General features: G+C 38.7%; 6 protein-coding genes across 9 annotated transcripts; 2 read left to right on the forward strand and 4 right to left on the reverse strand.

Annotated features, from left to right (window-relative positions):
• Positions 1–2,246: 2,246 nt before the first annotated feature.
• arfgef3 (ARFGEF family member 3) lies at positions 2,247–64,874 on the reverse strand. Of its 2 annotated transcripts, none has more exons than XM_059566808.1 (35): positions 64,462–64,874; positions 63,063–63,114; positions 62,624–62,705; positions 61,363–61,494; positions 61,038–61,106; positions 57,165–57,287; positions 56,891–56,936; positions 56,289–56,373; positions 55,408–55,512; positions 53,932–54,259; positions 53,513–53,625; positions 48,712–49,691; positions 46,599–46,765; positions 46,338–46,503; positions 45,366–45,473; positions 42,968–43,183; positions 42,700–42,810; positions 42,290–42,440; positions 41,497–41,796; positions 39,236–39,369; positions 35,749–35,894; positions 35,454–35,633; positions 35,167–35,308; positions 29,386–29,508; positions 29,116–29,219; positions 28,812–28,956; positions 18,325–18,453; positions 18,046–18,222; positions 17,168–17,282; positions 16,452–16,554; positions 10,378–10,509; positions 9,007–9,137; positions 8,022–8,358; positions 4,905–5,789; positions 2,247–3,728 (listed from the first exon to the last, which is right to left on the reverse strand). In XM_059566808.1, the coding sequence occupies exons 1-35, from the start codon at positions 64,544–64,546 to the stop codon at positions 3,537–3,539; spliced, it is 6,594 nt and encodes a 2,197-aa protein (XP_059422791.1). In that variant the 5' UTR covers positions 64,547–64,874; the 3' UTR covers positions 2,247–3,536. The 2 variants fall into 2 exon arrangements, with proteins under 2 accessions (XP_059422791.1, XP_059422792.1); XM_059566809.1 differs by having other exon boundaries at positions 62,624–62,701; positions 63,059–63,114.
• Positions 64,875–66,157: 1,283 nt separating this feature from the next.
• On the forward strand, positions 66,158–72,041 carry fbxo9 (F-box protein 9). Of its 2 annotated transcripts, none has more exons than XM_059566810.1 (13): positions 66,158–66,318; positions 66,840–66,905; positions 67,489–67,611; positions 67,765–67,822; positions 67,904–68,000; positions 69,042–69,172; positions 69,254–69,368; positions 69,497–69,615; positions 69,696–69,786; positions 70,464–70,559; positions 70,644–70,737; positions 70,835–70,992; positions 71,584–72,041. In XM_059566810.1, the coding sequence occupies exons 1-13, from the start codon at positions 66,316–66,318 to the stop codon at positions 71,690–71,692; spliced, it is 1,260 nt and encodes a 419-aa protein (XP_059422793.1). In that variant the 5' UTR covers positions 66,158–66,315; the 3' UTR covers positions 71,693–72,041. The 2 variants fall into 2 exon arrangements, with proteins under 2 accessions (XP_059422793.1, XP_059422794.1); XM_059566811.1 differs by having other exon boundaries at positions 70,838–70,992.
• Positions 72,042–73,781: 1,740 nt separating this feature from the next.
• elovl5 (ELOVL fatty acid elongase 5) lies at positions 73,782–80,881 on the reverse strand. Its single transcript, XM_059566812.1, has 8 exons — positions 80,482–80,881; positions 79,416–79,480; positions 78,705–78,892; positions 76,764–76,841; positions 76,118–76,289; positions 75,638–75,762; positions 74,146–74,280; positions 73,782–74,064 (listed from the first exon to the last, which is right to left on the reverse strand). Exons 2-8 carry the CDS (start codon positions 79,471–79,473, stop codon positions 73,945–73,947), a joined length of 876 nt encoding a protein of 291 aa, XP_059422795.1. The 5' UTR covers positions 79,474–79,480; positions 80,482–80,881; the 3' UTR covers positions 73,782–73,944.
• Positions 80,882–82,356: 1,475 nt separating this feature from the next.
• Positions 82,357–99,045, reverse strand: gclc (glutamate-cysteine ligase, catalytic subunit). Its single transcript, XM_059566813.1, has 16 exons — positions 98,535–99,045; positions 97,273–97,385; positions 94,603–94,785; positions 94,087–94,200; positions 93,550–93,608; positions 92,983–93,119; positions 92,786–92,860; positions 92,257–92,373; positions 88,325–88,463; positions 87,977–88,089; positions 87,767–87,859; positions 87,013–87,117; positions 86,738–86,819; positions 86,467–86,579; positions 86,232–86,352; positions 82,357–82,985 (listed from the first exon to the last, which is right to left on the reverse strand). The coding sequence occupies exons 1-16, from the start codon at positions 98,682–98,684 to the stop codon at positions 82,804–82,806; spliced, it is 1,896 nt and encodes a 631-aa protein (XP_059422796.1). The 5' UTR covers positions 98,685–99,045; the 3' UTR covers positions 82,357–82,803.
• Positions 99,046–102,560: 3,515 nt separating this feature from the next.
• Positions 102,561–107,700, reverse strand: klhl31 (kelch-like family member 31). The gene is made up of 3 exons (XM_059566814.1): positions 107,644–107,700; positions 104,745–105,947; positions 102,561–103,468 (listed from the first exon to the last, which is right to left on the reverse strand). Exons 2-3 carry the CDS (start codon positions 105,917–105,919, stop codon positions 102,736–102,738), a joined length of 1,908 nt encoding a protein of 635 aa, XP_059422797.1. The 5' UTR covers positions 105,920–105,947; positions 107,644–107,700; the 3' UTR covers positions 102,561–102,735.
• An 855-nt stretch (positions 107,701–108,555) lies between these two features.
• eloal (elongin A, like) lies at positions 108,556–117,037 on the forward strand. 2 transcript variants are annotated; one of them, XM_059566816.1, is made up of 11 exons: positions 108,556–108,695; positions 110,322–110,378; positions 110,458–110,570; positions 110,677–111,361; positions 111,724–111,826; positions 111,937–112,098; positions 112,193–112,290; positions 113,053–113,233; positions 115,707–115,830; positions 116,270–116,370; positions 116,723–117,037. In XM_059566816.1, exons 1-11 carry the CDS (start codon positions 108,624–108,626, stop codon positions 116,782–116,784), a joined length of 1,758 nt encoding a protein of 585 aa, XP_059422799.1. In that variant the 5' UTR covers positions 108,556–108,623; the 3' UTR covers positions 116,785–117,037. The 2 variants fall into 2 exon arrangements, with proteins under 2 accessions (XP_059422799.1, XP_059422798.1); XM_059566815.1 differs by having other exon boundaries at positions 116,267–116,370; positions 116,723–117,036.
• Positions 117,038–118,968: the final 1,931 nt, after the last annotated feature.

Below are 118,968 nucleotides of genomic sequence, written 5' to 3' on the forward strand. Positions count from 1 at the left end.
GTACTGCAACTGATTGGAAGTTTGATAATAAACACCATGTAGCAAAGTACTGGTACCCCAGAATAAATCACAGAAGTATTATTCTTGCTATAATACTTAAAATACTTAAAAGAATATATGCATGGTACATTATGGGATAATTAAAGATGGTGTGCTGTCAAATGGAGTGGCATTATGAATTGAACATATGTTAGCAAAACTGAAATTAAGATGTTTTGAGAATTCCAGGGAAATCTGTTGTAGCTTTAGCTTTATTCCACACAACATAATCCATAGTGTTTTCCTGTGGATTTAGACCGAGTACTGCAAGTTTAGATTCAAAGTCAAATTATATATATAATTATATATATATATATATCCCTTAGAGTTTATAAAATCGAATATTGTTTAAACATCTGATTTCAATCTGAACTTTGTGCTGTCCACTACTCAACACAAAGTAGACAAATGTAGCCTACAGCTCAGTTTGTAACTATAACGGAAGAATATATATATATAAATCCTTTCCTACTCTGGACAAATGAAGCTTTAATTATATATATATTAGGGGTGTAACGATACGCGTATTCGTATTGAACCGTTCGGTACGAGGCTTTCGGTACGCATTATGGACCGAACGGTTCGTTGGATTAATTAATTATATTTGGAAAATAAAAAAAATTGTGAAATATAATGATATGCGTTCAACAAGGTAGCCCAATAACCCAAACGACGTAACAGGCAACGCCCCTGACATCCCCGAAGAAGAAAAAAACACCAACTTATATGTTTATGTTAGGCTACTCAGTCAGGCTCTCGCTCACTCAGTAATACACGCTGAAGGCTCGTTGCAAAATGGCCAATGCGTTTAACAGACCAGAAATAGAAGATCCTCCAATAACCAACAGGTTTGGTGTTTGGGTGCACTTTGGATTCCCTGTAAGCTATAATGGTGATGGCAAGAGAGTGGTGGATAAAAAAAACAACGATATGTCGCATCTAGGGTACAACAGCGTGAATACAAAAAAAAAAAAAAACGCCAGCGGGAACACTTGAAACATGTCAACTCATTCACGCCGACATCACCTTAGTGTGTCAGTATCTGGGAAAAGACGGAAAAAGGAGAAACATACACGCAACAAACTATGCCCGCAGCATTTAGACAGACATTTCCAACGGATTCAAACAGGGCAAAAGACATCACCACGGCGATTGGTAGGCTACATTTACGTTATAGCCGCGGATATGAGACCTTACTATTTACCATTCATTCTATCATCACCATTATAGCTTACAGGGAATCCAAAGTGCACCCAAGCACCAGACCTGTTGGTTATTGGAGGATCTTCTATTTCTGGTCTGTTAAACGCATTAGCCATTTTGCAACGAGCCTTCAGCGCGTACTGAGTGAGCGAGCGCCTAGGTTTTAAGAACATGCTTAATGTAATTGAGCCCCGTTAGAATATCCCTTCACGAGCCCATTTCAGACAGACCGTAATTCCTGCTTTGTTCCAAAAAACATAAGCCCTATAGAGAACCAATTGAGTAAAAACACACTCAATATAAACAGTTATAGAGTTCCATATAAAAAGTTACATCTTTGTATTTGTTCATAACTAATATAACATTTTCATTTTTTTTTTATAAGGAGCTGTTTTTGTTTTATACAGTATGCTGCTAAGAAAACACCATAGAAGATTAGGTAAAGAATAGCTCCATCATTGTTCAATGTAAAAAAAAAAAACATACTTTGTTAGTTTTACTAAATAATTTTTTTTTCAAAAATCAAGGAAATTTATCTGCCAATGTTTTCTTTTTGCTGTATCTAAAACGTACCGAACCGTACCGAACCGTGACACCAGTGTCTTGTATCGAAACGAACCGTGAATTTTGTGAACCGTTACACACCTAATATATATATATATATATTATATAAAAAAAATTAAAATAAAACGCGTTTGATTTGCTAAAAATGAAGAACATAATAGTGTTTCAGAACACTGATATCGAATATAAATTTGTCTTTGGTCCCTTTAAACATCCTTTTTAACCTCTCCCTGTTGGTTATGCGAAGCAGTTGCCATAAACACAATAAACAGAATATGAGACACTGGAGCTAAGGATTATACATTCTGACTATGATTATGTAACAGGCTGTGTGCACTGAATATATGTAAAGCATGTCTATATATGGTTTCCAATTTTCTATAACTCCCATTGCACATGATGTACAGCACAGTAGATTTTTTTTTTAAATAAAGTATATGAATTCGATACAAACTCTTTCTTTGTAGCTTGTCATATGTATTGATTTCTCACAATAATAATAATAAAAAAAACTGTAGGCAAAATAAATAAAATGCATCCTTTTTCATGCACACGCACACACAAAATCTACATATACAGTACATGCAGATGACTGAGGACAGAAAACATTTTTTAAGCAACTGCAGTTTTAGAACAAGAAATAAAATGTATTTGGAATAAAGCCTCCAAAAGTGCAAACATATCCAATTTGAACAAATACAGAATGTAAATAGTCTCCAGTTAAAAATTTTACCTAAATTTCAAATGTATAATAGCTTCAATGTGTTCAGTAACCTCCTGCTTTTGTAGTTTTAAGACAACAAACGGTGCAGCTATGAAAAGTATACACTCAACTTAAAAGTTTCTTCAAGTTTAGTCAGATGTAGTGTTGTGTGGCCAGTATCTGATGTTTTAAACCACAGACTCCCACTGGATTGTGGGTAATGGAATCCATGGCACAGTGTCTGTCTGACAGGATGGATGGACATTGGACATTTTAACAGAAAGAGGTGTAAGGGCATTTTGAGAGCTAGTGTAGTGTTTGTGTATCAGCTTTCTTGTGAAAGCTGAACGTGACTTCAATGCTTCCACATTTACAGACAAAACATCTGGCCTACTGATTTTCAACAAGGCCTTATACTCTATGATCTGATATCAGGAGGATGTGGTGTTTTACAGTGTTTTGTTCAGAGAATATGCGGAAAAAAGCGGTTTGAAATCTACAACTGAGCATTGTGTGCACTGTATATTTTGGAAATGCATTCTGGTAATACTACTGTAGCAACAAAAAAACTGCATTAGCAAAGCTTAAGTTCGTGCTTTAGATATACATTAATCAATGCTTTAGCAAAGGTGCATTAAGTACCACATTTCATTGTGCAATGATTTTAACTAGTTGAAAAGTTCAGGGGACTTTCAAGTTAAAGTTTTAAAGGGCTAGATGAGAGAAAACACCCTGAAAAACAACATAATCCTATATATGGCACATGTACGGTTAAAGCCAATAAACTTTCAGAGAAATGAAGAAATAAAAATATAGATTCCGGATATAACAGCATGAATATTGAAGAACATTCACAAAAGGGATTTGTTTTACACAGATCACTGTGCACTACAATAAAAAAGTTAGCAAAGTTAAGCAGGTAACAGCATCATCACAGAATTATGAGCGTATGCCAAAGCAAACAGTAAAGCACAAGGAAAAGATCTCCATGGAAAAGGCTGCTGGAGATCAAAAATGAGCCATGTCATCACAGGATGATGTCATAAACGCGACCCACTCGTCCAAGCCACTCGCGAACTGCTTGCCTCACTCTGAGGTCAGTCACATGACAGGTCAGCTGACTGATACAGGGGAAAACCGCTGGCTGCAGGGCAATGAACGTGGGATCCGACAGGACCTGGATCTGATTCAGGATCGTAAGGACCATGTTGGTCCAGGCCTGGACAGAAAAAGTTCACATAAAATAATTCTGCAATTCCAGAAAAATACAGTTAATTTGCTGAAAGTTCCGTCATTTGACTATGTTAATTTCTTTTTCATGTCATATTGCATTTGTAGCTTGTAATATTGTTTCAATATAAAAATGTTTTATTTTCCACACAAAGAAATGCGTAAAATAGCAGTAATTCAAGCAAAACAACATTCCACAAAGTCTAAATGGGAGGTTGGTTTGCTTTTGGGGTTACAGACAGAGCTTCTAAAGAGACAAGTCCATCAGTGCCGTGCAGTGTGTTTCTGGCCTTAGGGTGATTGTTAGGATTTCTTGTGCTTCTGTTGTGATTAAATACTGCCTTGCAAAGTGATTTCTTTTTTGTTCAATTCAACTAAATTTAAAATTATTTACATACCAATATAGTGTTTATTAATATTGATTTAGCTTTCAATTGTACTGTTGACTGTTAATTTTTTGTCATTTATTTTAATTTTCATTTTAATCTAAACATTTTTATTTAGATTTAATTTATAATTTCTGTTTTAGTAAACTTGGTACTTCAACTTTATTTCAGTTAGTCATTAATCTACTATTTCTATTTTAGCTTTGTTTCAGTTAACAAAAAGGTTTTTTAGTTTTTGTTTTAGTGAACAAAGACCATAAATAACACGATGTGAGGGCGCAACAATAATCCCTCCATCTGACCGATTCTACATCACTGCCTGTTTAGCCCCGCCCATGATTCTAAATCACTGCCTGTTTAGCCCCGCCCATGATTCTAAATCACTGCCTGTTTAGCCCCGCCCATGATTCTACATCACTACCCGTTTAGTCCCGCTCACCGATTCTACATCAGTGCCTATTTAAACCCCCCCAGTATTCATGCATGTAGTGTTTACGAGAGAGTATTACCAAACTCAGCTACTTAGATTTGCTCCGTAGACAGAGTCTGGAAAGGCATAACTGACAAGCGTTTACTGTCTCATGGGGGGGGGGGTGGTGTTGGGTACAGACTGAGTAAAGAAGTGAACTGAAATTGAGCAGAAGTACGAAGTCTGATGTAGTCAGGCTAAAGTGCACTAGTAATTTCTTTTAATGATTCACCTGCATTAACATGTTTGCAGCTGATATGCTTTTTCGCATTATTTTGGTAGTTGTACTTTGTTTCCTGTCCCGTCTTACCTGTATCTGTGCCTCAGAGTCTCTGAGTGAGATGTTGTGGGAACTGGCCGTGGATCCCGATCGAGGTCTTTTCTCTTGACGCAGAAGCTCAGGCCCCGCGCTGAAGGAGTGACGCATGGGACCCTGCTCTACCAGTTGCTGAGGCCTCTGGGGCCCTGGGGAGTCCGGGCCACGCAGGGTCACCGTCTCACCCCTCTTCTCTCCCACCTTCACATCTTTGGCAAACGTGGTGTGATTGTGCTGCTGCTTGCGTTTCTTGTACTCAATCATGAGTTTGGTGATGGTCTTGTCGGTGGCGATGGTGTACAGCTTGTTTCCCGCACTCTCCCACCATTCCTTCTTACGTCCACCATCCCTCCTGTCTCCTCTCATCTGGGGGAGGGTTGCTCCCAACCCACCAGGGCTGTGGACCTCCTCTGAGGGAGTCTCGTCAAGGTGCAGGCGGAAGCTGTCCTCCGAGGGCGTTCCGTGGCCTGACAGGCACCCGGGAGTCGGTGTGGGGGTCTCGGAATTAAAAAGGGGTAAGAAAAAGAGCGGGTCAGCCCGGTGGGTGAGCTGTTCTCCCACACTACTCTCCAGGTCCAGGTGCATCTGAATGTAGTTGTTGCACAAGTCCATGCAGAGTTTGTGCAGACGTTTGAGCAGCCATGCCCAGTCCATGCTACTGGCGGGCTGTGTGCTCAGCGATGGGATGCGAGCGTGCCACTGACGCTTCTCGCGTGCCCGTGGAGGACTCACTTGGGCCATCTCCTCAAAGATATCTTCATCCTCGGAGGAGCACTGCTGTGAAGAGTCGGAGCCGCCGTCCTCTTCCTCGCTCAGGATCTTCTTGACTTGATCCACAGTGATGCTCTCCTGGTTTGTCAGCATTGCACACAGCAAAGCCTATGGGAAAGAGCGTACGGGAAAGCATATCGAGACGATCCATAATGCAAATGGAAAGTAATTCAATTTCCCTTACAAATTCTTACTTTAACACAAATTACAAAACACAGTTAGGCCACAGTAATGCATGTCAAAAGCAGCAGCAGCAAACATTTCTTATTATGTAGGTTAAAAAAACACTTGCTGCTGATAATTTTGTGGAAACCGGGACACTTTTCAGTATTCTTAGATTAATTTAAAATTTAAAAGAACAGCATTTATTTCCACAAAAATATACAGCAGCACAAACGTTTTTTCTTTTTAAATCAGCATTGACCATAAATGTTTTCATCAAATCAGCATATTAGAATGATTTCTGAAGGATCACATGATACTGAGAACTTTAGTTCTGGCTGCTAAAAAAATTCACAATTTTATTTAAATAAAAAACAGTTAATTTTAAATTGTACTAATATTTCACACTATTACTATTTTTACTGCATTTTTGACTAAATAAATGCAGCCTTGGTGAGCAGACTTCTTTTTAAACCTTTAAAAATTCTAAATGATTGTTTAAGATTTATTGAAAATATACTGTATATGAGGAATTACTAAAAAATATTTAAAAGTATTGTTCATTGTTTACTTATATTTGTTTTGACCTTTAATTATTGAAAGAAAACCTTTTAAGCAGTGGTGAAATACTGAATAAATTTTGTGTTATTTTATCTCACTAGTTTTTTGAGTGAGATAAAACATTTAATTTGACTGTTTCTTGTTCTTTAATTGAGTGTACTGTGTTCTACACAGGCCCTAGATGAAATGAAGATGAAACTACACCGAAGTTAGGTCAAGAACAGTGTTTTGAATAGGATGTTAATAACATGTAATATGCAGGGAATTATTATACAATATTTAATTAATTATTTAATTCCTTGAAGGTACAGTAAGCGATATCTGAGATGATCTGCTGATACTAGAAATCAAATATGCAATGCGACACATGCAACGACTAACAGCTGGCACACACAGCCCACACAAGCATGGTTGAATCAGTTCTGTTACTACAGCTAACATTACAACAACAGCATATCCTTGGCCAATATTGGAAAACTTTTCCAATATTGACGTGGGTCCTAGCTCTTGGCTGACTGTAACGCTTTTTCTTCTTTTTCCTCTTCTTCTTCGTCTTTGTCCAGTGATATTCCTCTGTTCTTTTCCTCATGTCTCTTTCTACAAATCTACCACTTGCTCACCCTCTCTCTCCCCCATCATGAATAGGTGCGTTTACATGGACACTTTTTGCTTCCATCGGATTGAATTAATTCTGATTGACGAATCTGAACATAGTGTTTACATGAACGCTAAATAAAGTGATTGGCTTGATATGCGCGTTTATGTCACAAGCTTCTGATCGGATTTACTCTTTTGACATGCGCACACTGCATGAATATACAGAGTTTACGGCTGCTGTTGCATACTGTTTTAAAAAGCACACATGATATTTATCTACTTCTGGTCCTAATTAGACAACGACCAGAACATGAACTGTTGTGCTGCTTAACGTTACTTAAAAAAAAAAAAAAGGGAGTAAAAGTGTCCCTTCCCGCACCCAAAACTAGTCGTCTGTGGATGAGTGTCTTAAACAAGGATTGGTGGGATGTGGTCCTGTTCCACTTCACATACACTGAGTGAAAGGGGAGATTTATAATGACAGGACACTTATTTATGACACTTTATTCACCAGGAAGAACACCTCGCTCCGCACGTCATACGTCATTATGCTATTTCTATGTCACTGCACATGCGCAGAACTTTCCAGTTTCGGTTTTCAATCCGATCAAGTGTTTACATGTCCTCTCGCTCGGATTACAAAAGGGATTATCCACCCCTGACAATCCAATCAAAATTTTTGTCGGATCTGGCCAATTCAATCCGATTGACGTGTTTACATGTGACTTTTTTATTCTGATTGTGCTTCTAGTCCTATTACGATCGGATCAGTAGGGTCCATGTAAACGCAGCTAATGTTAATGGCTCCTATTGTTGATTGGCTACAAGTTGTGTTGCTCGGTCTGAATGGTCCAATCTAGTTTTTTTCCCCATTTACACATCCAGGACTATGTACAAACAAAATTTTTTCAGAAATTTTACACAGAACAGATAAATAGCAAAAATTCACAAAATAGTTTGTTTGGGTGTTGATTTAATTTGAATATTTATATCAGAGGAAAAAATGTACTGTAAATGTACCTGAAAGTAGATATTGAAGCTCATGGCAGACTGGCGGTATAAGTTAGCGGCTCCACACACCCCTGACACCTTCATGAGGAGATACTTGAGTCCTGGACGGGTGTCAAATTCCCGCGCTGTGCGGTACGAGTCCAGCAGCAGGTCAAAGATGATGGCCAGGTTCTGCATTGAGATGTAGCGGAGAAAGCCTGCGGGTTTCGGCTCCGACACTGCCGTGGGGATTTTGCTCTCGGAGCTCCCAGAAGCTTTCACAAACTCCTCTAGGAGGATGTCATACAGGTTCTGCAGGAGCACTTGATGGGACAGTAAACTTACCACCAGAGTCCTGAAAGGAATCCTGCACAGTGACAGAACAGAGAATATAACAGCACTCTGATCCATTCAATTTGATTAAAACAGATTCATTACGTATATCGCTTTATTCAGGAACAGCAGAAGTAGGAATCCATGTGAGACCGATAACATCATTTATATGAACAGCTACAGTATATGAACTTTCTATTCCATGCTTTACACACTTTGAATTACTATATTTAAAAAAGCTAATCAAAATCAAACCAACAAATGCAGTGCCATGCAACGTACAACCTGGTTGAAAAGCATGAAATATAACATTAAAACTGAAGAACAGTAAAGCATGCAGATTCTGTTTGCAGTGGCCTTACCCAATTTTTCTGTGTCAAGCACATCATGAAAAAGAGAATAAGACAACATACAAGCACAGGTTACTTTATAATTAAAACAATATTTAAATCTGAATCTTTATTTTACCGGGTTAGGTCAAATTTACCGGGCAGGTTATAAAATTTAGTTCCTTAATATCAGGTGTACGGATAAAAGGCATTTTATAAATTTGTCACTGAATCCCATAACAATCAACCACAAAACTTTCCTATGGCCCTGTGCCACATTATAATATATGAATTATTGAAATAATATTGAAATAATTATTGTAATAATACAGGAGTTTAAAACATCATCTCACCTCTTCTGAGCTTGACCATTGGAGTGCTGATCGGCGGGAAGCTCAATAATCAGCACACAGGACTGAGCGTGCTCAAAACCTTCCTTGTTGCTCGGAGTTTTAGGGGAGCACTGTGTATCTAGCATGAAAACCTGGAAGAAGAAAAAAATACATTCTATCATTATTATCAATGAATTTTACATGCAAAAATCCAAGCAGACATTTAGTAAAGCAATATACCACACCACATATGCTTCCTCTCAATAGTTCAATCTAGTGGTCATCCACTTCATTCTTCTAATGACAGATTGTTACATTTTAATCTTTGGTCTCATCACAACCCTGAAAATATGATGATGTCTTTGGGATTGTAGTTCTTGAAATTCCCTTAGCACACGGTCTAATGTGAATAACTGCTTTAATAAACACCAGTTACTCCAGTGCTCAAAAAACTATTTAACATTTGGCTTTAAGAAAATAAAACTTATCAGGAAGTTTTTTTTTTTTTGGTTTGTCATTGTGGTGACTACTTTTAGTGATCTTTATTACTATATTAATAATTCCCAATATTCTCAGTTGCAGTAATGACTATCATTTTAATTTTTTAGTGCCAAAGCACTGAATGTAGACCCTGGGAAAAGATAGCACTTGAATTTTGATGAAAATCCATGATTTTACTCCCAGGAATCCACGCAATAGTCACCAAACCTAGTCAAATTTATGTCAAGAAATTAAAGACGCTAAATTGAAAATAGATTATTGATATCTTGAACTTGCCATGGCATGGCAATACATTTATAGCAAAAAAAAAAAAGGGAAACAGGAAGCCTCTTATCTCTTCACGTTGTCTGATTTAGATCAAACTGGAGTTTTTTTGTGTGGTAATGGGGGCTGATCACATTAGGGTGAAAATACTTCCTCTAGCCAGGATTCTAAACTGCAGGGTTTAGCCTTTGTTATGCTATTGTTTTCATAGCTGCTGAAGTTAATGCCTGAAAAAAGAGGTTTGACCAATAAAGTGCAGACATTGTACATAATCAACCAATGGTTTCAGTCAAAGCAATGCAAACACACACACACACACACACACACACACACACACACACACACACACACACACACACATATATACTGTATACGCAAGTTGTACATACAAACTATATGATTGATAGCTGATTGAAGAATCTTGGGACACTGATGCTTTTTTTCTGCCTACTACTATAAAGTTGCTTTGAAGCCATTTTTAGTGTATAAAGCGCTTGTCTCGAGATTTAAAAGCCAGATAACTATCCATTTTACAGCTACTGCTCTATTTTCTCGCAGTATCAACATGTTCTAGCACCATAAGTTGGTATAAGATGTCTGGCTGAGTCAGTTGAAGTGTTCAAGTACCTGTTGAGCCATGGCCCGGATCCTCATGTACTCCGCCTCGGCTGAAGGGGAGTGTGAGGGGGCCGCAACTTTCACTTCACATGCATCTCCAGTGAAACTGTCCGAACCACTCCGGAAACAAGCTAGTAGATTCTGCCAGAGGACAGAGAAGGTATGTAGAAAACAATAACACGGATAGATTTTCTATTCACACTTTTAAAATTAAACTATGGATCAAATCTTGCACTGGTTTACATTCATTCTCTACCTATTATAAACACATCTCATGTTGTTTATACACAGAACATACTTTGTGCTATAAATACTTGCATGAATAAAGTGCAGTATATGGCACTCTTTTGTAAGGTTTAATGATTTAATGCTTGTGTAGGGTTGTGATATAGCTTTAAACAAGAATACCTCTGAAAAGGTTTGAAATGCAAATAGTTTGATCTATTTGCTGAATCATCATTTCAACCAAAAAGATATTGCAGCCAATCACATTAACAGTTTTTACAACTTCAATGAACTGATTTCTTGAAATGAATCAACCACCTCTCTTTAGGAGCACTTTCACTGCTTAAAAGCCTATAATTTCTGCGCCATCTGCTGCACCGAACAAAACACTCTCTCCATCTGCCATCGGTCATACAGACAGATCCAGTCCAGGGGCCAATTATATTGATTGAAGCAATGTTGTTTTGGAAGTAAAAAACAGATTACTGGCACAGTCTTTAGGAAACTTAATTGCCAAACTGCAATCTTCATGACTGCTCAGTTTTGTATCAAAAGTATAAGTATATATTCACTCTATCCTACTAAAGTGTCAATGAAAAAGTCTTTGGTCATAATCACAAAAGCATCAAGTTTACAAGTCATCTTTACACATGTGTATTCACATGGCTGATAGTAGCACCACTTTGCTTCTTTCCATAAAGTAGCACAACACTAAGCCTTAAAGAAGATTACGTCCTGAATATTAGTTGAGAAAGCAAAGACCACATGCGGCTGTAATCATCCTAAGCATGAAGTTGCATTCAATCTATTGTTCAAAAGCTGTACAGAGGCATGATTTTCCATTAGTCTTGTTTTTCATGCCTGACAAGCATTTCATCTTCATCAGCTTAGAAACAGCTTGTGTGATATTTCTTATTTTTCACTTTTAATATAGTCAACGAATGATAAACTGGTTAGTGGTTAGCAGCTAGTTCTGTAAGGCAGGCCAGGCACATCATAACAGATGTGTTTGTTAGACAAAGGACAATGTGTGTCATGCCAAAGTAATGTGTGGCTCTCTGCACTTTATGTCTAAATACAGGCCTTTTTTTTAAAGAATATAATTAAGAATAGAGAGTGCTAGAGTTAGAGGGTCAAATAAAAATAGAAGAGATGTGTTTTTTAGCCGATTCTTGAAGATGGCTAAGGGCTGCTCAGATTGAGTTGGGCAGGTCATTTCACCAGGACGGAACAGTTAAAGGGTTAGTCCACTCCAAAATTAAAATTCTGTCATTAATTACTCACCCTCATGTCGTTTCAAACACGTAAGACTTTTGTTCATCTTCGGAACACAAATGAAGATCTTTTTGATGACAATGCTGTCAGATTTCCTTCCATTGATTGCCTTTGTAACTACCACTTTGAAGCTTCAAAAATACATAAAGAGATCGGAAAACTAATCCCATATGGATCGAGTGCTTTAGTCCAAATTTTCTGAAGAGAATTTTATAATGAACAAATTTAATTTAGGCTTTTACTCCAATGTAAACACTGATCAGTGAACATAAGCAGCAGCTCAACCGAACCTGAATAATGCACAAGAACTAACCTCTTCTGAAAGCTCAAATGTTCTGCATGACACACGTGAATGAACCTTATGCAACGTTTGAACTTCCAGAAGAGGTTTGTTCTTGTTCGTTATTCAGGTTAGGTTGAGCTTTTGGCTATGTTCGCTGATCAATGTTTACATTCAAGTAAAAGCCTAAATTCAATCTATTCATCATAAAAAACGATCGATTCTCTTCAGAAAATTTGGAATGAACCGCTCGATTCATATGGATTAGTTTTTCAAACTCTTTATGAAGTAATGACATTGTCATTACTCATCAGATCATAAGTTATCTAATAGAATAAATTAACTGTATTCATTAATTGCAACACGCAACAGCGCTGAATCTTGACTTTGAACATGCAGCATTCACATTTAATTATATCCAAACCAAACCATTCACACGTGGCATGCACACCTTTGGCTACATACTTAGACTTAGCTCTCACTTGCACAAAAATGACTTTTTCGCTAACCCTGGTTACAAAGAACAAAGCACGTCCAAACCAGGTTAAGATTAACAATTTAATTGAGGTTCAACAAATAAAAAACAGAAGCAATATGGATAAACAAATGATAAAGCTTGGCTTATTGAATATCAGATCCCTTTCTACGAAAACACTTTTTGTAAATAATATGATCACTGATCATAATATAGATGTACTCTGTTTGACAGAAACCTGGCTAAAACCTGATGATTACATTATTTTAAATGAGTCCACCCCCCAAGATTACTGTTATAAACATGAGCCACGTCTAAAAGGCAAAGGTGGAGGTGTTGCTTCAATTTATAACAACGTTTTCAGGATTTCTCAGAGGGCAGGCTACAAGTATAACTCGTTTGAAGTAATGGTACTTCATATAACATTATCCAAAGAAACAAATGTTAATGATAAATCCCCTGTTATGTTTGTACTGGCTACTGTATACAGGCCACCAGGGCACCATACAGACTTTATTAAAGAGTTTGGTGATTTTACATCTGAGTTAGTTCTGGCTGCAGATAAAGTTTTAATAGTTGGTGATTTTAATATCCATGTTGATAATGAAAACGATGCATTGGGATCAGCATTTATAGACATTCTGAACTCTATTGGTGTTAGACAACACGTTTCAGGACCTACTCATTGTCGAAATCATACTCTAGATTTAATACTGTCACATGGAATTGATGTTGATGGTGTTGAAATTATTCAGCCAAGTGATGATATCTCAGATCATTATTTAGTTCTTTGCAAAATTCATATAGCCAAAATTGTAAATTCTACTTCTTGTTACAAGTATGGAAGAACCATCATTTCTAACACAAAAGACTGCTTTTTAAGTTATCTTCCTGATGTATCCAAATTCCTTAGCATATCCAAAACCTCAGAACAACTTGATGATGTAACAGAAACTATGGACTCTCTCTTTTCTAGCACTTTAAATAAAGTTGCTCCTTTACGCTTAAGGAAGGTTAAGGAAAACAGTTTGACACCATGGTATAATGAGCATACTCGCACCCTAAAGAGAGCAGCCCGAAAAATGGAGCGCAGCTGGAGGAAAACAAAACTAGAGGTATTTCGTATTGCTTGGCGGGAAAGTAACATATCCTACAGAAAAGCATTAAAAACTGCTAGATCCGATTACTTTTCTTCTCTTTTAGAAGAAAACAAACATAACCCCAGGTATTTATTCAATACAGTGGCTAAATTAACGAAAAATAAAGCCTCAACAAGTGTTGACATTTCCCAACACCACAGCAGTAATGAGTTTATGAACTACTTTACTTCTAAAATCGATACTATTAGAGATAAAATTGCAACCATTCAGCCGTCAGCTACAGTATCACATCAGACAGTGCACTATAGACCCCCTGAGGAACAGTTCCACTCATTCTCTACCATAGGAGAGGAAGAATTGTATAAACTTGTTAAATCATCTAAACCAACAACATGTATGTTAGACCCTATACCATCTAAGCTCCTGAAAGAGGTGCTTCCAGAAGTCATAGATCCTCTTCTGACTATTATTAATTCCTCATTGTCATTAGGACATGTCCCCAAAACCTTCAAACTGGCTGTTATTAAGCCTCTCATCAAAAAACCACAACTTGACCCCAAAGAACTAGTTAATTATAGACCAATCTCGAATCTCCCTTTTCTGTCCAAGATACTAGAAAAGGTGGTATCCACACAATTATATTCCTTCTTAGAGAAAAATGGTATATGTGAGGATTTCCAGTCAGGATTTAGACCGTATCATAGTACTGAGACTGCTCTTCTTAGAGTTACAAATGATCTGCTCTTATCATCTGATCGTGGGTGTATCTCTCTATTAGTTTTATTGGATCTTAGTGCTGCGTTTGACACAATTGACCACAACATTCTTTTGCATAGACTTGAATACTTTGTTGGCATCAGTGGAAGTGCATTAGCATGGTTTAAATCGTACTTATATGACCGCCATCAGTTCGTAGCAGTGAATGAAGATGTATCCTATCGATCACAAGTGCAGTATGGAGTACCTCAAGGCTCAGTACTAGGGCCGCTACTCTTCACGCTTTATATGTTACCCTTGGGAGATATCATCAGGAAACATGGTGTTAGCTTTCACTGTTATGCTGATGATACTCAGCTCTATATTTCTTCGCAGCCCGGTGAAACACACCAATTTGAAAAACTAATGGATTGCATAGTCGATATAAAAAACTGGATGACGAGTAATTTCTTACTGCTAAATTCTGAAAAAACAGAGGTGTTAATTATAGGACCTAAAAACTCTGCTTGTAATAACCTAGAACATTGTCTAAGACTTGATGGTTGCTCTGTCAATTCTTCGTCATCAGTTAGGAACCTAGGTGTGCTACTTGATCGCAATCTTTCCTTAGAAAGCCACGTTTCTAGCATTTGTAAAACTGCATTTTTCCATCTCAAAAATATATCTAAATTACGGCCTATGCTCTCAATGTCAAATGCAGAAATGTTAATCCATGCATTTATGACCTCAAGGTTAGATTATTGTAATGCTTTATTGGGTGGTTGTTCTGCACGCTTAGTAAACAAACTACAGCTAGTCCAAAATGCAGCAGCAAGAGTTCTTACTAGAACCAGGAAGTATGACCATATTAGCCCGGTCCTGTCAACACTGCACTGGCTCCCTATCAAGCATCGCATAGATTTTAAAATATTGCTTATTACTTATAAAGCCCTGAATGGTTTAGCACCTCAGTATTTGAATGAGCTCCTTTTACATTATAATCCTCTACGTCCGCTACGTTCTCAAAACTCAGGCAATTTGATAATACCTAGAATATCAAAATCAACTGCAGGCGGCAGATCCTTTTCCTATTTGGCGCCCAAACTCTGGAATAACCTACCTAACATTGTTCGGGAGGCAGACACACTCTTGCAGTTTAAATCTAGATTAAAGACCCATCTCTTTAACCTGGCATACACATAACATACTAATATGCTTTTATTATCCAAATCCGTTAAAGGATTTTTAGGCTGCATTAATTAGGTAAACCGGAACCGGAAACACTTCCCATAACAACCTATGTACTTGCTACATCATTAGAAGAATGGCATCTACGCTAATATTTGTCTGTTTCTCTCTTGTTCCGAGGTCACCGTGGCCACCAGATCCAGTCTGTGTCCAGATCAGAGGGTCACTGCAGTCACCCGGATCCAGTACGTATCCAGACCAGATGCTGGATCAGCACCTAGAAAGGACCTCTACATCCCTGAAAGACAGCGGAGACCAGGACAACTAGAGCCCCAGATACAGATCCCCTGTAAAGACCTTGTCTCAGAGGAGCACCAGGACAAGACCACAGGAAACAGATGATTCTTCTGCACAATCTGACTTTGCTGCAGCCTGGAATTGAACTACTGGTTTCGTCTGGTCAGAGGAGAACTGGCCCCCCAACTGAGCCTGGTTTCTCCCAAGGTTTTTTTCTCCATTCTGTCACCGATGGAGTTTCGGTTCCTTGCCGCTGTCGCCTCTGGCTTGCTTAGTTGGGGACACTTCATCTACAGCGATATCGTTGACTTGATTGCAAATAAATGGACAGACACTATTTAACTGAACAGAGATGACATAACTGAATCCAATGATGAACTGCCTTTAACTATCATCTTTGCATTATTGACACTGTTTTCCTAATGAATGTTGTTCAGTTGCTTTGACGCAATGTATTTTGTTTAAAGCGCTATATAAATAAAGGTGACATTTCGTCAAGGCTCATGCAAGATTTTTGGACAGTGAAGACAACTTCAATAAATGTCACCTTCACTGGCTCTAGGGTAGCCGAGAAAGCATCCTGAAGGGCACAGCATGCTAGCCGCCACATCTCCTCAGTGAAAACCGGCCCTGCTGTTACCAGAACATACCTGGACATCAAAAATAACAAATCAGAACTTAATATACATACTGCTACAATACTGGAGACATAGAAAAAGTAATTAATTATGTATTTCAGCATAACATCAAGTCTTTTTCAATGAATTATTTCCTTGAACAACTTGGTAATCACTTGAGATACATAATGATATTCACAATTTTTATTTTTATTTAACTAAACCTCACACTGTCTACACACATCTGAATCTAACATCATAAATGATGGATCTGGAACACTCTGCATCATGCAGACTGCACTCCTCACAAATTAAGGGGATGTTGTAGTGGATCATTTAATCATTTGACATAGTATAACAATAAATCAATAAAAGAGTCATAATAGAGAAGGGTTGATTTTGGCATTAAATGATATACAGAGACAGTTACCATAAAACATAACATTTATTTACTACAGCAAATCAGCTATTCTCTGATAGAAACTGCTGACAGTAAAACCTCAAAAAGTAGCAGATAAAGTCGCACATGTGCAATAGAATGCCAGAATGCCATTGCTGTTCCATAGCAGCTTAAGCAGCTTGCTTAAACTCCCTAACATGCTGTCGATGTAGGCAGTTCAGTATGTTTTAGAACACACACACACACCTAATACAGGAGCAGCCCACTCTGGAGATGGTCTCGGCTGGTTCTGCCACACAGGACACCAGCAGTTTGAATAGATCTTTCAGCATCAGATTAATCAGACTCTCATAACCAATATCTGCAAAATAAATAGTCATACAATTTTTATTTCATATATATACATATAACATTTTCACAACAAGTTGAAACCCCTGAAATTATCTATATTAAATATCATATAGTACACATCAGGTATTAAGGGACTGAATCTCATGAAAATGAGACCTAAAAACAAATATAATGATGTTTTGTGCAGTGTTATTTAGTGTTACTGATATACTATTGTTTTTTGTTTGATTTTATTTTTAGATTTGCTGTACAGTCATTTTGTTGAGTTTTCCCCCTTTTCTATTAGGTTTTTTATGTATACATATTTTTATATTGAAGAATTAATTCGTTTAGTTAATCAACAAAAAAAAAAGTAGTTAAATAAATAGTTTTTATAAAATAAAATACACGTTTTATATATTTTTATTTAAATTATCATTTTATTTTATCAGCAACCAAATGGTTACTATGCTTTTAGTTTTCTTTTTAGTTAAATGATAACACCCCAGGTTTTTCATAATCTAATAAAGATTATATTTGTACACAGTAGTGTTATCTGCAGTGTCTTCAATACTGTTTAAAGTCACAATGCAGCAAATATTCAATGGTTTTAAAAATTCAAATAATAATTTCTTGTTCTTTTTTTACATTTTGGAGTGATGATCCAGATCCAGATCCATTCTGTTTCTAAGATTCACACGTTGCGACTGACTTGCTTAGATCAGTAGTCAATGTGCACTGCAATAAACAAGATGCAATATTACGAACTGTTATTATTAATTTGTTAGTTTGACCTGAATGGATGAAGCTGTGAATATGTTCCACCACCAGTTCACAGGACAGTCCAATGGCATGCTTGAAGTTTGCTGCAGCAATGTCCCAGTATGAGTGGTCACCATGACTTCGTTGGAGCCATAGAGACATGACGGGAAGAAGAAGCTGGATGACAGAGAAAATGGCAAAGCCAGGCCCTATGGAAGAGGAAGAGACAACGTATCAAGCCAGAGCTTTGTGGGTTTGCTTTCGTATCCACAGCAGTATGATTGAAAGTGTGTTAGTCACAGGCTTCTGACCTGGTATCTTGGTGACTTCACGCAGAAGTTCAAACAGCAGCTCAAGTGTTGGTGGCTGATGCTGACGAGGACAGTTTGACACGGCTGCTGTCAGCTGCTCCAACAGAAGAATCCACACCTGTATCAGACCTGCACACACACACAAAACCGATCACCACTGTGCACCAGTAAGAATGTTTTTTTTTTATCTGTAAACCTACAGAGGGTGTGAACTAACGTCACTTTTCTGCTGGAACACGGTCCCTCTGCTGGACTGAATCACAAATGAACTGCTGCGTGACTGCATTTAATAGGGACACTGCGAGTATAAAATATAAATTATAATCACTTTAAACTAAAAGTTCCTGGACTCGATAGAGTGTTCCTTACAACTTAAAGATCCAGTGGTTCATCAATTTTGGTGTGCAGCCAGGAATCGTGTTTCCTAACATTTATATGTGCCTGTTTTCAACACCGGGGAAATACATATTTGAAAATAGCAAATTTGAAAATACAAAATAAATTTGGGTGATCACTTATATCAGTATATACATTATTGTTCAAAAGTTTTGGATCAGTAAGACTTGTACTGTTTTTTAAAGAATTTTCATGCTCATCAAGGCTGCATTTATTTGATCAAAAATAAAGACAAACAAAAAAAAAATCTTGCAAAATGTTATTACAATATAAAATAATGCTTTCTATTTTAATATACTTTAAAATATTAATATGCTGATTTATAATCAGTGCTGTAAACTGTTGCGCTGCTTAATATTATTTTTTGAGGCTGTATTGTTAGTTCATGTTTCACAGTGCATAATAATGTTAACAAACACAACTTTTGATTTTAATAATGCATCAGTAAATGTTGAAATTAATATGAACTAAGATTAATAAATGTGGTTTTCAACCTGTGGGCCGTATTGCAGGTGGGCCGCCAATTACTATTAAAAGAAATAATAATATTGTTAATATATGTAAAAATGTCTAAGTCAAAACATAATAACATCATTTCATATATATAATTAAATAACAATAAAAAAAAAAACGCCTAGCGCGAGAACAGAACAGACTGGGCATGTGCCTAACTCCAGGTTCACACACTGTCTGTGATGCGCCTTTTTTCCGAGCCCATGTTAATGGATCAGAGCGTTCACACTGCACACGGTAAAAGGCTAGAAATAAAAACGTGCGAAAATAATTAATATCTAGCACATGAGCATAGAGAGAGTTGTGAGTGCACAAGACGCAGTTTAAGTGAGAGGAGACATGTTTTAAGTGCGCACACTCTCCGCGCGTGAGCAGCGTGTATCTGAGCAAGCATGTCTGATTTTGTGACAAAGCAAAGGAAATCTGCGTGCGAACAGAGAGATTCGCGCTCGTGCATTACTTTAATGTGCTTTCACGTTACATTTACGCGCTTTCGCTGCTGACCGCATACACATACTGTATACGCACTACAGACGGAGTAGACTACATTTGAGGCACCGCTACAATTAATGCGCTCTATGAAAAATGCATGGCAAAAAAGAAAAAAAAAGTCCCTGGATAAGGGATTTATTTACTTATATATTTTTTGCCGTAAGTCTATAAATTTTGTTACACCTTTACTGTAGTGATTATTTTGTATGTTCTAGAGATGTTACAACTTTTTGTTGACTTTTGGTTTTCTTTTGGAACTTTTGGTTTTCTTTTGGAAATATGTTTCAAATTAATCCTGAATACATTTATGACTGTAAAGCATATCTGTGTGTGTCACAATCGCAGAATTGATCAAAGAAATCATGACATGTTTTTTTTTTTCTAAATTACATTTTTTTAGTTCATTCAATAAATACAGTTAACAATATAGCTTCTGAGTACTAAGTTATTAACCCAACAATAGCGGGGTCAGTTATTTATTTTTTTTGCAGTGGGCCGCGCAAACATATGTGTTTGGTTGTGTGGGCCGCGAGTTGAAAAAGGTTGGGAACCACTGCTGTAGAAGAAGGCTATAGTTTATTCTTAATTCATGTTAACTAAAGTAGTTAACTAATGAAACCTTACTGTAAACGGTTTCCAGAAAATTGTTCAAATTGTTACCATTGTTCTACTCTCTGTTTAACGCGTTCACTAATTAATTCTAAAAAAATAATGCGATTAAAATATTTTAATGCAATTAACGCACAGGCCCCGCCTCCAGACCTGTACATCATTTTACATTTAATACAGTTGACTGTTAACAAATATGATGCAGGACAACAACTCCATAAATGCAGTTGTGCACTAAAAACATCCCCCTGTATGTGTTTTTGTCTCATAATTATCATAAGATATCACACGAGCAGGGAGAGCTGTCTGCTATCACACGAGTGCTGATTTTGTCGCGAATAAATGTAATTTTATACAACAGTTCAGTAAATAAGAAGTTGATATTGTGTTATATTTTAAACACAATATTGTTTTTGCTAAATTTTGCAAAGAATATATTACATTTAAAGCCATAGCAGAACTGTTGTGCGTCTCTGTGTTTCCTCTTCAGGAACTCGAATTGCGTCAAGAACGTTTGGGGAACGCATCCAGCGTGACGTCTCTGAATAATGTGTATAATCAGTCCAAAGGAAGGGCGAGACGTCATAGGCGGGTGACGTCAGAGACCAGGAAGCATAAAGCATGAGCGGCAAAGCCGGAAATCTGCCTTGTGTCTTCAGCAAGCGCTCTGTGTGTGTGTCAGTCACTATCTGTTTGTGAGTCTTATTTAGTGTCGTTTGTCCACTGATAAACTCCATTGTCAAAGCTTCAATCAAGAGAAGTTTTGGGCGAGAGCAGGCAGCGTTCAGGCTGTGTGTTTTCCCTGCCACAAAAAAAAAAAAAAAAAAGGTAGGGACACACGCAGCTTGTGTGTTGTCTGCTTGAGAGTGAAGCGCGCAGTGTCAGCTCTCGAGGGAGTTGACGGCTGCGATGCAAGCCTTTGTTTCACTCTCAGATGGCTCTCATTGAGGAGAGAGCTTTCACTGGCATTTCTCGCGGTGCCAGCCCCGCTTTTGTCGAGGAAAAAAACGGAGCGGTGGTTGTGCTCGCGGGATTCGCTTTCGGATCTGCTGGAAGGAATGTAAGATGGGTCTTTTCAAGTCCCTATCTTCTTTCTTAGCCACCAGATCCGGCGCCCGCTCTCGGGGGTTGGGGCTGATGCACGGCGGCGACCGCGATAGCAGGAATCGCACATGATCTGGCGAACGGGTTGGAGACGGCTCGTCCTATCTCCACCCGTGTTCACTAGATCTAGAGCTCGGTCTCGAGGTTTGAAAAACCGTGCTGTTGTTTCTTCATCCTCGGAGGCAGAGCTCGCTGCAGCATTCGTCTTTCTCTGAGGAGATTGATGCTGACTGAGTAGCATATATATATATATATATATATATATATATATATATATAAAAATAAAATAGAACATGCACGCTGCCGAGGCAACGCGTGTATTACATTGTTTCATCTTTATGTGAGTTTTTTTTCTACACCAGACCGTGTTGACTCGTCTGGTTGTTGACTACTATATATTATCATTTATCTATGTGAAGTTGGATGTGCAGGGGCTCTAGGGATGTAATTTCTTATGTGAGAACACGTGTGTACCGCTCTTCCTCTGAGGAGGTTGAGGCGGTCAGGGGCTGCTGGGCAGAGCAGTCCCAACCATGTTCCAGCCCCTCGTGCGGGAGGTGTCACCTTTGTACTCCGCAGACGCTAGAGTCAGAGTGGCGCTCCCAGGCCGAAGGCTTCTAGTGGAAAGCAGTTCTACGGACCGTTGTTTTCGCTGGATAGCCTTCATCATAACGTCCTGACGCGTAAGGCCTAGGATGTTTTGAGGGCCAGGTCCCTCTAGGGAAGAGTGGTGTACACCGCATTACACGGTGCCCGTCTCTCCTCAGTGCCCTCAGGAGATCGATCTACCAACCCTGCCGGTGTTCCAGGGTGCAGCAGTCTCCAGCGAGCGCTTCTCTCAGTTACCGCCCGGAAACGTAGCGGTGCTGAGAGGCTCGCTACCTCTACAGAGGTCAAAGTCAAAGTCAAAGTCACCTTTATTTATATAGCGCTTTAAACAAAATACATTGCGTCAAAGCAACTGAACAACATTCATTAGGAAAACAGTGTCAATAATGCAAAAATGATAGTTAAAGGCAGTTCATCATTGGATTCAGTTATGTCATCTCTGTTCAGTTAAATAGTGTCTGTACATTTATTTGCAATCAAGTCAACGATATCGCTGTAGATGAAGTGTCCCCAACTAAGCAAGCCAGAGGCGACAGCGGCAAGGAACCAAAACTCCATCGGTGACAGAATGGAGAAAAAAACCTTGGGAGAAACCAGGCTCAGTTGGGGGGCCAGTTCTCCTCTGACCAGACGAAACCAGTAGTTCAATTCCAGGCTGCAGCAAAGTCATATTGTGCAGAAGAATCATCTGTTTCCTGTGGTCTTGTCCTGGTGGTCATCTGAGACAAGGTCTTTACAGGGGATCTGTATCTGGGGCTCTAGTTGTCCTGGTCTCCGCTGTCTTTCAGGGATGTAGAGGTCCTTTCTAGGTGCTGATCCAGCATCTGGTCTGGATAAGTACTGGATCCGGGTGACTGCAGTGACCCTCTGATCTGGATACAGACTGGATCTGGTGGCCACGGTGACCTCGGAACAAGAGAGAAACAGACAAATATTAGCGTAGATGCCATTCTTCTAATGATGTAGCAAGTACATAGGGTGTTATGGGAAGTTTTTTTTCCGTTCCCGGTTTACCTAATTAATGCAGCCTAAAAATCCTTTAACGGATTTGGATAATAAAAGCATATTAGTATGTTAAGTGTATGCCAGGTTAAAGAGATGGGTCTTTAATCTAGATTTAAACTGCAAGAGTGTGTCTGCCTCCCGAACAATGTTAGGTAGGTTATTCCAGAGTTTGGGCGCCAAATAGGAAAAGGATCTGCCGCCTGCAGTTGATTTTGATATTCTAGGTATTATCAAATTGCCTGAGTTTTGAGAACGTAGCGGACGTAGAGGATTATAATGTAAAAGGAGCTCATTCAAATACTGAGGTGCTAAACCATTCAGGGCTTTATAAGTAATAAGCAATATTTTAAAATCTATGCGATGCTTGATAGGGAGCCAGTGCAGTGTTGACAGGACCGGGCTAATATGGTCATACTTCCTGGTTCTAGTAAGAACTCTTGCTGCTGCATTTTGGACTAGCTGTAGTTTGTTTACTAAGCGTGCAGAACAACCACCCAATAAAGCATTACAATAATCTAACCTTGAGGTCATAAATGCATGGATTAACATTTCTGCATTTGACATTGAGAGCATAGGCCGTAATTTAGATATATTTTTGAGATGGAAAAATGCAGTTTTACAAATGCTAGAAACGTGGCTTTCTAAGGAAAGATTGCGATCAAATAGCACACCTAGGTTCCTAACTGATGACGAAGAATTGACAGAGCAACCATCAAGTCTTAGACAGTGTTCTAGGTTATTACAAGCAGAGTTTTTAGGTCCTATAATTAACACCTCTGTTTTTTCAGAATTTAGCAGTAAGAAATTACTCGTCATCCAGTTTTTTATATCGACTATGCAATCCATTAGTTTTTCAAATCGGTGTGTTTCACCGGGCTGCGAAGAAATATAGAGCTGAGTATCATCAGCATAACAGTGAAAGCTAACACCATGTTTCCTGATGATATCTCCCAAGGGTAACATATAAAGCGTGAAGAGTAGCGGCCCTAGTACTGAGCCTTGAGGTACTCCATACTGCACTTGTGATCGATAGGATACATCTTCATTCACTGCTACGAACTGATGGCGTTCATATAAGTACGATTTAAACCATGCTAATGCACTTCCACTGATGCCAACAAAGTGTTCAAGTCTATGCAAAAGAATGTTGTGGTCAATTGTGTCAAACGCAGCACTAAGATCCAATAAAACTAATAGAGAGATACACCCACGATCAGATGATAAGAGCAGATCATTTGTAACTCTAAGGAGAGCAGTCTCAGTACTATGATACGGTCTAAATCCTGACTGGAAATCCTCACATATACCATTTGGTCTCTAGAGCAGCTAGTATGGTCGTCCCCTGCTGGTCCGCCGCTTCAGGACACCGAGCTAGTAACTCTAGGCACACCAGAGGCCAGTCTCGAGAGACTGGTTCCCATAGGAGGTCACATGGCAGTGTGGGAGCCCCTGCCAAGTGTACTTCACGGGGTCCTGCCCCGAGCAGGCTCTGGTCTAGTCTTCCTAGCAGACGACGTGGGTCTGAGGCACGTCGTTTTTAGGAGACTTCAGCTACGAGAGTCCTGATGCTGCGGCTCAGGACCTCGGAGGGCAGGCCCCTCTGGGGAAGAGCGGTATACACCGCATTACACGGTGCCCGTCTCTCCTCAGTGCCCTCAGGAGATCGATCTGCCAACTCAACCACATTGACGATTGGTTGATATCAGCTCAATCTGAGCAGATGACAGTTCTGCACCGAGATGTCATTCTCGCTCACATGAAAGAGCTGGGGTTAAGACTTCACGCCAAGAAAAGTGTGCTTTCTCCAGTTCAGAGAACCACTTATCTGGGCATGGTGTGGGATTCGACCACGATGCAGGCACGTATGTCACCTGCTCGGATCGAGTCGATCCTCACTGCAGTCGCGAGAGTGAGAGAAGGCCGGTCACTCACTGTCAAGCAGTCACGGAGATTGCTGGGTCTGATGGCAGCTGCGTCCAACGTGAATACTATTGGCCTGCTGTACATGAGACCCCTACAGTGGTGGCTCGAGACCAAGGGGTTCTCCCTAGAGGGAAACCCACTTCGTATGCTAAAGGTCACGCGGCGCTGCCTACGTGCTTTGGATATGTGGAGGAAGCCTTGGTTCTTGTCTCAGGGCCCGGTGCTGGGAGCTCCTTGTCGCCGCGGGATGCTAGCGACAGACGCGTCCCTCACCGGCTGGGGTGCGGTCATGAGTGGCCACCCTGCCCGCGGTCTGTGGAGTGGTCGCCATCTGTCATGGCACATCAACTGCCTGGAGATGCTGGCCGTGCTTCGTGCACTTCGTTATTTTCTCCCAGACCTAAGAGGTCGCCATGTGTTGGTGCACACCGACAGCACAGCGGTGGTCTCTTACATCAACCGCCAAGGAGGTCTGCGCTCATGCCGTTTATACAACTAGCGTACCAGATCCTTGTGTGGGCCCAGGACGAATTCACATTCCTGGGCATCTTAATATGGGAGCAGACTTCCTGTTGAGACAGGGGCCAAGGCCTGGGGAATGGCGGCTTCATACTGAGGTGATGAAGCAGAGTTAGAGATGTTGGCCAGACTCGGGTGGATCTGTTTGCGACTCGAGAGACATCGCACTGTCCCCTCTGGCTTCCTCTGACTCATCCAGCTCCACTGGGGCTGGACGCCATGGTACAGACATGGCCGAGGCTTCATCTGTACATTTTTCCCCCGATTGCTCTGCTCTCGGGAGTTCTGGAGAGAGTGCACCGGGACGGAGTACGGCTGCTGTTAGTAGCCCCGTTCTGGACAGGCCGGGTATGGTTCCTGGGCCTGATTTCTCTTTTTGACGGCACTCCATGGGAGGTTCCCGTCAGGAGAGATCTCCTCTCGCAGGCGGAGGGTGCGCCCCCGCATGGAGCTTAGAGGCTGTAGGTGCTGTCTCTGAGGAGGCACAACTCTTAGCTTCTGGTCTCTCAACCAAGGTTGTAAGACCGTTCTCCAATCCAGAGCTCCCTCAATGAGGAAACTGTATGCCTGGAAGCTTTTCACTTCTTGGTGCGGAGACCGCCAGCTCGACCCAGTTAACTGCCCGTATGGTACAGTGCTGGAGTTCCTGCAGGCTCTCCTCAGGGTTGACCCACGCCACCATGAAGGTCTATATGGCGGCCATGGTGGCCTACCGCGCCCCTCTCGGTGGCCAATCAGTGGGCAGAAACCCTCTGGTTACATGTTTCCTCCATGGTGCGCTGAGGCTGAGGCCTCCGGCCAGAAGAAGCTTATGCTAAGCGGTGATCAGGATGTTATCCTAAGCCTCGAGTCCTTTGATCTCCCCTGTCCTGGGGGTCAAGACCCACTCCTTCTGAAGTTTGGCCATTGGACGGGTTGTCCCCGAATTCTGTCAGGCTCCTTCTCTTGCTTTAGCTGTGCTCTTTCATACTAGGCAGAGATTTGAAAGTCTGGCGGCGTGGGCATTCTCGTTCCCCAAACGTTCTCGACGCAGCTCGAGTTCCTGAAGAGGAACGTCTAAGGTTACGTATGTAACCCTGGTTCCTCGAAGGAACGAGACGATGCGTCGCAGTGCCACACTTACGGCATCTCTGGCTGGCGCTTGCTTCATCCTTTGAGGCTGATTTCCGGCTTTGCCGCTCATGCTTTATGCTTCCTGGTCTCTGACGTCACCCGCCTATGACGTCTCGCCCTTCCTTTAGACTGATTATACACATTATTCAGAGACGTCACGCTGGACGCGTTCCCCAAACGTTCTCAACGCAGCGTCTCGTTCCTTCGAGGAACCAGGGTTACATACGTAACCTTAGATGTTCGTTTTTATGAATTAAGTTTTGAAAGAATCGTGTGAACCAATGAATCAAGGCCCCATTCATAAAGAGTGCCATTTACTTCATTCCTGAATCAGCCATTTGAACGAATCGAATTAAGACATTTATCGCCACCTGCTGGCAGATTTAGTTACTTATTTGGAGTATTATTTAATTATTATTATTATTATTAATAATAATAATAATAATAATAAAAATAAAAATATTAAAGGGATAGTTCAACAATTTTGTCACCATTTACTCTCATGTGCCTAATGTCATTTCAACCCTTTCTTTTGTGGAACATAAAAGAAGGTATTTTTAAAGAGTATATAGTGCCCTTAAAGGCGCTTTGTTATTTTGGTACCATTAGAGAAAGGCTCAAAATCACTTTCCAGAACATTCTTGTTCACCATTCCTGGCTGCTGGAATGATCTTCCCACCCCTATCCGGAATGCTGAATCCCAGACAATTTTCAAGCGACAGCTGAAAACTCATCTCTTTCGATTCTAATTGACTTCATCCTTCATCCATTCCTTCCCTTTCTAGCTACGTAGTACTTAATGGGCCCTATCATACATCCGTTTCAGCCTCTAACTAGTGTTTGCTCTTTTCTCTTTTTTATTCCTTTTTCTTTTTGTAATTATAATTTTTTTTTAAAACACTTGCTATGTGTGTATTCAGAGAGTGTATTAAGTGTATTATTGCTCTTGCAGTTTAAATCTAGATTAAAGACCCATCTTTTTAACCGGGCTTACACATAACATACTAATATGCTTTTAATATCCAAATCCGTTAAAGGATTTTTAGGCTGCATTAATAAGGTAAACCGGAAACGGGAACACTTCCCATAACACCCGATGTACTTGCTACATCATTAGAAGAATGGCATCTACGCTAATATTAGTCTGTTTCTCTCTTATTCTGAGGTCACCGTAGCCACCAGATCCAGTACGTATCTAGACCAGATGGTGGATCAGCACCTAGAAAGGACCTCTACAGCCCTGAAAGACAGCCGAGACCAGGACAACTAGAGCCCCAGATACAGATCCCCTGTAAAGACCTTGTCTCAGAGGACCACCAGGACAAGACCACAGGAAACAGATGATTCTTCTGCACAATCTGACTTTGACCAGACGAAACCAGCAGTTCAATTCCAGGCTGAAGCAGAGGAGAACTGGTCCCCCAAATGAGCCTGGTTTCTCCAAGGTTTTTTTCTCCATTCTGTCACCGATGAAGTTTTGGTTCCTTGCCGCAGTCGCCTCTGGCTTGCTTAGTTGGGGTCACTTCATCTACAGCGATATCGTTGACTTGATTGAAAATAAGTGCACAGACACTATTTAACTGAACAGAGATGACATCACTGAATTCAATGATGAACTGCCTTTAACTGTCATTTTGCATTATTGACACACTGTTTTCCTAATGAATGTTGTTCAGTTGCTTTGACGCAATGTATTTTGTTTAAAGCGCTATATAAATAAAGGTGACTTGACTCTTTTGTTGATTTTGATTGCTTCCATTGTCCTCATCTGTGAATAACAGCTTCTGCTAAATGACTAAATTATATAAATGTGAATATCGTCATATTGTCCATCCCAAAAACGTCTAGTTTTTGTCACATGTGTTTATGTAAAAACATCCAATTATGCAGAATATAAGATGGTAAATATTTGAGTTAAATATTTAATTGAGATCAACGATATATAACAAAACAATATATAAGGTATGACTTGACCGCATATCTTCTCTTTAGCTACCTCAGATTTCTTGTCAAATCTATCTGAACTGTCAATCGCAAACCTCTATCTCCTTTTACATGTTTTTCAGTTCTGTCGCAACATTCTGTCACTGAAAATCAATGCTGCCATTTAGTCTTTTTGCCAAGCAGTCATTCTACCATATAATTTAACTTCTCCCGTATCGTTTGTACAAAGAATACCTCAAAAAAATAAATCAAGAAATCACCTGTGTCATCGTCAAACTCTGCCAAAACACAGTCCATGCCATCCTCACTGCTCACAGACCTCTCCTGAGCTCTCATCGGGAGGCTGGCCAGCCGTGCTCCCAGGAACACTGGCTTGGACGGCATCTTATAGATTTTAGCAAGCAGCTGCAAATGCAAAAAAACAGCTAATAATCATCAAACTTAATGTTATTATTATTATTTATTTATTTAATTTCAGTTGGAAAATTGTTTTATTTTGACACAGATCCAGCATCTGAAAGTGTGTAAATCATTTCTGGATAGAAATGTGTTCATCTTACGCACCTGTGAACATTTCCTTAAATAGTCCAGGGCAGGCAGGCACAGATCTGTTGAGCTGTATCCACTGACATGAACACAGTCCCCAATCTCCTTATAGTCCACTTCTCCTACAAATAGTCACACGGCAAATATAATTTATTATATAATGGGTTTGACCTTTTTTATATTTCTAGGGTTCTCAAAAGCAGAAGCCAGCATAGTTTGGAAAAGATCTGTAGAGATGAATGAAGACAACAATAAATATATTTTAGATTGTTTAAAAGACCAGCTCACCTAAACCTTTCACAAACTTCATGAGGCACATGATGTAGTCAGTGGCTGCATTGGCAAACACCTGAATGTTGTCTGTGTTAATGAAGGCTTCAAAGACATCAAACACAGGTGCTTGTGACTTTCCTGCATACATGAGGAAAAGTGAAAACAAATGTAAACAGAAATGCGTGTGGTTGATTTTTCTTTTTTGTTATGACAACAAACTTTCTGCACTACACCATACACTTACATTCATTAATAAAATGTATCAAAAAAAAGGTAGTGTAGCTTTTAAGGTCAACTGTGTATTGTAAAATTTACTTGAAAAAAAAAGTTAAGAAAAATTGATGAAGCATTAAAAAAAAAAAAATAGAAAAAGCTCCAAACACTCTGGCTAAGCTGTGTTTGAAGCTGATGCAAAACACAGACACCCGTTACCATCCATTCTATATTATTACGTTGCTGTGTTACTTGGCAATCGTAAGCCTACAATGAGCAATATTACTTAGAGGAAGAATAGTCTATTTAGTTAATATCAAACAAATTTAACTGCGTATTTGGGTCATTTTGTATCAACTCAACCAAAGGTCCCTGGCTCAAATTTTTGACTTTGCTAATATATTTTCTGAAGAAAGACAGACATGGATAGTGATGAAAGCCAAACTTTTAAATTTCAGGGATGAACACTTACGGAGTAATCCACTATTGTGTAGAAGTGGGTCAAAATGGCAATTTTCACCTGAGATTCAGTCAAATTACAGGGGGGGTGAAATTACTTTAGAAAGATGGCAGTATCATAATGTGACTTGAACACAGAGATTGGTAGGTCTGTTAGTACAATTTTAGCACTCTCTGTTGCATTATGTGCGAATGGTGACCAAAATGGGGAAACAGTATTTTTCTATTTTTTTCCCTGAAGGTTTGCAGGCCCGTAACTCAAAAAGTATTAAAGATATCTTAATGCCCTTTTAGATATTGGGTCTTAACAAAGGCCCTATATAATTTGGCTCCAGGCGTAAATTGTTAAAATGTACATATTTTCAGTGGTCAAAAACCAAATGTGGGTCAGTTTTAATTTTAACATTATTTCTTCTTCAGACACTGTTTTTTAAATAAAATAAGAATCGGCTGCATACAATGTGACCAAATTTGGTTTTCGACTACTGAAATTGGGTAATATTGAACAATCTGGACATGGAGCCTCATTGAGATCCCCATATCTTTGGAATTGAACGATGTAGGGCCTTGAAATTTAAGATTCCAAAAGAAAAGTTAAGGAGTTATAGGCACACAAACTTTGGAAGAAGAATATTTATAGTACATAGACAAGTATGTTCAATCTATTTGTTTTGACAAAAGGAAACAAGATGCATCTCCAGTTTCAACATTATTTGTTCTTCAGATATTGCTCTTTACAAGAAAAGTATTACATTTTTGCAAACTAACCCACATTTGGTTTTTGACAATTTACGCCTGGAGCCTTTATTACATTTGAATTATGGATATTTTTTGTACAAAAATGCATGCAGTCACTACAGAAGTCTATTATTCAGACCCCGGAGTTGAGTGAGGCATCAATATCTCTTATTTTACAGGCATGCAAATTTTGGAGAAAAAAACTAAAAAGTGCTGTTTCCCCATATTTGAACAGTCACCATTGGCACATAATGCAACAGAAATTGCTAAAGTCAACAGATTTTACTAACAGACCTACCAATTTCTGTGTTAAGTAACATTATGATGCTGCCATCTTTCTGAAGTCATTTCTATCCCTCTGTAATTTGACTCTGAATCTCAGGTGACGCTTTTTCAGCTTTCATCACTATAAATGTCTATCTTTGTTAAGAAAATCTGAGCCGGGGGAAGTTTTTGAAATTTGGTTGATTTTACATGAAATAACCCATTTGTAAAATATATTATTTATTAAATGTATTTACATTACATTTACATTTGGTCATCTAGCCGACGCTTTTATCCAAATCGACTTACAAATGACATTTACATTACATTTAATCATTTAGCAGACGCTTTTATCCAAAGCGACTTACAAATGAGAACAATAGAAGCAGTCAGGTCAACAAGAGAACAACAACAGTATACAAGTGCCATGACAAGTCTCAGTTAGTCTAGCATAGAACGCATAGCCAGGTTTTTTTTTTTTTTTTTTTTTTTTTTTTTATAAAATTAAAAGACAAGAAAAGGAAAAGTGCTAGTGTTAGTTGGTTAAGTGCAGGCGAAAAAGATGAGTCTTTAGATGTTTCTTGAAAATGAGTAAAGACTCAGCTGTACGAATTGAAATTGGGAGGTCATTCCACCAGCTGGGCACAGTCCAGGAAAAGGTCCGTGAGAGTGATTTTGAACTTGAGGACAATAGAAGCAGTCAAAAAAAAAAAAAAGGAATAACAGTAAGTGCTGTGACAAGTCTTGGTTAGCCTAACGTAGGGCTGCTCAATTATGGCAAAAATCATAATCACGATTATTTTGGTCAATATTGTAAATCAATATTATTTAACACAATTATGAGGGAGCCATATGACAAAAATGTTATACGAGTGATTAATTTAAAATATAGTGATAAATATAAAATGTGTTTCCTGTAAATAAGGTTGCAAGGACATCTACATTAGAGGCCAGCGGAACAAAAAAAATAAGTCCTCTAAATTATTGAAAATAATTAAAATTTTTATTATTTTGCAAGTAGTCCATAACCATGTTAAACATGCCACTTCCTGTTGCCATTAGGTGGCGCTATGACTATAATCAAATACAGGCATGTTGATGTGTTCAGGACAGGACTCTTATCAAGCTTGTTCAATTTGGGGCAGATTGGACACTGCATGCCTGAATTACCGTAACTTCCTGATTCACTGCAGTAATATGATGCTTTAGCATTAAGCTAATTGTTGCTAACATGTTTTAGTATGTTTCTAGCATGCTGCAAGTGTATTTATCACTTGATGGTACTTTTTAATATGTTCCTAGAAGTCACTAACAGTGTGACATATGACACTTCCTGTTACCAACAGGTGGCGCTATGACTATAACTGAATACGGGCATGCTGATGTGTTCAGTACGGGACTCTTGTCAAACGTGTGAAGTTTGGGGCAGATCGGATGTTGCTAGCCTGAGTTACAGCAACTTCCTTATTCAGTGCCATAGTTGCATGCTTTAGAACTTAGCTAAGTGTTGCTAGCATGTATTAGTATGCATCTAGCATGATGCCAGCTTATTTAACACTTGTTGACACTTTTTAATATGTTCCTAGGAGTCCATAACAGTGTTAACCATGTAACTTCCTGTTACCAGCAGGTGGCGCTATGACTATAACTGAATTTGGTCAAGGGACCCACCCCTTGATGAAAACTCAAAACTAGAGTTGTTCCGATTCCGATACTAGTATCGGAAATATCTCCGATACCACAACAAATTCTGGCATCGGCGAGTACATGAACCCATATACCGATCCGATACCATTTTCAAGACCTAGTTATGAACGCTAGCTTTGCCTAACCGCTGCACGGTTCTTCTTCGCTGCTCAGAATGCATTGCAAACACAGGACGTTGTGCTGTAATGCCACAAGCAACCCCTGTGTAGAGCAGCGAAGAAGAAATGAAAACGCGTTAGCAGCACTGATCTATATATGACTGGATCGCTCATCGCGTTCTAAACTGCCAACAGACAGTGAAGCCGCTTCTATATTATAGATCAGTGGTTAGCAGTATGTCCGCTGTTTAGCAGTATTTCAGACTGGACCAACCAGACAGTAAAACGGCGACTAGGGACCAAGACGGTGCTGAAAATTTTAAAATGTGATGATACCAGCGTCTCTGTAGAACCGGTAGTAAGTTTGAGTATATTCGTTACCCGCAGCTGCGTTCAGTCGCTTCCGTGTTAGTCTAAGCATAGGGCTCCAGACTGTAGCCGAATATATATACTAGTGTCTGTGAATATTAAACTGCAAAATACTATTTAAATATTACTCCTGCAAAGTCTACATCTCTGTAGGAGACGGGCGCAGATGCACGGGAGCTCGCTGTTTTGTGGCCTCTGCCGTGTGTCACTATATGAGGACATGAACGCATAAACCGTCACTTCATGAGAATTTAACGTTTAATTTGAGAAAACTGTCATATCATAAACACAGACACTCAAAGATCTTCATGGCGAGTAAATTGACAATATATTAAGCTACTGTTGTAGCCTACAGTAGATTTAGCTACGTCTCTATGTAGTAATAATACGTCTCTATTAATAATAATAACTATGCCTAGACGGTTGCTTGTTTTTTACTTGTTTTGTTGTAAAGAGATTATCTGATTAATATAGAATTTTTTATATTCCTAGACTTATTTGTTGCAGTTTTTTTATACACCAATATTGTAAAACTAAAATACTAAAATATCTTTTTTAGTTTGCGGTGTTAGATTTTTGGCTGCATTTGAAGTTCTTTTTCGCTTAAGAAATTAAATAATATTACTGTCAAATTCATGTCAGATAATAAAAATACTGTAATAAATACAGTAGTTAACCATGTATTTGTTCATGTTTTATCAAGGGATAAGTCTGGAGCACACCATAAAATAATTCTAGAAATTTACACAGGGCTAGTAGTATATACAGCTGTATATACAGATACACACCCAGGTATCGGATCAGTACTCGGTATCGGCCGATACCCTGAGCCCAGGTATCGGAATCGGTATCGGGAAGAGAAAAAGGGTATCGGAACATCTCTACTCAAAACCTTCGCAATTTAACATCACAAAGGTCTTATGATGACCCTTATGAAATTTGAAGACAATCTGATTAAAACTGTAGTTCGTAAAAGAACGAGGCATGGAAATGGCAAAAACAGCACAAAAATCGTACAGGAAATTCAAAATAACTTACTTCCTGTTGGAGGAGTTTGTCAAAGTACGAGGCATGGAAATGGCAAAAACTGCACAAAAATCGTACAGGAAATTCAAAATAACTTACTTCCTGTTGGGTTTTGGATTTTGTACATAAAGACTTTTTTATAGATAATGGTGTGCTACAAGTGTGTACCGATTTTCGTGCATGTACGTGAAGCGTAGCTCGAGGTGCACTCCTTTGAAATATAACAGGTGGCGCTATTGAGCCATTTTGCAACACCCACTTCTGAAACCTATATCAGATGTAAATTTTCGCCAGACCTGATGCATGTGAAAAGTTTCGTGAGTTTTGGAGCATGTTTAGGCCCTCAAAAATGCGATTCATTTCGGAGAAGGAGAAGAAGGAGGAGAAGAAGAAGAAGAACTTTACATGTCTGAGTTGTGTTCCACCTCTGGTCTTAGGCTATATCTCTTCCTGAGAACCAATGCAAGTTCTCTTTCATGCTTTTAAAAACATGAATAAATATACTTCGATAAATAAAGCACGTCCATTTTGCAAATGTCACGTTACATGATTTTACTGATTTGCACGGGAAATTGGGCTTTTATGCATGAACGAAATCGCAGCACTGCAAAAGGGGGCGGAATGGGGCAAATAATCGTTTTATCTCGATTACAGCCCTAATAGCAAGGTTTTTCTTTTTATAAATAAAAATAAATCAAGTAGATAGAATATAAAAGAGATAGCTAGAGTTCAGAGCATCAAATGTAGAATTATGTATTTTATATTAAATAAATATTTGATTTAAATTAATGCTTATTGATATGAAAGAAAAAAGCCATGAGAGGCTGCAAAGAAAAATTCCTAGATTGCATGTTTTGCATTAAATCAGAGGGAAAAATGATTCTTTCCGAAGACAGCTAACAATACAGCAAATTTCACTGACCCATAGAGTATTCTCCTATCAGGTAATCCTTCATATCAGTTTTGTTTCCATGCACAGTTCGGAGAGCACTGAACAGCGGCCTCCAGCCAGACTGGATCTGAGCTGAGCACATCTCCACCAGCTCTCCAATGGATGTTATCACCTGTACAAGAACAGATGGACACACAGGACACCGCAATTAACTTATTATAGAGTAAAAATACGTGGCACTGAGACAGGTTTGTTTGAACATGGCTGTGTTTATACCATCCTTCAGTTTGTCTGCATGATAAGTGAGAATGTCAGACCTGATCTTGGACATCTTCATCACAGAGCTCCAGCTGCATAATGTGCTCAAAAGGCCTGAAGAGAGCTTCATTAAAATGAAAGTGTGGCAACTCTGCCCAGCTGCTCAGAACCTCCAGCAGAACATCATGGATGAAGGACACAGCCTTCTGGGATACATGTCGCTCCTTATGACATGCCGCCTGTGGGAACAAGAAAAAATAAATATGTTACAGTCGGCTGTAAGTCACAAAACAGAAAAAAAACTGTTGCTACTTATGGATGTATTAGTCTCATGATGGATTTGTCTTTTCTCACCTCCACCAGGTGGGGCGCTACTACACTCCAGGGTCTCATCATGTGCAGCAGCGGTCTGCTCTTGTTCTTCACAATGCGAAGCATGGCTTCTCCCAGCCGGAAGAGGTGGAGGGCACTACGCTTGTCCTGGGTTGACTTTGCCTCCCCTTTAATAAAAACCAAAAGAGGTGAAGGCAACAAGAAAAAAAGGGGCTGTAAAACTCCTAAAAGAGTGCATTAACTTTAGAAAATATCGTTCATTGACTTCAGGAGGTCCAACTAAATATTACGTGAATATTCTGTGAGCTGAATAGACCCTTTGCAAACATGTGACTACGACCACGTGACGACGCCATGACGGATGGCATCTGGAAGCTCAAGCTAAATAGTAGTGGACGAGCGGGAAGTTTCAATCAGTTTAAAATAAACAACACTAAACTTTATGGCTTCTTCTATTGAACAAGCTGTCGTGCCGTTATCGGTCGAGGTAGGGCATCTGGTAGGTGCTCACAAAGAACGGTATTTGGAGAAAATGGAGATTGCAGGATTGGATACCGATCCTTACCTTTATCCTCTGTTTTCACGGACCTCATTAAAATCGTCAAGTCTACCCGACTTCATTCCACACGATCTGTACCACTATGTGGTAAATGGGGTATCCCCATACACTGGTGCTGATGTCAAAGTTTTTAAAAGTCTGGATGCTTACCAGTTCTTTGTAGCTTGGCTGGGTTACAGGTACGCGATGCTACGCTCACGGCATGGGGAGGTACCTCATAATGGCAAAGGTAAGATGTCAATCTAGGGTTTATTTTGTATTAATATCTATTCTTTACTTAAGTAAAGATTTATATAACACGTAACCTGTATTTAGAGGACCTGGTCGTTCGTGGCTACCCACTTAAGTTACCGTTGTTCAATGGGTGTTCCAATGCAACTTTCTAATGCAGTTGATCTATGACTTTTTATACCAAGTACCACCTCAGAAAATATTTGGCTGTCCAAGTACCACCACAACGACGCAGTTTTATTCCTAATAAGATTAAGAATATTAATTGTTGTCAGCCACTTTAACATTGTAAATACACAATTTGACTTAACACTGCACAGTGCTTAGAAAAAAAAAACATTTTATTACACGAACGAACTCGTACTCGTTTGGCTTGCCGTCCGTCCTACAGCATAGCTCTTCTGCCGTCCGTCATGGCGTTCACAATTCGCTCAAGTAGAGGGTGAAGTCACGTGCAAAGGGTCTAGAGTACTAAAATAATTTTTAATTTCCATATAAGACTAGCACTTTTTCAACCCTAATGCAAAACGTGGTATTTGTCTGAATTTGCTTCTTTAAACCCCTAATTTTTCTGATCTCATTATTTTCTAGCAATAAACATTAAAAAAAAAAAACATAAGCAACATTTATAAAATAAGTTAAAGGGTCAGTTCACCCAAGAATTAAAATTACATTTACATTTAATCATTTAGCAAACTCTTTTATCCAAAGCGACTTACAAATGAGAACAATAGAAGCAACCAGACCAACGAGAGAACAACAGTATACAAGTGCCATGACAAGTCTCAGTTAGTCTAGCACAGTACACATAGCTATGTATTTTTTCTTCTATAGAATAGAATAGAAAAGAAAAGGTAAGTGCTAGTATTAGTTGGTCAAGCGCTGGCCAAAAAGATGTGACGTGTGTTTTTTTGAAAATGACTAGACTCAGTTGTTCTAATTGAGATTGGGAGGTCATTCCAACAGCTGGGCACAGTCCAGGAAAAGGTCTGTGAGAGCAATTTTGAACCTCTTTGGGATGGCACCACAAGGCGCTGTTCACTTGCAGAACGCAAGCTTCTGGAGGGCGCATAAGTTTGAACTAGTGAGTTTAGGTATATTGGTGCAGCGCCAGTGGTCGTCTTGTAGGCAAGCATCAGTATCTTGAATTTAATGTGCGAAGCTACTGGTAGCCGTGTAACCTGATGAGGAGAGGAGTAACATGAGCTTTTTTTGGCTCATTGAAGACAACCCTCGCTGCTGCATTCTGGATCAATTGCAGAGGCTTGACAGTACATGCAGGAAGGCCCTCCAGGAGAGCATTACAATAGTCCAGTCTGGAGAGAAAAAGAGCTTGGACAAGAAGTTGGGTGGCTTGCTCTGACAGGAAGGGTCTAATCTTCCTAATGTTGTATAAGGCAAATCTGCAGGACCGGGTTGTTGTAGCAATATGGTCTGTGAAGCTTAACTGATGATCGATCACAACTCCTAGGTTTCTGGCAGTCCTGGAAGAAGTTATGGTTGACGAATCCAGCTGTATAGAGAAGTTGTGATGAAAGATGTGTTAGCTGGAACCACAAGCAGTTCTGTCTTAGTAAGGTTGAGCTGAAGGTGATGGCCCTTCATCCAGCTAGAAATGCGAGACAGGCTGAAATGCGAGCAGCTACCGTCGGATCATTTGGTTGGAATGTGAAGTAGAGTTGAGTGTCATCAGCATAGTAGTAATAAGAAAAGCCATGCTTCTGAATGAAAGATCGTAATGGGGTCATGTAGATGGAGAAGAGAAGTGGTCCAAGCACTGAGCCTGGAGGAACCCCAATAGCAAGAAGTTGTGACTTAGAAACCACACCCTTACAAAAGAAACCCTGATGGACCTACCTGAGAGTGTACATCCTAGGTGTGTCCTAGACTTTTTAAAGACGAATCCAGTTGGAGTTATATTAAAAATTGTTCTAGCTATTCCAACCTCTATCATTGCATTCAGCGGGTTCAACAGTCCACAAGTCAAATAAAGCGTGCACATTTGTAATAAAATGTGCCTCACGTGGCACCGGGGTGTGAATAATGGACTTCTGTAGTGAATGCATGTGTTTTTGTACAAAAAATTTCCATATTTCAAGTGTAATAAACACTTTTCTCTCACTTCCGTTATCTGTCATATGTGGAAGCCATTCCGCCGAATGACGCAGCACGTATGTGCAGCGTGTGTGCCTCTGAAATATGCTAGTCTCGTGAGTTTGTATATAGGGGCAAAGGAAGCAAAGTTTCCTTACTTCAGCAAAGCAAAATTCGCAGATATTTTTCTTTACAAATCCTTGGTTTGTACAACTAATTTGTGACCGGCATTTTGTTTTGTTCTCTCTCCACATTCGTCACTAATCACGCACACCGAAAAGTTATTTATTACATCTGAAATATGGATATTTTTCTTTTAAATACACATGGACTCGCCTTTATTCACCCCCGGAGCGGTGTGAGGCACGTTTATTGTGAATGCTCACTTTATTTGACGACTTGTGGACAGTTCAACCACAACACCAGCTGACTGCAATGATAAGAGCTTGGAATAGTCACAACAATTTTTTATATAACTCTGACTTTATACATCTGAAAGAAGAAAGTCATATACACCCAAGATGCCTCGAGGGTGAATAAAACACGAGCTGACTTTCATTTTTGGATGAACTAACCCTTTAAGCTGTCACTTACAAGGTGGAAGTGTCAATAATCTTTGGGTACCTGGCATGGCTAAAGAGTAGTCTCCAGTTTCTGTAACCGAATCAAAGAGTTGAGACTGTGAAGCTTTTCTGAGCTGATGCAGGAAACCCACTAGAGCCACTAGGTTGAGTTTACTCACTGCATCCTCGAACAGCCTGCAGGACATACACATTAACTGTATATTAAAACATAAACAGACATGTGAGAACAATAGTAATGGACAAATGGGTACATACATAATGTGGCATATACACCAATGCACAATGAATAGATCTCTCAATAGTTTTCACATCTGTGTCAAACTTTGAATTTGAATATTAATTTAATTAGAAGGTAAAACTTGCTTGGTGTAAAACCATAGATGCTGATTTATGTTTTTGCTGGTTGGTACTCACCCTCCATAACATGTAAATCTTATTTATGTTTTTTTTTATTTTATTTTTTTTTTTTTACTTGCCTGTGCAAATACATTCTCAACAAAATTTGGTTGAGCAAATGAATACTGGTATACTTAATTATACTTTGTGTTAGTTTTTCAAGAGTATAGTCATTTTCTCCATGATGAAGAATTCACGTTATTTGTGTCTTGCAAAGAGAAACACACTGACTGCAAATACAAGTTATCAAACAGTCAGCAGTCATTAATACTTAATATTAATGCAGAGAGGGTAAAATATAATGTGTTTTTTCTTATAATAAAGTTAACACTGGCTGAATATCATGTTATTAATTAATTATCAGAGCTGTTGAAACTACACATCAGAGTTCATAGTCTTTTTTTTATTTAATGTTGAAAATATCACAGATTCACAGATGTATGAATTGAATGAAGGTAAATACCATAAAGACGAGTCTGATTCGACGTTTGCATTATTGGTAGATTTTGGGAATAAAACTCCACTCGAAAAAGTCATTTGTGTATATTATGACAGTAAAAAAAATGTAACTTTTCTAAATAAAGGGAGAACAACAGTGTGCAGTTCTTTTTTGGATTATTTTATTTTATATTATGACGCACAGGGACACGCTGTGAGAGTCACAAATTGCAGTCTATTTTTTTAACATTTAAAGTTGATGGAGAATATCTTGTGTTTTACCGTGGGTAAAAGCTATTCCGAGCTCAAGCACCCAGGGGGAACGGTGCCTATGCTAGAAACATCTGTCAGTGGCCGTTTTATTGTTCAGCACAGTGTGCCATCACTTACATAACAAAGATGAACTGTTCACCTAACAAGTGGTATCTCTATAGGGTATTCTCCTCTATGAGATAAGTAAAGTGAAGTGAAGTGACATTCAGCCAAGTATGGTGACCCATACTCAGAATTTGTGCTCTGCATTTAACCCATCCGAAGTGCACACACACAGAGCAGTGAACACACACACACACACTGTGAGCACACACCCGGAGCAGTGGGCAGCCATTTATGCTGCGGCGCCCGGGGAGCAGTTGGGGGTTCAGTGCCTTGCTCAAGGACACCAAGGTCGTGGTATTGAAGGTGGAGAGAGAACTGTACATGCACTCCCCCCACCCACAATTCCTGCCTGCCCGGGACTCGAACTCACAACCTTTCGATTGGGAGTCCGACTCTCTAACCATTAGGCCACGACTTCCCACAGATACTGAACATCTACAGTATATTTCTTAATTCTTCTTTTAAAAGCTTTGTGCAATTTATTTACAGACTTCCCTGTGTAATTGCTACAACATATAAAAAGGAAGTTTTTAACTCGCTGTGCCTCTAAAGATCATGTTTTAATTATAATATACGCAAACTGGTCTGTTTCTTACTGAGAGCTCAGCTGATACAAAAACACATTACAAACACCTTCATTACAGGACTGACAGAAATCACATTTGAAAAAGCCTAAATACAGTAGCATTGCAATAAGGGCTAAATAATAATACGATGTACACATTGATTTAAACTTCTACATTTTAATTTTTTTTTTTTAAGTTGCTATTCACTTGCCTTAACAGAGAGCAATGGATGGACAACAAATGCCTACCGAATTATTACCTTACAGGTCCCCCTAGTGGCCATTTCAACATAACTCCAGTTAGAAATCAAAGATTTGAAAGATATTTAGAGTTTTGTAAATGTAACTAGATAACGCTGCTTTTAGGTCACCAAACATTTTGATTGCACATGGTCTAAACACATTTTAGTCAAAAAAACCAATGAATTACAATTAAATTCCTAATCAACATTATGATAAATCATTCCTTAAAAAAATGAATATGGGCAGCAGCAGACAGTGAAATAAATATCTTTGCGAAGTACCTGTCAGCTTGTGTGGAAAGCGTGCAGACAGCTTTGGCAGCACTGGTGCCTGTGAGCAGACTGCCTCCCCGCAGGTCGAACCCTTTACAGCGACTGCTTTCTCTCAAGAGTTCCTGGATGGAAAGCGGCTGAATGACTGGATGGCTGAGGCCCAGTTCCAGCTCTGGACTGGCCTCTCCGCTCAACTCCAGCTCCAGGTCCACTGCCACGGCCTGCTGCGCCTGAGTGATGGCGATGGGAGGCTGGGAGCCACCGTCACTGAAGTGCGTGTGTTCCAGTGAACTGACATACTCAATCACTCTGAGGAATATTAAAACAAACTCAGTTTGGGAATTTGATGGGAAATGTTAATCTTGATAGGACTAAACAAATTGGTCTATTCTTTACTGAGATGTCAGCCTATACAACAACACGATAATATATCTTAAGAAGAAGACTAATAGCAATCACATTCAACTTCAAGTGAATAAATTAAAAAGCCTGACTTAGCATAATAATAATAATACATTTTTATTTATTAAAAAAAATATGTACTGGAATTAAAGTCACGTAGTCTTTTTATGATATGACATTTAACCCAACCAACAGAGAAACACATCATTAATGAAAAAAATGTAATGCACTACTTGATTTGAATTAAAAATGTGTACATTTAGAGTCAAAATTTCAACAATCTTAAAATTTGTGATTAATGAGTAACTATGTTTACCATAATTAAACATAATTGCTTTAGTAAAGATTTGAAGCTATGATCAAATCATGGTTCTATAAAAATGAACGGTGAGTGTTCTACCTAAAGACATGAGGCCAGCAATCATGGTTATGGCTGCCCATTTCCAGCCCCACATTGAGTATAGCATCCATGCAGAGCACATGGGCCGTGTGCAGCCTCACGCCCTGACAGCGGCCCATCTGTTCCAGTTTCTGTTCAACACGCTGCTTAACTACAACACAGACACATGCAAGTTCACATCAGGTGATTAAATATAAGTACAGCAGGATTTGAATGGATGATCTAAGGATAGCAACTGGTTAACTCCCCTATTCATCTAATCAATAACAAATGCAAATAGTTGATCACCAAGAAACCATATCAAAATATGCCATTCACTAACAATATGTTGGGCCTAAGATATTCTCATTATAACAATAAAGATGTTATTAAAACTTGTAAGGAACACAATGTGAAATGTGTATGAATACCTTGAGAAATGGCATCTCCAGTCTCTCCCAATTCCTTCTCCTCCTTCTCCTCCTTAACACACGATGCTGCTGCCATCTGGGCAAGTGCTGAGGCACAGTTTGCCGCCACACCTAACACAGACAATTAAGGCCCAGCAGACATACCTTTCCATTAGTGTCCCATCTTCCATTCTGATGTACTGTATGCAAAAGACTACTGTGTGAGGGAACAGTATAAGTGAGCTCAAATGAAAATGAACAGGCTGAAATGAATGAGATGCGTTGTTACCCAGAGCACAGCTGAGTGCCGCAGCCTTGCGTAGACCATCCAAGCTGAGGCAGATGGTGTCTCTCTCCCTCTGAGTCTGCTCTTTAACTCCCTCTGCTCCAAGAATAAAGGCGAGACCCCTAGAGCTTCCCGCCATGCGCCCTGTGAGTGGCATGGACAGCGTGTCGATCAGGTTTTTCCAGCAGCCGGTCAGGATATAGCGGGCAAATACCACACCTGTCAGGAATGAGGCCATGATGAGACAGTGACAGCTTGACCCTGTGTTGTCAAAGCTTGTGATTTGACACAAGTTCCCCAAAAATTCAGATTCTCACAAACGTTTCAAGACATCATCTAAACACCAGAGTACCTCAGGGTTCAGTGCTTGGCCCCCTCTTCTTTTTGTAATACACAACATCACTAGGCAAATGGATTTCCCTACTACTACTGCCCTGACAATATGCAGCTTTTCTTGATATTCCAGAAAAAGGATCCCACAATGTCTGCATGTTTTTCAGCTTGCCTGGTCTCTGTATACAGTCGTGGCCAAAAGTTTTGAGAATTACATAAATATTGGAAATTGGAAAAGTTGCTGCCTAAGTTTTTATAATAGCAATTTGCATTTACTCCAGAATGTTATGAAGAGTGATCAGATCATGAAAATTAACTTAATCCCAAAAAAACCTTTCCACTGCATTTCATTGCTGTCATTAAAGGACCTGCTGAGATCATTTCAGTAATCGTCTTGTTAACTCAGGTGAGAATGTTGACGAGCACAAGGCTGGAGATCATTATGTCAGGCTGATTGGGTTAGAATGGCAGACTTGACATGTTAAAAGGAGGGTGATGCTTGAAATCATTGTTCTTCCATTGTTAACCATGGTGACCTGCAAAGAAACGCATGCAGCCATCACTGCGTTGCATAAAAATGGCTTCACAGGCAAGGATATTGTGGCTACTAAGATTGCACCTAAATCAACAATTTATAGGATCATCAAGAACTTCAAGGAAAGAGGTTCAATTCTTGTAAAGAAGGTTTCAGGGCATCCAAGAAAGTCCAGCAAGCGCCAGGATCGTCTCCTAAAGAGGATTCAGCTGTGGGATCGGAGTGCCACCAGTGCAGAGCTTGCCCAGGAATGGCAGCAGGCAGGTGTGAGCGCATCTGCACGCACAGTGAGGCCAAGACTTTTGGAAGATGGCCTGGTGTCAAGAAGGGCAGCAAAGAAGCCACTTCTCTCCAAAAAAAACATCAGGGTCAGATTGATATTCTGCAGAAAGTATAGTGAATGGACTGCTGAGGACTGGGGCAAAGTCATATTCTCCGATGAAGCCCCTTTCCGATTGTTTGGGGCATCTGGAAAAAGGCTTGTCCGGAGAAGAAAAGCGCTACCATCGGTCCTGTGTCATGCCAACAGTAAAGCATCCTGACACCATTCATGTGTGGGGTTGCTTCTCATCCAAGGGAGTGGGCTCACTCACAATTCTGCCCAAAAACACAGCCATGAATAAAGAATGGTACCAAAACACCCTCCAACAGTAACTTCTTCCAACAATCCAACAACAGTTTGGTGAAGAACAATGCATTTTCCAGCACGATGGAGCACCGTGCCATAAGGCAAAAGTGATAACTAAGTGGCTCGGGGACCAGAATGTTGAAATTTTGGGTCCATGGCCTGGAAACTCCCCAGATCTTAATCCCATTGAGAACTTGTGGTCAATCCTCAAGAGGCGGGTGGACAAACAAAAACCCACTAATTCTGACAAACTCCAAGAAGTGATTATGAAAGAATGGGTTGCTATCAGTCAGGATTTGGCCCAGAAGTTGATTGAGAGCATGCCCAGTCGAATTGCAGAGGTCCTGAAAAAAAGGGTCAACACTGCAAATACTGACTCTTTGCATAAATGTCATGTAATTGTCGATAAAAGCCTTTGAAACGTATGAAGTGCTTGTAATTATATTTCAGTACAACACAGAAACAACTGAAACAAAGATCAAAAAGCAGTTTAGCAGGAAACTTTTTGAAAACTAATATTTATGTAATTCTCAAAACTTTTGGCCACGACTGTATATGAAATAATACCACCTCCAACTCAACTTCCAACTTCTTGTCTTCTTGTTGGCCACTTCAGTAATTAATGTAACTGTTCATTTAGGCTGATTACAGATAATGCTATCCCCGTCAGACAAGAACCACATAAACTTCACAGACCACATTGCAAATGTTACCTCTTCAGACAGACTTGCCCTCTACAATGCCAAGAAAGTGAGACCATTCCTATCTAAACATGCTGCAAAGAACTGAAAGATGAAAAAGAAACCTCCATAACCTCTTAGTGAATGTTTGTGTGTGTGTGTGTGTGTGTGTGTGTGTGTGTGTGTGTGTGTGTGTGTGTACAAACAGAGTTTCTTGCACTGTACCTGCCACCAAGTTGTCACTGCCGTTCTTGTCGCAGGTGAAGGGAGACTGTGTCGAGGCCTTTCTTACCAGCTGACCACCGATAGCACTGCTGCCCAGTCCATCAATATCTGATCGTGCAAAGGATAGTAAAAGAACAAATACATATTTCTTATTGTAAATGATTATTTAGTTAACATATTTATCCAAAGGCACTCTTCTTGCAGGGTCAGTGCCCCTGGAGTAACTTCAGGTTATTAAGGTTACAAACTTAAAAACTGTATATACAATTCTTGGAGAATCTTTACCGAGTGTCTGTAATTGTTGCTTTGAGGTCTACAGTTGAAAGAACATGTTAATGTGTACAGAATCAACCTGGATAAGAATCAGTATTTTTGAAATACAATAAGTGATTTTGTGTTTGCTAATTTCAAGGTATATGTGATCAGCATAGCAGTTAAATCAGCAGACATCGGAGTCGAAAACAAGGCTCTCTCTCTAAGATATGGGGATGCCAGCATTAACTTTAACTAACCCCAAACTTTAGCCACTATAGCAATTTTTAAGCCTTTGATTCACCAGTATCCCAAATACATGAAAATGAATTTGCTTTAGATATCAAGCATTTTATTTGTTATTTCATAAATGACCGATATGTAAAGGCTTTAGCATGGGACATTGCCAAATGTTAGCCAAACTGATATTGTTTTTATATATATTTTTTTTATTGTTAAATTAAGGTTTAAATTAAGCTTTGGGTCATATATTTTAATATGGTATCAGGCTGTACATGTGTTTTTAAAAACATTGGTCGGTATACCTAGATTTTTACCTAACGCTTTTGAAAAATAAAAGCGATAAAGACATTGCTTCTAAAAAAATATCACCTGAAAGTATAAATTTCAAAGAAGACAATAAGACATGTGTTATACATTTACTCCTTAACCCAACAGATTAATACCATGAATTGCTGATCTGACACAAAGGAGTATTACCGGTGAGCATGGTGATGAGAGGTAAGGACTGCTCCTCCGCTGAGCCCCAGTATCCCGCCTCTCCCAGCAGGTTTCTCTCTAACACTTGGTTGTAGAGCTCCTCGATCCAGGCCTGAGACAGAACCACCAGAACACCACTGCTCTGGATCTGACGCACAAACTCTTTCTGCACACACAGACACGGCTCATTCAGCATCACCATCAGATTGTGTGGGCTGGTAAAATAATGGTAAAAATTATAGTAAAATACTGCAGGAATACCAAAGACACCAGGGCACATGTGGGTTTCCTGTGGTAATAGTCACAGCAGCACAGTTTGAGGTTGAGCAGTAGAGCATAATAGGAAACCAAGTACAATCCATCTGCATTCATCAGAGCCTGACAACTCAAGTTTTCACTGCCCTCGAAACCTGGAGAATGAACACCACCTACAAGACCATACAATGACATCACATTACCTTCAACTGCACACATGAAAACATCTTAACAATAACTTAAAGTGTCTCTAATTTTGGAAAGTCTGGTCTTCTGCCTGTTGACAACAATATCAGTATTCAGTGCATGTGAACAACTTAGTATGTTAACTTGTTTAATTCAGTATATGAATGTGAAACATGAGTAGTTCCAAAATGGTATCTTTCATTTATCTTCGAACAAAATAAAGCTGTGTAGTAAATGTTGTAAAAAGCTCACTGATTATGGAACAACTATAAAGGAGGCTCTACAAAAACACAATAGTGTCATTATTTAGCTCAGTTCAAGTTCAAGAGACATGATTGCTTGATATGATAAACAGATTTAGTTTTTGTTTTTATTCACATTTAAACATTGAAGAACGCACATATGCATTGAGTAAATCAAATATGGTAAATGGAAACTCAACGGCGCGTGCTTGACACATGATAAGAAACCTCAGTGATTCTCGCAGGTCAAGCATGCAAACCGAAGCTTCCATTCACCCAATGTGCTCTATGTATATGCATTGATCAATGTATTTGTGAGAAAAAAAAAGGCTTTTAGATGAAATCCATTCATCATAAAAAGTGAACGTCTCTTCAAAAGAATAAACCAGTTGATTGTCTTTTTGAAGTTTAACTTGTAAAATGAACTTTCCATGGAGGGACAGAAATCTCTCATGTTTCATTACAAATATCTTCATCTGTGTTTTGAAGATGATCAAAAGCCTAATGGGTTGGGAACAACATGAGGGTGAGTAAATGATGACATTTTTTAGTCTTTGGGCGAATTAAGGGGGACTTCACTAAACAGTTGCTCCACTTTAGCATTCATAAACTAGCCTGGTTGACAAAAGTAACTGATATTTGGCCATTTTGAGTTTAGTGATAACCTATCGATAACCTGTGTTTAGTTTTTTTTCTGTTTTTACAGTGAGGATCGTTAAGAAAAAAAGTTTCAACAAATGTGTGCATTTCTCATTTCCTGTAATTAAATTCCTTTATAGCCTACAGTATAACAGGGTGTCCAAACCCGCTCTTGGAGGGACAATGTTTGGTAGAGATTAGCTCCAACACACCTTCCTAAAAGTTTCTAGTCTAGCCTGAAGGTCTTGGACCAGGTATGTTTAACTGGGACTAGACCTAAACTCTGCAGACAGAGCTGTGTAGTAACTGATTATGTGTAATCTGGATTACTAATCAGATTCCAAGTACTTAATTTACATATTAAAATTACTTGTTTATGGATTACATGATTACATATTTACACAACAGCAATAATTCATTCATATTTTATTGATTCTCCCTTTATCTTTTAAATTTTCCTTTCTAAAATAGCCTACCGCTTTATACACTCAGAAAGTCTTCCTGTTTTTTGGACATTCACACAGAGATCAGTCATTAGTCTGGCTACACAGCACTCGACCACTGGATTTACAAAAATCATGTCAGGTTTAAGAAGCGTTTAAACACTGCATCAGCTATTGATGAACATAACTGTTTCAAACAGTCATAATTCAAATAAACATTATTGATTATTGTTTAGTCACATTTTACATTAGGGCTTCAGTGGTTAATTTATTTAACATAAACTGCCAATGACAAATACTTCTATACACTCATTAATCTTAGGTAATTCCAATATTTAATAACACATTGTTTAAAAATTAAAGTTGCAACTGTGTTATTTAATGAGGTAATATGAACTAAGATTTATTTTTTATTTTTTACAAAGATTAATAAATTCTGAAGCAAATGTGTAGCTCGTTGTGAATGTTACTGCATTTAATGTATTTTTTTTACAAAATGTATCGTGATAATACCGTGATTAAAGCATTAGCAATTAATCACAACATCAAAATTTGATACCGGTGTATCCCTAAAGCAGACTGTCATCTAAAACACTCCTGTCCTGTTACCTGCTTGCAGTCCCGAACAGAAGGTGGATGAGAAGCTCTGCAGGGACACGTCTACATCCGTGGTGCTGTGCAGTCCCAGCAGCCGTGGCAGCAGCGCAGCTAGAGACTGCACAAAGAGCCGGGCGCTCTGTTGGTCTGCTTCCTGGTTCTTCAGCAGTTTCAGGGACAGAGCAGCCGTCCGTAGAGTACGGTGCCCGGGACAGTCCCGTGGCGTTTGCTCCTCGTCAGCCAGAGAGCAGTTATCAGAGCCCATGTCGGACACGTCAGAGCGTCCAGAGTCTTTTTCTGCAGCCATAGAGTACTGGTCGCATGAATCGAACTCGGTTCGTGACAGCTCCTGCTCGTCTGCACTGAAGTTGCTTTCGCTGTAGCGTGAGCCGTGCGAGCGTGTCCGAGACTCCACAGACAGAAAGTTGGTGATGTCAGGGTAGGCCAGGCCATGGCTGCGCTGCACTACATCAGGAGGGGCGGTACTGGACGGGGCATCTGGGACACCGCTGTCCTGAACACATTCTGGTATATCTGGACGAGCTCTCGCCGCGGCTCCACAGGTAGGAGGTGAAGGTAGGCGCGGTTCCCCCCCGCAGTCCTCTGGTGTGGTCTGGCCCATTTCCCCTTCCAGAGTGGTCTGACCCAGGTCCCCCTCCAGTGTGGTCTGGCCTGTGTCTGTGGTGACGCTGATGCTGATGTCAGGGCTGCGTTCAGTGATGCTGCTCTCCCAGGCGGCATTCTCAGAAGAAAGCACACGCCGCTGCCAGCGGAAATCAGCTTCATTGACTTCCACAGACTCTCGCATAGACTCCACCCCTTCCTTCAGCTCATCCAATCGCCGCAGCAACATGCGGGACTGGTCTTGCTGCAGGCCACGCCCCTGGCTGAGCTCATCTAATGCACCCAATAGGGCACAAGCACAGGAGACAGAAGAGTAGCAGGCCTCAATCCCGCCCTTCATGCACGCTTCTGTTATACCATCCATTACCCTGAGAAAAAAGGAAAGATGCTGACATTCACTGGAAAAACTTGCTTATTAAGAAACGGCGCCCAAAGACTTAAAGGGTAACTAAACCCCTGGTCAGAGCCTGACTCCACCCACTGGCAATATTTGAAAAATGCTGAAAAGTGGGCAGAGCACAGCGGAGATAGAGGGGACGAACTGAGGGCGGGGCTGAGTGCGTGGGGCGTGAACCTGAGACCCGCAGTGACGGATTGATTGACAGCTGCTGTCAGAATCGCCAAAATGGAGAGTGACTGTAGTGACGCAAGTAGCTTTGCAACAGAGCGTTCATCTGAAGTAGAGGACTTTTCTCACCCACCTTCACCTGAAGTGGAAGATGTCGAGGTGTCGGTGGCCTGAGCCATATCAATTCGAGCCGCTGGCTCAAACTGCGGTCTTAACTCCCGCACCGCGTCGCTTTACAGCGCAAGCTGTGTGGAGAAGCCCATTTCCACCTCCACTGTATTGGAGAAGCAATCCCGCGTAAAATGCAGTTTGCACACTCCAGCTCTAGGCAGGAACTCGCGGTCTTCCAGGCCAAGTGCATGTAACCACTGGCGCCTAATTTTAAAGTCTGCTGGAAAACTATGCAGTCCAGCAGTGCTGTCGCAACCAGCAACACTACACCTACGTACCATCCTGACCACTGTACTAAATACAGATAAATCTACGCCAACTTGAAGCTATCCTAACTGATGCAATACTATGCTACTAACTAACTATGCTTCTAACAATACTAATGTTACACTAACAACTATGCTAATTAACTACATAGGCTACACAAAATAATCTAAATAACTATATAATTGCTATGCTAAATATAATAGTCTATCCTGGTCGTTTTCAATACTCGCAATTCCAACTCCTGACTCACTACAGTGATTTTGACATAGCAAGATGGTTTTATACTGCCAAGGGCGTGGTAGCTCGTACCAAGGGGCGTGGTGAGCTGGAAACTGCTTACGTCACTTGCCACCACAACATCCAATAGGAAAAATCAACTGCAGTAGCCACCGTTCAAACATAACTAAACACTAAACATAACGTGTCAAGATGAAATGTCATTTCACTCCATTTTTCTTATTGATGACAGACTCTGAAGAGGGCAGCACTCAGACGTTTTTACACCATATATTGTAGAATTAAAACACTTTATACTCCAATGTCAAATAAGTTACTCGAATCAATGAACAGCACTAATAAAGCCCCATTCTTACAGATCATTAACTAAAAAAAGTTGGTTTAGGGTTTAGTTACTCTTTAAGACATCCTTTTGAGGCTAATTCACACTGTGCGGTCATAGGCCAATAAACATTTGTCTGGATTTTTCAGATCGGTGTGTTAAAGGGGTCATGACATGGAAGTTTTTTTATATTTTAATGTTCTTTGAGGTATACTTATAATGTTAATAAAAAACAAAAACAAATAAATGATGAAAAATGAGTACTTCCAAACCTCATTCCGACCCTTTCTCTAAAACGACCTGTTTTAAGGGTAAGGCTTGTCAGTAATTGTAACTGTTATGAATGGTTAACGTCATTGCATAGGAAACAATATCAATGCCCCCTCGCTATTGAATGTTAGGGTTTTGACAAAAAAAAAAAAATCCAGACAAAGCATTATGAAATCATACGGTGAAATCTGATTTATGAAATCTCCATGACTATGCCTCATTTACAAAACAAAATGGTTTGAACAATCCTCAGACAGGATCTGGGATGCCATTAAAAGATAAACTATCCACTTGTTACTTACACTGGGATTCCTCTGACATCTGTACAAGGATGCTAACGAGCTGTTTAAACTAAACATAACGTGTCAAGATGAAATGTCATTTCACTCCATTTTTCTTATTGATGACAGACTCGAGCACATGGACTGTGTCAGAAAGTGAATGCGCATGTCTATACTGTATCCAGTGTAGAAAAGATAGCTGCAATGCAATGCAGCACTTGCATTGTGTAATCAAGTGTCAAGCAGTTAAGCAACTGAATGCCAGTGAGAAGATTGCTATTCGTCTTACTCTAGTAAGGATGTAACGTTTTTTTTACAAAATTAGATTTAAGACAAATTATACATTAAATGTGTCCTTTTATTATTGCTTGGAAAAAACGTTTCTTTGTGAAAACGAAATATAACACTAAAATAATATAGCACTTGCACATTATTGCTCTTAACAAAATAAGGCTTTGTATGCTCTTTGCATTTAACATTAGAGTCAACCACTGCATTTTAATCATGATCCAAACAAAGAATGAAAATTCACTTTCTGTCAGCAGGTGATGCTTAAAGCGTTTTCTTGGTTTCTGCTGTAAACAAAGAAGCCTGCACTTATGAACTTTAATATGCATCATTCAGTGGCAAGGTGAAAAGATAACATCTAAACTTTTCTAAAGACAGTAAGTTCCCCTCAGACATTCATTCATATAAACTCCTACCCCTAATCGAATCGCGATTTGTTTTGCATCTCAACTGATTTGAATCACATTTTGAATCGATTTTCAACCGGCTCACAGTTAATCATCATATACCTAAGAGGCAGTGTTTATGCAAATGTTTGTGCCCAGGTGATGTCATCTTGCATCTCAGATCCTAACGAGCCATTTTTTGGCTTATGCCAGTGAGTCTCGTGAAGACCAACATTTGTTGAAGTGCCTTATTATGGATTTTTGAAAACTACCTTTCATGCAGGGTGTAACAGCGTAACACAAGTGAATTAAAACATCCTGCAAAGTTTTTAATCTGAAAGTGCACCGTGTATAAAAGTTATTGTCTCTCAAAAGAAAGAATCGACTCTGAATCACTGAAACGAGACATTTTTTTAAAAGAATCCCAAGCAGTTTCATGATGACGTCAATATGAAACATTAGCATATTGTCCTCCCACTTTTCGGTCTTCTCGTCTGAATGAAAATGGAGGAGTTTGGAAAAATGAATCGTTGAGCGAATCGTTTTGGATTCGTTGAGCAAGTAAGGTAAAAATAAATGTATATTATAAGACAATGAAAGTGTTTTTTGATCTTGCATGCATGTCAACCTGTTGTTGAGGACTCAAAAAAACAAATTATGAACCTTTCATAACCCATAATAGGGGCACTTTAACAGGAGCAAAGGAGGCAAAGTTTTCTTACTTTAGCAAAGGAAAACCAGACTCCTCTTGGCTTATATCGAAATTCGACATTCTTCTTTATAAATCCTCATTTTGTACTTCTAATTAGTGACTGTTGTTTTGTTTTGATCTTTGCCCTGCGCTTCCGCGTACGTCACTTCCGAGCTGCTTCTGAGCTGAACTGCTTCGGTGTACAACTGTGAGTGTAAGCTACATTAGAGTCATATTTAGATATTCTTCTTACAAAAACACATTGATTCTATAACAATCTATAGAAGATTTTTATTTAACTTCTTTTGGACTGATGCACTGCAACACCTGCTGAGTGCCATGAAACCGCTTGAAAGATCAAAGAACATTTTTAATATAACTCCGACTGGAATCGTCTGAATGAAGAAAGTCATATTACACCTACTGTAGCATGACTTGAGGGTGAGTAATTTATGGGCTAATTTTCATTTTTGGGTGAACTTACCCTTTAAGCTATGAAACTTGCAGGATGTTTTAATGGTACAAAGACCTCTTATATGCCGAAAGATCAAGGAAAATTTAATTTCTCGTGTCATGACCTCTTTAGGCTTTTGTCCTTCTGGAGTGACATACTGTAGTGATTGTCGGTGTTGGTCACCATCTGTTTGCACAGTGTGAAATAGCCTTTAAATGTCTGAATGTCCCTGAATAAGAAACAAAATATCTTACAGTTTGAGAAGATCAAGATGTGACTTCCTTTTTGAGAAAGACCGCTTTCTTGTTTCAGGCTCAATGACACATGGGCCGGCCAGGTCAAACAAGCGCTGCGGACTTCCTAGAATCTGGAGCGGGTCAAAGGGAATAACTGCATGTTTATTAGTACAGGAACACCGGAGTACTCAAGGGGGTGGTAAAGTTTTTATTTTTTCATGTGGCATAAAATAAGAATTTTTTTTAGCACATGAAATTGAGTATGCATAGACAGAAGTATTTTGAAATAATGCATATGCATAGAGTATGTTTCACCACATAATAATAAAAAAAGGGACAAGAGTTTTACTATCTAGATCACTGTCATGGATGTTACACTAGATGGTGTGTAAGTAGAAAACTCTGTGTGTGTAGTATACTAAGTGTGAAGATATCACCTCTTTCATGATCTTGATTGCCTCCACTCTGTGCTGGGGCGGTGGGTAGAGCAGAACACGGTGGTACAGGGACTGCAAAACTGGCTTCATGGACTCGACACAGCCCACCAGACGGACTAACTCTGCTGCCACATAACAGATGGTGCGAACGACTGGCCCAATCATGACAGGAGCACTTGACGAGCAGCCAGAACCCCGGCCTTGATCCAAGACCGCTGACCCCGGTGCTGCGTCTGAGTCCTGGGATTGCCCACCATGGGCAGAGGTGATGGTTTTATCACTCGCTGGGTTTCCCATAATCACCACCAGAGTTGGACACAACTGCTTCCTGTGTGTAGACAGTACAGCACACTGATGATGTATGATTGCCGCAAGATCCTCCAGAATCGTATAAAACACCAGAGTAACAGAGATTGAGATTATGTGCTTTAAAGAAATAGATGTATTTATTGTACAATGGTAATACTTTTTTTTGGAAATACTTAAATATCAAGGTTCCCACTGAAGTATGGTGGAGGATACTTTAAGTTCATAAAGTTTTAGCTAATGAATAATGTTTACATATATACTGTATATTTGCATGTAATTGTTGTTTATGGTTTATGATCAATTTGCATACACATTAAAGGGTTAGTTCACCCCAAATTAAAATTCTGTCATTAATTAATCACCCTGCTGTTGTTCCAAACCCGCAATACCTTTGATCATTTTCTGACCACAAATTAAGATATTTTTGATGAAATCCGAGAGCTCTCTGACCCAACATAGCTAGCAAGGGTACAACCACATTCAAGATCCAGAAACATAATAAGGACATTGTTAAAATAGTCCACGGGGCATTGAGAGTACCACGACGCATGTGTTTGGTGCTGCTAACGTAGAAAACGCATGTGCTGCGTCTTATTTACAAGCAGACGAAATCATGCGCATGTGTCATGGTAAACTCGATAATGGCGGGGGACTGTCCCAGGAGAGAATAAATTATTGAATAAAGTTATTTTTGTTTTCTTTGTGCACAAAATTTATTCTTGTAGCTTCGTAACATTACAGTATAACCCTTGATGTCACGTGGGCTATTTTAACAATGCCCTTACTATGTTTCTGTGCCTTGATAAAGGTAGTTCCCTTGCTGTCTATAGAGTGTCAGAAAGCTTACAGATTTCATCAAAAATATCTTAATTTGTGTTCCAAAAATAATCAAAAGGTTTTACGGGTTTGGAATGACATGAGGGTTAGTAATTACTGACAGAATGTTCATTTCTGGGTGAACTATCCCTTTAAGTCATCATTTATTTAAACTTGCAATCACATACTGTAGTAAAATCTATGGTTTTGAAGTCAATTTAATGTTAATTTAATGCAATTAATTGAAAACTAAAAATGAAAAACACAGTAATTAAGTTTAGCTACTTTCAACTACATAAAGTGCAGAGCCCCTTGATTTAAATGTGCAAAGAGAACAAAGACATGTCTCACCAGATGAGGTCAGTGAAATTACGACGCAGGTGCATTGTGGGAGGACAGCTACTCAGCATGGACAGAATACACTCCAGGTACAACAGCTGCAGCAGCTGGTTTTCACTAAAGAATCACACAACACTAAATACACGTCTGGAATAACAACATACGGAGTAGGTTAAATGATGAGGAATGAACTTTATGACCATTAAAAATTTGTTCTTTATCCTATGAATGTGTGCAATATGAATGAAATCCAGACATGCTATCCACCATGTTGGCTTTGTCATGTGACCTGCAGTATTCATCACTTTACTCCCATTCACAACTCCTCTCCTGTAACTTCAAGGGATAGTAAAGTGTCCCCTGGATGCTCACATTAGAATCTTGGTGGAAGTAGTGGTAGTATTAGATCATTGAACTCATTTCACATACAGTTATTCACATACTATATAGTAAAGAAGTAGGCATAGTCTGATAAAGATTAGAACAGGTTGACTTTTTGAGTTCTAGCTCAAAGTCAGAATTAACGATCTTATATTTTTACATTTTATATGTGAGGTGTTTGAAACTCACTGTCACAATGCTTATATTTATCCTCCTTCAAGTAAATGGGATTTCTATGCCATTTTTTTACTGATTAGAAAAAGTATTAGACCACCTCTCCTCAACAATGCATGTGATTCAAGGCGTAATTCATACGGTCAGGCAGACATTTCTGCAATACTTCATGAAAAAACAGCAGGCAGTGTCCCTGTAGAAGCAGGGTTGTAAACCCCTGGGTACCAATTTTGCTATCATACTGTGAGTAGGAGCTACAGTAATGTGAGCAAACACCACTTATAATGCTAGTCTAATAATAACAACCCAAAAACAAGTTGAAGATATGCAAAGCTTACTTGGAGACGGACTCCATTTTGTCACAGAAAACAGTGAGCACCATAACAACATCTTCATAAAGTGCATCGGTAGTGGGAGACAGATCTGAAAACATGAAGATATACATAACTTACAATAAGTGGCAAACTGAAAAAGCAAGCAACTGAACGATACCCTTGGTGCACGTAAACACCTCAACCAATCACATGCTCTCTTCCTTAATGCGCTCAAAATATATATTTTTGTGAATAATAATTATAAATCAGACTCTGTATGTGAAACATTAAAGAACTGCACATAACGAGCTGCTTATCTCTTCTGTGATGTATTTTATGCTTAGATTAGATTGCTGTGATCATCTTAGCAACATGAGGAATATGACCTCTCAGAAAAAGGTTGGGAACTTCTGCCTTACAAGATAGATACCTAGTATGCAGATTTTAGAACAGATCCAAAATCAGTGACAGCTGCTATCATCAGTAATAATTTATAATAATTGAGCTATGAAAATGGTTGTGGAAAATGATCCAATCAGAACGATTGATGAATAAGTCATGCTGAAAGCCCTGTCTCTGGCTGGCAACCGTAAATTACATTTTCAAGGCTTATCGATTCGGTGTACCTCTTCGGTGGTGGACAGGTATGCAACGTTCCTCACCATCAACACCCTGTAAAAAACCCAACCAGACATTTTCATAACATCACTTCATTCTTAACACCCTAGAAATGTATGAGAAGTCTAAAAATAAAAATAAAAAAGTCACAAGGGAAACCTTTGCAGAAAAAACAACAACAACAAAAAATGCACCCTTAACCAATCACAAAAGCATATTTCAGAGAACTATGCAATAAGAGATTATAGACATGCTTATGTTTAATAAAGCTCTGTGACTCACTGTGTTTTCTTGTCTATGGCGTAGCTGTAGGGTGAGGTCTCCAAGAATCTGACTGAGGGTGGCCCTGACCGCTGTGTTGATACTGCGTTGATGACAACTCGATATGTAGGTCTCAATACACACCTGGAAACACACAAAGATGCAATAAATGCTAAAATCCACCACAACAAAGCATTTCATTATCACTTTTGAACTGGTGAGACTATGCAAACTCGTTTGATAGTAAAGTTAATATGCTGAGACAATCTCCTCTGCCTTCGGGTCCTGTCAGAACAATCATATTTTATAAAATATGAATGCACATGAAAGCTTGAGTGGACTGATAAGTCAACTTCTGACACAACCAAAGTTATTTTTGCAATTCTGTTTGTAGATACTAGTACCACAAATGTGTGTCTCACACACACACACACACACACACACACACACACACACACACACACAAAGCAAGAAATCTTTTATTAAAAACCAAATTAAATGCACAGACGGCCTTGCAAATAAAATGGTTTCTACCCAAAAAAGAGCAACTTTAAAGCAATTGGGCATCCATGGAATGACTTAATAATTGCTGTTTACAAGCAGTCTTTATCAGGCATGATCCAGTCATTTCTACAGAATGCATAAGCATTGTTTAGCCTGAAATTGCTCATAGAAATTGACCTAAACGGCTGTAACTGCAGGCAAACATTTGACATAAAAACAAGGGCACAGTGAATTGAAATTTGAGAAATTCTTAAATGCTGCAATAGACACAACATTAGGGTTACCTAAAAGTACACTGCCTTCCAAAAGTTTGGGATCAGAAGGACTTTTAATGTCTAATATGCTGATTTATTATCAATGTTATATCTGTTGTGCTGCTTGATATTTTTGATGATACTTTTTCTTTGATAAATAAAAATGTAAAAAGAACAGCATTTTGTCAAAATATAATTACTTTCTAATTATATAAGTCTATATTATCACTTTTTATTAATTTAATTAATTGTTGAATAGAAGTATTCATTTATAAAAATAAATAAATAAAATAAAAATTAAGAAAACTTTTGCTCTTATGTTGATTTTGATTGCTTCCGTTGTTCTGATTTGGAAGTTGATTGGGATAAAAGCATCTGTTAAATGAATAAACGTAAATATAAACATTTGAATATTAGTGTTTATTGTAACAAAATTCCTATTTTGAATTAACACTGTTTTTGTTGTTGTTGTTTACTTTTTTTAATCAAAGAATCCTGAAAAAAGTATTACAGATCCTAAAAATATTAAACTGAAAACTGAAAACTGGAGTAATGATGCTGAAAATTCAGCTTTGCCTCACAGCAATAAATTATATTTTTAAGTATGTGAAAATAGAAAACATTTATTTTAAATTGCAATAATATTTCACAAACGTACATGTTTTCCTCTGTATTTTTTGTCAAATAGATACTGTCCTGATGAGCATAAGAAACTTTTTTTTTAAAACATTAAAAAAAATCTTACTGATCCTAAACTTTTGAACAGCAGCATATAAATCTCAATCAATGTCTCTACAGAGAAACTTCTGGCAAAAATCCCAGTGAAAAACTACACTAGCCATAATGCTGAAGAATGGTCAAAGAAGTCACCATGAAACTTTTTTTTTAGTTTGAATGTAACCGATTTGATTGACTGCTAGTATTAAAATAATAATCCTGCTCTGTGATGAGTTTATGTTGCACTTGCTACATCTCTGTTAGGCCTCAAAAAAGTGGATGGTATCTTCTATTAAGCAAACAGAATGAGTGACCACAGAGCATATGCCGCTCTGCCACGCTTGCTCATGGAAAAAGGATCTGAGACGTGGCATCTGCGGACCACTCTTACCTGTAACAATAGCAACGAATGACACACTGTTGGATGCTAGGAAACACATGTTCATGATGGAGTGAGATGTGTGCTATTGTGCCACTCGGGGAACCTCTGCACTTATACAAAATCAAAAGAGCAGAGTCTTGTGAACTACCGCTTGTGAATTGAAAACTCCTTGCTATGTTATTCTGTTATCAAGCGCAGCGGCATTCAGACATTGTAAGCATCTACTGTAAATACTTAATGGGTCTGCCGTATGACGGGACATGCTCTGTCAGACAGGGCTTGCTTTAGCCTTATTGTTTATGGCCTGCTCCTGAGGCTCTTTGGAACAGTCCTGTGTGAAAATAAGAGACACCTGGCACAACCAGACCCATTTACACATCACAATGTGCTTTTATGAGCTGTTTATGGCCAACCAGCGTCAAGATAACAAAGTTAAAAACTCAAAGGAGGGGGAGGAACGCGATATACACAGACACAGTAGGATCTTAGCATGCATCTGTTTTTGCTTGTGCAAATATAATTTGCGTAATGAAAAAAACCAGCATGGTGCATATCTAAGATTTCCCATAAAATGACAATCCCAAAGAGTGGTGTGAAGCAACAAGTAAACTCACATGCGCTCACACCTCTCGCACTATGAGGATGAAAAGGTGACAGAGGTGTGAAGCACCCAAACACGGTTTTCTTTTTAAATGCAATCGAGGTTACTGTGAGTTCGAGTCGCTTATAATGTGCATTTGAAATCCTTTCAAATTTGGAATAGGAACTATACATTTATAAATCAAAAGCGTCAAGGTTTTACATTTTGGAAGCAAAGAAATTAATTTTGCTCTTGATCTGTAGAATAAAATTATCCTTATTATCAGCTCAAATCTGTTATGCTGTTATTACTTTCATTTCCCAATACAATATATTATTTATATTATATTGTTTCATTTTTATAATCAAATAAAATAAATATATATGAATAATGATAATAATTATTATTGTATAGAATAATTGAATTGCTTCCAAACAAAACGGCAGTAAATGTCAGTGCAGAGATCATTTCAAGGTCTATTTTTAATTAAGTAACAGCACATTGTTTGCGGTAAGTATGAACATGCATTGACACCAAAATACAGTAATTACACCATAAATTAATATAATTAAAGTCTACAGTATTTCACAGTCTATATACAGGCAATGGCTTTTTGGCTAGGTTTAGAGAAAAGAGCACTTTTAGATAAGGCAGCAATAGATGGCACTAGTCAAGGTAGTAAAACTAAGTTCTTTATGCTTCTAATAAAGAATTAAACGCAAAAGAAAGCAGTAAAGCTGATTTTTTTCTGTCAATGGTAAGTTTTAATGTAGAATGTTTGTGATAATGTAAGAAAAGTAGTTTAAATGTTTTGCCACTGGTTTGAGCAACTTAATATATCAATCAAGAAGTAAATGCAAAAGTAAATAGCATTGAATAATGTTTCTTATACACTATTTACTGTTTAAACATGTCTATGAAAGATTTTAGTACTGTACTGTGTAAAAAAAGAAACTCTATGCTGAAAAAGCATTTTTTCAGTAACAATGTTTGGATTTAAAATCAAAACAAAAGGACAAATGTTGTGTGTGCATTTCGGATGGGTTAAATGCAGAGCACAAATTCTGAGTATGGGTCACCATACTTGGCTGAATGTCACTTCACTTCATATAGTTTGTGGTAAACAGCCACAGATCAGGAGCAGATTCCTGTGTGACAGATGTTTCTGTAACGCACACCGACTGCAAAACACTGCCTCACATACAGCTCACAAAATCAGCCTTGTGCTGATTGCACGGTTGTCAAAAAAAAAAGAAAAGAAAAAAAAAAAACCTGTGATACTGACCAAAACACCGCATCATCCTCATTAATCCACAGCATTATAACACAGCAGTCTTTAAGAATAGATGCCCTTTAACAAGGGCTTTAATGAGAGGGTTGCCAGATTCACTTTAGATTAGCAGTTTTCTGTTGACCATCTCATTCTGTCAGTTAAACGTCAAGAAATCACGTCTTACCTCGGCGATTCTCAAGATGTTGTGGCCATTGATCTCAAAGGTAGAGGAGTAGGTGACACAAAGCAGGACCTACAACACAAAAAACTACAAAACATTAGCCATTTAATATAACAGCTGCTTGGCAGCACCTCCACTGAAAATGAATTAACACTTCTGAATCAGAAACAGGAGATCAGGAACACAGTGTGTCTAGGGACGCAAAATCCATCCAATTACAGCACAGATGCAGACACTGAATTGATTAAGCCTGCTAGATGCAGCACGTTGTTTTTGACTCGGACTAAAGCACTTCTGCCAGAGCAGACGTGTGTGAGCTCACACAGACCTTCATGACCTCCACCTGCAGGTCTTCATGTAAGGTGGGCGTCACCCTGATGGCTGCCAGGATCTGACTCAACAGCTGCTTCTCTGGAGCCTCGGCTTCTACAGCAACAAAGCAGTCCTCACAAAGGATCTTCTGGCAATGCCACGGGACAAAACACAGGCAGATTACTGAGCAGGGGATGAACTATCACATCACATTAAAACAATAATCATAAATGAATATTGGTCACCTTGCAATGATTGAAAGCTGAATTGTAAATATGTCAAATTTGTCAAATGTTAGGAACTCACTGTATAAAGAGTTTAATTTAAACACACAAGACTGCAGTAAAACCTATTATGGTCAGTTACTTTGCTCTACCCAGTGGCAAACTGTAACAGATCGAACGGTGTAAAATTAACAGTCTAAAATCTAATGATCTAATTTTACTGTACAAATCTTATCAATTACAGTAACAAATCTAAACTGACATTTCCAAAATTCTTTATGTGAGGTTTCTCCACTGAAATATTCATGTTTCTCCTCACCTTTTCTTTTTAAGTTATGTGTGTGTGTGTGTGTGTGTGTGTGTGTGTGTGTGTGTGTGTGTGTGTATGTATATATATATATATATATATATATATATATATATTAATTTCTATATTAATTATATTAATTTAATTTTTAATTTAATTTAATATTTTTTTTAATTATATATATATATATATATTTATATATATATATATATATATACACTATGTTCTTAAATTATTTATTTCATGTGTTTCTGTCTGTGTTACGATGATGGTGTTTTATAAAGGCAAAACACAGTCATTTTTCATAATTTGGTATATAACCTCATTTCAGTTTTTTTACTGTAAATTTAAGTCAAATCTATAAAACTTTAAATAGTCTATTTATTTATTTTTTTTTACACGGTAAAGCTCAGATAGACACAGCTGCCAAATGTCTGCTTTAAAGTTCACTGACTTTTGTTTTAGTTTTTTGTGTTGCTGTGTAGTTTCTGAGGTGATCTGTTGGTAGGGTGGGAAATTACTTTCTGGCCAAATACAAAAGGGTCCGTAAAATATTCTGGTGCCAAGATATGGTCAATTTATGTCCACAGCTGAAACACTGCAAAAACACGCTTGGGCAAACACCACTGAATAAAGCAGAGCAAAAACATATGTGCTGCTGCTTTATCTTGAGTGTACCTAATCAGTGTTGTGTCTGTGAAATGTATGTCTTTTAAAAACTGTATAATGATTAGTAATAAGCACACCTGCATTCCAGTGAGGGCGGTCTGAGCCAGTTTAGTGTTTTTAGACTCCAGCGCTAACTGAAGAGGGAATAAACACTTCTCTCTGCACAAAAACAGTTCACACTTAACACATCAGAACAAGAAAGATCCAACTACATTGAAGCACTTTCTTATGTCACTCGTACTTCACTTGATTCAGAGATCATCCAGATTAAAGCATCTGCTATATGAATAAATATAAATGAACCTAAAATAGTAACCCATTTCAAAGTTATAGTCATGACAATACTGTTGGAAGAAATACATTTAGTCATTTTACTACTTTAATGCATTTTCACTGTGTAAACGAAAGGTTTAAAAATATCAAATGCTATGCAAAACTTAATAGATGTGCCTGTCTGTGTGGATCATGAAGATCATGAAAATACAAACACTGACAATACAAACGTCAAACACTTGCCTGAGTTTAGATGGTGGCATTTTAACTGAACCATTCTGAGCCTGAAGGGTCTCTGTACAAAAGCAGGAAAAATGAGAGAAAATACAAGTTGTAGAATATTTCCAAATTAAAAAACAGATATTAAACAACACCTAAATGGAAAGAACACAAATGTAAACAAACGAACATCCTTCAAATATGAATGAATGTACTTTGAAGCGCCATCATTCATACCTATTCAAATTGAAACAAAAGGAAGCCGAAATCTCAACAACCTCACATTAGAAAACTATTGAGATCAGCCCTCGCTGTACTGTCATCTGAGCTACTCATTGATCCTGCAAGACGAGCCAGAGTTACCCAGCACAGCGTCAGTTTGACCCCTCGTTCGCTGGCACAGTGTGACTGACAGTTTGTGAGATGTGCAACGCAGAAACACTGAAAGGTCAACTGAGGTCTCGAAGCTCTGCATCACTATCAGAGCTGCTTTTGCCCTTCCACTGAAAGACTATTCATTATAACACAATACAAGAAGACAGAATAAGGACAAGCTTCGAAACACCTACAAAACTTTCAATACTTCTATTAATTACAGTTATACTGATTATAACAAACACAGTAAAAAAAAAGTCAATTTTTCTTTTTACTAATTTCTTCTTCAACTAGCACTAACAATATAGCTGCTGTTGCTTTTATTTTATACTTTATCATCTTGAAAGAAAAACAACTTGGGTGAAAAAAACAACAACAACTCTTAACCTCTTAATCACCAAGAAAATAAACATGAAGTAACTGTTAAAAAGATGAAATCAACCATTAAAACGCAAGCTTCCTTATGGAAAGCCAATTAAAAGTACTGTGGCGTTACAATGCCTTAATAATGGAAAAGTATGCTTATTTCATACTGAATAACAACCATATTCATGAACAGCTATACTTGATCATATTCCAAGGTGTTACCATGGTACATGTCCAAAACATGCTATTAACATGGGCGTAAGGCTTTATTTCAGTATGCATTTGGAAAATACGGAGGTTTAAAAGGCAAAGATTTCAACACTATAATATTCAAACAAACAAACGCTTCAGACGCTCACAAGTTCTCAATGCATGAATGCCCACTGGACTCAATTTCATTTAACTGTCGTGTTTTCACTTCACTCTTCGCGCTGTTCTGGAAACGAATATGCAGTTTGACAGCTTATGGAAAACACATATCTACTGTAACAGCTGTTATATTAGGATTCTGGTTTATAAATAAACATCCGTGAAAGGCGGGCACGCATGTGCTTTGACAGTACACTGATGTTTGTTGTTGTCAGACATTAAAGCATCGTTTAAATAGATTGAACTCGCGTCCTTGCTTTTATCCGCAGTTGCTTTATTCCTAGCAGACCGTACGCGCACAGGTGCATCTTACCGCACGCGACGCTGCAGGAGTCCCGGATCGCTTTGTGTTTACCGCCCGATGCCTCCTTCTGAAGCTTGCGGAGAATCTCCTCCATTGCGCTGAAGACGACTGAGAAAGGTTATGTTAGTTCGTGGGGTAGAAATTATGTTTCAGGCCTCCTGCCTCAGGCTCAGCATCCCTACAGTAAAGATGATTCACTTTAACAACGCCGATACGTCACACTGTACGTCAATTATTATCATCAGCAGGGGAAAGCCGCTGCTGTCTAGTAACATTGAAAATAATACAAAGGATTCGACCAAATTAAAGAGGATATTAGGCTTTTTACTGCTTTCTAGTGCAAACGTCTGATTTGTAAGGTGTGTGCGCAGCCCTAGCTCGAGTCCAGCGACTTCCCGTCCGCGAATTAAATCACGAAACCTACTATGACGAAGGATTATCACTTAATATTCATGAGCCACGCCTTCGCTGATGGAGACAAATGACGCAGCGTCACCATTATCTAATCAATATGCTGACGTTCACCTTTGCCATTGGGAGGATGCCAAGCAAATTTGCAAAATCTGATACATATTTATGACGTAACCTTTCGCGTACAAGTGTAATAATATTTTTGATTCGGTTCGTTTCAGTTATTTTTTTACGTTGTTGCCACGTTCATATGGAGGACCAAATTACTTGAATTAAAATTACTCAAACTTAAATCTCTAAATAAATCGTTAAATAAATGAATCAATTTTATATATATATATATATATATATATATATATATATATATATATATATATATATATATATGTGTGTGTGTGTGTGTGTGTGTGTGTGTGTGTGTGTGTGTGTGTGTGTGTGCGTGCGTGCGTGCGTGTGTGTGTGAATTAATAAATGAACAAATGCATGATTTATTTATATTTCAACATTTATTTAATGCTTTAATTTTGAGTTATTTGTCTGTCTATACGTTCAGAGTTTTTATTTTTCTTTGATCTTATTTTATCTAACCTTTTATTATCTAATTTAATTAAAAGAGAGAGAGAGAATGAAAGAAACACGCCAACAGATTGTGGTATGAACCATGTCTTTTTTCCCGTTCAGACGATTCTTGACAATTAAGAAAACGCGTGTAAATTATACAGTAAAACAAAAAGTCATTTTAATAGTTTCTGTCTTCTTCTACTCACATTAAAATAATATGATACTGGTGAAATTAATATTTGATTTCACCTTGACGAAAATAAAGAAAATACAAAGTGATGCATGATAACTAATTTTGAGACAGATTTTGATAACTAATTTTGATAATTAAGGTAACAGTGAGAAAGAAACACCCAACAGGATTATGTGATGAATGTCAGGAGGATTAACCACATCTTTATATCATGTAAGAAATATATATTTCAAAGGCAAGAGTTCAAGAATCAGCTACGGGAAATAGGTATATTAGAATATAATGTTAAAAAATATATAAAGAGATATTTGTTTAATTTTCTAAGGAGAACTGGACTGGAAAGAAGAGTTTAAATAAAAAATTGAATAAACTAGAGTGAGACAACAGATGGCAGTAATGCAACACTATGGATGCCAACTGCCGTAAAAATGCAATGAAGAAGAAGAAAAAAAAACAGTGATACAGACGGGCAGACTTTTATTTTGTAAACCCCGACACGTCACCGGATGTTGTTTTGTCGCAGCAAGCAGTTTAAGAGTCTCGCGAGCGCTGCTGTCACACACTCATGATGGCTGCCGTGTGGCGAGCGCGCAAATTTGTCCGCTCTGTCGTCCGCTTCTCTGATCGTGATCTGTAAAATACTCGCTGAAAGCACGACATTAAACGCGACATTAAAAGAGTTCGCAAAATAAGCTGTTATGGTCAGTAAAAGCTGTGTTTCTTAGATTAGCGAAGCTGCTAATTAGGTGCTAACGTTAGCATGTTAGCAGTCATGACGTATATTAGTCCTGTCACACACACCCGAGTTTTTTTTTTTTTTTTTGACTCGATAACAGTTTTAAATAATTCCTTAAACGTTTATCGTGTAATAATAACAAATATGCATCATTTCCACTCGTATATGTAGTAAACAGTTTTGCATGTATGTTGTTTAAAAAGTTTGCAGTTCTGCAAATCACGCAACAACTGGACCTGTTTTCACATACACTAGATCAGAGTTTAACTTAACAGTCAATGGTTTGTTCTGAAAGTTTAGCGCGATGATTTTCTGTCGCTTTGGCCTCTGCTTGTCTCTGATTGGTCGCTCTTATTTTACACACCAAACATGGACGTGGTTATAGTGTTAGGGCTTTGTAAGATCCTTTTAACTGTCTGTATGTATTTTCACCTACTTAATATACAAATATATCATTTGAAATGACTGGATATGTGTTGTTTCTAGGCTGAAAGCAACCAAAACACTGTTGAAGAAGAGGAAGATGAAAATACAGAGGATTCTAATCTGCAAGTTTGTAAACCTGCTCTCATTATTTACATTAATGCATACAGTGCATTTAGGCTATACATTTTTATTTTTTAACTTAATATGTGTTCTCTGGGAATCAAACCCACAAACTTTTTGCGCTGCTAACACAATGCTCTACCACTGAAACACATATTGATTTTTCCTAAGACATGAAAGGAAGTTGTAACCCTCTTTATGTGATACATTTTACTGTGCACAATTCATTAGTACTCTTTTTGACTCGTTGTTAAACTCAAGTCTCACCCAACATGTCTTGTTGTAGTTGCAAATCTCAAAGACATTTTCTTAGTATAATCATTTAAAGCTATGAATTCCGAGGATTGATAACTGATACGACAATGAACATCTGCTCCACTGTTTCTACAAAACTATTTTCCTAACTATTTCCTTATAGTGCTGTTCTGGTGCTGTTGTGCATTATTCATTGTTGCACATTATTTCTAAGAAACGTTTTTTTTGCTCTGCCAATGGAAGGACTTTCCCTGGTCTGAAGGTGTGGGAATACTGAATTTCTTCTGAACAGGAACTATCAATAGAGTTCTGTAATTGATTTTTGATGTTTCAGTTGGAGCTCAGTGCTTTTCGAGCACAGTGGATGTCTGAGCTTCAGCCCAGCTCAGGTGGAAAGAAAAGTGTCTATAAAACTGCTGACCTGAGGAGGAGACAGGAAATCGCTAACGAGGAAAAGGTGTGAGCTCGTGAATATTCATGATGCACACATTAGCTGCTCTAGGAGAAGAGAAGCATGTTTCATGACCAGAATAACTCCCAGTGCTGATGTGTAATGTTATATCCTTCACTTGACCCGGTCTCAGCACTGATTGTGAATGTGTGCTCATAGGCCCGAGAGCTGTTCCTGAAGGCTGTCGAGGAAGAACAGAACGGAGCAGTTTATGAAGGTCTTTTTTTCTTTTTTTTTGACTTCTAAAATGGATTCCATGAAGGCTGCAGGTATAAATTTCCCCATTTTGATTTTACAGCCATCAAGTACTATAAGAGTGCAATGCATCTGGTACCGGACATTGAGTTTAAGATCAACTACAGCAGAAGTCCTGATCCAGACCGTGCTGGGAGCTAGTAAGTGCTCGGGTGCAGAATGAACCGTCACAGAAATTTTATCATGGATATTATTTTTGCATAGACTCTTTCTATGCGACTTTGTATAACATTTATGGTTTATGTATGTGTGTGTGTGTATTTGTAATTTGCATAAATATAATTAAGGGTTTGTGATTTTTGTGTCAGTTTTTTTAAGCACGTTTTCTCATTACTGTATACTGTATTTTAAAGATTCTCATAACTGTATTACATTAAGCAGTTCTTTTCAATTTAAATAAGCCTACACTGTAAAAAAGAAAATCTGTTAAATTTACAGTAAAAAAAAAATTACAGCTGTGGTTGCCAGAATTTTATCGTATAAAAATGGTAACAACGTTTTAGGTTTTACAGTTTTACCTTAAAATTACAGTTAAATACCATAATTTCATTAACTGATACAATGTTAATATACCAACATGTTGAAGTACTGAAATCTGTTTTGTACCTTTGTAATACACTGATAATCATCAAAAGCCTAAAATAACCTCTTAAATATTAACATACATAGAAGGTGCACAGTGTCATTCACACAAGCAATAAACACCATCATGGTGAGACACATTCAACTAAAATATGCAATAAACATTAATTTAACAACATTATATTTCACATAAAACCCTAATAAACATAACACATAAGAAAAAAAATAAGAAACATAGTTATTTCAAAAGAAAATACATCAAATAATTATTATATTTTTTTAATGCAACGCAGAGAATTCTGGGGACATCAGTTTATGGTTTTTCCCTGTAAATTTAACAGGAAATTATCGTTAACCATTTAACAGGTTTGTACTGTTAAAATAACTGTTACTTTGTTACAGTTATATATATATATATAATATACTTATTTTTTCTTTCAGAGATGATTGATAGAATCAGTAATAAGCTAAAAATCTTAATGACCCTGAAAATAAGCTTTATTTCGCATGCATTCAAAATACCTCTTATTTATTTTTTGGTTTGCCATTTAAAGTTTGATGGCATGAGGTTGTGAATTTTTGATTGTCTCTCTCGTTAGCTTGGAGGACAATGAGAACGGTCGGGAGATCGACGATCTTCTGACGTACTTCCAGCAGCAGCTGACGCTGGGGGACGGCAGCATGAAGCTGTGTGAGCCTGAGACCGACTCGACTCAGGTGCACATCTCAGGTAGTTCTCACACTGGAGATAGTCTGTGTGGGTTACTAGAGTTTACCCGTTGCCCTGAAAGTCCCTTTTTCACGTCCACAGCTTTGCCCTTCGAGGTGCTCATGTATATCTTCCGTTGGGTGGTGTCATGTGACCTGGACCTTCGAGCCTTAGAGCAGCTTTCCCTGGTTTGCAGGGGTTTCTATATCTGTGCGAGGTGGGCTCACACACTCTCCAAACATCAGAGTAAACCAGCCCCCCCACTAGCATTACAGCGGCTTGTGCTCGAGAACAGCACTCAAGACTTTCTCCATTACAGATGTGTTTGTGGGTGTCTTGTTTCAGGGACCCTGAGATTTGGCGCTCTGCCTGTATGAGGGTGTGGGGGCGGAGCTGCACCAAAATGCTGCCATTTTCATCCTGGAGAGAGATGTTTTTGGAAAGGCCACGTGTACGCTTTGATGGTAAACACCTGCATTTGTGTATGTCTTCTTGAACGTGTGCTGCATGTACAGTTTCTACTAAAGGTCCGTGGTTTGTGCAGGTGTTTACATCAGTAAAACATCATACATCCGTCAGGGGGAGGAGTCTCTCGATGGCTTCTACAGGGCTTGGCATCAGGTGGAGTACTACAGGTGAGAAAATTCGGTCAGCATTTACAAACCTGGATGCATTTCCAGGACACTTTGAAATCAAAATTAAAAGTCCCAGCCCATTTTCAGTGACCAAATTGAATAGAGTAAAAAAGTCTATTAAAGTGAACTCAAACGTCATTTAGTTTGTTCAATAGTAAAGTATGATAATTAGTGTCCGTAAGTATTGTAAGTACTATAAAATAAATGCAAATCTATTTGTATTAATTTCTTCACTTGTAGTTTAACCATCAAGCCTTTATTTGACTAAAAATAATTCTGTGAAAACAGCATGAACTGTACATGTATGCAGCAATTCGATCTATATTTTTTAATCTATTTAGATTTTAGTTTAATTAACAGAAGCAGTGGTGCAAAATGATGTTAAAGACCTTTTATATTATGGGAAGTATAATATTATTTTCAGTTCATTGTGAAACTGGCTGGACGGAGGTAGGCAGACACACAAATGAAGTTGGGACCCAAAGAAAATTGGATCCCATTGATTTCCATTGTATCGGGGGGGAAAACATTGAGACATTTCTCTGAAGTTTTCTAAACAGAGCTGTAAATGAGGACAGAATTCTTTTCATTTCTGAGTGGAGTGTCCTTTTAATGTCCTCGAAGCAAATCCGTTTTGCTCCGCGTTTATCAGGCTTTGACGAGACCTGATTTTTTAGGTACTTGCGCTTCTTCCCTGACGGTCAGGTGATGATGTTGACCACACCTGAGGACCCTTTGGTCATCGTCCCAAGGCTGCGCAGCAGGAACTCCAGGTACGTCTCATGTGAACTCGGCTGAAAGCACATTTCTAGGCCATGTGCCAGCTTTAAATCATTCATGATCTTCAATTTCCACAGAGTGGAGTCCATCATGTTTGGCCATTATCGGCTGTCCCAAGATACAGACAATCAAACCAAAGTTTACGTTGTTGTCTCCAAGAGAAAAGAAGAGGTGGGTTTGCCTGTGCAAGTTTATTTCCCTTTCCTCTAACCATGCTCTTCTATTTCTTTGGTGTTTTACAAGCAATGAAGCAGTTGTCATCTTTCAGCAGAAGGTGGCAGAGTACCAGAGGAGCCGGTTCTGCAGGCGGAGCCCAGCCCCCGAAGCGGAGCGCTCCTTCCATGTAGGACTGCAGCTGTCCTCGGGGGGGCGACAGCGCTTCAACAAGCTGGTGTGGATCCACCATTCCTGCCACATCACCTACAGGTGTCTCACCAATCTGCCTTCTGCTACACATCTGACCAGTGCCTAGAGATTGCACCTGCGTCTGTCCACACAGTCACCGAGAAGGAGACGCTGAAGCTAAAAGCTTTTAGTCTATTCTAAAATTCCCAAAATAACTTTTACTCACCATCATTCCAAACCTCATTTTTCACTGAACTGAAATGTATATTAACTACTCGTTTTAACTCTTGTAGCCTATAAAATGTCATATGTGCAATTGGGAGAACTTCTGGTCGTGTCATTGCTTAACTAGGCTATAAATACTAGGTGACATTTGAATGTTGAATAATTTGTTGTTACTGTTAATCATGCATCATCAGTCACCGTTTACACCCAATGTAATAAAATCAGAATCATTCTTGCCCAAAATTTCGGTGCTTCTCTAATTGGTTGTTTCAACCAGAATAGTATTCTTACAAAATTCAAGCCGCCGAAGTGGCTAGTGGGAGTGATTGTTACCTGTTACTACTGAAATCCACCCGCATTTGGTGGGTGTTAATGTCAAGCTTTGTGACTAAATCTGGGAGATTTTGTACATTTCCAGACTCTTTTCTTCTCTTCTCTTCCCTACAGATCGACCGGAGAGACAGTTGTCACTGCATTTGATGTAGACAAAATGTACACGCCTCTGTTTTTTGCACGAGTGAAGAGCTACACAGCCTTTTCAGAGCGTCCACTGTAGGACGACCCAAGCGATGCATGCAGTCACTCGACCCTTGACCCCTCAAGGTTTACACCTCACTGCCAACTCCATCTGCTCTCCCTACTGCTTCCAGCCCCAGGCTCTTTCTTATGAATGTACAAGAACGCCGTGACGTTTTTAGATTACTACAGTCTTAACTGCAGCTCAAAGCATTACGTTTAGTTTTCATGATAGTGTAAGGTCTTTCTCGCTCATATTGTAAAGATATATAAGATTGTCTGTAAGAAGTTTCAAGTCGACTGTGATGAAAGTTCACTTTGGTTTTGTGAATTTCAGTGAGGGAATATGCCGGACCACTGGAACACCCAAATAAATGAGCTATATTGTGTTTTGCTCTTTCTTTTGTGTGGCGTAATACTTGGTCAAATTGACATCAGAGGAAGAAATATTGGTCTTTGCAGGTTCAATGCGGTCACCATTTCAGCCCCTCTCTTCTCCACAGTGTTTCTTGTTAATTGTTCTGTTCAGTAATTAAAAGGGAAGGGTGTTGTAGACAGATTTTCCTGTTTTCTCAGCCGGACCCTTCAATTTGAATGTCTTTGAAACAAGCACCTTTGAGAAATCAGGTCTAGAGTTTGATAAAGAGGACAGATATAATCCAACTATAACTTGCTCAGAGATTTGGGGACTGAATGGGATTTAGTTCAAGGGGAATTGGATCTGTGACAATATCAAAGAGCATTTAAAGCTGTGGTGATATTCTCTCTCAAATCCACTGATAAACCTTTTCTCTATGTTATTATGATAATTTGTCCTAGTTTGACATGGCCATGTTTAGAGAACTTTACATGTGTGATTTCTAAGTGTTTGCAGTTGCTTAGCCCTGGAAAGTTAATATGCAGGAACTCACTTTATTATAGTAGAACTCAGTTAAAGCCAAAAAGAAAAACCTTTCAATATATAATAGCTGAGTATGCAATAAGTAAATAAACACAGACACATTTAATTCCAAATAAATTCACTTTATTGGGTCTGATGTTAACAGCCTACTTCTATCAATAATTCCAGTATTAATTCTGGGATGCTATTAGCAAATGCTATCTTGTACATGGCATGGGTGGTGGGTCTATATTTCTGCACTAGAAGCATGAATTAACAGCATTATATAATTTACCACGGAGGTGTTACAGTAGGTTACAGTAATGCAAGATATCACTTATCCTAAACAGAAAACTAACAGAGAATGGCTCAATTATTATATCATATTAAGAACTGGAATAGTTTCGTGTCACAGTAGTAATATTCTTTGCTTAATTATTTAACATGTAAATTTAACCGCAGGATAGATTAAGGGAAAAGTTTGTTCGAACACAGGCAAAATTAGAGACGCTTGACAAGATCTGGATGCTGGCAAGAATTAGTTTGTTAAGCTGTTGAAACTGGATACTGATTTCATGTGTTAAGTGACTCTTTATGGGTCTAAAGAACTGTGCTACACATTTTCAGTGTGTCAGAAAGGAAAGGGGAAGGTGTTGGAGAATTATTAAAGTGCTTTGTAGTTACAGTGTAAGCCATTGGTCATGGTTTTGTTAAAGTGAAAGTCATGTGCTGGATTTGTGGCTCATATCTCACCACCAACGCTTTTTTTAACTATTAAAGTTTTTAACATTACGTTAATGAAATTTTAGTACATTTGGGTGGAAAAGTAAAACCTTATTCTCATTGCCGTAATTCAAAAAGCAGTTATATGTCATTTAAACTGTAGAGTATCTATACACCATGATATTGCACTACAACAGATTATTCTAAATCAATGTTAACATGAAATAAACAGTCCGTTTTCTTTTGTAAACATTCATTAATTCACTAAACTCGCTCGATTAATTCATAAAACTACATGGCTTCCATTTTTCCGTATTTCTCTTATGACTTTTAAATACTATCTTCTATTGATTGCAAGATTATATGCCTGTGCTATAAATCCTAAATTCTCCTGTATACTTGTCAAATTCTTCTAATACATTCTTCTTCATGTCTACAAACAAGCTTAGTGTGCAACAGTGCAAATTAGTACATTATTAATGTTAGCCATCTTTGTATTTCATATGAAAAACAACAAATACTCAAGTACACTAACCGAAGCTCGCTTTTCTTCATTTCCGGATTCAATATGAATAACATGAGGTTGCAGTGTGCAAAAATGTCAGGAGTCTCTTAAAGATGAAATGGCTGTGGCGTGGTAAGTGGATAGACTGATATTAATAACAGGACTGTGAGCGGACTGAGTGTCGTCAATCTGTGCGCGGTTTCCTGTATTTCACCTTCTCATTGGATGTCACCCCATTGGTGTGACCGTTTATTGATCCGTTCGAGTAATCGGTCTTCCGAGATCCCGCGTGTCTCTTATAGGTCTGTGGAGCAAAGAACAGGATCGTTTTGAGCCATTTTTCAAGCCATACTTCGGTATAATAACATTATTGATGCTTGTTTACCTTTATGTAGAAGTTTGTGAAGAGTAAGATGAGAGTGATCATGTAAGTGATCTGGAAATACAGCCAGCCCATTGGGAAACCACATGGAAAAACCACAGCACAAGATGTCTGGAACATGGTCAGGACAAACTGGACCTGCAACAGGAAACAGCCATCAGTGATCATTCTTCAACATGTTAGGTTAAAGAAGTTAACAAGTTTGCTTGTGGTCAATTGACTTCTAACTGGAGTTAAAACGCCTAAATGCTGGCAAATGTTACCATCAGAATGTATATTTTTTAAGCATTTTGTCTTGAAAAAGCATTCTAGAGGAACAGAAAAGCTCCCCCAATTGGAAAATTACCCATTAGCCATCCACACCAATCAATAGAGCTGGATAAAAAAAAACACTTTTACTTTTGATATGAAACAAAGTCTCGCTCAATCAGTGTTTTAACAGTGTCTTTCTCTGCTTGGTTGGATCAGCTGTAATGCTATTTTTAGTCTCTATCTGCTTCTGTTTCTGCGTTTCTTGCATCCCGAGGCAACTATGAATTACAGAAGCTTCAGTCTGGATCCAACCCTTATGAAGATCTGAGAAGAGATGATGCCAACCCCCCTGAAGACCTCAGATGACGCTTACCCCAAACAACAAACTCATTAGTCAGCTAAAAAAATGTTTTATTTATATATATATATATATATATATATATATATATATATATATATATATATATATATATATATATATATATATATATATATATATATATATATATATATATATATATATATTCACCATATAACATGCTAATTGTAATTTTTACTGTTCTTCAATGTTTAATTTGTTTTAATAAATGTGTAAAGTTTTTATGACAGTTACCATTTAAAATTATATTTAAAAAAAAAACTAAGTGGAGTAGAAATTATATTTTGTAATTGTTACTTTATAATGATACAAAAAAAAAAAACTTCAGTTTAATTTACATTACATTACATTTACATTTAGTCATTTAGCAGATGAGGACAATGGAAGCAATCAAAATCGACAAAAGAGCAACGATACACAAGTGCTATAACAAGTCTCAGTTAGCTTAACAGTACATGTAGCAATGTTTTTTATTATTATTATATGATAAATAAATAAAAAAATCGAGAATCTAGTTTTCTTAAGTTTTAATTTAAGTGTTTGTATTCGAATCAGTTTATTTGAATCTTCAATGGGCTATTATAGTAATGCCGTACCAACTGACTCATGTTTATTTAACAGCATTGAGAAAATTTGGCATGTACTGTACATGATATACATCCGATATTGAATTAAATCTAATCTAATAGCGAATCAAATCACATTGCAAGCTTGTGAATGTGAATCGAATCGAATGGTGAAAGGTGAAACCCAGCCCTACCAAATAGACTTTTTTAAATTGAAAATAGCAATGAACACATTTCATTACAACAAAGCACTGTGTAAGTGTCCTTCTAGAAGTTTGGAGTGAAAGTGTGTACTTGCCAGCTGCCCTTGAGTGATGTACTTTTTCCACCACAGATACGGTCTGATGGCTGGGACAGCAGAGAGGCCATAGTACGAGTACATCAGCACATGGATGAAGCTGTTAAACGTGGCGCCGAAGTAGGCTGAAGAAAAGAGCAGTAATATCAGCTTTAGTCAATCAATCACATAAGGTTCCCTATTTTAAAATGTACAATCTCACAAATTCATTATGGTTATTTTCATAAGTAGTCAGCATTATGCACCTCAATCAATAATCGCTAACCACAATCTATTCTAAGAAGTAAATGTATCCGTTAATGCCAGAGATCGACTGAACAAACTCCTTTAAATATCACGCTGCATTATGCAAACAGTTATTTAAAGACCACCTGGACAAGCATTTTTTCCCTGTTCTGTTTCTGCATCTGAATAATTCAGCATAAAAAATGCACCATAAGCGACTGTGAAACCAGGGCAGTTTGTCTGCGAGGAGCTTACAGTGGCCACACGGCACCCAGTTCATGACGAACCACCAGATGTTGAGCATGGTGGCGTGATGGTACACGTGCAGGAAGCTGATCTGGTGGTTGTTCTTCCTCAGAATGAAGAAGAACGTGTCCATAAACTCAATGAGTTTGGAGAAGTAATACCACCAAAGTACGTTCATCATCTGAGGAGAGATTAAACATGCACTTCATTTCACAAACATGCAACATCAGTTAAATGAAAAGTCATGAAATCATTAGGGCTGCGATGATTCTCAGTCCACTTACACAGTTTCTAGTCTCTAACTATACACTAAACAACAAATAGAATACTGCTAATATGTATAAGCTATGCATTATAGCATAACATCATGAAATGTCCTTGTGAAAATGAAGTGAACTTTAGTGTATTGAATATTCACTCTGTGCTGCCAAGAGCTTCCCAGCTACATGCTGACATAAATTAGCTTCTATATAAAGAACTCTTTTAGAATCCTAGCAAACAATACGGAGACAAAGGCAGGAGAGCTATTAGGGAAAACCTATGTCTGAATATACCACCTAATGTGTGAAGCATAGCTCACCCACAGGGAATATGGTGTCTTTATTAAGAGTATTCCCAAATCTCACAGAATGTAAAACAGAGTTTGTTGTGTTACCCTGTTGTCGGCCTCTCCTCCACTGTGGGTGTTCTGGCAGAAGAAGTTGTATCCACCTTGATACACTGACATTACCAGCTGCAGAGACAGAAACACAAGAGAATGAATCATTCATCATCATTCTTTTCACATTAGAGGAATTAGTACTGATTTGTTTGATACTTCAGATCTACCACAGGTTTTGAAATTTCAACAAAATGGGTCATTAAATGGATAGAAATTCTCTTGCACACACATCCTTATTGTGAAGACAGCTTTAAGAGAGTGTATAAAACCAAACTCTCTCCTGAGGAGCACCATATAATGAACAGCTGCAGAGGCTTGCAGGTGTACAGCTGATGCATGGAGATATTTAACTGTTGACTCAGACAGAAAAATGGACAAAAGTGCTTAAATTTTCACATTTTCAGTTCTTGCATGATCTCGCTCAACACTGTGCAGAGCTCCTGGAAAATCTCCCATCGGTCTCTATGTTGTCATTGTTCATTGTCTCATTTTGAATAAAGGCCTTGCTCAAGAGTGTGTTAAGGTGACGAAGGTATTCAGAAGGGGACGTCTCCACTGAAATATCTTCTTTGAAAGGACATTCAGGGGACACAAAGTGCTGCTTGACTGTCTCAATATAGCTGTAATTGCTTTGGCCTGATGGAGCTTCTCGGGGTCAGAGGGTTGATTTTGTCTCTCTGAAGTCCTGAAGTGCAGTCGCAGCATTCTCTGTCTAACTCGGCTAATTTCTCTTTACACCAAATAACTCACAGGCTAATCCAGCATCCCACAAGACAGGTGCTTTGGAAAATGGATACTTAATGCTTTAAGTGTCCTGAACTACATTTTTAAGCATTCGCCAATGTTAATTTATAAACGTTATTAGTATTTATTGTTAGTACATATTTGTGTTCATTATTTAACTTGCATAATATTCAATTACTTTGATGTATGCTTGAAATATTGATGAATTGAGCCTGATTCTAAAACCAAATCACGAGCGATTGCCTACTACTGGAGGAACATTAATCTCACTATATAACTTGGACAATCATTTTAAAAGCATGGTTCACCCCAAATTTTTTATTGTCAATTTTCTGCCAAATGAGTTCCATTTTAACAATTGGGCTTTGTATGGCCATGTGTGTTTATTTGTGAACAAACGCCTAAAATAAATCTATTCATGTAAAGTGACTCTTCAGAAGAGCGTGTCTTCAACTTCTTGATTGATTCATAAGGATTTCTTTTACAATGTCTTTAATATTCACTTTTGGAGCATCTTGTCACAGTTTGGTATTTACATAGAAATACCTGTGCATTTATTTGATGACAGAATTTTTCTTTGTGGCTGTACCATCTCTTTAACTTGGTAGCCAAGATATTTCTTTATTTAATGAGACTGCCATTGATGGTTGTGATTAAAGATAACTTGTAGCTAACATATCTGTGAGCTTGTCCTGAATTCGTTCATTTGGAAAGCCAGGCAATTTTGCAATACAGATAGCATGGAGAGCGCAAATTAGGCAAGAAAGGACTCTGAACTGTAAGGTGCACATGGACTGTGACTCATCAGTTGGTGTGTCCTGCTCGGTTTCCAAAAAGTCAAACCATCGGTTTCAAAGTACATGGCATTTCAATACCGGTTTCAAAGGCCCGTCCCATTCAAATATCTAGATCAGGGGTCACCAACCCCCCGGCTCCTGGAGAGCTGTACTTCCTGCAGTCTCCTGCACGCTTCCTGTCTTTATCAAGTAATCCTGAAGACCCTGATCACTGGGACGGTCACGTTTTAATAAATGCCTCTTTTTGGACTGGGTCAGGAAATTTGAATTTTGAGTATGTTCTCACAGTTGATCACCTTTCTCAGTACCTTTCATCAGTGATTACAATTTGATTCCTACCGATTCGTAAACACATTTTCTTCAAATAAACACATCTTCTTCATGACAAGCTCACCTCATAGAACATGTAGAGAGACAGAAGTGTCAGGCCGAGGTTATACGGCACTAGCAGTGCTCTGCAGGAGTAGGGCTGTCTATTCTTCATGTATTTTGGTCCCATCCACACAATCAGAAGGTACATGACAGTGAAGGCCACAGTAGGGATGTAGTTGTCCAGTAGAAGCCATCCTCTAACCCGAGGATCTGCAATCGATAGATCACAACCATCCTCACGCATGCGCTACTGCTGAAGGATGTTCAATAAATAGTCACAGCTGATCCGCTGCATTAAAAATGGTTTTACATGTGCCTCATCCCAAACAGCAGATTTTTTCAATAATGCTGCCTTGCCTACTCACAGCGTAGGCTAAAATTGCAGTTGCTTCCAATTTGATTATAAATTTGAGTAGTATTATTTTTGAATGAGCCTGGAAACCATGTTTCCAAGACACGGTGTTGATACAATGAACACTTTAAAGATCAAATGATCATTGGATTTGTCAAAGTTTGCCAGACTGAGAGATTGCATGGCTGCATGACACGTGATGTGACAGATTCAAATCATCAGCATGCAGTAATAATATTGCTTTAACTATGGAAATGAAGTCAGAATATGTTCTATTCGCTAAATCTGCAAAGTTTGTTTAAAGTTAGGAACACAACACAGAGAAAAGTTTAGCTAAGGCTGCAAGGAAGAACATTAAAGACAAAAAAAAGTTGGTTTTACCCCTAGGTCCCATCCAAGAGTCAACATAAGTGTTAACTCTGTGATTAAAGGCCTCCATCTCCAACCTGAGAGAGAAATCATACAACGGTTACTTCAGCAGTTTACACACAATAGTCAGAGCAAATATACATTCAGCCTGTCTGTGAAAGTCCTAGAAGATAATAAAACTGTTTAAAAAGGACAAAAGAAGTTAAACTTATAAATCCTTGTTGGAACACTTATTGATTACAGCAATAAAAATGGCTGCCTACAGCGAAGACTAACATCCGTCAGGTTAAATTCTCTTGAGTGCCTGTATATATATATATATATATATATATATATATATATATATATATATATATATATATATATTATTTTTTAACTATATTTAGTGGAAGGAAATTATGTGTTGAAAGAGAACATATACTTCATTGTCAATAATAATAATGATAATAGCCTAGTTTCCAATAAATAGGCTTCATTTTGTTTACTTAGTTTTTGGGGTGAAATGTGCCATGCTCTTGACAGGTTTTCATCTAAGGTTACATATCATAGATAACATATACAGTATGAAAATGCTAGGCTAATGACAACCAATATGGCGAACTAAAATGTATTTATTATGAACTCATAATTTGTAAATCTGCATGATTATGATTGGATATGTAATGACAGAAACCAACACACAAATAAAAAGAAAAAAAATTATAAAAAAGTCTAAAGGCATAACAAAAAGTAATAAAATTAAATGATTAAATGACTGCTGAATATAAAGTGAAATGAAAATGAGATTGATAATAGCCTACTGCTGTAACTGATTTGCATGTCATGTCAACTAACGTTACTCGACAGGATCGCGTTGTCTTTAAACAAGATGAAAGCTGCTGCAACACATTTCAAGACGATTAGGAAACGTTTTGCAAAGACGACCTCGTCGGCAACAAATAAAGAACTGCTTCGCGTGACATAATCATAAACCTAACGCTTTTAATCTCTCATGAAGTCATATGATGCTAGACGCGTTCGAGGTCACACACAGCGCAGCTTCCGATGACATTTTCAGGAGCACAAAATCATCTCTTACCTTTAGTCTTCAGACAGATGTTTCTTTCAGTGCTCAGTCCTGTGCGGATGCTGTCGTCAGTGGGAAAGAGTGGGAAAAGCTCGTGAACTAATGAGTGTCTGTAGTCCACCTTAAGCTGATGGGAATAACGGGTCGTGTTCCAATAACTCTCTTTATACTAACGCTCTAGGGCAAAGTCTGCGAGGCGAGCACACTGCGTCCCCCACTGCACTTTACTGCCACACAGATGTTAAAATCCACATACGTTTACAACAGAGCCGTGGATAGAGGTGTGGCTTTAAAACTAACTTTTAAAGTGGTGATTTATTCGAATTTTGAGATGTCGTCATGACAGGATTTCGAACGTGAACGTTATCTGTTTGACTTCCATTATGACGCGTCCTGGCGTTCTGTTTTAAGCTTTAACAAGGCGTGAACTGTTTCGCGAACTTAAGTCAGTAGTCACCCCATTCATCTGGAATTAGAACAGACCAATCACAGCGCTGCTATGATGTGGAGCCTAAACAGACCAATCACAGGGCTGCTCTGATGTGGAACCAGACCGGTCCAATCACAGGCCACGCGCGCATCCAGGGGCCCGTGGTGAAGGGGACAATCACAGGAAAAGTGTCTCAAGCTCCACCAAACGTGCTCACGTAACACTTTCTTTGTGGAAAAAATTGGTTAATAGATAACCTTTTTATATAGATATTGTAGTTTTTAGATTCTAGTTGTTGTAAATTGCAAGGCATTTTGTAATTTAGCTACACGCTAAAGAGAAGCATATTAGAATGACTTCAGTAAGCATAAAAAAAGTCATAAAGCTGAAAAAATAGAACTGATCTCTGGTTGTTCTGGTCATAGTTCAGTGTGCTGATTCTATATGATGAAGCGTGATACAAAGTTCCATTATTTTGCATCATGTGCCAACCACTGCACAATTAATTTGACCCATTATTACAAACAATCTACAGTCAACACACACACACACACTCCCTGGCATCATTAGATGAGGACGACTGGGAACATTATTAAAAGCCCCAACAGTATAAGCTTCATTTTAAGTCCTTCCATAAACATTGTCCTTGGATATGAGAATGAAAAGCAGTAAATTATCACACCAATAACTGCATTATAAATCTATTTTACTGAGGTGTTTGATCTTTCATTGAAGAACAACCTGAATTAGTTAAACTGAAGCCTGAAAATAATATCTTAATACCTATTTTATTTTTTATTCATGGCCTATGCATGTCAAAACTTGCATTTCAAGCCAATGTTAACTATACAAGTGCTATCTGCTTAATGTAAATTAGGTCAAATTATTAAGTGAAATAGATTGGAAAACGAGCATTTCCACCAAGCACACTCAGTCCTCTGACCAGTAAAATAAAGCCTTCATTCTGACATGCTGGACTTGTTTAACAGTTTTCATTGCCTGATGCTGATTAAATGATTTAATGAATTGAATTTTTAAGTACAAACATTCCACACAAACAGCATTTAAAGGATTGTTTCCACAAGGCTGCAATGAACGCTAAAGAAATGACAGTGGTCTGTAAAGGCATTGTTTGCCGATACAGTGGTTTCACTCAATAAGCTGAATATGTACAGGGATCACTTTATTTGAAGCCATATACAGATGTTAAAGCTAACAAACTATAGCTTAATCTAATTTTTAATAATAAAAAAAGACAATCTGCACCCTCTAGTGGTGGAGCAGCTAAGCAAATCTTAACAAAACAACCAAGAAACTTCAGGTAGTTTAAATTTAGCTGTCCTTCAAACACTAAAATTATATGAAATATGTGTTAGGTAAAAACACAACTCACGGCACACCACCGTGGTCTTCAACACCCCCCCCCCCCTTCCATGGGTTCAGTCAGTGATGCACAGATTTGCATCAGGACCAGTGTCTTTAAACCTTTGTCTTAAGTGATACAATATTAAATGGCAAAAGAATAAGAATCTGCAAAGCAAGTTAACGGTTTCATCCATAAAAAAAAAAGAGAAAGTACACTTGTTAATGCCTGATGAAGTACAGTATTTACATTTCAACAATGAAAATATTACTAATGTACAATCTAGTGTTTGCTTCATTTACATAATCTCTCACAAACTCAGACCGACGTGAAATATGTACACATCAGAGTACAATTACATCATGGATCTGTTTAAGCTATTAAAATATTTTGCGAATAATAAAAATCTGCAATTTACAAATTCGACAAACCTTTGGCTGAGCTCAGCAATCAACACATGGCATTTTAAATATTTTCTAAAAGCGTTTGATTTCCAGACTGCTGTGGTCGTCCGTCTTCATGCTTCTGTGTCGAGCAGGCTTTATTTTCCTCTGTTAACCGGGTCTCCGATAAGTTCTGGACACTTCTCCTCTCCCCTCGCGATTCTGTCACACTTGTGCAGCAGGTCGTAGTTGATTTTGTCCGTGATGACGCTGTCCTGCTTGTACTGAGGATGTTTGGAGACAAACTCCCTCATCCACTTCGCCATCGTCATCAGCTCACCTGAGAACAACACAGCAGGCAAAACATTACAAGAAATATCAATAACACAATCCAAAATTTAAATGAGTGAACTAGTCTGCCTGTAGTATGCCATTTGAAGTTTCCAATAGAAGAGAAAAAAAAAAAAAAAACATTTAAAAGAACTGCATTTCATAAAAAAGATGTACATGTGCGTATAATTCTTTGCATAATTGTCACACTTAACAGAATTAGATCAAACAAATTGTAATATTACACGAAGATGATGCAAGCGAATACAAAATGCAGTTTTAAAATAATGATTTCATTTATTAAAGGGAAAAAAGCTGTCTTAACCTACCTGGCCCTACGTGAAAGAATAACTGCCCCCGCTTGTTAAATCATGAAAGAACAGTGATTAAACATTATTTTAGAAAGCAGAGTTAGATTTCACAAGCCACACCTAGACCTGCTGAATCAAGAAATCACTTAAATAGAACCGGTCTGTTGAAGTGAAGCAGGCGTAAATCAGAGGTGGGTAGTAACAAGTTACATTTACTTGAGTAATTTTTTGGGGTAACGAATACTTTTCGGAGTATATTTAAAGATGGGTACTTTATACTCTTACTTGAGTAAATTTTTGGGGGAAAATCTGTACTTTTACTTCGTTAATGTGGGCGACGCTCCTCTCGTTACTTTATCTTAATGCAATAAATGTTATAATGCTTCAGTTTATTCCAAACGCGCCGTCTACTTTTCTCTGGGCAATGAGCGATGCCCATTCGCGAATGATTCATTCTTTTGAGTCAATTCTGTTCAAAGGCTTGATCAAAGCAATTGGCAAACGAGTGAATTGGTTCATGAATCAGTTTGAATGAGTGGTTCAGTTCCCTGCCGCACGCGCTGAGCGTCTGAAGTGGTTCACTCGGAGTTGTAACGTTTAAGAACAGAAAGAGGGTTGAAAACGTGGCTGGAACTGCACTGAATTGAAATCTGCAAAGGTTATTATTTGCTAGCGATGGAGATCCTTATTAGATGAACACCGCGTGTGCTGTCTACTGTTTAACAGGTAATAACTTGGGCTACATTCGATTACAGTACACGATACCACTGTGACATTAGTTTGTTGTACGTGTGTGGCTTGTAACAGAGGGGAGTCAAGTTGAATGCAGCTTCCAAAAGACAAAAAATAGCCGATTAAGATTTTATTAACTTTAATACAATCACACTGGTGCAAGTACGTTCAGCGAGTCATATTATCAGCTGCTAAATTCAGATCTGTGATTGCTTGCTGGCGCTGAGCCAGAGATAGATGTGTTTATACAGCGCTGCGCATTATAACCAATCACACATGATTCTTTTGAGCTTATTAAAGCATTGGCCAATCAGAGGTGTTCCGATGAGTCATCGCTGAAACGCCGGTGCTTCCTTCACTCGCTCACTGACTGGATACCTCTTTCTGGCGAATTCTCTGGTCAGAAACAACAAAGTGCAGATGTGTGTACGAATCTTTAATTAAGATGTTGATTTCACAGTGTTAACAGTTTCAGTGATTTTAATGGGAGTTTCTGAGAGTGATTGAAATCTAGACTGTCAGTGAAAATTATCTTTAATAATGAAAATGTTATTTGCTCTCTTTCTGAACAATGAAAGATTAGTAGCAATATTTATATCACATTAACTTTCAATGTTAAATTCACATTTAATATAAAGTCAGTCGTATTAAAAATATGTTATGGCATGACACCTATATCTGTTACTTAAGTAAACAGACAGGGTCTTATAATAAATTACATAAATTGGAGTAAAGGATGATGAAATATATACATTTATACACACACACATACATTACATACATTTTATCTATATATCTAAATAAAAATAGGCTCAGTACAGTATATATGACCCAAAGTAACTAGTAACTAACTACTCGAGTAGATTTTTTATCCGATACTCTTTTACTCTTACTCAAGTAACTATTCAAGACTAGTACTTTTACTTTTACTTGAGTAAATATTTCTAGAAGTACTTTTACTCGAGTACAGTTTTTGGGTACTCTACCCACCTCTGGCGTAAAGAGAAACACACCATGCCCCGATCTAAAGACATTCAAGAACAGATGAGAAACAAATAGTGGACATGGATCAGTCTGGAAAGGTTTATAAAGCCATTTCTAAGGTTTTGGGACTCTAGCGGACCACGGTCAGAGACATTATCCACATATGGAGAAAACATGGAACAGTGCTGAACCTTCCCAGGAGTGGCTGACCTACCAAAATTACTCCAAGCGCAAGGACGACTCATCCAGGAGGTCATAAAAGAACCCAGAACACTATCTAAAGAGCTGCTGCCCTCACTCGCCTCAATTTAGGTCAGCGTTCATGATTTAACAATAAGAAAGAGACTGGGCAAAAACAGCATCCATGGGAGAGTTCCAAGGCAAAAGCCAATTGCTTATCCCCAAGACTTTTGGGCAAATATTGTGGCAAAAATATGGTGGACTGATGAGACGAAAGTGGAAAAAGCCTCCAATGTGGCTGAATGAAACCAATTCTACAGAGAAGAGTGGACCAAACGTCCTCCACAGCGATGTGAAAGACTCAATGCCAGTTAGCGGTGTGGTGTTGGCACAGTGGATAAGACACATGCCTTTGGTGTGAGAGACCCTGGTTCGAATCCACTGTGAGACACCAACGTGTCCCTGAGCAAGACACTTAACCCCTAGTTGCTCCAGAGGCGTGCGACCTCTGACATATATAGCAATTGTAAGTCGCTTTGGATAAAAGCGTCAGCTAAATGAATAAATGTTATCACAAATGCTTGATTGCCGTCGTTGCTGCAAAGGGTGGCACAACCGGTTCTTAGATTTATGGGGAAATGACATTTTTAGCTAGGGCCAGGCAGGTTTGGGCAGCTTTTTTGCCTGAACACATGAAACCATTATTTTACACCTGCATTCTGTATTTACTCAGGCTTTCTTTGTGTAATATTAGTCTTATCTGAATCATTCAAGTGTGACACATGCAAAATAAAATAAAAAAAACAGGAAGGGGGCAAAAACTTTTTCACACCACTGTATATAGTATATTATATAATAACAAAAAAAACAAAAACAACATGCTACATGTGCTGCATTATGCTAACGGAGTCCGTTTCACTAGCGTATCATTGCGCTTTTGTTGATTTTGATTGCTTCCATTGTCCTCACTTGTAAGGCGCTTACGTATAGAATGTTTGAGAACAAAAACCCAGCACTGCCACCATAAATAACCTAAACCTCTCACATACCAGAAGCACGCTTCTTAATGAGTTTAAGATAGTTGAGAATAGTGCACCGCGTGTCCACATCCACCTCCATGTTCTCAAGGTAGCTGTTCAACATCGGTATCAAGCCGTGAAACACCCCTTCCTAAAAAAAAACAAAAAACAGACACACACACTCACAAGAAGTATCATTCAACTCACAGAAGTTATTTGTTGAAGTTCTATGGGACAAACAGCTAAAGATCAGAGAAACACACACCTTTCCATTGATGATGGTGTCAATGCTCATCAGTGTGAACTCTTCACCGTCATTAGCTTCACTCTCCACTCCATTCTGAGCTGTGGAGGGCGGGTCTAACACTGGGTTGCAGCCTTAAAAAAGTAATAAGAAAATCGTTTAATTACAAATTTAAAACCACCATGCAGTGTTAATGCCCACAATATTTTAGTTGTGCTTTTATACAATTGTGTCACAGCTCACTGTTGATATGAATGATAATGACCTCCATTTAACTTTAATGTCAACTAACCTTTAAAGACGTCCTTCCGGAAATAAAACATTCCTTCCTGCACCGCATTTCGCCTCTGGGCTACTTTCATATTTTCATCAACCTAAAACAAAACACACGGAAGTTGCCAAAAGTTGCATGCAGTGCTTTAATGAACAGAAACACATGTATAATTGCACACATGTATAATTCTTGGTGGTGGTTTTAAGAAGGTCCAGTTTTCTGCCATTTAATATTTTCCTGTTTTTTAGCTGTGTAACGAAGAGTTAAAATACACACTCAAAGAGTAAACCAACCTTTGACAATGGAATGAGGAAATCCAACTTGTAGGATAAGATCACCCGGGTGAGGAGAACGATAAACACGACATAAGCTGAGTTTTCAAAATCTGTCAGTTGAACCTGTTAAGAAGAAAAACAAAAACACAGAAGCCATGAGAAACATGAAGCACAAGTCAAATGACTGCATGTGTGTGACCCTGACCACTAAACCAGGCAAAAGGGTCAATTTTGTGATTTTTTTTAACATCATCTGAAAGCTACAGGACAATTTTTGGCAGAGAAATCCGAAGAAAAAAAAAAAAAAAAAAAAAAGTAAATATTGAGAAAATCGCCTTTAAAATTGTCCAAATGAAGTTTTTAGCAATGCATATTACTAATCAAAAATGAAGTTTTGATATTTCACCAGGAAATTTACAAAATGTATTCATGGCTCATGATTTTTGGCATAAACGAAAAACTGATCATTTTGACCCATTCAATGCATTTTTGGCTATTGCTACAAATACAGCTTCCGTGCTCCAGGCTCACATATGAAAATCAAATCAAACCTGTCCAGATGTCAACATTTAGTCCACGTTGTATTTTATAATTACGTGAGTTGCATTATATTAGATCAAATTCATAAAATACTCCGTGTGTACTCTGTGAGTTTTGTGTGTTGTGCTTGAATAAACTGTAGGATGCTTTGCTAAGCACACAGCCAGTCCAGCCGCGTCTGCTTGCATCATTTGGCACACAGACAGAGCGCAGATGGCTGTTTGTTTAATACCTCCATTGGTCGGAACTCGACTCTCCATCCGATGTCAGAGTTTGGAGGGGGGGGCTTGAACCTCATTGTCTGCCAGTTGGTTGACTGAAGGTTCTGCAACACGCATGCAATTTTAACCAAAGTGAGTGAAAACTGGTCTAACGTTGGCATTTCTCTCTCTCTCTCTCTGATCAATTTTCTAGTACAATAACAATCAGATGTTAACTCTACCTCAAAGTGGTCCGATTCGTTCTCATCATCCAAATGAATCTTCTCCTGGAAGAGCGACAGCGGGTCGCGGATGAAGAGATGTGCAATGTGCTGTGCCAGCAGTTTGTCAATTCCTGCAACAGAGCAGTACAGCGCTTGAAAACACTGCACAGGCGGCGTGCTTCAATGATTCGGACCCCACCTCCCCTCCCGGTCTAAACCGGATGCAAGCGCTGTGTCGCATCAAAAGCAAACAGAACCCATTGTAAGCAATGATGCGGTCTACAGTGGGGTCACAGCATCTTTTGACAAGAGGACAAAGACAGCCTCAAGCCGCTTTAGACCATGTGTAAGTGTGGGTTTCTTTACCTGCATCTAGGAGCTGCACTTTGATATCTTCATCTATGGTCAGCTCAATGTCATTGTATTTGTCACCACAGCAGGAGAGGTAGCTGTCAATCGAATCATACCGTGATTTATGGATCCGGAATTTGTTATTTTTCAGAGGCTGCAGAGACAGAAGCAACACAACATCATTCATTTTTAACCATGTCTATGAAAGAGCAATCAGAAACAAACAAAGACATGGGCGGTTGACATGATGTGACATGCTTGACTTCAAAAACACGTTATATGTTGGTCTATTCTGAGAGTACTGGCCTTGACTGATAACTCAAGTCAGATCTACCGACAGCCTTGTTAATTATTATACACGCAGATTTTAATGTCATTTGACAGTAAATATTTGCACTTAATTTAATTCATTTACAAATATTGCGTGCAAATTTGAGTGCGATGAGGTTTTTCTTTTTCCTTTTCCATATTTAAATAACATCAGACATTATATGCGACCTTTTCTAGCAAAATGAGTCACAATGAGCACATTTTTAAAAAAAATTTATTTTTTACATTCTCAATTAAAAAAAAAAACCTTCAAAATGATACGAGTCAAAAATGACCGAGCTACACATAAGAAAATCACTTAGCAAGCAACATTGCATCTTTTCCTCCAACTCTTTTCCTAAGGATCCTTAATAAATCACAATATAGATATTTTTTTTATTTTATCTTTATTGTTATTAAAGAGAACCGATGCTTAAAAAAATAATAATGCTATGTTTGTTTGTGTTATGTTATGTTATGTTTGTAGTCAAAAACGGAAAAGTTTTTCCCTTGCATTTTTAAAAAGTTTCACGTATACACGACAATGTTTTCAAAACGATCTGCGTTTACACATATCCCCGAAAATGGCCAAAACGCTGTATTACGCATGTATTGCAAACAGTAACTGTACGGATGTGACGATATTATGATGCGTCTCCACTGTTGGTTGTAATATCAGTGAAGTAAATCCACACTTTGCTGAAGAAGCATTAGCAAACTCTTGAGCAGCAACAACAGTACCATGTACAGTCCTGGCCAAAAGTTTTAAGAATTACATAAATATTACTTTTCAAAACGTTTGCTGCTAAACTGATTTTAGATCTTTGTTTCAGTTGTTTCTGTGTTGTACTGAAATATAATTACAAGCACTTCATACATTTCAAAGGCTTTTATCAACAATTACATGACATTTATGCAAAGAGTCAGTATTTGCAGTGTTCACCCTTCTTTTTCAGGACCTCTGCAATTCGACTGGGCATGCTCTCAATCAACTTCTGGGCCAAATCCTGACTGATAGCAACCCATTCTTTCATAATCACTTCTTGGAGTTTGTCAGAATTAGTGGGTTTTTGTTTGTCCACCCGCCTCTTGAGGATTGACCACAAGTTCTCAATGGGATTAAGATCTGGGGAGTTTCCAGGCCATGGACCCAAAATTTCAACATTCTGGTCCCCAAGCCACTTAGTTATCACTTTTGCCTTATGGCACGGTGCTCCATCGTGCTGGAAAATGCATTGTTCTTCACCAAACTGTTGTTGGATTGTTGGAAGAAGTTGCTGTTGGAGGGTGTTTTGGTACCATTCTTTATTCATGGCTGTGTTTTTGGGCAGAATTGTGAGCCCACTCCCTTGGATGAGAAGCAACCCCACACATGAATGGTGTCAGGATGCTTTACTGTTGGCATCACACAGGACCGATGGTAGCGCTCACCTTTTCTTCTCCGGACAAGCCTTTTTCCAGATGCCCCAAACAATCGGAAAGGGGCTTCATCGGAGAATATGACTTTGCCCCAGTCCTCAGCAGTCCATTCACTATACTTTCTGCAGAATATCAATCTGTCCCTGATGTTTTTTTTGGAGAGAAGTGGCTTCTTTGCTGCCCTTCTTGACAGCAGGCCATCTTCCAAAAGTCTTCGCCTCACTGTGCGTGCAGATGCGCTCACACCTGCCTGCTGCCATTCCTGGGCAAGCTCTGCACTGGTGGCACTCCGATCCCACAGCTGAATCCTCTTTAGGAGACCATCCTGGCGCTTGCTGGACTTTCTTGGATGCCCTGAAGCCTTCTTTACTAGAATTGAACCTCTTTCCTTGAAGTTCTTGATGATCCTATAAATTGTTGATTTAGGTGCAATCTTAGTAGCCACAATATCCTTGCCTGTGAAGCCATTTTTATGCAACGCAATGATGGCTGCATGCGTTTCTCTGCAGGTCACCATGGTTAACAATGGAAGAACAATGATTTCAAGCATCACCCTCCTTTTAACATGTCAAGTCTGCCATTCTAACCCAATCAGCCTGACATAATGATCTCCAGCCTTGAGTTAACAAGACGATTACTGAAATGATCTCAGCACGTCCTTTAATGACAGCAATGAAATGCAGTGGAAATGTTTTTTTGGGATTAAGTTAATTTTAATGGCAAAGAAAGACTATGCAATTCATCGGATCACTCTGCATAACATTCTGGAGTATATGCAAATTGCTATTATAAAAACTTAAGCAGCAACTTTTCCAATTTCCAATATTTATGTAATTCTCAAAACTTTTGGCCACGACTGTACTCCTCTATTGTTGTGTATGTTTGTTCGCGCTTGCCTGTAAAATCGACATGCATTGCACGTCTACATAACTAACACGTACAAATAAAAAAATTAAATAAAAAAAAAAAAAATGACCTAAGCTAGCACGTGCATGACGTCACCGTTTTCAAAGATTACCGTATTGGGTGTTTACACGGAAACGATGACAGTAGCATTTTCAAAAATTTGCACTTTGAAACCACTTTTCAAACATATGCGTTTTTAGTCGCCAAAACGTCATTTTTATGTAAACGAACAGGCAAAACACATAAAAAGTTTCCTGTTTTGGGCTGAAAATGTGGTCATGTAAACGGCCCCTAAGAAAGAAACGTGCATACTGTATTTTTTTTTCTCATTTTATATCTTAACAAAAGCATTGAACAAAAAAAACAAAACAAAAAAAAACTTAAATCACTTGTGTGTTCATTACAAATAAATTATTAAAACTACAAAAGCAGTTCAATCTAGAGCAATAGTAAGACCTGTACCGCACAAATCTAATATAATGTTACACTTCCGATGTTTTTCTCCCAAAAAAGTTTCTCAAATAGTCACTTAAGACATAACAGATTATGTTTGCATGAATACTTAAATACTGTCATTCTGTTTATATTTATCGGGATCTTGCGCTTTATGCACGCATTTTGGATGTGAATCGGTGCAAGAAGTGAGCGGAGAAAACCTACTCCTCTCAGAAAATGTACAAATAAAGATCATTGTAGATGTTTAATTATTATTTGGAGCACTGGGATCACTAGACGAGGGCTTAACAGACATATATTTGTAAAAACATGTTTTTTGCCTGTAGCTCAAAATTTTCCCCATGCACAGAGTTATTTTGCCAGCACAGGTCACATATAGGGTGTGGTGGTATAAAAAAAGTTCTCAAAAGCACCAATTAGATGAGATTAGTTTTCTTTTCAAATGATTAACAGAGGCTGTCTGTTACTCCATGTATGATTCACAACAAGTCTGGGATGACCGATGTCTGTAATCATTACTGAATTGGGAGGGTCTATTGTTTGGATGTGGGCGTTCATGCAGCCTATAATTATAAAATTATTGGAAGGAATTGGGGTCAAAAAACACTGTATTCTTTTTTTTCCATAATTTGCTCCGTACATTGCGCAGGGAACCCAGCCTAGGTAAATTTCCATTATGTCTGGTCTCCTTAAGGAAATGTAATAGTTAATTTATTTTGTTTGTGCGCAGGTTGTGTGGTAACATTGTGCTCTCGTCTCCAGCCAGTGGAAACACAGGCCAGATCCGAGCAACGGCTCCAGCACAAGCCAAAGCACCATTTTAGTAGAAAAATGGGATGACAGGATCCCGTTGTCACCTCCAGGCCCCGCTCCTCTCGGGTTCGGTCATCCACAGACGCAGAGATCACACTCCAGCGGCAGTCAATGTCAGACACATAGCCCCGATAGAACGGGGAGGCGGCGCTCAGAGCCATCTGCACAAACATAAACAGCAATAAAGACAACTTCCAAGTGCACCTACAAGCTCAAGAATGTGAAAAAGATGAGGGTGGGCTATATATTACTTCATACGTATTAAAGATGGTCAATTTTCAACTAAGGTCAAAGTTAGAAGACGCCCTTCAAAAGCTAGAAGTTTGGGACCTTAAAATCGTTTTTGATTTTCTTGAATGTGGTGATGTACCACACATCTCCCTCTTACAAGCAATCACATCATGCATAAAACCTTTCCCCCACATCTATAAACTATTTATTTAACCGTGTAAACATACAGTGATTAATTGTCATTTGTTCTGTGAAGCAAAGTTGACTTTCTTTTTTTTTGGACCCTTTTCCCATGGACAGCATGTTCTGTTGTAAGACTTCCTCTAAGCCGTGTGCTCTTACCACTATGGGACAGAAAGTGGCCAGCTGGTCGTAAAGGTAGCGTGCCTCGTTGATGCTGCAGGCCTGGAAGGTCACCTGCAATGACAGCGGTGGACAACATTCATCTGATGTCAACCAACAGCGTTTGACTTCAATATCCTCAGTGCAAATGAGTGAGTCAACAATGGTCAGGTTTCTGGGAGGAAAAAATTTTTTACCTGCAGGCAACAGTTTCCCATGCCAAAGCCCATGGCGTCCATGTAGATGTGATCAGGCAGGGCTCCTCGGGCAGCTTCGCCATCATCCTCCAGGAACGTCTCCACAAAAGGAGACGGGGTGTTTTGATCTTTAAAAACTGTTAAGGACATTCACGTCAAAAGAGAAGCAATTGAAAACATGCATTGATAACATCACAAGCTGGCTGTGGTTGCCAGATTTCTCTAACAACATTTTTGACTAAATAAGCGTAGCCTCGGTGAGCATAAGAGACTTCTTAATGATTTCCATTTTTAACTGCACATGATGAATATAAGAGGTTTGCATTTATCTGGTCGTGTTGTATTATATTATTAAGAGTTACTGAACTGTACGTTGAGGAAATCTCCAGTGTATCTACTGGGTAGTGCTCAGGATTCTGAGTCATCATCATATAAACTCATTCACTCACATTAGGAGTAGATCAAATGAAATCATGCACTGTGCATTTGATTTCCAGTGAAAGATTGACTTTCAATAACAGACACAGAAATCAGTCATCTACAAGAACAAACACACAACACACTTACTTGGTACATTTATCACCACCTTCTCACCCCTCCGGTGGCGTATGTTTCTGGTCAGAGTGCTGGAATACATCAACAGACGAGATCTGTTAGTGATGCATTACCTGAAGGATCTATACTTTAATCCAGAATATAGACGGGAGTTTTTGTACAGTTCATGTCTGCAGCACAAACTGTGCAGGTTTGCAGAAATCCTTCACTTCCTGTAAACATGAGTGAGTGTAATGGAACCGCCAGCAGTTCAACACGAGCAGCGCTCTGTAAAACGCTCTTGCCTACTGGTATGTGAATGATCATTGTCTGTTGAACTGGACTCCCCATAATCCCCTTGTAATGCCTCAGAGCTCTAGTTTATGCAACAACCCAAAAAAAAAAAAAAAAAAAAAAAAAAAATCACACTGTTCTGTCTTACACGGTCACTTCAGACACTTTCAGCTGCAGACTCACGACGGCCCATTTCAGCATGAAGTCAGAGAGAATTCAGCTGGATTCAGGAACTGAAACGAATCTGGACAGGTCACCGGACACATGATCTCTCACCTGAATCTAGGGTGACTGTTGATTGCCTCATCGGGGAAGAAGAGCGATTTGGACACCCCTTTTTCAACCGGTGTGGGTTTGTATTCTGGCTGAGTGAAGCCCGGGCAGCCTAACCTAAAACACACAGAACACATACAGAGAGAAATATAACTACCACGCACATTTGCATATTACACTGAAACTCTACAAATGATTTAATGGCATTGAAAGACAAGCATGCATCTTTTATCAGGCTCAATCAAGTGTTTGGGGTAAAGGATATCTATACGGCACACCAGAATCACTCAAACAGACAGAAGTTTTGTGCTTGGAAGCAAATGGAAATTTGAAAAGTTTGGGAACATTGAATACTTTATTGACAATATCACTAAGACAATATCATCAGGACAAACATCTCACGTCAAGAAAACTGTTACAATATGTTCTGTGCCCGATGCAAAACCCTGAACCTACACGCAAAGACACCCTTAACAAACATTTGGCAATGCTTGGATTACAGACTGATGATATAACTACCTGGGGAATGACGTAACTGTGAGGAGAGTCTCGTTCTTATTAAGCACAGATGCTGCTTCTCTCCTCCTCTTTCCCATGTTGTCTTCCACCGTGTTAAACTCTGACATGGTCCCTCCGTACGGCTGCCCGGGGGTCCCTTCGATCATGTAGCTGCCGTACTCCGGCCTCCACAGAGTGGGGTGGCTGCAATGAGGACGTGCAAATGTAAAAAAATCTGCTTAAACCACTTAAAACAAAGAGAAACCTCTGTTTTACAAATGTGACCCTGGACAATAAAACCAGTCTTAAGTGTCAATTTTTCGAAATTTAAGATTTATAAATCATCATAAAGCTAATAAATAAGCTTTCTATTGATGTATGGTTTGTTCGGAGGACAATATCTGGCCGAGATACAACTATTTGAAAATCTGGAATCTGAGGGTGCAAAAAAGAAAAAATATTGAGAAAAATCGCCTTTAAATTTATCCAAATGAATTCTTAGCAATGCATATTATTAATCAAAAATTAAGTTTTTATATATTAATGGGAGGAAATTTACAAAACATTCTTGGAACATGATCTTTACTTAATATCCTAATGATTTTTGGCAAAAAATCTATAATTTTGACCCCTACAATGTTTTGGCTATTGCTAAAAATATACCCCAGAGACTTAAGACTGCTTTTGTGCTCCAGGGTCACAAATATGTATTATATTATATATTATGCACGGACAAGGCTGTTTTGTTAGACTATAGATTCTTACATCTCGGACACAAGCAGTCATAAGTAGCACAGGTATATTTGTAGCAATAGCTAAAAATACATTGAATGGGTCAAAATGATCCATTTTTCTGTTATGCCAAAAATCATTAGGATATTAAGTAAAGATCATGTTCAATGAACACAATTTGTAAATTTCCTACCGTAAATATCTCAAAACTTCATTTTTGATTATTAATATGCATTGCTACGAATTTTTTAAGAACCAAATTTCTCAATATTTTGATTTTGTGCCCTCAGATTGCATATTTTCAAATAGTTGTATCTCAGTCAAATCCTATCCTAACAAACCATACATCAATGGAAAGCTTATTATGCTTATTCAGCCAGCTTTCAAATGATGAAAAAGAAGAAGAAAAAGAAAAGACCCGTATGACTGGTTTTGTGGTCATAAATTTGGAAATGACACACGGGAAACCGATTCTGAAATCAAAAAGGCTCTTTAAAGAGTAACTAAACCCTAAACCAACTTTTTTTAGTTAATGATCTGTAAGAATGGGGCTTTATTAGTGCTGTTCATTGATTCGAGTAACTTTTTTGACATTTGAGTATAAAGTGTTTTAATTCTACAATATATGGTGTAAAAACGTGTGAGTGCTGCCCTCTTCAGGTTGAACGGTGGCTACTGCAGTTGATTTTTCCTATTGGATGTTGCGGTGGCAAGTGACGCAAGCAGTTTCCAGCTCACCACGCCCCTTGGTATGAGCTACCACGCCCTTGGCAGTATAAAACCATCAAAATCACTGTAGTGAGTCAGGAGCTGGAATTGCGAGTATTGATAATGACCAGGATAGACTATTATAGCATCTATTTAGCATAGCAATTATATAGTTATTTAGATCTTCAAGTTGGCGTAGATTTATCTGTATTTAGTACAGTGGTCAGGATGGTACGTAGGTGTAGTGTTGCTGGTTGCGACAGCACTGCTGGACTGCATAGTTTACCAGCAGACTTTAAAATTAGGCGCCAGTGGTTACATGCACTTGGCCTGGAAGACCGCGAGTTCCTGCCTAGAGCTCGAGTGTGCAAACTGCATTTTACACGGGATTGCTTCTCCAACGCAATGGAGGTGGAAATGGGCTTAATCTCCACACAGCTCGCGCTGAAAAGCGACGCGGTGCGGGAGTTAAGACCGCAGTTTGAGCCAGCGGCTCGATTTGATATGAACAGACACCTCGACATCCTCCACTTCAGGTGAAAGTGGGCGAGAAAAGTCCTCTACTTCAAATGATCGCTCTGTTGCAAAGCTACTTGCGTCACTACAGTCACTCTCCATTTTAGCGATTCTGACAGCAGCTGTCAATCAATCTGTCACTGCGGGTCTCACGTTCACGCCCCACGCACTCAGCCCCGCCCTCAGTTCGTCCCCTCTATCTCCGCTGTGCTCTGCCCACTTTTCAGCATTTTTCAAATATTGCCAGTGGGTGGAGTCAGGCTCCGAGCAGGGGTTTAGTTACACTTTAAAATGAGGAAATATCAGTCTGGCCGATGTTTCGGTCTACTGCTGATGCAATAGTTTTAATAAGCGTCGTCTCAGACGGTCCATGAGACCGCCATTTAAAAAACACAAGTACCGATCCGAAAGATACGATCGGTTGGATGCATGTATAAAAGAGGGATTGGCTGAGGTTCAGGGGTAATCAGTGTTAATGTTCAGGTCACCCAGTTTTCAAATTAATCATCAATGGGTGCAATAAAATGCCAGAAGCTTCTTTTATTATTATTTTTTTTTTTTTACTCTTTTTAAAACACAGTAGCAGCTAAACCTTATTTAAAGTGACCCTGTAGCAAAACTCTGAAAATGCTGCCAAACTATGCATATTCTTATGGATAAATCTGACCTGGTTTTAAAGCTTTTCAACCTAATTTTCTGCGACACACAATAAATCCCACTAGAAAGGTTACTCACTTGGGGTTGATCTTTTCACCCTTTTCCTGAAGGGTTTCCAAAACATCCTTCCCGTTCAGAACTAGGCGGACTTTTTCACTTTTGTCATCCATTTCCACCAACATGTACTCCACCTGCAAGATGTTTCAAACACTTTCTACAACAGTCCATCACGTTACTAACAAAGCCACAAAATAGTTTCTGTGAGCACTGTTGCTTTCACTGAGGTTTTATGCACATTAGGTGTGAGTGGATTTGAATTGCAAATGCAACGTTGACGAAGCACAATATTATTTTTCTCCCAACATTCATAACATATTCATAATGAAAGGACATTTCTAGACCGATGCCATTCCATTCTCTTGGGCTTTTAAATCCACCAATGTGGAACAAAAGTCTGCTCTAAACCAACAACATTCCAGCAGGTTTTAGCAGAAATCCATCGACATCTTCTGGCCGAAACTAAAGGCATTTCAAAAAGGAGGTTTAGAAACTGACAGCCTGTTGATCCTATATGAACTGCATGTTTGTACATGAACACACTTTTAGGTGCCCTTGTTTGAAAAGTTTAGTTTAGTACACAGTTAAGAAGAGTTATATGAAAAAAAAGAGCAAGAACTCTCAAAATAAATGAAGAACCGTGCACCCGTCCCATCCAATGGTAATGGGATTTTGTCATTTTTAAACTAAAATAAAAACACTGGGCACATCTTTACACACCTGGGGTGCATTATACATACTGTATATCAGTGGAAAGTTTGGACACACCCTTGGATAACTAATTACTGAGATTTTCCACATTTGAGAATAATAACCAACTCTGCAATGGTAGAATAAGAGTGAAATCCAATCGAAACATCTTAAATTTGAGCTCCAGCTGTGTAGTGTCTCAAACAACTTCACCATGGGGTCATTGTTAAACATCACCGAGGGAGGTCATATGTAGACTGCTTTGCCTTTCCCTTCACTATCAAAAGTTAACAGCCAGATCGAAACGAAGTGAAGTTTTCGTTTGGTCAATAAAATCACGCATACCCATGGATTGTATTTGCCTACAAGACTAAATTAGATTGTAAGCATTGGCCTTCAGATCGCAAGGATTTTAAGAACCATGCATCCACAAGTAGAAAGCATGCATGACACAAAGCGAGCTGAACGGCGCACCTGCTCACAAGCTACATCCAAATCTGCTTCATTGCACGCTACATCTAAACACGCGACCACGTGTTTCTCCATCGCGCACAGTTATACCGTGCACTCATGAAGACGAGCAAGAGCCTTACCTCGTCTCCCCATTTCAGCACATCCTTCTGTCGCTCTTTGACCTTGTTGTAGATGTTGAGGAACTGCAGGATGCCGTGCTTTCTAACGTGGTCCGCATGTTTCTTGGTCTCTTCCCAGTTGAGCGGTGACCCTTGTGACAGTAAGCCCATATCCCAAACCTACGATCCCTCGCTCACTGCTCTGGACTCGGACTTCTGCGTGTCCTCCACCGCGCACCGCGATCTCCCTTTACTCGCAATACTCAACGACGATTAACCGCTCGCGAGCGCGCACTCACACACGCTAGGCCTTATTTGATTCGTTTTAAACGCAGATGTATTCGCTTTTCTCGTGCTAGCGGTTCCGAGTCCAGCACGGGCCACGGTCTCTCGACACCTCGACTGTAACTGAATAAAGCCGTGTCGAATCGCGAGCAGCTGATATTTGATCGCAGTGCGCGAGTTGTGTGAATCCCGTCCTCGCGCACAGACACTTTAGGTGAACTGCGAGCACGTGACTGTGTGGAGGCGGTGACGTCATGTAATGACTCAGCAGTCTGTCTGTGTTGTGTTGTTCGCTGTGGCGAAGGTAACAGAGCTGCTGTGAAACTGATCGGTGTGAATGCGCTTTTGTAATCATGACGATGCAAGAATCGGTGTTTGTTATAAGGGCATTTATTCAGGGGTAGGTTTTTATTAAACTTTTTGTTTCTTTATTTTTATATGAAGGTCACATATATGTTGTCGGTGGGTTTTATTTTTATTTTTTTATTTTTTTTAGCGAAGTTTACTATTTATTTACGTATACTTTGGATATGCTATTTAGAAAGACATTTATGTTAGGATTCGAAGCAACAGCACACGGAACGTTCCCTAATGGCTTTCTCTCTCTCTCTCTCTGTATATATATATATATATACAACCATTAAATAACTTACTCAGGACTTTTCCCTATTTTTTATTTTTTTTATAATCATTAAATACATTTTTCTGTTTATATTTATCTAACCTTCCATTTAAAACGCTGCAGACGTGCATCCATAAAATACTACACAGGACGTTCCCTGATAACTATTTTCAGTGTGTGTGTGTATATATATATATATATATATATATATATATATATATATATATATATATATAAACCCATTAAATACGTTTTTTCTTTCTTTACTATTTTCAGTTTTTATAAAACCTTCCATTTAAAATGTTGCAGATGTTTTTGAGTCACTCATAAACTTTATATCAGAGATGTCAATGAATGGGATATTGCTATTAGGTCAGAAGTCACTTCTTTCATATTTCTCTTGTCATCGTCATAATTATTATGCATTTTGCATTGTCATACTGTCTGTCAGCTTCCACTCCAACGCCCTTTATGTTTACTTAGTGAAGTTGAAAGTCTAATGGTAAAGGGATCGTTCACAAAAAAGAAAGAAAGAACATTTTCATCATTTACTCACCCTTGAGTTGATACCAAACCTGTATGACCTTCTTTCTTCTGCTGAACACAACAGAAGATATTCTGAATATAATGGGTAACCAAGCAGTTGATTGACTTCCACAGTATGGTGAAGAAGAAAAAACCCCATGGAAATCATTGGAGACCATCAACTGTTTGGTTACCTATATTCTTCAAAATAACTTCTTTTTTGTTCAGTAGAAAAAAGAAAAAAAAAACATTTACTGTAAACCGGTTTTGAACAAGTGGAGGGTGAGTAAATGATGACAGTTTTTTCATTATTAGGTGAATCATGCCTGAAGCCTTTCGTAGTGATTTACACAGCTATTTGAAATGCAAAAACAATGTCTTTCATTGGTTGACAAAACAGGTATGAATGAAGGAAATCTCTCTCTCTCTCTCTCTCTCTCTCTCTCTCTCTCTCTCTCTATCTCTCTCATTGTTCAAAATAGATTCCAAGAAAAATGCCAACAACAACATTCTTAAGAAGCTTTAATAAGAATGCAGAGCTTTATTTGACAACATGTATTACAGTATGTATATTGTGAATACTATCCATTGATTTACCCTAAATAAGCAATACTTTATTAATTAGTAATAAATGTTTCCAGTTGTCAATCCCCCCCCCCCCCCCCCTACCATACAGTGTTTTTTAACCAGAATATTACAAATCATGAACCATTAATTTTATACTTATCCTCTTGACGGTTCAGGCCAAAACTTTTTTTCACAATTATTTATTCTCTCAGTTAACAAAAAATTCCACCACTGTATATCCTTTAAAGTCCTATTCAGTGTTCTTCATGTCATCACAGTGTCTGTTTTTGTATTTTTCAAACAGGGTCATGACTGAAATGCTACAGGGATGAACAGGCCAGATTGTAGATTTCCACCCCCCACTAAAAATTCTGAAAATGCAGATTTTTCTAAACTTTACTATAATATATCATAACTTAAATATCAGCATAAATAAGTAGTAAATAACTTGTGATAAATAAATGGAGATGTTGAAGCGCCTTGTAGGTATTTTATGAGTGATTCTCTTCCAACAGCCTGTTGAAGAGACCATGAGCTCCTCGATGCCTACAGTGACAAGTACTTATTACAACAAAGAGAAATAGAAGCAATATGAAATGCCTAAAATAGTCTAAGAGACAACAAAGGCAACCAAATATAGGTTTTAGTTGTACATGTTAGCCAGCTAGCTACCTTTCATTTCAATTGTTTCATTTCAATCCTAGCCATGATCTTTTTCAAAAGACATTTAGACACTTTTTGGTGAATTAAAAGCAAGCAGTTATGTAACATTAAGCAGAAGCTTGAATTTATTTCAAAGAAAATAATTAAATAAGTAGTTAACTCAAGCAAAAATGTTCCACGGTGTCAGTGTTGCCAGTTTAAAACTACTAAATAAACATCACAGGCTAATACACAGTCGTTAAGGAGTGATTTGTATCTCTATATTGATATTGTTTCTGCTCCTCTTCTTTGTTTTGCTTCTGCCTTGTGCCCCTGATAATTTTCTTTTTTCACTCATTTTTTTTTAGAAATGATACTTTAAGACCACATTAATGGCAAAACTATTTTAACTGGGTGTGCCATGCATAATTAATATATTATGATGATGTATTATAATTACGTCAGGACGGAGAAAATGTTTAAATTAGTCCAACATGACATATTTTCAAAACTTATGATTTTTCATTGATGTCAATTTTATTTTATTCTAAGATTATCAGTTTGATGATTGGTCGTTACTAAAATTATGTTAACTGTCAGAAATATTTTTGCTTAATCTATGGGTGTAGCGCAAGATGGTCACAAGAGGGCACACCTCCAACAAAACAAAACGAAACAAAACATACAAACAAAGCACCCTAGTCATTTTGCGCCCATTTTTGCACCTTTGCTTATGTCGCCTATGCCACTGACCGGCCATGGGCCTGAGGATATGTGTCCTTCTCTCTGTGGCCTAATGAATCCCTCCTGCCCGGGACCCTGCTTATACTTAACTTGCTTGATTTCCCAAGAGCCAGCAGCACTTTGTCTGTGTATTACATGATCAAATAAACTGCCTGGTTGTGTGCACACCTACTCCTCATAGGTTGTAGGTGAAACGTTAAGACCTGGCTTTCTCAAGCAATCTATACAATCCATTGTGTACGATCCTAAATAAATATGTTCTACATGCTCACATGTGTACAGTGCAAAAAGAATGGCATTGCTGGAAAATAATGCAGTAATAAGTATCTGCAGGCATTTTTTAATGGTTATTTAATTGTTTGTTGATCAAAGGTGTCTAATATATCTGGGCAGTTTGCAGTGTTGCAATTTTCGCACATTAAGGGAGGAACTAATCAAATCATAAACAGAGAGTTGGCCCCACTTGGAAAATAATTTCCCAATAAATAATTATAACTCTTGATTTTACAAATACGTGTAGTTTGTATGCGTTTCCTATTTCCCATAAGTCTTATAAGCAATAAATCAACCTTCAAGACAAATCTCTCTGAGTCTTCCTGTTTCCACAAAACCTATGAACCATCTTCAAAATGCATCCATCTTTAGTTGTTTTCCAATCGCTTCAATTTTAAGTTGTTCATTTGTATGCATATGCTGACTTGACATCTAACATTTCCAAGATTGCCACGAACTGACAATTAACCTTGGCATCTGTGAATAAAATTGGCTTTGAACAAACAGTAAGATAAAACTTTTATTACATTTAGCAATTACATTTCCCCACTACTCCTACGCTGCTTATATACTAACTGGCGCTGACGATACAGAGCTGGCCCTCGACTCTCGTGTTTTGCGCATGGGGATGGTGACAACACAACATGAGATACCAACCGTTGCCTCTGGCAATTCGTCATCCTCAGTCCATTCGTTGATATCGGGGTTATACACCTGAATGCATTTTTTATACTTCTTCTCAATCTCATTCCAGCCACCCAGGAGGTAAATCTTGTTATTTAAGGTGACAGCACCAGCTGTGCTCACTCCTGTGTGCAAGGGGGCGACGTAGCTCCACTGGCCGGAGTGAGGGTTGTAACATTCAACCGGCAAGACATCGACCCTCTCTCCACGTCCGCCCAATTGGCTGCCACCAAGAACGTAGGCACGATCTCCAACGCTCACCGAACAGTGCCATCCTCTCGGGGTGCTCAGGCTGTTCTTGTCCTGCCAGCTATCGGTGGATGGGTCATAAGAACATACAGCACGAGAGTAGGCGTTGTTAATGTAACCTCCGCTAATCAAGATCTTGCCATCAATAACTGTGCTAGCGTGACAACATCTAGGGACTTCCATTGCCGCTTTCATTTGCCATTGGTTAGAGGATGGAACGTAGCACTCGACAGATGCCTGGCAGCCGTCAGAGTTACGCCCCCCTACAGCAAACAGGAGACCATTGAAGGTGTTGAGGCTGAAATGAGTGCGCTTTTGAATCATGTTTGCCAGATGGATCCACGTGTTAAATCGGGGGTCATATCTGATGAAGGAAACACTCTTGAGTGATGCATCACTTTGAAAAAATACATGCCAATAGACTTAAGACACTTAAAGGGATAGTTCACCCAAAAATGAAAATTCTGTCACTAGTTGCTCACCCTCATGTTGTTCCAAACCCAAGTCCTTTCGTTGATCTTCGGAACACAAATTAAGATTTTTGATAAAATCCGAGAGCTCTTTGACCCTCCATAGACAGCAACACAACTACAATGTCCCAAGGTCCAGAAGGTAGTAAGGACATCATTTAAATAGTCCATGTGACATCAGGGATTCAGCCGCAATTTTACGAAGGTATGAGAATACTTTTTGTGCACAAAGAAAACAAAAACAATGACTTTATTCAATAATTCTTTTCTTACAAATCACATCTTCTGCCATTATTGAGAGTACCTCTGCACGTAAACAATGCACGCGCGCATGTGCTGCGCCTTGTTTACGTGCAGAGGAAAGCATGGCATGCATCATGGTACTCAAAATAATGGTGGAAGGTGTGATTTGGAGGAGAAGAATTGTTGAATAAAGTCATTATTTTTGTTTTCTTTGCACACAAAATTTATTCTTTTAAATTTGTAAAATTGCGGCTGAACCACTGATGTCCTTACTACGTTTCTGGGTCTGGGAACATTTCAATTGCTTTGCTGTCTACAGAGGATCGGAGACCTCTCAGATTTCATCTAAAATATTTTAAAGGGACCATACAATGCTATTTGAAAATTTCCTTTCTCTTTGGATTGTTACAAGCTGTTCATGCATAATTTAAGATCTGTAAATCTGCAAAGACTAAAGTCTCAAACCTAAAGAGATATTCTTTATAAAAGTCAAGACTTGCCCCCACATGTCTACATCACTTTGTTGGACGATTTGCATAACACTGCCCAAACGTTTATGCAAAGAAAGAAGACGTAACTTGTATTCTTGTTATAGTATTGTTGCCGCAACCACCATGTCATTTAGATACTGTGTGTTTCCAAATATGGCAAGTGGCGTAACATTTTTTGTCACATGCTTGAGGTATTTGGCTAATCACAATGCACTGGATAGCTGCCCAATCAGAGCGCACCTCACTTTTCAGAACGGTGAGCTTTGTAAAAATCGACGAGTTTGTTTTTTTACCTTAAACCATGTAAACACATTGCATTATACCAAATACACAAATGTATCATCATATGACCCCTTTAATTTTTGTTACAAAAAATGAACAAAGGTCTTACATGTTTGGAACCACATTAGGGTAAGTCATTAATGACAGATCTTACCTGATGAAATTGCTGACGGCATGTTTTGCTTGGTTCCTAGCATCATTCTGGTCTTCACCACCAGCCACGTAAAGGAAGCCGTCCAAAACAGCAACACACTGATTGAAGCTCTTCGCGGGCATCTCAGTCAGCTTGTTCCAGACACTGTCATCATCTCTGTAGAGAATGTCCTTGCTGAGAGATTTTTCGGTTAGGGCAGGCCGGCCTCCCACCGTGAGCAGCACTCGTTGGCCTCCACGGACCTTGGTTCTTCTGGATTGCAGGATGTTCTGCTGGAATGGCAGAAGGTGATAGTTCATGGCATCGACCAACAGACGGTGGCACTCAGCATCTTGCATCATCCTGGGAACGATCTGCACATGACTAACAAGGTCCTGGGGTGAGATGGTTCCAAAGCGGATGCTGGACAGCAGATCAGGAGCATACTTCAGCCTCTTCTCATCGAAGTCTAACCACTTCATTGCGATCTGGAAAGCTGTGAGCTCAGAGGGCAACTGGAGTGAGTCGTCCATGAGGAATTCGCTGATCTGCTCATAGGTGAGCTTTAGGAACTGTTCCATTTCCGAGAACTCCATGAAGTTCTCCCGCATGAACTTCTGAGCTGCCTCTTTCGTCTCTTTCAGACTGTACGTGTCGGCGATGTTGACAACATACATGCAGTTCTCCACGCTGATCTCCCGCATCAAGAACTCGCTGCACATCTTCACCAGAGAATTGATCTGCAGTAGCATGGCTGCTGATATCGTGCTACCAATGGTGTACAAAGACAAGGTCAGTTTTCCAGAATAGGCGTATGTGATGACTGTAGCCAGACCGACTGGGGACAAATCACTGAGCTCAATCTTCTTGAGGGCTGGATCCTTCCTGAGCATGTTTTGGATATACTCACTGCAGGAAACCATCACGACTTTGTGAACTTCAAAGGATTTGGACATGGTTGCTACAATAAGATCACAGAGGAAGCTTTCTTGCCTCATGCGGCCAAGACCCTCCAAGAGGTTTGGTGCGTAGACGGGGTCAGTGACGTCTGTTGAGATACAACTAAAGCCATTTCCACCTTCCAGGAGAGTGTTGAGACCATTGATTTTGTTGGTGGTACTGTCCTCTACCATAATTGTCATCTCATTGATGTCAGCTTTGTTCTTCTTAGCGACCTTGTTCTTTTTGGGTGCCATGACTGTAGTGATGAGTCACAGCCAAGACCTTGAAAGAATTTTGACAAAATACAGACACACTATGAATAGAAGAACACATTTTGACACACGTTTACAGATAAATCTGAACAAATCTATTACTCTTGACCTGTTAGTATGCAGGAGGTGACCACTTTCTATATTTACAGCATAATATAACCAACTTATTAAATTATGACCAAATATACATCAACTGAAATATCTTAAACTTATACTTCAGCATTTGACTATCTATTAGCAAGCATAATCTTGTATAAAAAGGAAGTTAACAAATATTCAAGACTGGGTGGAGCCTACCAAAAGTTATAGCTCAAGAATAAATGTTTGAAAAAGCCATATACACTGATTATATGAAAATGTATATTTGGTTGCAGTCCTGCTCTCGAACAATGTATGCAACATTTTAATTTTGTGCAAGAGATTTTTAATTTTACAATGCTCTATGTTTCATTAATTCGGCAATTTTGCATATTACTTTATAGCCTGGTTTCACAGACAGAGCTTAAAATAAACAAGGATTAAACCATAGATCAATAAGGACACAAGTAATTTTTATAACCGTGCCAGAAAAAAACAGTACTGGTGTGCATCTTGACACAAAACAAGGGCACTGACATATTTTAAGATCAATCAGTGCAAGTTTCTTTCAGTTGAACAGCTCAAACTTAAATTTTAGTCTGGGACTAGGTTTAAGCCTGGTCTGTGAAACCAGGGGTATGTGTTTTCATCAAAAAAAACCAACACGTTCATAGTTACAGACTTTTCTCATATTTCAAAACCACGTGCAGTGTTGCTTCAATACCACGACTTAGGTGCCCTTGAGCAAGGCACTGAACCCCCAACTGCTCCCCGGGCGCCGCAGCATAAATGGCTGCCCACTGCTCCGGGTGTGTGCTCACAGTGTGTGTGTGTGTTCACTGCTCTGTGTGTGTGCATTTCGGATGGGTTAAATGCAGAGCACAAATTCTGAGTATGGGTCACCATACTTGGCTGAATGTCACTTCACTTCACTTCACTTAACTTTTGGGTTCACTCTAACAAGAAGCAAAAAAACAACAACAGCAACATCTCAAAAACAAAAAGTCATCTCAGAAGTGTAAAGCTTTGTACTAATGCTCTTTAAAATACCAAAATTAACTCTTAAAAGTTGTTATCGCAGCATATCACCTAGGCATTCCTCTCTTTGCATCTGTCACAAGTTATCACAAGTATGGCCAAGAATAGAAAGGCACTGCACCATTGCTCTGAGGTTCTTTTTATAGACTCGAAGTCATTTAAACCCATCTGTCCCTTCAGTACTATAACTTATAACTGGATCTGTGAGGAAATGTTATTTTGTTAAATTAAAATAATACTACTCCTATGGTCTATGAGTATTGTGTTTGTACACAATTCACACACGCACATAACGTACAGCCTGATGAAGCAAGAATCTTTTCCCTCTAACAATAACTACATTAATCAAATTTTAAAAACAATAAATACATTTTTCATGCTGTAAAACAAGCACCATTGTTTTGGTGCTTTAAAAACCAGAACCCAATACAGTGAGCTGAAGAAACTATACCAGGATTGATATAATAAACTCAAGAACCCCTGTTGTGCCTAAATACTAATTGATAAGAAGATCGTTGTTTGTTATAGTAAGGTGCTGTAATGAACCATTTAAATGATTTTTTGTATAAGGACAAGTCCAACACACTTACCGATGTCGAGATGAAGCAGGTGGAAGAGAAGGACTGACTGCAGGAGAGAAGCGCTCTGTCAGAGCCGCTTAACTCCTCCTCTCTCCTGCACAACGAGAGCGTTCGGTGCTCCGTTATTTCACCGAGAGGTCATAAAATAACTATTGGCGTGAAATGCTTTTGATGTATTTTGATTATGTCAGGTGGGTTTTACAAGAAAAAAAAACAGGATTTAAGGTTTAGGCAGGAGGGAAACATAGCGCACAGATAGAGCGCTACTGAACGGAACAGAACCCGGTTGTCTTCATGCTCTTAAAAATAAATGTTTCGTTTTTAATTAGAATTTATCCATTAGTTAATTAAAATAAAATACAATTAAATATACGTATAATTAAACAATTATAATAATAATAAATAATTTTCCAACTATATAATCTTTGTTTTATGCAGCGGAAGAGTTCCATGTAGCCTACTCCAATTATTAAAGTAGCTGCATATGTAAAGTAGTGCAGATTTATTTTGAAGAACTGCAAGGACTGTGAAGTTTCCATGTTAACTTTTAGGCCTATTTATTTATATTTTCGTATCATTCAAAACTCAGCTAATTTCAAGATTAAATAAAAAAATAAAATAAATAAAAAATATTCAACGGGGTAGCCATGAAAACTGATCTGCTCAACTTCCAAGCATATCCGGCGTTTATGTAGGCTACACACACACACACACACACACACACACACACACACACACACACCAGACAATTAAATGAAGTAGGATATGCAGTAATCAGTGTTCAAAGGTGTGACTGCGTGCGTTTGTGGTGTGTTTGGCAGACATACGCGTCTTTATTTGTCCAATAGCTCGTGTGCAGTGATTCTGAGGGCACTCTAGCCTTTCCAACAAGGTAAAGTAGGCTACCTTATGTCGTCTCCGCCCATATAAAGGTGACGAAAAACTATGGCGAGACTTTAATACGCGTGAGGCGCACGTGAGGAGCTGACATGGCCGCAGCTGATGTGAAAAAGGTTTTGCAATTAAAGCATCAGCTGAAAGAATCATGTGAAGGACACACGGTAGGATGCTGTCTGTCTCTGTGCATCTGTCAATGAAAGGTTTTGTATCGTTTCACAAAAATAATGTAAACAGACTGAACGATAAAGCCGCGGAGGCAAGACAACACAGGGATTAACGCAATAACATTAAACTTTTAAATTAAATTAAATTAAAGTAACACCTTATTAAAATAAGACTTTTATGAATTGTGTCATCAAGACAAAACTTCTAATCTCAGCTTGTTTTAAACAATTTGGATAGGAGGCGAATACAATTGGGATACATTTAAACAATAGTCAACTAAATAAACTGAAAGGTTGAACGGTGTAATCCGATTTATTTCATATTTATTTTATAAACCTTTTTTCATGTTTGCTGTTTTTTTTCCTTTTCTTTTTTCTCCGTAATTATGTAGATGTTTAAATTTCACTGAAAACCTATGGTAAATTAATGGGGTGACATTTTATTGTATTTCATATGTATATATAATTATGTATATATAAAATATGCAAGCATACTCTTTGCACAGGAATAAAAAGGTGTCCTGTGAATAGAAAATGTAGACGGCTATGTCAGCAGCTGTTGACATGATTGATTGGGGGGGGCGGTAGGCACTTGAGAGGGGGTCTTTCTAAAAATAACCCTGCAGTTGTCTTATGTTGGCTGTATGAAGGTGCAATGTAGCAGTGCTTATTGTGTTTAAATGTGACATTCAACATGTTGGAGACTTGTGCAGTGCCTTGTTAATGTAGTGTTTTGTTAAAGTAGTGTTTTGTTTGATGTGATTGTACAGAAGCCTCTCCACTGTACACGCGCAGTATCTTGTGTTTTACAACCGGTGGATGGCTGTTATTTCATTGCCCATTTATAGTACCTTAGCTGAGGTTTCCCTAAACATGGAGCCTGACCAGAGCGCTCGTCAGCAAATTCACATTTTTAAACAGCCATGTGGAATGGGCGGGACACTACTTTATAATTCTGTTCTGTATGTGATATCCACAACATATGGGTATTTTCAGTAACATTAGGCTGTATTAATTAGTGTTTGAAATGCAATCTACAGAAATTTGTATTTGATTCATATGTATGCCTTGAACTTATTTTCTGGACCGTGGTGAAATAACATTTAATTTCCCAGAGTGCTCTAATTTTCTACGTTTAAAATCAATGTGAAGCAGGTTTGCAAGAACTTAAAAACAAGAAATGTTCTTTCCTAGTTTGTTGAAACATCTGCAACCACACTAACACTAATTAATGTTCGGATTGCTTTCTGGCTACTGAATTCAGTAAAGTTCTCCTTTTATTATATTGTTAGTTATTATATTGTGGGGTGGTGTTAGCGCAGTGGATAAGACACATGCCTTTGGTGTGAGAGACCTGGGTTCGAATCCACTGTAGGACACCAATGTGTCCCTGAGCAAGACACTTAACCCCTAGTTGCTCCAGAGGCGTGTGACCTCTGACATATATAATTGTAAGTCGCTTTGGATAAAAGCATCAGCTAAATTAATAAATGTAATGTAGTTCAGCAGCTTGTTGGAGTTTAAATTCTCATTAATTGAAACCGAGGCAGTTTTAAAATTCTCAAAACCTTGTAATAAGCAAATTATTGCTTCGGTCATTCAATTTAACCTGTTCTGTTTCAGCTGCTGAAAATCTTGAAGAAGCTTGAAGTATTGGACATTACAATTGAAATTCTCGCTGTAAGTGCTTAATTATATTTTTGGGAAAGTATTGAAATATTTTTCTCTCAGGCTTCCAATATTCATATTTCGTTTGTAGGAAACGGGAATTGGAAAAGTCGTCAACTCCTTTCGGAAGCATGATGAGGCAGGAAAGGTGGCAAAATTATTGGTTAATCGATGGAAAGCACTTGTTCCGAAGGGCTCTATAAGGTATCATCTGGTACATATCTGTAACTGGAAAAAAGGATTTGAGATTTTATCTTTTTCATGTGACGTACTGTATTCCTGGTCTGCACGTTTTTGTTCTTAATTGCAGTTCGAGTGGGGGAAAGCCTGATGACCGCCTAGCCCAAAATGAACAGCTTAATGAAGACATTCAAGAAAGGAGTAAACATGAAAACAACCAGCTTTCAGAGACTGCCAATTCTAGGAAGAAGCCAAAAATGGAAAATTCCAGTACTGAAAAGAAAATGTCACAGAATGTCGACATTAAATGCAAAATCAAGCCCAGTAAATCCAAAATCTCCTTTAATGGTGAAAAAAAGGGTGAGCCAAAAAAAGATTTGAGTGTTAATCAGGGCTCAGGACATGGCAAGGAAAAGACAAGTGGTGAGCACACAAAACATGAGAGCAAAAAGACTGACAAGGCTTCTTGCAAAAAACACGAAAATATGAAACGTGAAAAATCTTTGAAAAGACCCGAAGCAACACAAAAGCAGAGAGAGAAGAGTGGAGATGCATGCAAGAAAGAAAAGCTGGAGAAGGCCACAGACAAAGCAGTAGCAATGGAGGCTGAGGATGGCTGTCAAACACCTTCCATGTCCTTTGAGGCCTACCTGAGCTATGACCTCGAGCCTCCCAAACGCAAAAAATCCTTCAGTGTTGCTAAGAACCCCAAGAGACTTAAAACTGACCACAAAGAGAGCTCTGCTGTGTCTCTCGTGAAGACGAGCAAAGCAGTAACCGAAGACCCAATGAGAACGGCACACAAAAAAACCTGTGTATGTTGCTTCTGGTTGTTTTTCTCCAATCTTTAAAAAAATACTAGTTCTGCCACAATGAAAATGTCGTTAGTCCAGAAAATCTCACAGCTGTGCTGTAGCTTTCAGATCGAGCCACGTTGGATCAGTTTGCCAAACACAGAGTAACAAATGATGCTTAATGTTATTGATCTCAAACCTGACGCATGCAGCTATTGTTATTATTTTTGATTTGAGATTTTGGAGCTCTATACTGCAGTCGCTTTCCATTGATTTTCGTCCCAAAAATCCACATGATGTGTTTTATTGAAGACAAAGTCAAACGGGTTTAAAACGATGTGGAATTGTGTAAATGATAACAGAGACGTTTTTTGTTACTCCAGGTTCCTGAGCAGTCAGTGATGGACTTGCTAAACATTCCTTTGCCAACCATTTTTCCTGAATGCGAGGATGTTTCTCAGTATCAGTACTTCAGTGAAAAGAAAGGTGGGTCAAAGCTTCGCATCTGCTGGATTTTTTCCCATGTTCTCAAATAATGGCAAAAGCTTGACATTGCTGCAGTAGAAGTTCTCTCAGCTATTCATTTATTTCCCTAGTGGATCGAAAGGTCAGTGATGTCTGTGAAGAGCCCCCGGTCTTCATTGGACAAAGGCTGAAGAATAAGATGCAAGTGTACTCTGGGAGTAAGATGGCGTACCTGCCCACCATGATGACGCTGTACCAGCAATGCATTCGAGCGCTGCAGAACAACATTGACTGTATGTGACTGGACATTGTGATTTTGCTCTCGATATTAGCATGGCGTGAGGTCAGGGGATCTTGGTCTTAAAGAGTTTTTTGACCCTTTTGCAGCTCTCTATGAAATCGGAGGTGTGCCATTTGAGATTTTGGAGCCAGTGCTAGAGCGCTGCACGTCTGAACAGCTGCTCCGGATCGAGGAGTGTAATCCAGTAAGAAGCTAACAGTTGTCTTTCATAGTGAGGAGAAGAGCTGGAAACTGTGTGCCATATATATATATATATATATATATATATATATATATATATATATATAAATTGACTTAACCACGTGGATTATTTTTTTTATGATTAACATTTTGAATAATAGTCATAAAGTATGAAATAATGGCATTGAAGTGTAGAAATTGCCTATGACCAAGTCAAAGTTTTAAATTAAAGCAGGAAGTCCCAAGAAGCTGTGGTTTACTGCAGTAAATTTATAACGGAGTCCCTAAAACCCACTTGGCTGTTATAAATTCACTGTAAACCACGGCTTCACGGGGCTTATTGTATACAAAACGGTTATTCCATGGATGTAGTAAGGTTTCAAAAAATAAAACCGAGCAAATAAGTGTAATGATATTAATAAAAACCATATTCTTCCACCAAACAATGTAGTTCCTCAGAAACAATTGTGGTTGCAACAAAGTGGTTGCCGAGCAACACACAGAAGTAAACGAAGGTGTATGTTTGTAGTTTATTTTACAACGGCTTTGAAACCAATCCTTTCCAATCAGAATCAATGACCACACCTACCTGCTTTAAAAGAACTATTTGATCTTTTGTCTAAATTCCAGCTCTTTTTTTTTTCTCCCATTTGTCCAGGTCTACAAAACAAGTTGCAAGTTTTCAAACAAGCCTTTAGCTCAAAAAGTGTATAAAAAAATAATCATTAAGTGACTTCCCAATGTAAGTTTTGTATTTCTGACACAGGTGTACATTGGGGTGACGGACCACCTGTGGGAGAGACACTGTCAGAAAGACTTCAGAAACGCCCAGCTGGAGGAGTATGAGTCCTGGAGAGAGATGTACCTCCGCATGTCCAAAGAGAGGGAGAGAAAACTAAAGCAAATCACAAAGAGCATCGTCTCCGCTCACTCCGGGAAGCCCAAAGGTAATTGGATTTGCACTGTGCTCTGCAGTTTCTCATTACTCCTAGTTTCTTCTTTGCATTGTTACGGGAATCATTCACCCCAAAATTAAAAGTTGCTGAAAATGTACTTTGTTCTTTCTAGAGAACAGATTAGGAGAAATGCATTGCATCACTTTCTCACCAGTGGATCCTCTGCAGTGAATGGGTGCCGTCAGAATGAGAGTCCAAACTGCTGATAAAAACATCACAATAATCCTCAGCTCTCCAGTGCAGCAGTTAATGTTTTGTGAAGTCAAAAGATGCACATTTGTTTAAAAAAAAATACAACATTTAAACCGTTTTAACTTTAAACCATTGCTTTTGGCCAAATACCAGTCCATAATTTTTAATGTCCATCCCTTTTTATCCTCTATTATGGATAGAGAACTCATGTTTTAGCTGGAAGCAATGGTTTGAAGTTTGAAAACATGCAGCTTTTCACTTCATGAGATGTTAACTGATGGAATGGAGTGGTGTGAATTATGATGATGTTTCTATGAGCTGTTTAGATGCTGAAGTTTCTGACGGCACCCATTCACTGTTGAGGATCCGTTGGTGATGTAATGATAAATGATACATTTTTCCAAATCCGTTCTGATGATGTAAATACATCTACATCTTGGATGTCCTGAGGGACAACCAATTTTCATTTTGGGGCAAACTGTTTCTTTAATGTCCCAAAGCAGCCCTGATCACTGATATCCTAATATGCACGGTATAAATGATATTAAAGTATCTACTGTTGCCCAGTGCTGGCTTGTAGTACAGCTGATTTTGGTAAGTGTAATCTGTAAGCCTCATCTTTAAGTGTTTCTCCAGAGCTGGAACAGTTGTTTGTTGGTGAGCTGAGCTTGAAGACTCCTAAATGCTGTTGGCTTCTGTGGTAATATGGCTTGAACCATCTGTCTGCTCAGACTATGAATAGATTCAGAGGGCAACTGTGTCTTTGGGGTTAATGGCAGTAGATAACAACGGTTGAATTCTAATGCCTTCAAACTTTAGTTTCATCTTCATTTAGGCTCTTTTGATTTGTCTATTTAATCTTCTAAATGATTTTTTAGCATAGATGGGATCACAGCAGATGACTTGCAACTGGTCTTAGAATTTTGACTAAATTTTGCTTGTGTTCACTATTAAAGGGGTCATATGATGCTTTTTTTTTAAAGATCATGTTGTGTAATTGGTGTAACAGGATATGCTTTAATGTAAAAAAAAAAAAACACATTATTTTTCAAATACTGTACATTATCGTCCTCTATGCCTCGCCTCTCTCAAACGCGTCGTTTCTACAAAGTCCCTCCTTCTGACAAGTGAAGTCTGCTCTGATTGGCCAGCTGACCAAGTGCACTGTGATTGGCCGAACACCGCAAGCACTCGTCGGAAATATAACGGCCCTTTCCATAATCATGAGCTTCATCTTCAAAATAAATGTAGACCGTAAATAATGTCCTTAGTTTTACCATCAGTTCAAACCCAAAAGAGGAACAGAGTGGTGTGACAGACAGTGATGAAGCTCGTATGTGTTTGCAGTACACAAGACACGGACGGTTAACACAGCTGACTCCACTGTGATGTGTGTGACCTGCTTTTGCTTTCTCCTCGATACACACAGCATCTCCCTGACATGTCTGCTTCAACACTAACCGTGTTACTGAAACCATGCATTACGCAAATATTTCCACATAGTGACGTAGACATGTGGGGGCGTGTTTGAACGAGCCATCTTGGGGGGGTGGCAGAGTCTTAACTTTGATAAAGAATATCTCTTTGGATTTAAAACTTTTTGTCTTTGCAACTTCAGGGATCTTATCTGTGCACAATCAGCTTGTAATGCTCCAAAGAGAAAGGAAAACTTGAAATCGCATCATATGTCCCCTTTAAAAGATGCATAATGTAATGTTTACCAAATACCGTAAAAATAATGTTTATAAAAAGTGGTTCCCTTTTAAAGTTTCCTGCACATTTTAATGAAGTGAAAGGAAGTGGAATGTACTGTACTCAAGTTGTTGTTTTTCTCTTGGATGTCTACTATGAACTTGCCGGCCAAATGAATAGAAAAAGTGCCCAGAAAGTGTCTCTTTGCTCTTAATGGATGACTTGTATTTCTTATTTAAAATGATGCGGAAATCAGGGAACTAACTTTCAGAGAAAGAAAAAGATATTTAGAATATAACTATACAGCATCATCTAGAGCACAGTAAAACATATATTACCTACATTTTACAAGTACATATTACCCCGAATGATCTGTATGTAGCCCTATTCGGACTGTAGTTGTTTCTAATGCACATGTAAGGAAATTTCAACATTTACAAGAGCTAGTCTATGATTTTATTGTAATCCTAATCCAGAATGTCAGTGTTTTTCCCCCACCGCCTGCTTTAACTTTGCTTTGAACGTCTGTTGACGCCTAATGTCACACTTACGGTTTTGTGCTTTTGTTTTTCTCTCTTAGGCAGGCAGGTGAAAATGGCGTTTATTCACTCAGCTGCTAAGCCACCTAGAAATGTGAGGATCCAGCAGGAGATTCACGGCACAGCCGGCCCTGTGACACTACCTCACCCAACAGACCGAGCCAGGTCAGTTCAGACCAGATGAGGCTGGAAGAGCCACAAGAGCCAGCTGTGTGTACTTGCATCACACTAATAGAATTAATAAAACAACTGTGTAAATATCATCATGCAGTGTGAGGGAGTCCGTAGTGGAATTCTAAAGGGACTGGTCATTTTCTGTCAGGACATTTGTTGCTATAGTAGTAGTTAATCCAAAAGAAAAGAGAAAATTAACAGTGCTATTCAAGCTGTAGAGGAGTTTGTTTCCTCATCAGAACAGATTTGGAGAGATGTAGCATTCAATCACTATTTTACACCAATGGATCCTCTGCAGTGAATGGGTGCCGTCTTTTAGAGAGTGGGAATTGACTTGAAAACAACGTGTTTCTCCTTCTGTTCGTGTCACGCTAGTCACTGTGCAGATGAATATCATTCAGAGAAAATCTTTCACTCCACTCCCCAGCAGTGTGAAGCCCAATGAGAATCGGGGAAGATCCGGCTTCAGTGAGCCTTCGAAACCCTCCACTAACAGCTCTGGCCAAGCCCAAGACCCCCGAAAGATTAAAAGTGAGTTTTCACATGCTTTCAACTGTGCCTCTAAAGACCACACTTTATTTGGCAGGAGTCGATCCGTGTTCCAATAGTTAGAATATGTGGAATTGTAATAGCAGCTCGAAGCAGCACTATCTGGTAGTTTATCTGGTTTGCAGATTTGAGCGTGAGACCTGTATCAAACATTACCAACAGTCAAACCGCTGCAACGGTTAACATGACATCAGCTTTCATTTAAACCTAAAATAGTTTTGATTTTAATTAACATTCTTATTTATTTGAAATCATTTGATTACATTGTTAATACTGGAACAAATGCTCATTGTTTTGCTGGTTTTAATGTGATGTGTGTCTCGTATGTTCACAGGAGTGGCACCCATGATGGCAAAGTCTCTAAAGGCCTTTAAAAAGCAGCTTAGTCGCAGATGAATGAAGCAGATGATACTGAAAGTATACCACCCCCCCCCCCCTCCCCATTGTCTAAACTGTTTGGAGTACCTCCCCTCACAATGTACTTTGTAATTCCACAAGATGCTTACAGTATTGATAAAATATGATCAACTTCATACTTATTTGTATGGACAAAAATTGCACTTTTGAAATCAAGCTGCCTCTTTGTATTATTGTTGCTGTTATTATTTTTTTTGTTTTTCAATCATGACAGATCCGGTCTAAATTCTGGAATTAAACTATAAATGATCACAGAATCTGCTGTCTGCTGTGGTGCTTGCCTGCGGTGTGCTGTCAAACCCAAGCCTGTCTGTCTCCATCTACTGGATGTGGGGGGGCATTTACATTCACTTCTCAGAGAGCTGGTATCCCTTATTATTAAATGGTGGATCATCTGTTTGGAAAGTTGCAGACAACGGGAAAAAAAACCCTACTAATTGCACATAATAAAAAGGACTTGCCTAATATCCATGCATACAGTTGTTAGAATAGAAAACTGAGGGCATCATCTTAAAAGCAGAAATGCTTTTTTTTTAGTGCAAATTGATCAGTCAATTGGTAATATAGCATATATACACTGTTTTTTTTTTTTTTTTTTTTTACTTTAAAATATAATTTTGGTCCTAGTTTTGTTGTTAAATCTGGGTTCTGAAGCAAAAGCAGTTGAAGCAATGGTCTTGTTTAGAAAAACTTAAGGTTCAAGAGTCACACGGTTTTCAATATTAACTGGGTAGTTAATTTAACAACATTGGTTTAAATATTAAAGAAACAATGGCTCCTTTTTACGGGTTTTTAAGCACCTGAGGAAATTAAGGTTTAATTTTAACAAGGGGGTTTTTGCAGTGATGCTATTGAAGAACCACTTTGGGTTCCCTAAATAACCTTTCTGTGAACAGTTCTTAGAAGAACCGTTTTCTTGTGCAGAATATTTTAATGAGCTAAAAAAAAAGCATAATTTTTTTCCCCCTTTGCACAGGGTATAATGGATTCTCTTCATGAAACCATATATGCTAATTAAGAACCTTTTGTTTGGTGCAAAAAAAATATATATGAGCCCTTACACTTTCAAGGATTATACTGTAATTCAACACAATCCCATCACTAAATATACACTCGCACTATAGCAACATGTTCAATTACTTTCTTAAACACAAAAGCCCAAACTCAGTATCTGCACACACAGCTCTTAAAAAAACACTACTCCGTGCGTGTGTATAAGCTGCAGGCAGGACATGTAGGATGTACCTTAATAAATCCAGTGGAAGTGCAAGTTTTTTTTCTTTTTGTAGATCATTTGGATGTGACCACATCATTTCAGCTGAAATAGTTTGAATGACAGATCCTTACTGTGTGTATTGCCTCAGGAAGTGTTACTTGTTAATATTAATTTCACTTGCATCCATTGGCAGGTGGGAAATAATGGCTCAGGGAGATATGCACGGGGATGTTTTCAGACCGTCTGTATTTCAAACTCCTATAGTTCAAAAATGTATCTAAACTTACAATATTCTATGGTGATTTTAGAATGGCTGTTGGGTAAAAACAATAGATAAAATTCTTTGCCAATTGTTTTGAGGTTCATAATTTCTTTGCTGTTTAAATTGTGCTGAAAGCCTGTTGTTGCATGTTGTCAGAAAAGGGCTAAGTGTTCAGTTAACCGTATGATTGATTTTTCCTCAGCAGAAAAGCTTTTGTTTTCTTTTTAATAGTCGATGCTTGAAATTTTTATGAAAGTGTCTTCTGACGTGTCACTGAAAGAATACCTGAAAAAACACTGACCTGTGTGCAATATCATCTTTTAAACAACAACAGAAACACAAAATGCATTTGACTGTGACCTAACTGTGTAGGATGTGTGTTGTGAACACAGCAGCAGGTTTCGAGCCGTCAGCTGTCATCATTTCATTTCTCAGCTCTGTTCAGACTCTCGTAGTGTGAAGAAGCATTTACTAAATTGCAAGCAAATTCTTCTTTACTATAGCAGTTTACAAGTTATATCCTCTGAGGGAACTAAATTAATTTGTGCCATTTTTAAATCTGAGATGAAAATATTTTATGGTCTTCTGCGCTGTTGTAATTTATGGTATCAATAATGTTATAATCCTCAGGTCTCAATTGAACCCACTTATGTAATAACCTCACACGTGAAGTACAACCTTGTAA

This window comes from Carassius carassius, chromosome 14, assembly GCF_963082965.1.
Source record: "Carassius carassius chromosome 14, fCarCar2.1, whole genome shotgun sequence".
NCBI classification, from domain to species: Eukaryota; Metazoa; Chordata; class Actinopteri; order Cypriniformes; family Cyprinidae; genus Carassius; species Carassius carassius.

Excerpts from the sequence above, each read along its gene's own strand:
- klhl31 (XM_059566814.1), bottom strand. The coding sequence starts at position 105,919 with ATGGCACCCAAAAAGAACAAGGTCGCTAAGAAGAACAAAGCTGACATC. Across the intron at positions 103,469-104,744 it reads GCCGTCAGCAATTTCATCAG|ATATGACCCCCGATTTAACA; the intron begins GTAAGATCTGTC and ends TTCCTTCATCAG.
- arfgef3 (XM_059566808.1), bottom strand. The coding sequence starts at position 64,546 with ATGGAGGAGATTCTCCGCAAGCTTCAGAAGGAGGCATCGGGCGGTAAA. Across the intron at positions 57,288-61,037 it reads ACATCTTGAGAATCGCCGAG|GTGTGTATTGAGACCTACAT; the intron begins GTAAGACGTGAT and ends GTGTGTTTCCAG. Across the intron at positions 16,555-17,167 it reads GTGGGCTGCTCCTGTATTAG|GTATGTTCTGGTAACAGCAG; the intron begins GTGTGTGTGTGT and ends TTTGATGTCCAG.
- elovl5 (XM_059566812.1), bottom strand. The coding sequence starts at position 79,473 with ATGGAGGCCTTTAATCACAGAGTTAACACTTATGTTGACTCTTGGATG. Across the intron at positions 76,842-78,704 it reads CTCTCTACATGTTCTATGAG|CTGGTAATGTCAGTGTATCA; the intron begins GTGAGCTTGTCA and ends CTGTCTCTGCAG. Across the intron at positions 74,281-75,637 it reads ACATCACTCAAGGGCAGCTG|GTCCAGTTTGTCCTGACCAT; the intron begins GCAAGTACACAC and ends TTCCTGTTGCAG.
- gclc (XM_059566813.1), bottom strand. The coding sequence starts at position 98,684 with ATGGGCTTACTGTCACAAGGGTCACCGCTCAACTGGGAAGAGACCAAG. Across the intron at positions 92,374-92,785 it reads CCACTTTCTGTCCCATAGTG|ATGGCTCTGAGCGCCGCCTC; the intron begins GTAAGAGCACAC and ends ATGTTTGTGCAG. Across the intron at positions 86,353-86,466 it reads ACACCATCATCAATGGAAAG|GAAGGGGTGTTTCACGGCTT; the intron begins GTGTGTGTTTCT and ends GTTTTTTTTTAG.
- fbxo9 (XM_059566810.1), top strand. Across the intron at positions 67,823-67,903 it reads GAACGGAGCAGTTTATGAAG|CCATCAAGTACTATAAGAGT; the intron begins GTCTTTTTTTCT and ends TTGATTTTACAG. Across the intron at positions 69,369-69,496 it reads GGTTTCTATATCTGTGCGAG|GGACCCTGAGATTTGGCGCT; the intron begins GTGGGCTCACAC and ends GTCTTGTTTCAG.
- eloal (XM_059566815.1), top strand. The coding sequence starts at position 108,624 with ATGGCCGCAGCTGATGTGAAAAAGGTTTTGCAATTAAAGCATCAGCTG. Across the intron at positions 113,234-115,706 it reads TCACTCCGGGAAGCCCAAAG|GCAGGCAGGTGAAAATGGCG; the intron begins GTAATTGGATTT and ends TTTCTCTCTTAG. Across the intron at positions 116,371-116,722 it reads AGACCCCCGAAAGATTAAAA|GAGTGGCACCCATGATGGCA; the intron begins GTGAGTTTTCAC and ends GTATGTTCACAG.